This window comes from Glycine soja, chromosome 3, assembly GCF_004193775.1.
Source record: "Glycine soja cultivar W05 chromosome 3, ASM419377v2, whole genome shotgun sequence".
Classification (NCBI taxonomy): domain Eukaryota; kingdom Viridiplantae; phylum Streptophyta; class Magnoliopsida; order Fabales; family Fabaceae; genus Glycine; species Glycine soja.
Genome location: NC_041004.1, coordinates 45615506 through 45754503, shown reverse-complemented (window position 1 = coordinate 45754503; position 138998 = coordinate 45615506). Strand labels below are relative to the sequence as shown.

Sequence of the window (138998 nt, the reverse complement as noted above, 5' to 3'; positions counted from 1 at the left end):
ATTTATATTATTTTAATTTTAATTTAAATCTATACGAACAAAATAATAAATAATTTTGAATAATTTTGTATATATCTTTTATTTGAAAATAATTTTTAATCTAATAATGAGTTAAAAAAAATCATCCAATTAAATTATCAAAATTTCACGGTTATCAAAATTTTGTATATATGAAACAACAACAACCATCCTGTTATGCTCTAGCTGACATCCTTATTTTGATAAATAAAAAAGAGACAAAGCTTTAATTGGCTTATATATATAAGCGGGAGATACCTTAACAAAAAAAAATGAGAAAGTTAAAGAGGCATTTCTCCTTCGATTAATATTTTTTTAATAAAGATTATATCTATCTTTTTCTTTTTAAAAAAATTATATTTATCTTAAATTTTTAATAGAAAGATTAAAATTCTTAATTTTAAGAAATAAGAAAACTAAATATCTCATTTTTTTTAAATGGAAGAATCAAAATTATCAATCAAATAAAATTAAAATTAAAATTAAATTTTATTTATTATTTTATCACTTCATAATAAAGGTGAAATAATTTTTTATCTCTTATATTTGTGGGACTTAAAACATTATTCCTCAAATAAAGACGTCTACAATAGTGCGAGTGAAGGAATAAATATCGGGAATAATATAAAAATCTCAAGAGATTCATTCTATTAAAAAAAATCTCAAGAGACCCTATAATTTACTCTTATCTATTTAAATTTTTAAGAAAATGATTTAGAAAGCCAAATGTAGGACACTTACCAAAAATCTTTTGTTCCCAAGCTAAACATTGTTACTCATCCGTTAGATTCGACAGTAGGGTGACGTGGAATATATGATTGACGTGGCACTCTATAATTGGTGGGGACAGAAGATTTCTTACGTGGTTCCATCGAGTGCGTGTTCGATCTAATGAGAGAGCGTTTTTGTTTTCTTGTCTGCTTAATTGAGTCTACTAGTCTCTCTCTTTCTCTCTCATTCTTTTGATCAAACACAGAGAGCGCAGTCGTAGAAGAAAAGAAATCCTCACAATGCATTCATTCGGCTACAGAGCCAATGCGTTGCTAACCTTTGCCGTCACCATTTTGGCTCTTATGTGCGCCATGGCCTCTGTATCCGACAACTTCAACACCCCCACTCCCTCTGCACAAGTCCAGGTCCCTCTTTTCTCTTTATCATTTCACCTTTACGGATCTGCAATTTGATCAATCTTTCACCCCCTTTTTTTATTTTTTATTTTTACTCTCTGTGCTTTGTTTTCCGGATGTAGGTGTTGAACATCAACTGGTTTCAGAAACAGCCCAATGGCAATGACGAGGTAATTCCTGTTTGTTTCTTTTCCTAGTCAAACACAACATCCTGTTTCGTTCATGGGTCTTGCAGGACTTTTTCTTATTCGCTTTCAGTCTCCAATCTCCTTCAGATTTAGGATCGTGTGTAAACCTTAGAATTTTTGTTGCTTTTCATTATATCATGGATTGCCATCAAATTTAATTTTGTTGACTTCTGTAAATGCTTTGGGTGATTTTTAATTGGTTGACTAGTAAAACCCTAAAAATCTTAACAGTTGACATTGTATCTAAATTAAACTCAATTATATCACCGATGGTATTTGTTTCCGTTTTATCTTCGAGTGGTTTACTAACTAAGTATCGATGTTGATGCATAGGAGATTCCGCTGCAACCCCACACATCAGGCACAAGTCTGAATCACACATCCCCTTCGCCATCCGAACACCATTGCTGAGCAACCCACCGTGTTTATTCTTCAATTTTAGGTTTAAGGTTATCATCTCATGTAACAAGCAACTTAAGTTGTTGCATTGCAGTTGGTATAGGTTTTGGATGTAGGAAACATCCAATTAACCCAGCCTTCAATGCTTAAACATGACAAAATTATCATTGAATGATCCTTGGTTGCGGCTTACAAGTAAATATAGTTAAAACATGGTGTAGAGGATACTTTCTATCAGTAGATTGTTATGTCACATAGGCTAGAGTCTGAACAAGCAAACACAAATGAGATAAAGAGAACTAGTAAATGAATTGCACAGATCAAAGGTGCTTAGTATTTGTAAAAAAAAAAAAAAAAAAGACATGCTCAAGCTTATCTCATTTTTGTAATTGAGGCAAAAGCTTGACTTGTTTAAATTTTTGTAGTGTGTCTATAGCTCGAATAGCTTCTTTCCCTTTATCAAATCTCTTCTCAAAGTAATGCTGAACAAATGAATATTTGTAGTCATTGTCTTTCAGCATTATGTAATGAAAAAATGACAAGAACAGAACCTTGTAAAAATTGAATAAATTATTTTTCGCTTCAAGGATTGTATTTTCATGTATGTAGTCCTCTAGCTCATAAATCAATCTTGGTTCATACTGTTTGTAGGAGGGTTTTACCAAAAGATGCTACTAGTTGCATCTTTCCTCATTAAATCCCTGAAGTTTCTCTCTCTCCTAAATGAGCCAAATGTTATGGATTGGTAAAAGATGTGTAGAAACTTAAGATAGTGACTTTTGTTTGTACAACTGCTGGGATAGTGAAATGTTTAACATATGTGATCATGATGATGGATAGGGTCAAATAAAATTTCTAAATCTTAGGATACTTATATTCAAGAGTATAAATATTAGGTAACGGTATCAATGCCTTGTCCAAACTGAAATTGGGATTGCTGGTTTAGTTGACAAATTCTTCTTTTTAACCCATGTTTCTGTGGTTCTGCAAAATAAATGTGTACTTGGTGAAGAACTATTATTAAGTTTCCAAATCTATGCTGATTTTATAGATTTTTCAATGTAATTATTTCATATACTTGATGGATTGCATACAAGTGATATTTATGTGTGCTTGAAACTTAGTCAAGAACATAGAGAGAAATAATCAGAAACATCATGATGGTTCTAGTCCATATAAAGGAATTTTAAACTAGCCTAACATGGTAAAATTTATAATTGTATTTTTGCTATTTGCTTAGAAGAACATCAAGTTTACCAAATTATATACTGTATTCATGTTTCATGCTCATATTTTTCTGTTCATGCTCTGAAAACTGCATATGATACTATGTTGTGAATATCATATTTTGTCAAAAATCAGCTTGTTGTAATCCTTTTCTCTTCTATCAAAATGTCATCTTTATTCATTATTTAGTCTGAATTGGAAGCCTTTCTTTTCTTGCAGGTCAGCATGACACTGAATATATCTGCAGATTTGCAGTCCCTTTTCACATGGAACACAAAACAGGTTCTTGACTTTAATTTGGATTTTTTATTATAATCATCTTTGTCTTCTCCCCCTTTGCCTCTGAAAAGTATGGATGCTCTTGGTAGGACAGGGAAGAATGAAATAATTGCTTTTTTTCCTTAACTCTTGGAGAGAGCTTTTGGAGAAAAAAATTACTATTTCTTGAAAATAATCCAAAACAAATGTGTGTTTGTTTGCTCTTCTATGTCTCCCATCATAATGCGTTCCATAATTTTAAATTTCCTTACCTATTGTTATATCTTGTTTCATTTCACTACCATGGAAATGTTGAAGCTGCCTCATATAACATACCCATGAGATCCTTATTTCTAGTCAATTTTTCTAAACTGTTTGGAAGCTAGAAATTTCAGTGCTTTCCTGGGACTTAGCTTTGTGTCATTTTGTATGGTTGCAGGTTTTTGTTTTTCTAGCTGCTGAGTATGAAACTCCTAAGAATTCCTTGAATCAGGTATGAATTGATTAGTTTGTTTGCATTAAATTTTGAAATATAAACATTTCAATTTTAAGTTTGCCAGCTCCTTTTTATAAAGGAAATAATAAAAGGAAGCCATAGTAATAGTGTGTTAGTGGATCTTGAATTTTCATGGGTTGTGGGTTCAGAGTTTTTTTACACTATTCATATCACTCAGATAGCTGTGCCTTTGCATATTATGCTGCATCTCTTCCATCTTTGGTATATGTTGTGTCTTGTATGTTGCTTAGGTTCTTGAAATGTCATTTTACAGATATCCCTGTGGGATGGTATCATTCCCTCTAAAGAGCATGCGAAGTTTTGGATTCATACATCAAATAAATACCGCTTCATTGACCAGGTATACAACTCTCAGAGGACTTTGTGACTAATATGATTTGCTTCAGATTTCTTTAGGCCTTAATTTTTATATTTTTTTCATGTCCAGGGGAGCAATTTGCAGGGCAAAGAGTATAACCTGACTATGCATTGGCATGTTATGCCAAAGAGTGGCAAAATGTTTGCTGATAAAATAGTCATGCCAGGTTACCGATTGCCTGAGGAATATAGATGATGCTCGTCATGTTAAGTTTTTTGCTGTAACTTTAACCTTTCCTATAACGGATATAGAAGGTTAGTTCAAAGAACTAGAAAGAGGAAGGGAATTTGTGTTTTGGAAAGTGAAATCAATAGCTCTTGATGGAATACTTGAACATCCGAAGTTTGCTTGTGGTTTTGAATTGTCTCTTGCGTTAGTCTGAACTTTTTTAATTCCTCTGGAGAAAACGTATTTATGCTAAATTGAACCCTCCTTTAACTGTTGAAAATACTTGGACAGTGTTTGCCGGGAAAAGTTTGAAATAATCACTCACTTTTCTTGTAATTAAAAGCGACGTCTCTAGTACCAAAACATAGAAAAAAAAACGTGCCTCTCTGCACCTGGAAGAAGAAAACAACAGCTTTATCCCGTATTACGGTATTAGGTAGCAACTGAGGTATTTTTTTTGCCACAGAGACGAAATTTCATAATGCAATTGTACTTCTTTGTTTTTTTTTTTTTTTTAATAACATCTTTGTTTCGTTTTTTAGTTTTGAAATGTAAATGCTTTTTTAATGTTATGTCCCGATCTTTTATTTTTCACCAATATATTATTAAACTTGGAACAAAGTTCACCTGTTTTTCTACCAAACACCACTATCAAGCACAGAAATGGATTTGGAGCAGTTACCGAATTCACATATTAACGTAGTCTTTATATTAGAATTATATGAAAATTGTGTGATTCAAAATTTAAAGTATATTTTAAGTTGAAATAAAATCTGAATTGTCGGAATTTTATTAAATGATTTGGATTTGTTGATTGCGGTAATGCATATAAAAAAAAAAGATGAATTCACATAGTTCTTAGGGATAATGGGTTTAAGTAGGAGTAAGTAACTATTAAAAAAAATTCTTGACACCATAATCTGTTTGTTGTTCGAGTTAGATAATTAATAACATTCAATGAAAAAGAAAATAATCATGTTTAAGAAGAATCATAAGTAATTTGAGATAAATAATTGACACGATTTCTTGGCAAAATGAAATAAAGTGGATAGCTATAGTTGCAATATAATGTTTTAACACAATTTTGATTATAAAAGGGGTTCATTAAACAGATTAGAGTTGTTGTTAAATTAAAGAAGGAAGGAACGCGGAAATGGAAATGGAGAGGAGAAGGCGAGGTTGATGATTGTGATGGCGGAAGCAGAGACAAACAGGAATGGCAGTGGCATCCTCCTTCATCATCATCATCATCGTCATCATCGCTCTCATCTTCTTCTCCCTAAACCCTCCTCCTTCACCATCACGTAGGTCACTTCTCCTCACCACTTCATCGTCTTGCTCCAACGAATCCAATGGCCTTCTCAACTACCACTGCATCTTCCCCCAAACTTCCTCTTTCTCAATCCCCTCCCTCTCGCTCTTCCTCCTCCTCCACTTCTACATCCTCATCACCACCGCGCAGCACCACTTCTCCCTCGTCACCACAAAGCTCGCCTCGCACCTCAACCTCTCCCCCAGCATGGCCGCCGTCACGCTCCTCTCCCTCGGCAACGGCGCCCCCGACGTCTTTTCTTCCCTCGCCGCCCTCCGCGCCGGTCAGTACCGCACCGGCTTCGGCGCCATTCTCTCCGCCGGCGCCTTCGTCTCCGCCCTCGTCGTCGGCTTCGTCGCCATCTACGCTGCTCCGTTTTCCGTCGATCCCGCGCCCTTCGTTAGAGACGTGCTCTTCTACTTGACCGCCGCAATGTTCCTCTTCTATGTGTACCTCAGCGCCGAGATTTTCCTCTGGCAGGCCGTCGGATTCGTTGGATTTTACTTGTTCTTCGTCGGATTTGTGTTTTACATGGATTTGGGGATGGCGGATCGCAGAGAGAAGAGTTCCGAGGATCTCGAGGGACAGAAGGAACCTGATTCCGACGATGTCAAGGTTTCCGAATCTTCCGTGGGAGAGAAACGCGCTTCTTCTGGATTGCGTGGAGCTATTCGATTGGTATGTCTGTTGTCGTAGTTTCCAATTACTTACTACTTACATGATCTTCATTTTTCTCAATCCTAGCATGTCGCGGAATTACTTTATTATTAAAGCTTCTGGAGATGAATTGAAATTCAAAAGAGAAATGGATTGGAACAGAAATTTATCTTTTATTCTTGCATTCTGGTTTTCATCTTTGATCTAATAACTGTGAGCTTGGTTAAAATTGGACTGCCTAACACGTTTTATATCTGTAAGATGCTGTGACTTACTTTTTTTCATCGTCAGAATACTCAAATGTAAAGCATTGTTTGCCACTTTTCATGTTTTTATATAATCAGTTTTGGTAACATGTTATGTTTCTGAATTTGGAAGGAAACGAGATACAAATGAAAGCTTATGTGAATTTTTAAAATACAAGATAAGGAAAACTATAGGTGTTCATAATTTTGCAAAGTAGGTTGTATTTTTGACAGAGTGATATGGTTTTGTCTTAATAATAACTAAGTAATAAATATGACAACAAGAAAACTGGTCAAAATTTAATAAATCGGCACAGGATACCTTCACATGGTGACTGACTACTTCCAAAATGCACTGGGGATGATGGAATGGTTTCTTGAGAGTGTACATCACTGAAAAGAATGAAAGTGATCCAATATTGGTGGGCTTAACAAGATTGATGCCTTTGTTATTAAACATTGATGAGCTTAACCTGCTAATCCTTTTTTCCTTTTAACCATCCACAAAGGGGGGTGGGGGATAGGCAATTGATCCCTTTGTTGGTAAACATTGAGTCAAGTGTAGCCAGAAACATTTCAAGATTTTGATATAAGATCAAAATTATTTTTTATTTTTTTATTTGATTCTTGAAAGATAAATTAGATTAACAGTTGTTGTGAAAGACATGATCATTCCTTTTATTTGATAATAACTATTTAATTTTGTTCAATAATATTTCACATAACTCTTAAAAAAATGATTCACTACAATGTAGCCAATCATTCTTGTGTAAAAAACAATATGGGCAATTGTATGCATTACTTGGATAGGTTTCTAGTTCTTTACAATATAGTTGAATATTACTGTACTTTGAGATTTTTCTGACTTTTTATCTCCTGCTCTGCACACACAGATTTCTAAAACATGGGAGCTTCCTGTCAAAACTCTCCTGAGATTGACAATCCCTCAACCAGCACCTTCACAATGGAGTAGATTTTATGCATCGGCCAATATTGCACTCTGTCCGCTAGCCCTCTTGTATGCCTGCAACTCATTCATGCCATTTAATCATCCCATAGTTTTCCTCCTCCCCAACTCTCACGTCCCCCTCTGGTCAGTAGTGCTCATGACAAGTTTCTCTCTTGCACTTTTTCACTATGTAATGGAAAAAGAACCCCCCAAGACAGAGCATATGCCTGTGGTCATCGTGGCATTTGTGATGAGTGTGTTTTGGATATCTACTACAGCCGGAGAGCTGGTGAACTGCCTAGAAGCTATAGGTGTGCTTCTTGAACTGCCGCCAGCACTCCTGGGTCTCACAGTGCTGGCGTGGGGAAATTCAGTGGGAGATCTTGTTGCAGATGTTGCAGTTGCTAAAGCCGGTCATCCAGCTATGGCAATGGCGGGATGCTTTGCAGGACCAATGTTTAACATGCTTGTTGGCCTTGGAACTGCTTTGGTCATACAGACGGCCAATATATATCCTAGAGCATATCAGCTTAATTTCCACGTTGGTATCGTGATTGCATTTGTATTCCTTCTTTTAAGCCTTATGGGGTCTCTCTTGGTGATCACTTGGTGCAGATTCAGAGTGCCTAGGTTTTGGGGCTTCTGTCTGGTAGGCATCTATGTTGCTTTTACGGCAGTGAGTTTAGTAATAGCCATGTTTTCAGGGTGATTGCTTTTAGGTAGATTTTTATATTTATATTCCTAATCAAACCCAACCATTAAAAATCCACATAAATGGCATTATTGAAGGAAGAATTCAACACCTATAGTAAATTGACGACATAGCGTATGGTCATGAAGAGTTTTTCTTTTCGGTTTCTCCATTGGGTTTGGGTAGATAGAAATTTTTAGTTTGGTCCTGATCACAGGAATTTATTATACTGTATTGTTTTACAGTCCAAAGCAGTCCGGAATCGTCCCAATGCAATGCTTACAGATTTATTACCGCTTCTGCTGACTGATTTTTTGTTCACAATTCTTTTACTACTCTTACTTAGTTGTTTTTTTTTTTGGTTTGGTACCTAAGGTGAGATTGACTGTTAGTTGTATTGAATGGACTTTTAATCAGTAATAAAAAATGTTTTGGCATGTCATATATGTGATAGGATGAGTAGTTTTAAATGGGCTAAAATATGATTAGCTTAATTGTACTTTTAAGTTGCTTAGTCTTGTTAGCTTCCTTAGTCTTCCTCTCTACATGGCATATCAAGTAAAAATCCCTTGCTAACTGAAATTGCTAGTTCCTTATTTCTCTCTGGTCTACCAAACCGGACATTTATTTTGAGATAAAATGTAGCTTTTAAGATCTGAAAAAGAAAAAAAAGAATACTTTCCCAACACTCACATGTACATGCGCCATCTCCCCCCCCACCGGAAAAAAAAAATTGACCTGTCTCAACTTAAAAAAAAAATTTAATGAATGGATAAAATTGTCTTACTTTTTTCACTTTGTTAATACTTTATACATAAGAACGAAAATGACTATTTACACAAATAAATTTTAAGGTGTGATTATAAATTTGCAAAGCTTACCTCAGTTTTAACATTATTTTCTAAATGTGGAGAGAAAAATTCGAAGATATATGTATATTTTTTGAAATGTTTGTTTTTATCTTCCCTATTCTGTTTCTCCAGCATCTCCTATTCTAAATAAAGGGTAATTTAAGCGACAAAACCAATTACTTTTTTTTATAGAAAGAAAACTAATTCTTTAGAATAACCTTAGAGCCCTCAATTAAATGCTAGTCAAGATTTCTATTAAGCCACTACGTAAAAGGTCGTTTTAACCTATACGCGTGGCTCAATTCGCAGAGTTTAATGAATCTTTCCTTATAAGACGAGACTCAACTTTTCAAGTAATTTCTCGTTATAATTAGTAATTTAATCTGACGTCTAAATGGAAAGTATTTCTTCATACTCATTATTTGTTTATTTATTTGAAAAAGAACTTCAAATCTTTCTACCAAAGTGGCTGCTAGATGAATGTTGGAAACGTGGCACCCTAGCCATTGCAAGTGAGGTTCGAATAATTGTTTGCCAATAAAAGTTCATGATGGGTATAAAAAGTCCACACTGAATAGGGTAAAAAGTAGGGGAAAGGGTTTTGGGGTGGGAGGGGAGAGACCTATGCCACTAGCTTCGTATCTTGTTTGCTATCTTGGAAAGGGCTTCCTCTGTTTTTGGTCTCTTGACCTTTGGGAGTTGAAAAACACTACCTATAATCATATCTTCACTGACTTGTTCAATGGTTCTGTTTCAGCGAAAGGGCAATATATTGCCCTTAGAATGATGCCACTCGCACAAATTTCACATAAATAAATTACCATCCATCTATTCAAGTTCACAAACAACAAAAAAATAAAATGGGTTTTTGTAAAAGGAAAAAAAGTACAAGATTAAATAATACTTCTTTTATTGGTATCCTTCCTTTTTTTAAAAAAAAAATCAACTAATATTTTTTTAGAAAATAATTTAGTTAAATCTTTAAGAAATTAAAGAATGTGGGAGCAATCAATTGTTCGTTGGATTGCCTAACACTATCACCTTTTTTTCCCACCCAAAATAAAAGGACTCACGCAAAATAAAAAAGGATTAACAGTTTTACTTTTTTAACTCATTCATTACTTTTCATATAGAATTGTAATTTTTTAAGGTTTAAATATATTTTTAGTTATTTAAATTTGACTCATTTTTTAGTCCTTTAAATTTAAAGTTTTTTTTTTAGTTTTTGAAATATGTAAAATATTCTTTTTAATCATTCTACACCATGTGAGTCAAACAAAAAAAAAATAAAAAAATTCATAATTTGTGCCAATATTTTACTGTCCAAATTTAATTTTATATTTTATATTTTAAAGTATAATATTCTAACAGTTAAAGATTATCATAATCAACCTAATAAAAAAATTAAAAAACCATTAATCACTTTTTAAAAAAAACACTTTAATTTTTTTCTATTCACTTGATTCTTCTGACAATTTTTAATTGTTAGAAAATTATACTTTAAAATATAAATTAGAAAAATAAATTTTGATACTAAAAAATGTTACAAATTATAAATCTTTTATTCCTTCTTTGATTCACACTACAGAGGAACTAAAAAAATTATATTTACGAATTTAAAGAAAAAAATAACTTTAAATTTAAAGACTAAAAAAATACTCCAAAAATAAGATATTGATCTAGTTTTAGTTCAACTAACTTATAAATTGGTCAAAATAGTTTATAAGGTAGTGATTTACAAAATAAACTGTTTTACTTTCGATCAGGAGATCAAAAGTTCATAATAATACAAAAAGATGACAATGTAAAAAATTATACTATCGTTATGTTCTAATTAAAATTAATATTATAAAGATTTGGTATTTTGATAGTTATATAAGTTGTTCATAAGGTAGTGATTTGGTATCAATCATTCAATTTTCAATAAAAACAATATAATAATGGTTTAAATCTTGAAAAATTAATATAATATTTTTAGAAAGCAATACATTGACACTTTAAAGAATAAAAAACTAACATAATATAAGTTTTTTGTGATGACGTATATGACTTTAACTAGTAACTTGGAAGATCTAAATTTATATAATCTCAAGAGGAAGGAATGTCACATTGGGGTTGAGGAATATGAGAAGGGTAAATTCGTCATTGAGAAAAGATGGAAAAAAACTTAATATAAGAGTTAGGTCCGACAATGTTAGTCAGAATCGATCACACAGCTTTTGTTCTAGCACTTCGCTGTCTGAGGTTCGTTCCAAAGAAAAACATCGTCAATCCTCACGACAGCTCTGCTCTGCTCTGCTTCTTTTGTTTTCTTATTTTTCTTCTGAAACCCTAAATTTTGTCTGCTCTAAACTTTGGGATCTTTCACACTTGAAAAAAACTGCTTCTTGTGCCCGACCCAGCACAATTCTCATACTATAGATCTTTGAATCAAATATAATTTCTGATCATTTTTTTTGTTTCTCTTTTTCCCCCATTTGATCCCTTCTCAGGTTCTGGATTCTCAGTGTTTGCGGAGCGCAGCGTCATCTTTTAGGGAAGGTAACTAGTAACAACTCTTGCTCTACCCGTGCATATGTATATGCGATTTTGTTCATGCATCTGCATTTTTGTAGGTTTATTACTGTAACGTGGCCTTCATGCTTTTGTTCATCCCTTATTATATAATTTGGGGGATAATTTTCATTGCCACCCATAATTCTATTTGCTGTTGCTTTTTTTTCCCTCTATCTTTGTGGTTCCTTTGGTTGATTTTCTTGTGCAAATTTTCGCATATGTGAAACTGACATGTTTTGGAGCTGAAGAATTCTCTTTTATCTTAATTGTTAGAAAACAGAGAAATTAAAAGCTGCTCCTTTTTTTTATGAATCCTTGTTAAAATAGGCATGCGGTTAAAATCCCCGGAAATCCTGATGATGGATGTTATTTTGTGCCATAAATTTCTTAATAGATTTATTTCTTATGTGAACCATGAGATCCTTTAGTTGAATTGGGTGGTTGTCCTGTATTTTTGTTGATCAAATTTGATTCAGTATGCTTTCTGAACTATTGGTTGTGCCACGCGTGTTGCTTTCATATGGGTGTTTCTAGGCACCAAAGTTGCCTGCTTTAATGCTTTTTGCAAATAGCCGCCTGCTTTAGTGCTTTAGTGCTTTTGTGCAAATAGTCTCCTGCTTTAATGCTTTGTGCAAATCAAGAAAAAGATACGCTTGTTTCTTTCTCGCATGGAGCTTGTGTCATTTTAGAGCACTGCATTAGAGGCCCTTTTTTCATTCCTTCCATGTTTGCATCAATGTTTAATCATGGTATACTTACTAATATAATGAAAAATTTGCTTTAGTGATTGCATGATTTGTTGTTTTGGTTGCATGTGAAGTGTAGGCACTCATGTCTTGTTTGATTTTACCTGAAACAGAATGGATCATCAAGGGCATAGCCAGAACCCATCTATGGGGGTTGTTGGTAGTGGAGCTCAATTAGCATATGGTTCTAACCCATATCAGCCAGGCCAAATAACTGGGCCACCGGGGTCTGTTGTGACATCAGTTGGGACCATTCAATCCACCGGTCAACCTGCTGGAGCTCAGCTTGGACAGCATCAACTTGCTTATCAGCATATTCATCAGCAACAACAGCACCAGCTTCAGCAACAGCTCCAACAATTTTGGTCAAGCCAGTACCAAGAAATTGAGAAGGTTACTGATTTTAAGAACCACAGTCTTCCCCTGGCAAGGATCAAGAAGATTATGAAGGCTGACGAGGATGTTAGGATGATATCAGCTGAAGCACCAGTCATTTTTGCAAGGGCATGTGAAATGTTCATATTAGAGTTAACCCTGCGCTCTTGGAATCACACTGAAGAGAACAAAAGGCGAACACTTCAGAAAAATGATATTGCTGCTGCTATCACAAGGACTGACATCTTTGATTTCTTGGTTGACATTGTGCCTCGTGAGGACTTGAAAGATGAAGTGCTTGCATCAATCCCAAGAGGAACAATGCCTGTTGCAGGGCCTGCTGATGCCCTTCCATACTGCTACATGCCGCCTCAGCATCCGTCCCAAGTTGGAGCTGCTGGTGTCATAATGGGTAAGCCTGTGATGGACCCAAACATGTATGCTCAGCAGTCTCACCCTTACATGGCACCACAAATGTGGCCACAGCCACCAGACCAACGACAGTCATCTCCAGAACATTAGCTGATGTGTCGTGGAAATTAAGGTGAACTTTAGGCTCTCTTACTCCTTTTAATTATCTGTCCAAGGTTTGAATTAAATTTTATGTTGAAATGTTTATTTCAGTACATTACAGTAAAATTTGATTCTGGAGGCCTTCAATTCTATTTTTCTTCTTTTTTCTTAATGGATTCTAAATGTTATTCTGTTGTAGACTGTTGATGGTTAAAAAGCATACATATAGCCTTTTGTACTGCCGTTTTATAAACAAGCTTTGTCAGAATTTCAACAAAAATCTGTCTATTTATTTACTTGATCATCTCTATATTTTTACCGGTACTGTTATCGATCACAGTTCTTTGGGTCTGATATTGCCTACATTTCCTGGCTTGCAGATAACCAGGCACTGGAATCAGTTGTGAATGTCAAACTGAATGGTTGGGAAGGTCGATACTACATAGCGAGCAGAAGCTGTAGCTGATAGTTTACATGCAATGCAGACTATAAACATATGTAGATAATGTGCTAGGGAAAACTTAACCTTATCTTTGATTTAGCTGGAAAAAATGGTATTTTTCATTTTAATTCACAGGTCATCAGATGATAATATTTATTTACTGGTGCATAGCAGGATTTTTACTTGAGTTTAAACTTGTCATGCGCCCAAAATATATCCCATCTTTTTCATTCATCATGCTTCCTTGTTATACCTACCTATCTGTGGTTCGCTTTGTGGGAAAATTGAGTTATCACATGATTTGCGCACAAGTTGTGCAAGAACACATTTGCACAGTTTTTATGATATGCACCATATTAATAATGCTGCCGACAAACTACATCGTCTTCTACCCCATCACCCATTAAAACAAAAGGGGGGAGAAAGAAGTGCTACTTAGTTGTTAAAAGAGTCCGTTTTTGGTAAAGAGATAAATCGGAGTGCGTGGAGGTTGAGATTTTTCACTGCAAAAGAATATTAGCAATACATTGTTACAGTGTAGCATTTACGGAAATTTGTATTTTTAATAATTTTTAGTCAATAATAAAGAATGTTTTTAAAAGAGTGTGTAATTAGTATTTTTCTCTCACTTAAATCAACACTGTTTTTCAATTAACAATTAAAACAAAAGTTTTACCTCTTGACCTTTTCGGCTTCAGAAGTCAAGGTTACCCAAAATATTTTTAAGGAAGCTAACAATTTGCCGTTGGAAAATCACGCGTGATCTAGCTTGATGGAGCATTGAGAGTGAAAATGGAAAATCATGTAAAGATAAGGGCATTGAAAAAGCGGAAGGGGGCCAATCAATCGAGGAGATAATGATAATTGCAAGTATGTGGTGCTCCCAACATGATGCCGAACCAAGCATGGGTAGCTGGAAATAGACAACCAAGGTTAGGTCAACACCAAAAATGGAAAAGTGGAAGTAACTAGTTCAGTCAGCTCAATCCAGGTTAATCTTGGTCTAATCACACCATGGCCAGTTCAACATGGTTCAGACTGCGTATTCCAGTAGTGTAGTATATCATAGAGTGAAAAAAAAGAAAAGCTAGATACTATACAAAATTTTACCACTCTTAATTCTGAATCTCATCTATTTGACATGCTGCATAAATTTGGATCAATTATATAAACTTCACTGTTGGAAGAAAAGGAAGGATCCCAATCAGAAAAAACTTTGCCATTGTGTATGTCTCCCTTTCATGACTATTCTTTATCAGTGCCAAAATCACCAGAATATTGGCGGGGTATCAACTGAGAAGGCAGCTGAAAGGAGTTGAATATATGCCCCCATGGACAGAGGTTCTTTGTTTGCCTTTTAGACACCAGAGGCTGAGAGTACATCAATAATACTCTCTTCCCAATTGCAGTTAATCCACGAATCAATACTTACATCATTAGAGACTACAAATCAATCTTACTGTGACCATTAGCTTAACAGCTTCATTTCAACTGAACTATGACCAATTGTCTTTGTAATCCTCTTATGCTTCATAACTTTTCTAGTCACGTTTACCTCTTCCCACCTGCCAGCCTTTGCATATATATTAGATAGAAGAATGTGGACTCCACTTTGACAAGGTTCCAGTTCTTTTAGTCGTACTTTCACTTGATTAGCAACACAAACGTTTTCATGAATCTGGCAGCCATTTAAAAGAGCACCCCATATGGCAATATTTGGTTGTACAGTCATTGTCTCCATTAATCTTTCTGCTTCTCTGAAATGACCCGCCCTACTCAAAAGATCAACCATGCAACCATAATGCTCTCTTCCTGGCACCATACCGTACATCTCTGTCATTAGCCTAAAATGCTTTTTAGCCTCTTCAACCAGTCCAACATGACTACAAGCGAATAAAACTCCAATGTAGGTAATATGATCAGGGACTAGAGAGCTATCCTCTTGCATGGTTTGAAACATACTCAATGCTTCATTTCCATGACCATGCATGGCTAAACCATTGATCATGCTAGTCCACATCACGACATCCTTCTTTTGCAAACTGCTAAAAATCTTCTGTGCATTTCCTAACTCACCAGTCTTGGCATACATGTCAAGAAGAGCAGTTGCAAGGGAAATATCTGTCGCAATGCCGGTTTTCAACAGATAAGCATGGACAGTTTGTCCCAATGCCAGAGCACACTGATGGGCACAAACACTCAACACACTCAGAAAGGTAGCCTTATCAGGATAAACGCCACTAGTCCACATATCAAAAAAGAGATCTAGCGCCTCCTGATGCCTCTCATATTGATTGTAGGCATTAATCATACTGTTCCAAGAAACAATGTTTCTCTGAGGCATTTTGTTGAACAAGTCTCTTGCTATCTTCAATCTGCCACATTTGGCATACATTTCAAGAATTGCAGTTGCAAGAATGATGTTACTATTTGATGTGGACATGAAGGGATCATAGCCAGCCTTACGAATGCGCTGGTGAACCCATCGTCCAGTATCAATGTCTCTACTATGAGCGCAGGCAATCAAAGCATTCACCATGGTGATTTCATTGGGCTCTACATTCCAATGGCTCATGTCTTCAAACACCTTCAAAGCTTCATATGGCTGATTATTCTTCACATACCCAGCAATCAAACACGTCCAAGCAACCACATTCCACTTGGGAATATTATCAAACACTTTGAGTCCTGACTTCATATCTGCACATGACACATACATATGAAGTAACCCAGTAGCAGTATAGGCATCAGCTTCAAACCCAGATTTCACTATGCAGCTATGAATGCATTTCCCACAATCTTGATCAGCTATTACACAACATGCTTTGAGTACAAATGGGAAAGTAAAATGATCTGGGGAATACCCATTTTCTATCATTTGTCTATACAGAAGCATGGACATTCTTGGATTGTGACTGTTAACAAAACCTCGTATCATGGAGTTCCAAATGTAAACGCTAGGGTTATGAATCTGGCGAAGTACTAAGTCTGCATAATTGATGTCACCAAATTCTGAATCTACACAGAAGTCAATAAGCTTGCTCAAGGGGATTATGCTTTTAATAGTTGGGGTTGTAACTATTAGCCCATGCAATTTTTTCAATTCCCTCATACTTTTGCATTTTGCTAACAGAGAGAGAATGGTGTTTTGATGTATCATCCTCAATTATTTGGTTGATGATAATCCCACCTAGGCCTTACATTTTATTGCTTGCAATCATCTCTATTATATCCATGAGGACCATGTTACTACTATCAGTTTCATTATTTAAACACAAATAGATTGACAGTGCATAGGATATTATATATAAGTATTTTATGTCTCATTTATATGTTTTTATGGTATGCATTCATGTTAAAAAAAACACTCCAAAAATTAAAGGGATAACATTAACATTACTTTGTTTTGTTTTCGGATTTGTAATGGTTAGTGAATTAGGAAGGGAAGGAAAATAGTCTTATAAAATAATTCATTACATTCTTGGCATGCTTGATATCAAGCTTACTCTCTTTTGAAAAACTACGTACAATGAATAAATTGTTTCAATTTGAGAGAAACATGGGAACGAATACGGAAATAAATATCAAAGACATGGTTATGTGTTCATTCTTCATTATCTGGCTGTAAATGCAATAGAAAATTGAGCCAAAATGTTCGATCTGGAAGCAGCCAAAAATGAATAAACTACCAGCCATGCATATTGATGATCATATCTGATTTGATTATTATCTAAATAACTTACCATACTCTGGCGTGTAACAGTGTACATATGCACTACTACCATATATAATAAATTTATTAGTTTTTATAAGTGGTTTAAAAAATATTGGAAGGAAAGAAAGTGAGAAAAAAATAAGATAGAGATAAGAAAAATAATAGAAACTGATATAATTTTTAGGGGTACATTGGATTAGAATTTCAAAAGATTTTAAAAGATTTTTTTCATAAAAAAAAGTGGTGTAGTATTCAGAATTTTTAAATAGTATAAATAAGTTTTATGATATTTAATTAAAATTTTTAAGATTTTTTTAAAAAAAGACAACAAAGATTTTTTAAGAAAGACAATAAAATCCGATGGTACTCAATTAGAATTTTTTTAATTTATAAAAAGTCTTTTGGTATTAAAGAATATAGAAATTTTAAAAGTTTTAGTATAAAACATCTATTAAACAATCTTATCCAAACCTTGAGATTGGGTTAGACTTTTTTTCTTTTTCTATTGGTTATCCTATTTTCTTTCCTCTCATCACATATACCTTTTTCTTTTTTTGATATTTTCAAGATGCATGTATCATATATATTTTTCATATTCTTTTGGAATAAAAAAATATCAAATATATTCCTTTCCTATGTATTTTTCCTTTGTTTTCTAAATTAGATTAATGTTTGTCTTATGTATTAAGATTAATCATATTTTTCTTATACTGATTATGCTTATCACCTTCTCAATGCAATGCTTTTGTGACTATAACCCTTAATTTCGTCATCCCCGTAACTCACTAACATTCCTACCAATTTTTACCCTCACTACTCCTTTCTAATATATGCTTATTATTGCACCTTCATTTAAACGTGACATTATATTTATCATAAAATAATTATAGTAATTAAAAAATAAAAAATAAAAACGTATAATTTTAAATCTATTGTTCAAATCCAAAAGTGGGAATGAGAAGATGTTATTGCAAGAAAGTTTATATAAGAGGACATAAAACTGCAATCAATTTAGTTATTAAAAAGTTAAAAAATTATATTGGTTTTACTTCTTTTTTTCAAACATTATCATTTCTTATTATTTTTTTACTAAGTCTTGTAATTTTGAATGTGTTTTTAAATATTCATAGAATCCTTTCAAATCTTATAAATCCTTTAAATTATTATGATATAAATTCATTAAAATCTAAATTATCATAAAAGTCTTGTAAAAAAATCTAATAAGTCATATTATTCCTACATAATCTTTAAAATTCACAAGATTTTTTATGCTAAAATATTTTTTTAAAATTCTAATCCAATACACTTTCTTAAGTTGTTTTGATAGAAAAGAAAAGACAAGAATCCTAAATTTTTGGTTTCTTAGTTGTTTCCTGTGCTTTTTTGTTGGGTTTGTTGTATAATTCTTAGAGCATCTCCAATGGGATTTTTTGAAGAATTTCTTAAATGAACAAACTGTTTCTTATATTTTTTTCCTATTGAAGTAAATCTATGTGACAAAAAGAGTTTCTTAAAAATAAGATATGTATCTTATGCAAAAAATTGTTTCTTAGCAATAAAAAATAATATTTATCTACACATAACAACACCATAATTAAGTGAAAATAAAAAATATATAAAAGTATGAGTTTCTTGAAATTTCTTAGAATTTTTTATCATTGGAGTAAAATTATGTATGAATTTCTTATAATGACATTTCACTTTAGGAACCGCAAAAAGCAATGTAAAAACCACAAAAAATAACTTAAAAAATTCATTTAAAAAATTTCCATTAGAGATGCTTTTAGTTGCTTGTCGGGGGTTGCTTTTTGGTTGGCTTCTTAGGTTTCATCTCCTATAAGGTGTTGGGTTTGGCTAATGGTAATGTGTTGTTTGTGATTTAATGGAGTTTGAAAAAGGAATTCAAAAATTTGTTGGGTTTTTAAGATGGTTTTTAACCCAAAAATTATTTTCAAGTTTAAATTAAAAATTCGAGGTTCGGATTTAACCAATCTAAATTTGCGTTCAGGTTAAAAAATAATAAATTTAAATTTTTTGATGATGAAAATAAATAATTTTTTTTACAGGAATTAATTTTAAACATTTTAATATTTATAAGGATGAAAAATATATTTTTCTTATTTTTTATTTTCCCTAGTTTAGTTAGATAGAAAGTAAAAGAAAAGGAAAACAAGAAATGTTTGTCATTTTCTGTTTTTTCCTTCTGGTTAGATCATGGATGAGGACGACTTGCAGTCCACTAGTAAAAACAATTTGAGCACTATAACAAAAACATCAACCAAAGTTAAATTAAATGCCACTAATGCACTGCCAATTTGCTTCTCACATATTAAAATGAAAACATCTATTCGCATGTTGTTCAGAAATACTAATATGCATATGTCAGAAAAAAAAATTGACATGTTGATTATTGACTGAATATTTTTAATAAAAAATTCCTTCTTAATTATATTTTTTCATTTAAAGAGTTTGATCCCAAGATTTTACATAAAGAGACCAAATTAAATGACACTCAAATAAATAATTTGTTTCTAATTATTATATACATATGAATTAAAAAATTGAATATTAATTAATACAATTTAATAGTAAAAGATTAAGATAGTGAAATTAATTAATGCAATTTTTTTATTAAATGTAATTATGAGGTGTTGCTAAAAATTTATATTTTTGTTGATGAAATTACATAATTATGATATATATATATATATATATATATATTGTGTAAAAAAATATTTATTGTGATTTGAATTAATTAAGATAATTATGTCCAACATATTTTAATTATGCTAATAAAATTTATTTTAAATAAATGTAATTAAATTATTTAATAGTACTATATTTTTGTTCATAAACTTTTTAGATTTTTACTTTTGTTCTCTATTTTAAACTTTGACCATCGAAAGTCTTGAACTTTTTTTTTATTTTCTATTTTTAGTTTCTATTGTTAAGTAACATCGTTAGCTAATAACATAACAATCATATTGATGACCTAATAACTTGCCTATTAATCAAGGAGTCCAAGAAGCAATTGTATGTTTTTTTTTTTTAAATTATGTTTTCAATCACTCATCTATTTAGAATAATAGATGACATCGATTAATTGATTAGGGATTAAAAATAATTTATAAAAAAAATACATAATTATTTTGTTAGATTTTTTAATGATGTGATAAGTCAATGAATTTTTAATATCATTGTTATGTTAACATTGTTATCTGATAACAATAATAAAATTTTAAGGCCTTTAACAGATCAAAATTTAGAATAGTAACTAAAACAAAAAAATCCAAAAAAGTTTAGGAATAAAAAAAATACTATACCCAATATGTAATTGATATATATATATATATATATATATATATGTATGAATTAAATTTTTAGTATTAATTAATACAATTTAGAAAATAAAAATTAAGATAATTTCATGTAATTAATGTATATAATTTATTTTTATTAAATATAATTAATAAATGTTGCTAAAAATTTCTATTTTTTATAAAATTAAATAATTTTATCAATTATGGTCATAAAAATGGAAAGGCAACATTTTCATATATTTTTTTGAAAAATACTAAAAATATGTATAAAAACTTACTAATATATCCCTACAATTAATAATGGCAATTGACACATGTTCACAAATTATTGGGCAATGTCAGAGGAGGGGCTGAAACATTTTCATTACAACATGCGTTGAGGAACACAATTTAATGTAAGAACTTTTACATTTTTAACCAATTAGAAATCCTCCTGAAAGAATTTATCTAAAATCAGGCTAAGAACAGACTCCTTCAAACACTGTCTTTAATTGATTAAAATTTATTCAAAATAACAAATTCTATAATTCGATGACATAAGTGCATACATTATTCTTTTCTTAAACTTAAATACTTTTATCAGCAAAGAGAAATAATTAACCAGCTCAGACCCATTTTGCTATTGAAATAATGATTACTTTACTAATTTGTGTTTAATTTTTTACAGATGAATCTTAATGAAATCAGTAATTGCCTCGGGCTTATATGGCACAAGACATAATGACATTTGCATTTCTGTAATTTGTCAGTTCCTATAGACAGGTAAGCCAAAGTTTGGATTCATAGAATGAAGTACTACTAACAATCATTCCGTGTTGGAGTATTGTAACAGCAAATACAGAGTTGGATGAGTAAAACCAGTTGTAATTGATACCATAACTGGCACTGCCCATAGAATGAAAACAAAATCCAATAAGGTAAGAACATAAACGTGAATGACTAGTGAGTTTAGTCAGGAAATCCATGCACATTAGCGAAATGGAATGCAATGCACACTAAAGAGATTATATTATATATGTTGGCCTATGTATTTTTCATATCATTTCATTCCCTCTTGCTAGAGAAGAAAACGTTGAAAGTGGGCATGGCCAATGTCACAGAGTGTAGCAAGAAGAGTACTCCAAGAATGAGTAATCCGTGGCCATTGAGAATCAAGCTTACAAACGATCGTATGCTCTGGGATAGCATCAAGATCTCATCCAAGGAGTTTGAAGAATTCATTCTAGGACAGATGAATGAAAGTAGCCGCAAATCTTTGGAGTCCTGGATTCCGGTAAACATTCTGATTTATGATGTTGATAACTGTGAAACTTATGATGCTAAGTTGTTCAAGAAAGAGTCATTTTGGTTTGATCCTATGCCTGTTTTGGGTGAAAAGCCAAAGAAGGGTGAATCCATGAAGGAGTCATCCTCTTACAGTTTGGAGAAGGCAAGGAAAGAGTTTGCTTATTCAATTGAGCCTTTTAGACAAATCATAAGGAAAAGAGGTCTGAAATATGATCAAGAAATTGGACTTCGCTATTGTGGTGGCCAAGTGGTTGTAGCATTCGAGTTTTCGGTTCTGCATTCCTCACTTTCGGATTTTAGTTGCTTTAAACTTTAGAGTCTAGGTTAATTATGACTTTATATTGAGGTAAGCATAGATGATGAAGCACATTGCAAGAGTTTGTATTGCTTTCATATGATCAACTGATCATTATCTATAGTATTTTCCCAGTGTTTTCTGACTCGGTGCTACGTAGAAATCCATTTAATTTTGCACACCTCGCAACTGCATAGTTTCATATTCATACTTATGCTTTTGGTTACAATTTCTGTCCATGATTTTTACAATTTATGCACTATTTTCTAAAGTGTCCTCTGCACGTTAAAAAAAAGAATGTCAAATCCGAATATTTTTATACACAAAAAATTAAATCATGTAGTCTCTTGTATGATTAAATTAAAAACTCTTCATTTTGATTTCTATAAGAAAAAAAACGTTTACCAATCAATCTATACAATCTATCATAGTTATAACAATGTTCGAAATGTTTATGAAGGAAAAACTCTATATACAAAGATAAGTCTCCCATCATGAAAAACATGTTTAAGCCGGTGATTTGTTCATTTTTAAATTAATGGCTGCGGTTTTTTCTGTTTACTTTTTCTCGATTTGCCCTCCCTTTTTTCCTTCTCTTCGCTCTCTGCACTGCACGACCACTTCTCGTTTTTCCTCCAGATCTAGTGCATAGAGGACACGAGAAGCATGATGTGAACAAGGCAATGGACACGATTAAGCTTTGATATCAAATGATTCATGTGAGTGGGAGGGGAGTGTGGCGAGGAAGCTAAAATCAAAGATCTCATGGAAAGAGTTGAAGAGGGGTGTTGGAGGGAGGCACAATCTTTGATGAGTAGTAATAGGGTTAAAACAAGAGATTACACAACATGGTGTTGACAAAGAGGCTTCCTAAGAGATGTGCATAGTTCCTTCTATACATACACTAATGTTTGGTAAGAAAAAAAGAAATAGGTTAACCATTAAAATAAACTTGAAGTGGTTGAAAGAGTGAAAACAAGTGCAATATTGGTGAACAAAGGTGGTGTTACCACATTGGGTGGCGAGGTAGAGATGGAAGAGCCTTGTCAGGCATGGAGAGGAAAAGGGTGGACATTTGAAGGTTGGAGGGAGATTAGGCGACACAAGAGAAGATGCGGTGCTAGGGTTTTTAGGAAATTGGGAAAGAGCAAGAGAAAACGAAAAAAGAAAAAAAAAAAAAAGTAAAAGAAGACAATGTCGTAGCCATCCATTTAAAACTTTTAGTATACCTAATTAAGGGTCAAAGACTAGTTTCCAATTGTAAGAGACATAATATGCTGTCCCGTCTAACCCTTGTCATGTAGAAAAACTCAATTTTTTTATATCTGTGTGAAATAAAATTTAATTAATTGATCCTTACTATTTATAGAAATTATAATGATGTTAGATTTGTTTTATACATTTATTTTACCATGCGCAATGTATAAAAATAAATATTTATTTTATTATTAACTCCTTGATAAGTGTATCAATTCGTCCGAGTAGTATTTTAAAATGGAGATTGAGTATCAAGTTCAAAGGGACTTTGATTGTACTCATGGTTTATATGTATCCAATTTTAAGCAATTAAAGAATTGAGTCAAATATTTGCAACATGGTGACATGTAAATGTAAATTTGACATAAAATTAAACTATAGAGCTAACGTGTGTAAGGGCGAGAAAACAAACACTCAGAGCAATGAAGTAACAACCGATGCAAAATTACGAACATGTTGGGAGCTCAGCCTACCAGAATTACTCTTGATGCAACATTAATGATTTTTCTCGATTCAATATTATTTCAATTATTACCTACATCCGCTTACATACTCTAGTCATGATTCTTCACATGAAAGAGCCTAACTTACCTAATTTCTCCCCTAACCCCTTAAGATATAAATTAAACAAATTGCATTAAGAACAAAGATGCATAAATTAGGCTAAATAACACCATTTTATCCCTAGCTAGAGATGGATTACTTGGATGTTCTTCTCCCATTCTTAAGAGATAAACATTTTCCAATACCTAAATCCTATAACATTACGTGAGCATGGGTGATCAAGCCACAAACATGATAATAAACATAGAAAATAGACAATAATATTGAAATAACATTAAATAAATAGTTAGAATCATTACATCAAGAGTGTTTGGTTGTTGAGCTCCCAACAATGGGTGGTTTAGCCTCTCATGAATATGAGAGGCTTATAAATACAAAAAGGGTGAAGGGAGTGGAAGAGAATGGAGGAAAATGGAGAAAAAAGGAAATGAAAAGCTCCAAATGAATATCTTTTTCCAATGGACGTGTTCTAGCCTTTGGTGATCAATGGACTGAATGAATATCTTTGTTCCCTCATTTTTTTTTCCTTTTAAAACACAACACAATCATGTTTTTCGACATTGACTATGTGCTGAGCGAGGTTGCACGCGTTGTGCGTGACGCAAAAAGTCCAACTAGATAAGTGATCATGCGCTGAGCATGCACCATGCGCTAAGTGCACAATAGGTGACAACTGACTTCTAGCGCTAAGTGAGGTTGTCGCGTTGAGCGGTCTTCACGTGCTGAGCGAGAGTGACGCGCTAAGTGTGTCTCCAATTTTTCAACTCTCTTCCATACTTTATGCGGTGTCTCTACAAAAAGTATACCACTAAAAACACCTACAAGATATTTCTAATGTTTAACCAAAAAAGAAACAATAAAAGAGAGAAAAATTAAATAATTGTTATATGATTTAATTACACAATTTATGTATAGATAGTAATTATCATTTATATATTTAAAATTTATATTAGACAAATATTTTTAAAATATATAAATTATATTGCAACTAAAAATTTATAATAAATAATCTTTTAAACATATAAATTATATTTTAGATTTGTGATAATATAATTTATATTGTGATATAATTTTAATTTTGATTATTTCATTGATAATTTAAAAAATATATTGGAATTTAATTTTAAAATAATGATGTTCAAAGAGATAAGAAGTTAAGAACACTCGTTGAAGAATAACTCCTATAAGCAGGAGGGTTGTACATCGATGGGAGGGGGGAAGGGATTTAATATTATTTTTTATTTTAGTTCTGAATTAATAAATTTCTACAATTTATTTTGGTTTCTACAAAAACAAAAATGTAAAAAAGCATCTGTAGTGATAGAATCTTTGTAAAAAAGTTCTTTGTAGAAGTTTACAAATATCTTTTATATAGATAATCATTCTTGAGTTACTATTAAAAATAAATTTCTTTCTTTATGTATTTTAAACAATTATATTCAATATTTAACTTTATGACTATTGATTAAGTTGAAATAATTTGATGCCAGTAAATTCACACATTTGGGTGAAGCAATTTAACTATGAAAATAATTTAATTTACAATAAAAAGTAATACTTGTAGTTATTAAAAAAATAAAAAAATTCTAAAAGCAAAAAAAATAAAATATACGGTATGGTTTGGGATTTGTTTAAGATAATTTTATTTTTATTATATTTTAGGCTTGTTCTAGAAACCTTACTTATATTATGAATATGATTTAGAAATTTTAGGGAGACTTTTATCACCTTTGTCTCTCTTGTGTTAGTTAGGATTTTGTATATTTTCTCTCCTCAATTTGCTTTCTCTCAATTATCAAGAAAGTAAAAAAAGAATATTATTAAAACTTGTTAATAACTATAACTAATTCAGTAAAAAAAAAAATAGCCATAACTAATTTGTTTTACAGAGAACGCACATCTATGAACGAATGATGCATCCTAAGAATAAGGTTGATTATATTTGTGCTAGCTAGAGTTTCACACAATTGAATGTTAATTATTTTAATTTTGTTTACTGTTTAGTTTGTTATTCATTTTCTAATTTTAATTTCCTACTCATAATTTCATAAACCATGTTTTCCCTTTATTGTTGCTTTTTATACATGTTTCAGTTAAATTCTATTAAAAATATAAAAAAAATGGTATAAAACGTGCAACTCGAGGATACATTTAATATTTGTCCTCAAGACCTTAGCTAAGTGGCATGTAATTTCTTAGAATTTTTTTTTAAATGTATGATCAAATTCCCAACTAGTCAAATTTTGAAGTAATCTAACCAGTAATTACTTATTTTATAACACTTTCAAAGGTAGTGTAAGCTATTTGCCTCATAAAAATAAAACTTTATATTAAAATATATAAAAACTATGTTTTTAGTATCATGATGACTTAGTGATAAGTTTTTCACTTCTCCTCATGCAGGTTTGAGGCAAGACAATATTGTGTGAATTGAAGGATAAATAAATAAAAACTTAAAAAATGAAATAATCTTTAGTAGGAATCTCTGAATATGAAAGCAAAGAATTGGTTATATAGGTAATAAAGGTAGGGCCCGGGCCGAATGCTGAAAAACGTACAAAAGTTAGTTGTTAATTAAATGGCGCACGCATTCCACATGGATCTCCTCCACGCTGGACTTTTGGACACAAATACAAGATTTGAATGCAGCAACGGGGAAAGCCTATGAATTAAGATTCAGAGATCATAAGAGTAATAGAAATTAGAATGGAGGTTAAATCCAGAGCTCCCGGGAAAATTATCCTAACCGGCGAACATGCTGTGGTTCATGGATCCACCGCTGTTGCTTCTTCTATTGACTTGTATACCTACGTTTCTCTCCACTTCTCCACTCCTTCCGGTATGCTATACAATCTCTCTCTCTCTCTCTCTCAGATGCATTTCTTTTTTCTTTTTATGATATTTTGTGTAATTAGAATGGATTGATTTTTTGTGTAATAGACAACGAGGATTCGTTGAAACTGAAGCTGAAGGAGACGGCGTTGGAGTTCTCGTGGCCAATCACGAGAATAAGAGCAGCGTTTCCTGAATCCACGGCTCAGCTATCTTCCACGCCGAACTCATGCTCTGTGGAGAATGCCAAGGCAATTGCCGCACTCGTTGAAGAGCTTAACATTCCAGAGGCCAAACTCGGACTCGCCTCTGGAGTTTCCGCCTTTCTCTGGTTATACTCTTCCATTCAAGGGTCCGAAATCTATCAACTCTCTATCCATTTTTCTTCTATTTCATCATTCAAATCCTTTTCTGTGAGTTATTTATGTTTTCTGTTCTGTGTAGATTTAAGCCTGCTACTGTTGTTGTCACTTCTGAACTTCCTCTGGGCTCAGGATTGGGTTCATCCGCCTCGTTTTGTGTTGCGCTGGCGGCCGCCTTGTTGGCTTATACTGATTCTGTCTCTCTGGATTTGAAACATCAAGGATGGCTCTCCTTTGGGGAGAAGGATCTTGAGTTGGTAAATAAATGGGCTTTTGAAGGGGAGAAGATCATTCATGGAAAGCCCTCTGGAATTGACAACACAGTAAGCGCATATGGTACGCCACTGTCGTTTTTTAGCATGTCTTTCTGCATTTATCTTGTTACTGATGATTACAACGGAAACAAGCTGCATTTCTCTTTTACTTGGTCTGTTAATAGTCTCACCCAGAATTAATTATAATCGATGTGGCCCTGGAGGAATAATTGAAGGTCATCATGACCTACTGGTTTGTGCAAGGGAGTTGAGAAATATACAATGGTGTTAGGTGGGAGATATATTGTGAAAATTGTGATTTGTTTCTAATGTTTAATCATCATGTACTTTGTTTACATACGTAAGTTACTGTCATTGAATCTGCAACTCACTCTATAGTTACCACCATTATCAGGTAACATTATCAGCTTCAAGTCGGGTAACTTGACACATATGAAGTCAAGTGTGCCGCTTAAAATGCTCATTACTAACACCAAAGTAGGGAGGAACACAAAAGCATTGGTGGCTGGTGTTGGAGAGAGGATGCTAAGGCATCCAGATATAATGGCTTTTGTGTTTAGTGCTGTTGATTCTATTAGCAATGAATTGACTTCCATTCTCAAGTCACCTACACCAGATGAGCTCTCGGTAACTGAGAAAGAAGAGAAGATAGAAGAACTAATGGAAATGAATCAAGGTATGCTCCAGTCTATGGGGGTCAGTCATGCCACAATAGAAACTGTTCTTCGAACAACATTGAAGTATAAGTTAGCCTCCAAATTGACAGGAGCTGGTGGTGGGGGCTGTGTTCTGACACTGCTTCCAACATGTATCCTCTTAACTTATTGTTCTCTTCCTTGTGCTTCTAATGTTTTCCATTACATGTGTTCTTTTATTATTTATTTTAGTTTTTATCTTGTCTACATTTAGTTGACAGCCTATGTTTGCTTCCATTAATCTTTTTAATTCAAAAGAGGGGAGGGAAAGGGAAGGACTCCTTGTTTGGTTTGCAGGGGGAGGTGAGGGAAATTAAAGTACTATACTATCATACTCTTACAATATACAAATAAAATCATTAAGTTTAAGTATTCATACTAATAATAATTTAATCAGCACATTTTAGAAACTTCAAGCATTTTCCCTCTCCTTCAAATCCTCTAAATATTGGAGGTGAGACAAAAATATTAGGGAAGGGGTTTTTACTTCCTTATTTCCCCTCCAACAAAACACTATGCCAAAAGGGTTGTCCTGAAAGTTCTGATATTTATGTGCTACCTGGTTAAATATATGCAGTTTGTGTATATATACATAAGGCATTTATTAATCCCTAAATAGGCCTATTTTGGAATAACTTTTAGCTTATAGGAGTTTTTCAATTGAACGAGGGAGCTCATAAATTTAAATTAGGTGCATGTGAACAAGTTAGATGAGAAAACTTATGGAGAGGTTAAATGAGGAAGCTTCTAAACAAGTTAAGGATTGTGAGTACTTATTCAAAAATTTATCTATAAGTGCATGAGGTGCACAAGTGCTAGTTGAAAGTTCAATGAGGAAACTTCTTGATTTGTTTTATTCTTATCTCCTGTAAGTGTTTTGTTAAGATATAGGAACATAAGCATGGTTAGAACACCTCCAAGTGACAGTGGAGACTTATTTTTGAAGGATACTCTACGCATTCCCGCAATGTCATTCTATTTCAAATAGTAGTATATGTTTCCCTACTCCCTGTTGCTCAACATGATTTTATAGCTTTTAAGTATCTTTAATATAGTTTTCAATCTCAGTTTCTTGTATCCCTTCCTTGACTTGCTTTAATCAGTGCTATCAGGCACCGTTGTTGACAAAGTAGTTGCTGAACTGGAGTCATGCGGGTTCCAATGTTTCATTGCTGGAATTGGCGGGGGAGGTGTTGAAATTAGCTTTGGGGTGTCATCTTGATTTTCTGTTATTATTTTTCCAAGGACTGACATCAATGATCACAGCATCGGATCCTCAAATAATCAGCATAAAAATATATGCTACCCTTTTTACAGCTTGTGCATCAATCTGTTACTTTTTCTTTTCTACTTTTGAATCAATTTAAGCATTTTCTTATTCAATCCTGAACGGAAAATGGAGAATATAAACTCATATTTGGTTAATAAGTACCATTCGAGTTTGATCCTTGACGAAAATAATTATTAGTCAAATTTTATTTATCTTCTGGTTAAACTTTAGATTAGTCAGGACCCTTTTCTCCTGATGAATCGGAGGATTAAGAAAAAAAAAATTGATTAAGAACATGTTTGTTAGTGGAGTTGTGGAGTGGCGTATCCAAGTTTATATTTCACAGAACATATCACAAGGCACTATATATATATATAATTTACTAAAATTTGCAGTTTTTATTAGATAAAAAAAATCCGGCTGCATTAAGTATACTTCAGGACGTTTTAGATAATGTATATAAAAAAATGTTTTAGAATTTAGATATTGTATGTAAACATTTTTGAGTGCCATAATGGGTGATTCAGACACTATTTAACATTTGTATGTTTTGCGTGGCCTATCTATTTTTTTGTTTGTTGTGTATCCGGCCCAATTATATTGTTCTACCATAGATCCATTTTCTTGACCCAGGAAAAAACAAAAGTAGATCCTTTGATAAAAGGAGTATGAAATATGGTAAAGAAAGAATGAGGAAATTTTCTTAATTACAAAATATACTAAAGCTCTGTTTGTTTTGTCAATGAGACTCACTCAAACTGTTGGTTGGGCCGCAGACAATGATTTTTCTTTTTGTTTTGCTTTTAATGCATTGATAGATGCAATTTTTCTGTTTCAGTTGAGAATAATGTGTAAACCGCAAGCAGGTATTAAGATCGTTTCTTCATTGTCATAGAAGCTAATTATTTAAGGTTTTGGTCCCTTAATCCTTATATTTCTCTTTAAGTACTAGGATCGATGTAGGTATTCAATTTCAAGGACAATACATCAATTAACACAAACAGAATATTCGTTTGTTATGCGACAGTTAAAGTGGCCTTGCACGTTTTAACGAATCTGACTTTTAATTCCAAAACAAAACATGCATACAGAAATTCAAGTATTAGGTACTAATTAAACGATAGTCAAGAATAAATAGTAGTCAGATACTGTAGGGTGTTTTATTCCTATTTTCTTCTTATAGTTTCTATTTATAAAGAGAAATTGTAAGTTGTTTTATTTCTATTGAATAAAAGAGTGATAATTATTCTTTAAAAAAACAAATTAGGGAATAATAATTGTCGTCATTATTTATTCTTTCTAATATAATCCATCTTTCGCTTGTGTGTATATAAATGTAACTTATAATAATTAAATGAATTAAAAAATTTCTTAATTTTTTTTTATTTCTTAGTTTATCTAAACATAAGGATAAATGTATTGAATTTCCACGATTTTAAGTTAACCGAGAACACTCACGTGACAGGAAGTTGATGAACAACCACACTTAATTTAATTTGTTATTCAATAAAAATAGTTATAAACAGAGTTTTGATAACATCACAGTGACGGTGTCTATGGGAACCGCATCGGCCTGCGATTGAGGTCTCTGCAATGCCCACAAGAAATATCAATACACAATAGACTCGGTTTAAAACCTTCCTTAAAAATATACTCTTACTTTGAAACAGTGTTTTATTAGGTGTATACATAAGTTCGAAAGAAATCCATACGCTTGCTTTCAACTAGATTATATCATCATCCATACACATACATAGGTTTTGCGCATGTGCTAACTGCCATTGATAACATAGTGTTTAAGTAGACAAGAACCACAAAGACGACATTATATATACCAGTCTGTATTAATATCAAGCATCATTGATCATTAATCAAGTGTTCACAATGATTCCACCTGAAGAAATGAAAAGAGTGAGAAAAGGCAAACAAGGAACAAAGTGGTGATTGTGGTGTAATATATATAGTAGTATATGTATGTATTACCGTTGGGGTGGAGGACTTGGCCAGTAATGTAAGAGGAGCATAAGTTGCTGGCAAGAAACACATAGGACGGAGCAACTTCAATAGGCTCACCAGCTCTCTTCATTGCCGTCGTATCCGAACCCAATCCAACTATTTCTTCCACCCTCAAACTAGCAATTTGTAATGGAGTCCATATGGGTCCAGGCGCAACCCCGTTCATGACTCTTATTCCCTTGCTCACAAGCTGAAGCGCCAGGGACCAGGACCACTAGTGTCGCGAACCCCATGTATGCGTTCACCGATGTCGTGTTTATAATGCTGCTTCCTTCCTTCACGTGCTTCACTGCATACCTATATAAATATATCAAATTAACCTCACTTAAACTTATATCTATTATTTCCTACTTTAATGTCATAGAACAAACATCAATTAATATGGTGTGTTACTTAGTCATGAAGAAATAGGAGAAGATATTAGTTCGGAACACCCTTTCGAGTGTTGCATCATCAATCTCTTCCAGTGAATCTCTCTCGTACTGCACGGCTGCATTGTTGACCAGAATGTCAATGCGTCCATAAGCATTGATGACCTCGTCCACCACTCTCTTGCAATTCTCCTCATAACCCAAATCAACAGGTATAGCCAATGGATCTTTGGCATCTTCAGTCTTAGCCTTTTTTATAATCTCAAGCGTGTCACTCGCGTCCCTGTCCTCTTGCCCCTTCACGTAGGTGAAGATCACAGTAGCACCTTCTAATGAAAACAAGTTGCACACGGCTCGTCCAATTCCAGAATCACCCCCGGTTACTACAGCTATCTTTCCCTGCAAAATACATAACTAATTAATTAGATATTCAAGGAAATGAAACATAAGTATAATTATAGATAACAGGAGGTAATTAATTAGTTAATATATTAAATGTTATATATGTACTTGAAGTTGATTTGATGGGTTGTAATCGGGGCTGCTGTATTGAGGTGGTGGATTCATGAGATACTCTTTGCCAGGCTGTGTGTATTGCTTCTGAGGGGGAAACTGGTTTTCACCGGAGGCCATGATCTCGTTTGGGAATCACAAGGCTGAAAAATGTGGTTTTTTAGTTTGAACTTCTGAAGTGGTGGAAGGTGATTTTGAATAAAAAGGAAGATATATATAGATGCCTTTATAACGTTAGACTTCCTTTATATGTAGCCTAGGCCTAGAGTTAACTAGAGCTAGGTTAGTTCTAGGAGTAGGCTAGGCGTAACATTATAAAATACACTTACGCACGTATGTACGTTGGTGAAAGTTTTACCAAAACTTTGTTTTTCTTACAAAACAAAACAGCATTAATTTTCTAGATAAAAATACACATATTCGGTCGGTGAGAATTGGCAGAAGGAGGAGGCGCTGACGTGTCGTGTGGGTTTCTCGTACGGGAAAGGGCACTCTCACATCACATGGTTATTTTGGCTTGTTCAATTCGTTTTGTTGAGACAGCTGTCGCGATATCTTTCATTATTTCAGTTCCGTTTTTAATTTGGAAAACTATTCTTTAAATTAAAAATGCTACTATACAATTATTAGCAGACTAATGTGTACGAAATCATCAGTTATACAATTATCCAAGCATCATTTAATGTCAGTTAATTTCTTGTAATCTCAGTGCTATCCGGCACCGTTGTTGACATTAATCAATGTTGCTAAACTGGAGATGCGAGTTCAGAGTTTCATTGCCGGAATTGGTGGGAGAGGTGTTGAAATTAACTTTCGGGCAGTGTCACATCTTGATTGCTATTATTGTATTTTTTTACATCTTGTGCATGCATCAACCTGTAACTTTTTCTTTTCTTTTTATGAATTAATTTAAACATTTTTCTTAACCAATCCTGCTGAATGGAAATTGGAGGATATATATAAATTATCAAATTAATTGGGATAAGAACATGGTTGTCAACGGGATCGTACGTGGAGTGGCATATCCAAGGCTTATATATTTCACAAGGCTCGCACACTACATATATATAATTTACTAAAATTTGTCTTTTATTAGATAAAAAATCCGGCTGCATTAACTGCACTTCAGTTCAGACTTCAGAATACGTTTTGGACCTTGTATGAAAACGTTTTTGAGTGCCGTAATGGGTGATTCAGATACTAATTACCCATTTGTATGTTCTATGCAGCCTAGCTCTACTTTGTTTGGTGGATATCCATTTTCTTGACTAAAAAACAATGCAGATCCGGGACGATACATCAAGTGGCATAAACAGAAGATTCGATTATGGGACAGTTAAAGTGGCCTTACACATTGTAAGGAATCTGACTACTTCATAATCTCAAGCGTGTATTTATTGTTTTCGATGAAAATAATTAGTTATTGTTTTCAGTTTTCAGTTAAGACTAATTCATATAAATATCATGATCAAAATAAAAATAAAAATAACCATACTAAATTTGTCATATAAAAATAGTTACAGAATTTTTGCAAACGACAGTATCTCCAGTATCTGTCCGCAACAAATATATAATAGATAACATGACAGTGACGGCGGCTATGGCAACAGCATCAGACTGCGATTGAGGTCTGCAATGACCGTTATCTGTCCGTAACAAATATATATAATAGATCTTGCTTCAAATATATTTCAAGTAGTACATTTTCTTAGGTTTATACGTTTGAAAGCAATATTTATGCTTGCTTTCAACGAATCTTCATCCAGACATATATTATTCATTCATACATATCGATAGTACCGTGCTCATTCACTGCCATTCGTAACATAGTGTTGACGTAGACAAGAACCACAATGAGTCAATGACATTACATATACCAGTCTCGATTAATGAGGTATCATTTATATATCCGTCAATTCATCAAGCATTCACAATGATTCCACCTGAAAAGATAAAATAAAATGAAAAAAGAGTCAGAAATTAAAAACAATGAACAACACATCGGTTATGTTATAAGTATAATTAATGAGTATCTATATGTATGACCATTGGGGTGGAGGACTTGGCCAGTAATGTAAGAGGAGCATATGTTGCTAGCAAGAAAGACATAAGAGGGAGCAACTTCAATAGGTTGGCCAGCTCTCTTCATTGGCACATCCGAACCAAATCGAACAATTGTTTCCTCGTTCATTGTTGCTACTATTAACGGAGTCCAGATGGGTCCAGGTGCAACCCCGTTCACTCTTATTCCCTTGCTCACAAGCTGAAGCGCTAGGGCTCGTGTAAACCCCACAATCGCACCCTTCGTGGAAGTATAATCCACTAGTGTTCCGTCTCCCTGATATGCATTCACTGATGTTGTGTTGATAATGCTACTTCCTTCCTTCATGTGCTTCAGAGCATGTCTATAAATATAAATTAAAAGGTTAGTTAAACTTGGATATTGAAATCAGTGGATCCTTGTTTTGTTTTCAAGATACCAAATTAATAATGCATGTCACTACAACATACATAATATTAAGCAATAATTTTTTGTTTAATTTTTTATAACATTTACAAAATATTGTTAAAATATGAATAAGTCTTATTAATATGTTTTTCCAATATTTTATTAAATGTTTTTGTATAGCTCATGTCGTTGTTTTAGCAATATAAGTTATACAAATATTTGATAAAATGTTATAAAAACATATTGGTAATATTTATTTGTATTTGATAATATTTTTTAAATATTACGAGAAATTTTTAATAACATTTTTAATAAGTGTTTAAATAAAAAAATATTATTAAAAGTTACATGTGTAGTGCTATTTATTGAATGAGTGTAGTTGAATTTACCATAGACGGTAGAGTTTATGAAGTATGAATTAAGTTTAATTTTCACAAAATATATTTTTAGAAAGTGACGGTAAACTTTAAGTATAACTAAATTTTAGACTAACGATTAATTTCACAGTAAATCTAAAAGGCTTAATGCTTATTGTTGTGGGAATACATTGAGAAATTCACATAGAAGATTAAATTAAGATCCTAATTATGATAATTATCAAAATAATAATAATAATAATAATGTATGCTATTTTAATTTAAGTAGTTAGTGAATTTTCACCTCAATCGCTACTTTAATGTAATGAAAAAATATCAGAATAAATGATGTGAGATCAATAACCCACTCAGAACTAAAATTTAAGAGAGAGGTTTATTTTGTTACTTGGTCATGAAGAAATGGGAAAATATATTAGTTCTGAAGACCCTCTCGAGTCTTGCATCATCAATATCTTCCAGGGAATCACTCTCGTACTGCTCAGCTGCATTGTTGACCAGAATGTCAATGCGGCCATAAGCGTTGATAACCTCGTCCACCACTTTCTTGCAATTCTCTTCATAACCCACGTCAACAGGTATAGCCAATGGATCTTTAGCATCTTCAGTCTTAGCTTTTTTTATAATCTCAAGCGTGTCACTCGCGTCCCTGTCCTCTTGCCCCTTCACGTAGGTGAAGATCACAGTAGCACCTTCTAATGAAAACAAGTTGCACACGGCTCGTCCAATTCCAGAATCACCCCCGGTTACTACAGCTATCTTTCCCTACGAAATATATATATATAACCGATTAGTTAGATACTGAAGGAAATATAAAATATGTACTTATATATGGATAATGAGAGGTAATTAATAATTAAATATAATGTTATATATACCTGAAGTTTATTTGATGGCTTGTATTGGGAGCTGTTGTATTGGGGTGGTGGATTCATGAGGTACTCTTTGCCAGGCTGAGTGTCTTGCTTCTGAGGGGGGAAGTTGTTTTCATATGAATTAGCCATTCTGGTGAATAATGCAAGCTTAATTTTGGAATATGACAAAGATGACTGAGAAACTGTTTTTTTTAATAGAAATAGCAGGACATGAAGGTGCTTTATAACGTTAACACTTACCTTGTTGGACAGTGTGTTAAGGATGTAGGGTAAGTGCGTGATGGGGATGGATACACTCATACACATGTTCCATCTAAAGATTTATCGAACGGGCCAATTGGCAGAAGGAGGTGCTGACGTGTCGTGTCGGTTTCTTGTACCGTAGGAAAGGTAGGGCACACTGGACCTTATTCTGTGACAGACATGGTTGTTATCCTTTTTATTCGGCTTTCCTTTACTGGGCTTGGGTGGCTTCCTTGTTTGTTTAGGACACGGTTATCCTTAATTACGTTTGGGACAACTATCGCGCTATCCTTTTCCTTGGGTTCTAATTTTTTATTTGGAAAGCTCTTCTTAAAAGTTAGAAACATGTATCATATGATTTTCCCCCCATCATATTATGGATATTTGGAAAGCTATTATTAAAAAAACAAATTTTTGGGAAGAAACTTTATCGATTCTTTTTTATAATTATCAAACTCTTGAATTAACTCGTTAACTCTTATGAGTTTATTTGTCTGTTAGAATTGACAATTGAGTAAACTTTTTTTTTAGTAGAACTTGAGTAAATTCTATAAACTCTAAGTAAACTCGGTAGACTCTCGAGTTTACCATCAAGTCAACCAGTTAACAAGTTAAAAAATTAGACCATAATGTAAGTCATTGTTTAATAATGATGTATTATTACTAGACTTAGTTATTTAAATATTTTAAATTTTATGATTTATTATTTTGTTTTATTATATTGTTGAAATGTTTAATTAGTAGGTTATTTATAGATATTTTGTTATTATTTTTATATAAAATAAACTTTTACGAGTTTACGAGTCAAGTTTATGAAACTCTTACGTTATTTTGTATAATTTTTTTTATCAATCAAGTTTTTTATACGATTGAGTTGATTAATCTAAGCCACTTGCTATTAACACCCCATTGTTGCTAAGTACACCCCCAATATCTCCTTTTTATATTTTAATTATTCATTATATCATTTTGTTTAAACGGGTACATTTCTTGAAATCTCTTTTTTCTCTTCCAAAAATGTCTATTAGAAATAATATGTAATTATTTTAGAAATGTATTTCTGGAACTATAATAAATAGTTTCAAAAATACACGTTTGGAATAGTTACTCTCTGTGATCTTAAATATAAGAAAAAATATATTTTTCTTAATTTCAAATATAAGAAAATTTTAACTAATTTTATGTTATTTAATGTTGCTATCTTTAAAATACTCTTTATTTAATTGAAGTGCTAGTTTTAGAGATTCTTATCCTTGATACCAACTTTAATGAAGGGTAAGTTGGAAAAAAAAACTAATTTCAATATTTTTTATGGTAACTAACTTTTTTAGTTAATGTGACACATTTTTTTTTCCTTATATTTGAGACGAAAGGAAATAAATGTTATTTTGGAAAGATATTTTGTAATAATAATAAAACATCTTTAATCAAATAACTTAAGAGCTAATCATTGTAGCTTGCAATCGTTGGTGTTATAAATAATGTAATGTCACACGTGAAGAAAAACATACAATGTCACACGTAATATTTACAGAGAGTATAATCGAATGAATATACATGGATAAAGATGATGTTCAAAACTAGAGTTTAAAAAAAATAAAAATAAAAATCAAAAATAAAATTTTAGATATGATTTAAAAAATAATAATTATAAGATAAAAATAAAACTAATAAACATGTAAGATAAGAGTTTGAAAAGGTAAATCTAATAAAAAAAAATATAAAAAATGATAACATTGTCTCGTGATGGAACCCAAAGAAATGCCAAAATAGTTGGGACCAACCTAAAAGACCAAACTAGACTTGGATTATGATCATATATATATTTACTTTCTATTCATTTAAATAAATTAAAAAGCTATCTTACTTTGTACTTTTATATATTTCTTTCCACGTTTTCTTCTTCAAACAAACACAGCATAAGAGTACATGTGGTGTTGATGGAGATCGAAAACAGATAATAATGTTGCTACAAATTACAATGCCGGCGCCCCAATAATTACGCGGCCGGCGAGAATTGGCAGAAGGATGTGCTGACGTTTTGTGTCGATTTCTTGCACCGGAGGCGTCTAAAGGAAAGAATATTAGAAATCTCCTTATGCAGAAAAGTAGAAGGCTCCATCGATCACAGAGAAGAAATTGAAAAATAACGGAATTAAGTTTGGTATATCATTGTATATGAATTAGTTAATTAATTTAGAGTTAATATTCGTATGTCAACAAAGATAAATAGATTAATTGATTTTCGCTAGTAATGTGAAGATGTTATTGAAAGATAATTTGTAAGTATTCTTTTGAGAACTAATTCACTAATAAGAAGTTGAATAATATAATTAGAAGTAACCAGATCAGGGATTAAGTTGTTACCTTGCATGTCAGCCACGTGGAAGATCAAGCAGTTGAAACCTGTTACTAGCTACTTTAGGCACCAATTCTTGAGAGTTTAATTCATCATCAATAGGTGTTTTCATTTGGGATTCAAACTCACCATGGTGGACGCCTTCAAACTTTGCATCTTCCTTCTTGCGTCGATCTGTGCTTTCCTAGTCTTTTCTAATCCAGTGCTGTGTAGTGGTACTTTCTCTGCACATCACCTCCTTCCCTCACACATGCACTCTCATCTGTTTAATTCTTTGATTTCTTTCCATATTCTGTATCTCTTTTGTTAAAAAAAGAGAATTCTTTGACTTACTTGAAGTATATTAGTTACGCATGAAAAATTTAATCGAACTGCATGAATAGCTTAAGGGCTATGATTACATGCATACTGTATAAACTTGTGATTTGCTTGATGAAACTTTTCCCTGGATCTTCTATTACAACTAAAATGCAATTCATGAATTTTCTTTGGGGTTCCGTACTAGTTTTCATTAATTATTAATAGGGTTAACGGGGTTCTTGGTTCTTATAAAATTGCCAAATGTTGGTTTTTGCCTTTTAACTTTTAACTTCTAAAACTCTTTACTTTTTGCTCTGCATTTTCTAAATACCATTTTTCTTGTCTCAGTCTAATTTTTATAAATTACAATATAGTTATCTGGTGATCTTTCTAACCGGCATTCTAGTGATGGAACACACGAATTTTGCCTCTCTTGTTAGATAAATCAAGTAACTGTACTCCAACACAACAGAGTTAGATTGATGAAAGTTTAGGTATTTATAAAATGTAGTGATGAAAAATGAGAGTTGAAAAGGACATGGAAGAAAACCAAAAAATTATCAAATTTATGGAACAAAAACACCATTAACCCTTATTAGTACATGTTTGGAAATCAGGAGGAAAAGTAGCAAAAGTAATTTGCCAAATGATCAAAACTCTTGCTTTTGCTTTCATTTTGTTTTTATTCGTTCAATTTGCATGACAGGTGCACAACATTTCTAACTTCATGCACTTAATATAATGATCTTATATATTCATGGTTTGTTTTGATTAGATAAGGAGGACAGTGTATTCAAGGGAATCAACAGCTACAGGCAAACACGGAGCCTGGTACCCCTGAGCCAAGTTTCGAAGGCAACATGTTTGGCTGATGAAGTTGCAGAAGAAATAGAGAAGATGCCCTGTGAAAACGTGAACCAATACTACCCTTCATCTGTTCCTGGTAGTGGGAACCTCAAAATCCCAAACTTGCAGAAGCACATAAATAAATGTGACATTAACTTCAACACCACCACTGATGGGGTCATTCTCCCCGTTTGTGTCTCCAAGCTGGAACCAACCATTGTGCTCTCTAATTACACTCATTCTGATCGTTACGCACAGTTTCTCAACAATTCCAAGTACACTGGAGCAGGGCTTGGTTCTGAGGATGATTGGATGGTTCTTGTTCTCACCACCAACACTACCACTGGAAGTTTCTCTGCTGCTGCAACTTCTGTTCGTGCTTATGCTGCTTCTGTGGACTTCTTGCTCTTTGTTTCGTTGTTTGTGCTCATCAACTACCTTGATTGAGTGTTTTGCTCTTTCTTCTGAGCTTCATTTTGTGGACACTTTAGTTTCATTCCCCCCTTCTCTTTTGTGTAAATCTAGACCGAAGTGAACTTAATTAGGAGTTAATTTGTGTGATGTTAACTTGTTATTTATCTAACTCTTCTCGAATTTCTCAAATGACACTCACCTTGTATGGTTTAAGAAACTCATCAGCGTACTGTGTACATCTTATCCTTTGCGCATGACAGGTTAAAGGAAAAAAAAAAAAAAAAAGAGATAAAAATTCAGAGATGTGATAAGGGAAATATATCTTACGTGACAAGAATAGGGAGTGCAGTCCATTTCGGCTGTCAAATTAATGATCTAAATAGTGTGCTACAAATTAACTTACTTGACTGATTAGATCATCATATGTGAGAAGCATGTTTTTATAAACAATTGTAAGGAATGGAAATTATGTCACACTAGTTGATATTTAAGGTGTTGTTTGTAGGTTCTCAAGCAATCATTAACTAGTTAGTTACTTTTGGAAAGCTGTACATAACTAACTTTCTGTTTTGACAGTTAAGTTAGTTATTAGTTAGGCAATTAGAATAGTTCTTCTATTCCTTGTATATAGCCTAGAGTGCAGTGTGAAAGAAGCTAAGAAAAGGATCTCTGCCATAGATGATAGAAAAAATCTGTAACTGTGTCTTAGATTCAGGATTGTTATCATTGAGAGTTCTCCTCAGAGTCCGAATAAGAGAATATAGCTTGTTGTTAAAACATGAGCACATTGCCCATGTAAATCTGTCTTCTCTTTGATCTTGTGTTCTTTATCTTTTCTCTTTGAGATTTTTTTCCTAATCAAGCTTGAGCGAGTGATACACTTCTGTGAGAGTGTGTTTGATCTTGTTCTTGGCACAACATAAGGGAATAAACTCTCGCGCACCTTTAGTAACAAATTTTCTGCATACTTATTTTTAACAGAACACCGAAGAGGGTAATCTTCAACTTAATGATTGATTAGTGATGCACAAGTGATTAGTGTGTTCAAGTTAAGGTTGAATTATTCAGGTACTATTCGAATATGATTTTTGGCGGAAATAATTTTTAGCTAGATTTTACTTATCTTTAAGCTGAATTTTGGATTAGTTATGATCTATTTCTCCCGATGAATTGAAGGATGACGACAAAAAAAGAAGAGTGTAATGCACGTAGTCCACTTCTCCTAACTTTGTTGTTATTTTTCTTTTATTTCTTTATACATTTTATTCTTTTTGAAGTATATGTATCCTTTACTTTTGACTGCAAGTGATTTCTGATGAAAATTTAGTCCATGACCATTAAAGCTGGGAAGCGAGATTTTTATTGTAATCTGCAAACGAATTTTATTCTTGCTAAATTATTGGTCAGTCCTTAACTCCTAATCCATGTTGTTTGACAAAAAATAATGATCATTGTTCTTGCTTAAAAAAACGCAATCATCATGATTAACCTTTTAAACACTACAAAATACTAGTATAACTCAAAGCTTCAACCTCCGGACCAGATAACCTGAACAACCTTCTCTATATGACTATAGCTTTGCTGCATAAAGGATACACCTCTTTAACACTTGACAAAAATAAATAAAAGGATACAAATACAATTCTTTAGGATTGATTGAATAATGAAAAAATACTAATGACAAACAGATTATGTGTATGCTTTAACACTTGAAATAGTATTTAAAGAGAATAATACCTATTTTTCAAAAACAAAATTGTTGCCCGGCCCATAAGAAGCAGCTATTCTTGTAAGTGAACTTACGTGGTCTCCATAAAATCTCTATATGAGATGTTATTAACTTTTTTTTCGTAAATTGAAAATATGTGATTACATGTTAGAAGGAGATTGAAAGAAAACATGCATAATCTCACATCATACGATAATTTCTCCTTGCAACAACAGAGGATTACACGGGCATGGGCTAGGAAGATCCACCTACCTGTTGTGCAAGGGATCAGGAGAGGAGGGCACTACTCTATTATTAACTGTACCATAAAAGTCTCCATTTGTCTCATTGGTAAAGCTTTTCCTCCATACTGCAGACTTGTTGAGCAAATTTTCCACTTCTTCTTTTACAAACCAAGCACACAATACTTGAGGGTTCAAAACCGAAATACTTAGTAGTATCAGCAATAGACACCCCACTTGAGACCTTGAAATTGACATGACTTCACTACAATTGTCAGTGATTATTACTAAGCCTCTTCTGGTTTCTATATTTGAACCAAAAGGAAAATTAAAAGAAAGATAATCAAAGGGAAAAGGAGATAGATATGGCGTATGAGTTGTGGCTTGTGACTCATTTAGTATGCTGGGTTAGAAATTGAGATATAGTTATTAGCCCCCCACCCCATAGCACTATTCATAGTAAAGAAAGGGACCATGGAACTGTAGGAAACGAATGGTCAAGCTCGTGTTTCAGTTACTTAGTAATATTAGTTCCACTATCGATCAAGTTATATTAATAATGTTTGACCATCTTTTCATGTGTTGTACTACATAGTGCAGTGTCCATGTAATTAAACCCGACCCGACATATAATATAAGGACGTTTCAGAAATCAGAACTTCGAGAGTTTGTGCATTGATGTTTGACGGTGAAATATGTACACTGTTGTCTATTGGAATGGATACCAAGCAACCATTCATTTATCAATTATTAAACATTTATGGCTAAGGATATTCGTTTCAAGTCAATTAATGAACCCCTTATACTTCCAAAATCACCCTATCCTTTGTCAATCATACAACCCCAATTAGAGGATCAGGACTTGACTCTTCGTTTAGTTTATTTTATTGTCATTTTTTCACCTTTAAAGTCCAAAATGTGCTTCATCAATGTCTTCATGCCGGTCAATGCTTTTTTCTAGGATTAGTATATCACTTCTTGTTTCTTTTTCCTATGGTTATATTCATATTTTTTATTTTTCACAGTACAAATGTCTCATAAAACTGAGTTATTTGCTAGTCAAGGTAGTAAGAGATTTCAGTAAACTGTAAAAGGCATCTTTTAGATCATGTCTTAATGTTTCTAGAATAATGTATTTAATAGAGCATGTTTTTTTCTTTGGACTAGTTTGTGGCAGCTTTTATATTCTGTAACGTCTTTTCTTTAAACTTGTGGCATTCATCTTTTTCAACCTTAGCACTCGTAGTTGTGTCAGAAATTTGTCATTTTTTAAAGTTGATCAAGTGACTTGTAAGTTGTGCACATGAGCTTCAATCCAATTGACTTATCACTTCAAAACCTGTGTGTTTTGGCCGTTTTCTATTAGTCATCAAAGTTCTCAAGGGAAAAGCACTGTTTCTCGTCTCTAACTTTAGTTGGCACCGGCCGAAAATAAAATTAGGTCATTGTAATTACCAAAAAGTTTGGTGTAAACACTAAGCAAGATGGAAAAGACTTGTATGATATTGTGTTGACTTTTATTACCAATTGCTATTGGGGTCAAATTCTGTTGGCAAAACTATGGTGTGTTAATTTAATACGCTGATGACTAATATGATTTTTTCCTCTGAAAACTATTGAAGCAAACAAATAAAGTCATCCCGTGGTTCGTATTGACGCGGAGCGGAGCATTTTCGTTGTCTATTTTCTGCCTAATATCTTATTCCCTGCATTTACACTATTTTCACTGCGAAATCATGCCAAGCCGTGCTAAAGTTGACAATGAACAAAGCATAATTATATTGTGAAAATTTAATCTACTTTCATTTTAAGTCATTTACACTCGTGTGTTGGTAGATTCCGCCTAATCTCTGTAGTTTGACTTTCTGCAGGGCCATATCTTGTCCAACCAGTGCTAAAGTTGACAATTTGTCAAGCATAATTACATATTTCAAATTTAATCAACTTTAATATTAATTTTTTTACATTAGTGTCGGTAGATGATTCAAAAAGCCAGAGCTTATATATTTGGTAATTTTAAAAACTTGGAGGACTAAATGTATAATAAAAAAAATTCAGAAACCAAAATTACACAATTATAAAATTCTAGGGATCAAAAGTAGATCTAAGTCAATTCCTTATCTAAAATGAATAAGGGTTATTTCCTTATCAGAACTTTGAGGAAAAATGCAAGTGTAATTGATTGAATAAAAGATACAATAATAATGTGTAAGGGCTCTGTTTATAGAGTTTATTTCTAGCAAATATGTTTTAACAATTATATTTCCACATCAAACGGGAGAAGCCTCGTTCAATTACCATTTTGGTTGAGGCACACCAACCAACACAACCTACTATTATTTTTCACAATTATGTTCGTATTCAACTCAACGCAATTTAACCCAATCCGTCCTAAAAATAGTGCATTAACTCCTTGAAACCCAACTTCATTCATTCTAGCGTGAGCAAAAGTTCCCACATAATTCCTTATCTAAAACGAACATGTATTTGCAGATCTCCTGTAGTTATTCGCAAATTGTCATCAACAGATTTGCCACCTCTGTTTGACATGTACACCGATAATCTGAGCAAGACTCGGGTTTGTCCAAGAGTGAAGGTAGGTTACCACTAAATAACTGAACAATCAGAACTGAAGCCACTAATTGAATCCAGATACGTGCAGCAAAGGGATGGTCGCAAAGAACGTGAAAAAAGAGAGTTTATGACTGAAAGGGGGAAGAGAAAAATGAGTGACCAAAATTTTTTATGCTCTGTAGTGATGAAAACATCTTCAACCATCCATTTAGGGATCTGTGCTTTATGACTTTATGTGGAAAGAGAGTTTATGTATAATATATCATTAACTATTTTGAAAACATTTTGCAATTTGAATTCCATTGGAGCACCCTAAGCATGCTTTTAAAATAAAACTCCGTTGTGTCTTTCATTCTCAACGTACTTTTGCAGCAGTTCTAACGGTACCCGTGCATTTCAACGTCAGCAATGAACCATATAGATAGTCCAAACTTTCGACTAGTAAAAACACATTCAAAACTCACCCCCAACAATTAATCATTGAAGCTTTAATTCACAAACGTAACAAAAGAATCACAGAAGCCTGCATTATAACTTGCATTAACAACGTCAAAGACAAGTGCTTTTATGATGATCACAAGTTATTCGCCTCTATATTGCAACAAAAGAATGAATACACGATGGTTTAATCTGTGAATCATGCTTCAGCTACAAATTGTATCCATGAAAACCTACAATGCCAAAAAGCTATACCTTCATTCTGTATATATTTCATCCATACTGTCCAGTTTCCTCTTAAACTGATACAGTGAAGAGGTAAAGCTTTAGTACCACAGCTAGAGCCAGCTGCAACAGAAAAATGCCAGCAACAATCAAGAACCACCTTTCACCTGCTGATTTGATATGTGCCCGGAGGTTCAGTGCCACAAATGTTGCTGACATGAACCCTGCCACACCTGCAACCACCCATCTAAATATATCCAGTGGCACAACGGACATACACTGCATCACTCAAAGGGTTCAAATTTTGAGAATACAATAAAAAGCAAATGTCAAATTTCATACTTGCTTAAAATAAAAGATAGAAAGATGAAGAGCAATAACTTACCAGGGCTGGAATAAAGACAAACAGGGAATACCCATACAGACAGAATAGTTGCACAAGGCCAGCCGGTGCAGAGAAATATTTGAGGATTACATACAGGCAAAGAGGAACAATGGTAACATAGCCATAAAACAAACCAGCAGACCAAGTCACCAGATTTATGTCATAATCCCATTCTTTGCTCTTTAGCTTGTGCGCTATATATGTCACAAAGGTGCCAATAGATGCCGCTACAAATATCAAGGTAGTGCAAATCCAGAATGGACCATACCTGCATATATTTATATGAACTCAAAATTACATGCACAAAATTCCCGCCTTTTTATGGCAAAATTATAAAAGTATTTGTTCTCCAAGAATAAAAAATGGTGAGCATCATCTTCTCCAGACACCAGTATTTAACTAGTAACAGAAGATATTTCGATAAACTTACATAAGAAATGAAACAAAACAAACAGATAATTAAATACGTGACTTTAGTTTATAAGATATTGGCATATTAAAACTGGTCACAACAATTTAGATACACCTTTTCTTCATAAAAATTAAAAACAACATGCATTTCATAATTTGAAAATTTCAGAAATCAGAACCAAATCTTGGTAGTATGCTCAGTCAACGAAATGAGCAAAAGACAAAGTTGCTCACAAATCAGGGTTGGTAGCAGTTTTTTCATTGAAAGATCCTCTAAATGGAAATAGTGAGTCGATAATCCTCTCTAGAACATCTGAAGTGTCAACATCAAAGTATGGTTTGTAAGCAGCAATTGTAAAAGTCTGAAACCAACCACCCTGCTGCGGTTCATCAGAACCAGATACAGGTTTTGAAAATGAATCTGCATAAAATGAATGAGACAATTCAACACAAACATGTCAAACAGATATCCAAGAAAAATAATTAAGCATATCAACTCCAGCCATAAAATTGCCAGATGGACGACAGAAGGAAATACCATAAGTAATAAGCATCAATCATCCCCTAGAGTAAAAGAAAGAAGTGCAAAATTCAAATCAAAAGAAACATGAGGGGAAAAAGATCATAGGCCTTAAATGAAACATACAGCTAGTAAATAACAAGAAAATAGAACAAAATTGAATTTGGTTAAGAGACAATAAAAATGGAACAGAATTCAGACTAGAAAGAAAAAATAAATCTAAAAATCCATACGTCACACTCATCTATCATTGATATTTTTCAAGCTATTCTATTGCAATGCAGTGTCAATGTTTTCACCCATAGGCTTCAGCAGAGCACAAAAGGAGATTGAGGAAGGTTGGGCGTGTGCATCAGAGTTCAGAACAGAGAAAGAACAGGAGTGGGTGTCTGCCAGAAATACTGCTGGAGGTGGGAGGGTGTTGGTCGCACAGAAGAGAGAAGCATAGAGCAAGGTTGTTAAACTAGAGATCCTACTTAGGATTGTAAGATCCTATACTCTTACCTAAACCGCAAAATTATACTATACAAATATAATATAATATATACGCATAAAAAACAAATAGATAAAGAAAGTAGCTTCTAAATTACATCATTAAACAAACTTAAATTGAAAATTCATAACCATAATAATACATTATAATTAACAGGATAATTATAATATATTATCATGATTGTTAATAATTAAGAGAAAAGAGAAACACTTAGGCCCATTCAAAAGAGAATCATTATACCTTATAATCATTTTAAAAGTTATAGTCCCATTCTCTAAATAGTTATAATTATATATTACACACTAAGGCCCCATTAACTAGAAAACACACTTAAGCCCATTCCATAAAAATCTTGCCAAATCAGAAAAGAGAAGATAGCAAGAACGGAAAAGGTGTAGGTTGCAAATGAGAGAAGAAGCCTGGGTGACAGTGGTGCAATCACATTTCACACGACTTTAGTTCGCAAAACAGAGTTTGCAAACAGAGGCGCAATCAGTGGCAGCCCTGGGCAGCGGTGGAGGTGCAGGACAGAGGTCCAGCAGTTGCAAATGAAGGAGAAGAAGCCTGCGAAAAAGAAGAGCATGTCGTGAAAGGGAATGGATGTGAAACACAACTGAAATGAAGTGTTTTTAGGGTTTTCAAAACCAGTTTTTTGACCCACTTCTGACTCATTGGGGATAGAACGATCCAACGATTTCAAGTGGAAGATCGTGATAACACTCAGGACCAATCCAGGCAACAATTCAGCATGGAGAAGGCTGCTTAGCATGTGGGATTTCACAATCTGAATCGTGATTTTGACAACTATGGCATGGGGAAGTTACTACATTCAAATTCAATTATGGTTTTTAAGTTCTGAATAGAGGAAAGGAAATCTCACCCCCCCCACCCCGAAGACTACAGTTTCAAGGGAAAATTTGGTTTTCAAGATGTGCCATTGTAGGGCCAATAAGTGCCATGACAGGCTGCTACTTTGGAGTTTGGACACAATTGCGGCCATGGCGGCCACTGTTCAAAAACAGACTGTGATGCAAACTTTGTAGCAGCCCAAGGCTGCTACACTGCTATAGCACAATATTGAGTAACTAGAGCTCCCTCTTCCAAGCACATCTTTTAACATCCACATCAGACAATCACATGCATAATTTAATATAATCTATTGCAACCACACATCAGAATCAGATAAATACGATAAAAATTAAAAGGATAAACAAGTTCATGAAATTCAAAGCTAGATCAGGGGAATATTAATACAGCCAGATTTGAAAACCTTTCAAGCATGACAAGTGTCTGTAAACCCAAGTTCCTATGATGTCATCCCCTTTATTAGGTTATCTTAATCATTCATCTAGAGTCCTCAGGTTAGAATATTCATTGCACAAAGGCCATCATGGAGTAGTAAAAGCTTTCAGAAGATATTTAAAAATAAAATAAAATCCAGGGATATAAACACAGACCATCAGCGTCACGAGGAGGCCCGGAAGCAGCGGTGATCTTGCCCTGAGCTCCAGAAGGAGGAAAAGTCTGAAGATTTGAATCTAAAATGCAAACAAATTACAAATCTATTATTAGATCCGGTAATAAAGAAGCAGTGTCCAACCTGGCTAATGATAACAGATCGAAATGAAATCATTTAATTGGCAAGGAGAAAAAGGCGGAATAGAACCTGCGAAATTGACGGTGGCGGGTCGTGAATCTGGAACGGCCTGAAAAAAGGAAGGAGAGTGAGTGAGATGTGGAAGATATGAGATACGAGATTTGGAATGTCAAGAGTCAAAGGCTCACAGGAACAGATCCCTGAAGCTGCTGCGCGTCAATCGACGTATATTTTCCGGACATCATCTTCACTTCACCTCTTCAGCTCTGCTTCTCTCAGATCTCTCTTCTCTTCTCTTCGGAAAGAAACCCTGTCGTGTTCATATTATACTTTTCAAATTAAAATTATTTTTTACTTTTATAAATTATAAATTAAATAATTATTTTATAAGGATAATTTTCAAAGTTTCATTTCCATGCAATTACAAATTTACAATGTAAAAAAGTGTTCTCCGTGGTTAAGGATCATAAATTTTGGTACAAATAATTTTTAAGGCAGATTTTTCAAAATCCAATTGATTTTGTCACTAAAATAGTAATTTGTTCCTTTATGTTTTTAGTAACCCTTTGGTCTTTTATGATTTAAAATTTCTCTTTTGACTCCTTTAAATGTGAAATTTCCTCCTTCAGATTAACACTAATTATCGAAAACTTTTTTACTAAATATTTCAAGAGTGATTTTTTAAGACTAATAGCGTTAGTGTTTGCATTTCAAAATAATTAATTTTAGAATAAAATATGATTGAAGTCCCTATTGAATTTAAAAATTATTAATTTTATTTTAATAATTTTTTTAGTATTAATTTGATTCATGTAAAAATAAAATACTTTGTTGATTTAATAAAATTATCACTGAAAACTAATAAAAATATATTTTATTTTTACATAAACTAAATTAATACAAAAAAGTTTTATAAAATAAAATAAATACTTTTCAAACTTTACATACCTCAAATATATTTTAGTTATAACTAAAATAATAACCTATACAAGAAATGCTGACCGGAAACCGGTGGATAGTCGATTTGAGCCTCTTACTATTGGGCATGCCATCAACTCGGCATGATCCAGTATAAATCGACTGATTTTTTTGAAAAATCGATAACTCTGACAAATTGTGTGACTCAATCCGATCAACAATGCACTTAATTTTTATGTTGTCACTCTATTTTTTCAGGTGCTGGCACACTGATCTATGTGGTCACCCTGACTAAAATAATTAATTTAGATTGTAAGGGTTTTTAACCATCACTATGATAATAGTTAGAATGAAATTGTAGGTAAAAAAAATCTTTAGACCTCAAAATTCCAATAATATAATAAGTGTTTCCCTAGAAGTAGATGCAGGTTGAGAGGACTAGAGAGTGAGTTAGGGAAGGGAATTGAAGTGCATTTCCATTCAAAGACGCCAATGAATTATCTTTGAAACTACAGAGGAGGAATTTGAAATTTGACTATGCAGGATATTTTCCTAGCTTTCAATACAATATCCGGTTTTCTGGCAAAAACACCAAAAGGGGTCCCTTTTAGAAATTATTTACCAAAAAGGGGCCCTTTTGATATTATTTCCGGAGGGGGTCACTTTTTTTATTGCAAAGCGCCCCCCACCCCGGCGCCTCCACTGTGCACGCGACACGTGGCACAGGGAGGTAGCGCCCCTGCACCAGGCGCGACGGGTAGCGCCCTGGCACTGGGCGCGACCGGTGGCGCCCTGGCACTGGGCGCGACCGGTGGCGCCCCTGCACCAGGCGCGACCCTAGGCGCCTCGGGACCAGGCGCCACCCCCCCCCCAGCCAACGTTAAAGCCCCACCCCCCCCCGCCCCCACCCCACCCCACCCCAACCCCTCTGGTCCCCCCCTCACCCCGTGGTCCCCTCACCCCACTCCCTCCTTCTCCCCCAAATTCTCTCTGTTTGAAGCTTGTCCCCCCCCTCCCAACACTCCATTTTTGCTTCCATTCTCCCCCAAAGTTGCTGGTATGTGATTTTTTTAATTATTTCAAATTTATTTATTTTTTATAAATTGTTATATTTTATTTGTTGTATTTTTTTTTTTTGCAGGTGGTCATCTTGTGTACAAATTGCTGTTAGTTTAATTTGTTTATTATTTTAGTTATTTTTTATTAATTATATAACAAATTGTTTATTTGTGTTTTAATTTTTAGAATATAAATTTAATTAAGATTCATAATAAATATTACTGTAATAATGTTATTATGCGTATTTAAAAAAGAAAGGCATATTATTATTATATATAAAAAAATATATATATACGTGTTCTTATATTATTTTCTGAAATTTGTGAAATTGAGGAAAAAAATATATATATTTTCTGAAAGTTGAGAAAAAAAATCCTCAATGTGAAGAAATTATTTTTTATTATATATATATGCTTATTGAAATTATTGAAATTGACAAAATATATATATATATTTTCTGAAAATGAAGAAAAAAAATTCTGAATGTGTAAAAATTAATTTTTATTATATATATATATATATATATATTAAAATTGCTGAAATTGACAAAATATATATATATATTTTCTGAAAATGAAGAAAAAAAATTCTGATTGTGTAAAAATTAATTTATATATATATATATATATATATATATATATATTGAAATTGCTGAAATTGACAAAATATATATATATATTTTCTGAAAATGAAGAAAAAAAATTCTGAATGTGTAAAAATTAATTTTTATTATATATATATATATATATTGAAATTGCTGAAATTGACAAAATATATATATATATTTTCTGAAAATGAAGAAAAAAAATTCTGAATGTGTAAAAATTAATTTTTATTATATATATATATATATATATATATATATATATTGAAATTGTTGAAATTGACAAAAAAATATATATATATTTTCTGAAAATGAAGAAAAAAAATTTCTCAATGTGTAGAAATTATTTTTTTGAAATTGTTGAAATGGAGAAAAAAATATATATATATTTTCTGAAAATTAAGTAAAAAAATTCCTCACTCAATGTGAAGAAAATTTAAATTATGTGTTTGTTTGTATCGAGAAGAGCAGACGCCGCCACAAACATGGATGCGACTAATGCAACCCGCGCTTAATGAATGGAATAGTCGCTATGAAAGGAGAGTAGAGCAGACGCCGCCACAAACAGGGACCCTCGGTCTGAACTCTGAATATATGAGGTGGTACAGGCGTAAAACAAAAGTGTATGTGGACCCAAAACATGCAAGAAGAGGACTATTGGTATACATTGTCCATTATAATTTAGAAAAGAATGTTGCGCTTATTTAAGATTATTTTAATAACTATTCATTTATTTTCTATGCAGGGTGAAATCGCCGAAACACTACATTTTATGGTGTCGCCTGTTGGGAGAAGGGTTTCTACTTTTGACGATTTACTGCCATGTATCGAGAAGATCACTCTTTTGTCTGAGGAAGAGGATAGGATACTTGAGGCACATGAAGATGCTCCCCCTTCTCAGCCACAATTTGAACATCAACAGTTTAATATACTACGGCAAAGTGTGGAGACTCGAGGCTTAGCGCGACGTCGGGAAACTGTTGATGCAGCAACATATAGTTTGCCTCCGATGCCAGAACGACAACATGGAATGTATTACACACCGCCGGCATTCACCCAAGAACCGTCTCAGATGCCGCCGATGTATTCATACCCACATGATTTTCAACCAGGGTATAGTTTTGCAGGCATATTTGGGTCCTCTCCTTCTTCAACGGAAACTCCTTCATTTACCCAAAGTGGTCAAGTATCGACCCCAAATGCCCCACTTGCTGGTCCGTGGAATGTACCTGGAGATATACCCGACATGGACGACTTATTAGGGGTCGATTTACGTCATGATTTCTCTGTCGAGGCTGACCAAGTGGATGAAAGGGCGAATCCTAGAAGAAGAAATCCTGATAGAGCAGCTAGAAATTGGGACCGGCCATGTGGAACTTCGTCGCGGCATCACAGACATAGTGATGATTGATTAATAATGAGTTTACATTTTTTCCGCATGGTTTAACATTTTCATGTACCTTGTATTATTTTTTTCCATGTGTTTCATATTGTCTTCTACTTTGTATGATTTTATTTCATGTTAATTTAATATTATTGTCACTTCAACGTTTCAATTTATTGTGCAATGCTTTTAAAATAAATAAAAATAAATAACCATAATGTTAATGACACATAAATCAAAAGTGATCTCTTACGTAATTTAATGGCCAAATCAAAAAAGAATTGACCAAATCAAGAAGCATTTTAAAACATTTTAGGATTTCAAAATGTATTTTAGGTGAAAATGTATTTTATTGAAAATGTACTTATATATACTTCAAAAAGAGAGAATAATAAAATATAAAAAAATAACAAATAATACTAATAATAAAAATGAAAAAAATTTAAATTTTTGATAAACAAATTAAAAAATATACAATTTAGAGTGTATAAAAAATAATCTTATTGAAATTTTGGGTTGGGGGAATATAAAAAAATAACAAATAATACAAATAGCAAAAATGAAACAAAATTTAAATTTTTGATAAACAATATAAAAAATATAGAATTTTCGGGGGGGGGGGGTGTGGGAAGGGGCTGGGGGGGGGTGTGAGAAGAAGAGGCTGGGGGGTGTGGGAAGGGGCTGGGGGGGGTGTGAGAAGAAGAGGCTGGGGGGGTGTGGGAAGGGGCTGGGGGGTGTGGGGGGGGCAGGCGCCTGGTCCCTAGGCGCCTAGGGTCGCGCCTGACCCCTGGGCGCTACCCGTCGCGCCTGGTGCAGGGGCGCTACCTCCCTGTACCACGTGTCGCGTGCACAGTGGAGGCGCCGGGGTGGGGGGCGCTTTGCAATAAAAAAAGTGACCCCCTCCGAAAATAATTTCAAAAGGGCCCCTTTTTGGTAAATAATTTCTAAAAGGGGCCCCTTTTGGTGTTTTTGCCCCGGTTTTCTTGTAGATGAAAATAGAAAAAGTCCTATTACTGGAGATAATCATATTCCTAATGTAATAGGGAAAGAAAAGACAGAAAACCTTATTCAACATGTTCAGTAAATGTTATTCAGTAATGGGTGATGCATACCAAATTTTAGCCCATCAGCGTGCAACTTCGTCACTAGTCCATTCTTTTCTAACCTATTGAAGAGAAATGGAATAGGAAAAACAGATCTCTAATATTTTAAATTTCATACCAATGATTCATTGCTCGTATTAGTACACCATTGGCAGTAAAATGTATGGATAAGATACTCCTATGCCAATAACTAGAACAGTACCAATATTAAAAATCTGACAGATTGTCCAACCATGAATATCTCAATTCTGCTTGCTTGAGTTCTAAAATACTAATCTTCATCTGAACTACTATCTTCAGAAGTTTTTCCCATGTCATCTGATACATTTTTATCCTGTAGGAATGCAAAATGATTAGTGCAAGCTACCTGCGTAGCATAAAAGTAGATACAACTTCAAAGGTTACTTACAGGCATTTTGTCCCAATCCTTTAGTTTTGAACTTGTCAGCATATAGTTATCTCGTAATGGAGCCCAAGCAGGTTGTTCATCTTCTACCCGATCAGTGCTTTCCTTGGCCTGCGTATAAAAAAATCCAAACACTTTGATAATTTAACAACACAGGGAGGCTACCTCATTAAGATACATTTGTTATAATTTATTGAGAGAAAAAAAAAATGTGTATGGTAGCTAAACAAGGTATTATAGATCTAAAACATGTATCAGTTCTTCTAATAAAAAATGTGAAGGCACTGTTTCAAAACCAAATTTAACCAGTTTGACAATTTTAGGAGACTGGATAAAATATAAAAGTTCAAAATGGAAGACCAAATAATAATATATTTAGCATTACTGGTTAAACCCACTCCAACAATAGTATGTTTAGAATTTTTCCATATTCAGGATTTTGCTGCTAACAATAATAAAATACAAAAGGGTGAACTGGTAAAACTGAAATTATTGAATTGTTAGCTACGACCCAGCCAATACTGACACAAAAATAGAATGGGCAGTAGTAAATCACCTTTGTAGTGGTGCCAATTGCAGGCAATGATGGTTTCCCTAACTCTGAAAAGAAGGCTTGTTTCGTCCGTTTTCGTATCTCTGGCAGATACACATTTGATAATTAGAATTATGCACACATTAGTCATTACGAAGATTGAAATGTTACAATCCAAGAAAATAGAACGGATAGGAATGAACAAAAGAATAAAGTGAACAGAGAATCAATAATATATGTATTGTAGTTAGGGGTGGAAATGAGTCAAGCCAAGTCAAGCTTTACTAGACTTGAGCTCGGCTTGAGTTGAATATGCAAGGCTTAAGTTTGGCTCATTACTTGTCATAGGCTTTTTTTAAAGACTCAGTTTGACTTACATAAAAGTCTGGCTTGGCCTACGAGCCTATTTAAAAACCTGCTTAAAGACGTCTTTTAAGTTTTAACCAATTAATTATTTTAAAACCTAGTGAAATACTAATTAAAAAAAAACTTATAAAATTTCGTATAAGTAATGTACAAATCCAAAAATAATTGATAAACAAAATCATATTGAATTCAAGTTATTAAAACACAAAGTATATCAAAAGAAAATGAAAAAAAAAGAGCATAATATTAAAAAATATATGGATTAGAGATGATTTATACTAATATAACCAAATAAAAATATTTGAATTGTCTGAATTTAACTTGAGTCTTTTTCTTTTTAAAAATTTTTCACATGCAAGTGAATTCTCTAAACACTTTATATCACTTCATCCTGTGATTCATAATGCCATAAGAATAGTATAGATAATAGTTATTATTATTATTATCACTAATTAAACAAGCCGGCTTGCCCAGCTTAACAAGCTTTTTCTATAGTTTGGCTTTGGCCTTTTTATCTAAAAAAACTTTTTAAAAAACTTGAGCTTGACCTTTATAGTAAACAAGCCAAGCTGAGCCGAGCCTTAAATAGGCCGAGCCATAGGCTCTTGACAAGCGGCTTGGCTCATTTCCATCCCTAATTGTAGTACTACAATAATAATAATAATAAAGGGGGGATCAAGTTACTTCAAGAGTAACTTTAAAAGAATTACTCCCCATCCCTAGTAACTTTAAAATAAAGGTTAAGTGTAGTTACTCGTTAAAACCATTAGATTTCAAGAAATGAATAGTGAGGATGTGGCATACATTTTTTAGAAGTACTCTTGGAGTAACTTGATTCCTCCTCATAATCTATACTAATAATAAAGGGGATACCCACTTTTGGTGTACACATTTCATAAAACAATTTTACCCTTGCACCCTTCTTAAACTTCCACTATTCTCTTTTAAACTACAGCAACTACCACTACTCTTATATTGTCAGTTTCTTTCTTTCCAATCACATTTATTTTTTAAATTTAACCTCCCAACTTTTTGTTCTTCTTTAATTATATTTTTACTTAAAATATATCTCTTCCCTCTAGTAACAATAATAAAAAAAAAACTATTCTGAATGTTTTTCTAGGAAATACAGCATTAAACAACTAACCTTTTGCATCTTTAGTCCTTGAGGGGTCCAGCCCCCTCTGAGCAGTTTGTGCCTTATTGACCTGTAACAGGTGTGAACAAAATCTCCCGTTCAATAATGATAGAGATACAAAGAAGCAAAGAGACATGGGTAGAAACTCTAGGAAGAAACCAAAATTTAGTAAAATGTAAGTGAAAACTTACAGCATTGAACAGCTTGACCACTGAAAGTAATCCAATTTGATGCATGGTCATGACAATAGTCCAAATCAGTAACAGGAAAATGCAAGTCATCAAAAAGAATAAAAGGCCATAGATTTTTCTTTAAAAGAAAATCCAAATCATTTACCTCCTTTTGTAGCAACACTTATTAAAAACTTTTCATGTGAATCCAAGTAAGTAGCAGGTTTGACATGCCCCTTTTCTGCCAACTGTAACAAGCAATAAGATTACTATACAAGACTTAAGGGTGACAATAACTGAGGATACAAATAAATTGACAATACTACTTTGAATAACATTAAAATCAGTCAACTTGAAATTTAAAACTACCATCTGCTTTTCCTTTTTGGCCTCTCCCTTGACCTTGCGTTCTGCTTCCTCTTCTGCAAGTTTATCTACAACAAGTTTCCTTTGCCCTGACAATATTGGACCCTACAAATTATCCAAGTGTTAAAAAAACGAGTTTCCCAATGTTCCGTATAAACATAATCTTGTTGTATGATCACCTAACTTACCAACATGTCGTCAGGAACACTCTTCTTCATAAGATTCCTAAAGGCCATCTTGAATGCTCTACATCCTTCCGTGAATTTTGTAATTCCTGGCTGAATTTCATCATCATCTTCCCCTTCATCATCAGAGCTATGATAATTCATATCAGTAGCATTCTTATTCCATGTTTTTTGTGGTCCAGCAGCTCCTTCATCCTCAGACCTATCCTCACTTTCTATGCCATCCTTGTCATTTCTTTTATTGGTGATAGATGCCAGACTTTTAGGCTCTAAGGTAGCAGGGACAGTGGCCTCATCATCTTCTTCATCATCAGAATTATACTCCCGTGCTCGCTTGCGGAAAAGTTTCTTCATTTTTTTGTCTATTTTAACTTTCTTTTGTCCATGTTGTGGTGGCATCACTTTTGCTTTCTTACTTGACTTTTTATGGCCTTGCGTTTTGAAAAACTTCCTCTTACCTCTTCCAGGTTCTACCATTTTCATTTCTTCAGCCATGGAATGTTCTATTATTCAACTTCAACCTGAATATGTCACGAGTAAAGACAGGTAAAATTAACAAACTGCAGTATTCAGCATCCGCCCGAAATTAAGGGGCAAAGTACGCTATGCAAGGAATGAGACATTATTTAGTCATAAAAAGAGTGGAAATAAACCATCCAGAGCAACACAATGTCATTCCCAAACCAGCTAACAGGCAATATCTAGCCACACAAATCAATTTCATTGTATCAATGACTTTAGAAGAATATCTCAGTTCAAATACCAAGACACGCTCAACAGTAGGAACATGCCATAACTTGGTTCAAATTTCAAGTTAACACCTCACAAGCACAACTATAAGAGAACTAACATACACATTTGTTCTTAAATTTTTTTTAAAAAAAAAACCAGAAAACCATTCACAAACAAGCAAACATTAATGATAAACCTATAATTCAACATAAATAGGTTTGCAGTTTATCATAGAAAGACGAGACCTCCGAGTGCTAGCAACGAGTATTCAAGTAACATAGAGAATACATTGGAATTGAACTTGTATAATGCAATAACCGCAACAAAGAATAAATTACTTGCCGAATAGACAAATAAGGCACCAAAAGAATCGATGAGTGCTGTGAGGAAGGGTTTGCGGTGGCAGAGTGAAGAACGCGGTAAGAGCTATGAGAATAAGGGTTTGATTACTGAGACCATGCACGGGTCAATGAGTTATGGATCGGGTAGGGTGGTGGATCCTAATTCATATTTGGGTACTCTTTTTTTTTATTGGATTTAAGATTTGAGTTGGGCCGAAACTAAAGTAAAATAATGATATTTTTAAAGATTTTCCTTTTTTTTTCTTTCTAATGATAAAAACGAATTTTTCCAAATAAAAATAGATATTGGCGTATAAGATTTTTATCAAACTAAGATAAAGGATAAAATGTTGAATTCTTTTTTTCTACACAATGTTGAATTCAAACACACTTTTAGATACTTTATACTTTATAAGTTATATTCAATTTTTTTATAAATACATATTTTTTTAATTATGATATTGATAAGAAATTATTCCGTCAAGGATGTTAAACAAACAAGATGAATATTCTTTTTTTAACATAATTCATTTCATATTTAATAATCAATCAAGATAAAAATTTTAAACCACTTGAATAATAAATACAAGTCGTTATCACTTGTATCAATTATTAATTTTTAAATATATTTTTTGTAGGCACATATCAAGAATGTTTCATGTCATAAACAGAAAAACAAGAAAACCCAACCCATCCCAATAAGTCTGAAGTTAACATCAAAACTAAAGTCTTCAAGTTCTATCACCATCTTTAAGCATACTTCACATCTCTCGGTGAAGCTTCCCGCCAAGGTTAAAAATACAACTTGCTCAACCTCGATTCATTCATTGATTTAGCATCCATTAAAAAAAATCATTGATTTTTCATCTATGTTGGTCATTTTTTACTTTGGTTGACGACTAATGGGAGCAACGAATCTAGTACTCTCCGACAACTCAACCGCCCTATCAAGCTTCCCACAATATTTCAGGAACAAATCTGTTGTCACGAAGAGTCTAAATTCCAAATTAAACAAAATCTCCAACTCCATCCTATTCATCTCCTCTGTGATTACTCCTCCTACTCTAGCATAGTAGGCATTGCTATGGTACCTGTAAAATTTGCAACAACTCCTACTTATAGTGTAAGATTTGTTCTAGAATTAATGGTAGAGAACATTCGAGGTGTTTGCTTTTGTTTCTTTCTCAATGAATATCAAGAAAAAAAAAAAAAAAAGTGTATTCCTTCCTTTGGGTCGGAGATACGACACCAAAAAAAAATATTGCGCATATATGTTTAGATAAAAAAAAGGGAAGCAATTCCATCAGGTTGGGCCAATTTGGGCACAACAGTGTACGTTCAATACTTAGTAAAGTGCCTCAGGTATAAAGTAGTAGTATTTTTTTGTGCCTAGTCAGATATCAGATATATCTTTTAATTTGCTGAATCAAAGATTATTAATTTTACATACAAAATCGAATATCCTGATAAATAAATAATTTTTACTAATGTGAACACAACAGGACAAATATAAAGTAGTATATCATATACATCTGATGATAATTAATGTTGAAAATTAGCAATGTAAGTGCGTGCGTGCCACCATGTTCGGACTTAAGAGCTACACACGGTTGTCTAGGGTGTTCAAAAAAATTGGTTCCAATTGAGCCGAATTGTAACAAAATTGGATTGGTTCTTTTGAACTAGTTCAAAAAAAAATGAATATACTATTTTATAAAATCAATTTGGTTGATTGGATTGTTTTTATAAAACTAGTTCGGTTATTTAAATATTTTTTATTTTGAAAAAAATTGTTCAAAATTTAATTCAAAACTGTTTCAACCTTTAAAATTAATTTAAAAATGATTAAAAATCAGTTCAGTTTAAAATCAATATTTTAAAACTAGTTCAATTTTGAACCAGACTTTAAATTAATTTAACTATTTAGATATAAAATATAAAATCAATATTTTAAAACTAGTTCAATTTTTTTTACCAAACTAATTTTTACACACTCGTAAGAATCCTCACCCACGACCATGATCTAGTCCCAACCCAGGAGAGATTGAGAACTGCGGAAATGAAGGGAAACCCTGGAACATTGTGGTTGTTAGGAGAATGGTTGTTAGAAGTATTTAATTTCTTTTCACATGTCACACGTTACGATCAATATGTGAAAGTTTCATTCGCATAATACACATCCTAAATTCTGCTAAGTATTGGGTGAAAATGCATCATGCCATGGGAATGACGAAAAAGTCATGTAGTTACAACTTACAAGTAACTTGTATAAAATGAATCGGATATCAACTTTTTTTTTCTTAGATAGCCATTCTTAATGGTTAGTTTTTTTAGCCAGAGAATCAAACTCAATGATATTTTTATTTCCTTTTCTGTATCAACTCTTACGGAGAAATCAAGTTAAGTAATTTTAAAAGAATAATTTTTTTGTTAGTGGGAGAATGAAACCTATAACATTTTCATTCCCTTCTGTGTATCAACTTTTGTGGGAGAAATTAAGTCAAGTAATTTTTTAAAAAAATTATTTTCTATTCTGACTTTCTATTTTCTTTTTTTCTAAGTATTCTAATAAGAACTTCACATTTAACGTTAAATTAAAAAAAAAAAGGTAAGGATGAAGAACATCACTCTATATAAATTATAATAATGATCTGAGAGTATTTTTAGCTACCACTTTTTAATGAGTGTTTTTAACTATTTTTATTAGGCGGTGACACTTTTATATAGTTTTCTTAACCTCTTATCTCTCTCTACTATATTTAGTTCTAACTTGATTTTTAATATTTTTAAAAAAAATTAACAATAATTAAAATAACATTATATCAAATATAAATTATTTATCGAACATTCTAACTGTACAGACCACACATTCTCCCCCATCACAGGTTTTGTTTTGTAAGGATTGTATTTTGTATCAGATTCCATGCAAACACAGTCACTTTTAATAGGACCACTTTATTCCATACCATTCCTCCATTATTTGTTGCCTCACCCTATATACCCTCCATATATGAGCACCCTATAAGTGGATCTAATTGTATATATTCCAGTAGACTCTTTCTTCCACCTCCATTTATCTGATATACCTTGTACCAATCTTTAAAGATTGGTTGAACTCATCTCTTGTTGAAGTGTTTGCACCAACTCTTCTTCCCACCTAAACAATGTCCTTTTCCATGACCAAGTTCAAGCTCCTGATGCGGGAGTCTTTATGAGAATATGAGCTTTAAATAGGAATAAATAATATATTGGAATAGCTTATAGAACAAACCTCAACCTACCCCATAGTTAAGCTATCATTCACCAACACCGAAACAAAAACCGTTTTTAAGCATTCATCTACATGAAAGAATGTATAATCTGGTCTATTAAACTTAAGAACATGAAAAATATTCTTATCTGTAATAGCAAAACCAACAACACTATGCCTTGATGTAAGCTCCTAAGCTGCACAACTGTACTCCGGCCTCTAAAAATAAGGAATTTTTTGTCATCCATGACAAAAGTCATGTACTTGTTCTACATCGTACAAATGAATGGAAACACCGATATCCGCATGTCTATTTTCTAACCTCAACAATCTTGTTTGAATGCTGCACTTGGCCTGCCTTGACGACATAAGAATTCTCCGAACACTATACCATTACACTCCACAATAAATAAACATGTTAATTAATTAAAAATTAGGTGGAAATGAAGGATTTAATTGACAAAAAAAAGTAAATAATATTATCTTAAATTTTTAAAATGATAAATAAATAGAAACATTTTTTAAATATGACAAATAAAAAGGAATGGAGAAAATAATTATCAAGTTGTGGCAAGTAACGTTCTGAGTCAAGAGAATTTAATAACATGCATTAAATACTTTGAATAAATTTGATTTGAAAAATCATGTTGACTTTTAATTAGTATTCAATTACATTTATTATAAAAAAAACTATTTTTTTAAATCATTATATGAAAATATAAATTGTTTATTTTTACTTAATTAAAAATAGTCAAAAGAACAAATTTAATAATTTAAAAAGTGATAATAAGTAGTAACACATCCTTTAATATACTCTTTCTAACATATTATTGGTTACAATTTATTAAAAATTACAAAATTAAAATAAATGTGAGACTTATTATTTTTATTTATAATAAATTTTAACCAATGAACATGTTTGTATAAAAGAGTTTAGAAGGTGTTATTCAAAATTTCTTAATAATAATTCTCATTCATCCCTACAAATAGTACATATCATAAAAATTCAAAATGAAATAGAACAACAGTTCAATGGTGGTGCAATATAATATAAAGTAATTTTAAAATATCATTTAATCATAGATTGTATGAGTTTTAAAATAAATTTATAAAATTTAACAAATTTATCATAAATTATGATTTATTTATAATTTAATAATAATATAAAATAATTTTATATTATAATGCATAGTCTATTTTTCTTCTTAGAATAAAGAATAAATAGTTTATGTATTTATAATATAAAATATTTTTATATTATTATTTTCTTTACCGCATTTACATTATCACTTTTAATCATAATTTATCTTTATTAGATTTTATAATAATTAAACATATTTTTTAATTAATTGATACTATAATAAGTTATATCAACCATATAGTAAATCATTAAATATAATGCAGCACTATCATTTAAAACTTGCTGACTATAATTATGCCTTTCCTCATGGAGCCATCTTGTCAAATAGTCACCAACCCAAACCACGATCACTAAATTCAAAAAGAAAGAAAAAGAAAAAGAAATGGTTTCTAACAAGTCCTTAATTTCCTTCTCGATCTCATTCAAGAATAAAGCGTTTTCTTATTTGTCTCCTACTCGTGTCCCTACCCTTCTTGTTCTTTGTACTTTCTGATAAGCACAAAAGAGTCACCAAAATGCTTGAGGTGAACCCGAAGCCAAGACCAAGACCAAGACCCGTTTGGTTTGATGTCATAGCAAAAGGTATCATCAATAACAAAAACAAAATTACGGTAGGCCTCGTTAATATCGATGCTAGAGTGGATGGTAACATATTAAAACAATTAGATGCACTTCACTCCCAAGTAGAGACTATATCTATAGATTTTGATCATGTTGATAAGAATTTCAAATGGGAGGATATTTTTCCCGAAAGGATTGATGAAAACGGGAAATGGGGTCTACCCAAGTGCCCAAATTTGCCAATGCCGGCGTTGCAGAATTATGGGGATCTCAATGTTGTGATGGCAAAAGTTCCATGTGGGATTAGGGATGTGTTTGGCTGGTGGCTAATTTGGCTGTAGAGAGTGGGTGGGTGACCAAGATAGAGAATGATCATAGGAAAGTGCATCTTGTGTTTATTTGGTGTACATGCCTGATTTAAGGAGCCTCAAGCAGCAAACGCTTATGCCCGTTGGTTCTTTTTTTGCCTTTAATTGTATTTTTTTTTTATTAATGATCTCTACGATTATTTATTAACGTGGCATGCATGTAACATATCATTCATTTCATGTCTCAAAATGATCGTTAATATAACATGACTAGCTAGATGCATGTCATCTCATAGCAGCAGTTATATTGACTATGTTTAATTTTTTTTTTAAGTCATGATTAGATAAAAAAAAACTATTTGGAAGACTAATAATAAATGTTGCTATATATATATATATATATATATATATATATATATATATACACAAAAAAAAACTAATATCATATTTAAACTTATTTTTTTATAGTTCAATTGAAAAATTACAATATTTATTCAGTTAGTTAACTTTTTTTTATCATGACATTAATTTTTTTAGCAAATGGTATATAAACCTTCACTTATTTAAAACATTCTACTAACATTTGTCATTTTTTTATATTTATCTTTTTATAACATCATAAATCCTATAATACCAATATTTTTTTATTTTTTTATCCAATTAATTAGTTAGAAAGTTAATTTTAATATTAGAGATTATTTTCTCTCAATTATCCAACTCATGTTATATATGTAAGATCACATATTGTTGATAATGGTTAATTTGCAGGTGAAGAGGGATGGAGGATTGACATGGCACTTACGCGCGTTCCAAAGCTAGCCTAAGCCTACGTAACCGTTCTTCACTCTTCAGAAGCTTATGTTTGTGGTGCAATAACACTTGCTCAAAGCATCCTTCGAAACCAGACCATGTTTCCAAACACCAATCTCATCCTCCTAGCCGACAAATCAATCGGTCCCCAATCCACAACGGGTCTAAAAGCGCAGGATGGAAGATCCAACGCATCCTAAGCCGCTTTGCCAAAAAGGGTGCATACAACCAGCAAGCTACGAATGTGGCAACTCACAACCTACGACAAAATCATCTTCATTGACTCCAACCTCTTACTCCTCAGAAGCATCGACCATTTATTCGTGCTCCCTCAATTATCCGCAGCACCTAACGAGAAAACGTTATTCAACTCGGGGTTGATGGTAATCGAGCCGTCGCAATGCATGTTCCAGAGAATGATGAACATCACTTCCAAGGTGCGTTCTTACAACGGCGGCGACCAGGGTTTTCTGAACGAGATCTTCACGTGGTGGCACCGTTTGCCGGCCAAGGTGAACCAGCTCACGACTTTTCGTAGTACTGGGCATGGGAATAAGCACGAGCTCCCTGATGACGTGTACACCATACACTACTTGGGTTTGAAGCCGTGGATGTGTTATAGGAACTATGATTGTAACTGGGACATACAGGATCACCATGTTTTCGCGAGTAACTCGGCTCACGGGGGGTGGTGGCAGGTTATGATTCCATGCCAAAAGAGTTGCAAGCTTATTGTGAACTCACGGAGAAGATGAATGAAAGGATTGTGAAGTGGAGAAGGATAGCAAGGAATGCTAGTTTGTCTGATGGGCATTGGAAGATTAAGGTCCAGGATCCTACAAGGGGGAATTATTATCCAGATTAGAATTATAATACTGATACTATATATGATGTATGAGGCTGGGGTCTCGTTGCTATATATATACTCTATATATTAGATAAGAAGCAATTAATCTTCATTCTGTTACCGTTTAAATTTTCAAATTATTGTTAGCTGCTTTAGCTACTACCGTACTTCATTGTGTTACAGATTAAATATTCAAATATAATATTGCAAGCTGTTGCCATGACTTACTCTTATGGATCAGACACCACCATACCACCATCTAAAAATAGTTAGTTACGTTGTCCAGGAAGATAAGTTAAGTAAATTAATATTTCACATCAATAATGATATAGTTTAAAAAAGAATCATCTAATTAAAAAATCACAATATTTTAAAAGATATCAGAGAAAATTACCCATCAGATTTATCGTCTCTCTAACACAACATACCATTGCAAATGAGGTACAAACATCTCTCAACACCATGTTCGTAAACAAATGTATGTGTAAATTTTTTAATGATTTTTTTTAAGAAAAATTTATTGTTGTGTAATGTTTCGAATGTGTCCGAATATTATAATGTGTTAAATTTGTTTATTTAAGAATTATTTTAAACGTTCGTCAAAATCTTGAGCAAATTTAAACACCACACCACTAAAAATTTGTGAAATTATGTATGAAACATATCAATCACAATTAATATAAGTGATTGGGATTTGCGTCATGATTTCTAATAAAAAATTAATCACTATTTCTGACACAAATTATTTTTTACCAATAACATTATTAAGAAAATGTATGAAACGATAAAAAAAAAATCCTTAACAAGAATATATTAAACATCACATCAACTGAAGTTAAGAAGTTATTTTAATTTTTATCCCTCTCAAAAAAGATATAAAAAAAACTGCCCATTTCTGATTATATAGACCTTGCTCTTAATTATTATTAGAGGCTTGTTTTGCAGTTACAAATGATGCATGCTTGCTGAGTTAGGCAATCTTTATCAACCTGAGTCTAGACTGTCTAGTGTCAGTTTGAATTTTGCTTTAACATGATAACCATACCAGTAACCAGTGATGATGCAACAAGTTCAGGATAGTTTGTGATAGAAAGAAGCTTATGAATTATTGGGTGTTTCTGGAATTAAATTGGTAGTTTATTAATATAAAATTACTAAATTTTCGTTAGACTAGGACATAATTTAAGAAATTCATCAAATTCAGGACCAATATAACGTGTGCAGGTAATAGGTTCTGTCACATGTGCATTCCTCTGGCAGCGAATTCCACGTGTATGAGATACGTGGCATGACCAAAATGCTACCTATGTCACGTTACGTTACGTAAGATAAAGTGAGTGTCCCCTTTCTTTTCTTGTGTGCGTTAATTTGGACTAGAGTCACAAGACCATTGAGGAAGAAGCCTCTCCGGCGATCTGAGGTTTCCGATGGCGGAGCAACTCCGCAAGACGACGCTGGATTCCGGGTGGGTCGCGGCGAGGTCCACAGAGGTCCAATTCACCGGAACCCAGCTCACCACTACTCACTCTCCAACTGGCCCCACTTCTCCATGGATGGAAGCTCTCGTTCCTGGAACGTAATCACATTTTCCATTTCACAGTTTTATTATTTTACTTCCTCTTTAAATAATTGACTTGATTCCATATAATCGCAAACAGTGTTCTGGCGACCTTGGTGAAGAACAAAGCCGTGCCCGATCCTTTCTATGGACTGCAAAATGAACACATCATTGACATTGCTGATTCTGGAAGAGACTATTACACCTTCTGGTTCTTTACAACCTTTAATTGCAAGCTTGTACGTCTTCGAGTTGCTCTCTCACACATTGTATACAATTAGATTACATTTTCAAGTGGCACCCGTTCATTTTAATTTCATATTCCCCTTTTTTGCTTATGCTTATATTTTGTGCTTTCATGTCTGTGAATTAGTTTTCCAAACATAAGGACTGATATCGAGTATCCAAGGTTTTAGTTTGGTCATGATCTTCGATATTACTAAAAATTGCAGTCAAATATAAGTGTGCCTGATATAGCTGCAATTGCGGTGGCAGAGTCCAAAAACTTTGATATTGCGGCTTCAATCACGATTATGAACCTCTTTTTAAAGCCTTGCCAGGATCTAAATAATAATCTGCTTTTGAATAAACGATGGTGGTTTGTTATTTTGATGGAAGGGATACCACTAATTACTTGACCTTTTTGCATTTGCAGTCAAGCAATGAGCATTGTGATCTTAACTTTCGTGGAATCAATTACTCTGCTGATGTGTATTTGAATGGCCACGAAATCATCCTACCAAAAGGGATGTTTCGAAGGCACTCCCTTGATGTCACCAATATTCTTCATCCGGATGGCACCAACCTGCTTGCTGTTCTTGTTCATCCTCCGGATCATCCAGGGAGAATTCCTCCCGAGGGGGGACAAGGCGGTGATCATGAGGTTGGAAATTAACTTCATACTTATGATCCATTAATTTTATCCTTTTCAGCTACTTAACCTCCCGGTTACATGAAAGCTTGAAATATGAATTGCAATTGTTTCATAACTTTAGGAATCAGTTAGGCTTACAGAGAAAGAGGAAGAGGAACAATACTTGCAATTGCGTGCAGGATATCTAATTCATTTTCTCTTGTTATTTTGTAGATAGGAAAGGATGTGACTACACAGTATGTTGAAGGTTGGGATTGGATGGCTCCTATAAGGTGATATTGCTAATACTTGTATTGATGAGTGGTAATTGGCTTTCTGTTCCAAAAATAATATTTATTTTTTCTTTATTCTTTGCACTAAAAAACCTGCCATTCTTTTTCTAGAGCATTTTGGGCATTACCAATTGACTGTATGAAATTTGAAGAGAATAGGAACAATGGAAAAGCCAATTAAAGTAAAATGTATCTATGATTAGGACTAATGCAAGTTTAAATATGATTGCAGGGATAGGAATACTGGAATATGGGATGAGGTTTCTATTTCTGTTACTGGGGTGAGTTGCATTAATTGTTTTAGTTCATCCCAAAGTCTTTATTATTATTTTTTAATCACTAAAGGGTTTGTCACTGAGACAAATTATGGAGGCCTTTCATTTCCCTACTCGATCCTCTGTGTTTATTGCATTGTTGGTCCTGAGTCCTAACTAGTCTTTTTGTAGTTCATAGTAAATAATGTTGAAATTCAAATCCAATCATATTTTGGCTTTATGAAATAGTCTGCGTAGTCATTGAGATGTCTGGAAAATAAAATCAGGATATTGTTGAGGCATGAGCTAGACATCAGAATTGCCATGTTAATTTTGGCTTTTAATGCAGTCCATACAATCAACAAACCGGATCAAGCATTCTGTAGTGTCAATTTTCTTTCTTTTATAGACAATGGTGCTTCCAGCTGTTCCTTGGTGGGATGACGTCAGTGTCTGTGTTTGGTGCAGCCAGTAAAAATAATTGATCCACTCTTGGTTTCAACATTTTCTGATGATTATAAGAAGGCATATCTACATACAACAACTGAGTTGGAAAACAGGAGCTCCTTGACTGCTGAGTGTTCTTTGAGTGTCCTAGTGACAACAGAACTTGAGGATAGCATTTGCTTAGTAGAGCATCATCTTCAAACTCAAGATCTCACAATCCCGGCAAACTCACGGGTGCAATATACATTTCCTGAGGTCAGTGACTGCATTCATTATTCATAATTCATAATTCATTATGCTTAGACTGTTAACACATTTTTAGAACGTAATTATTAATTCAAGACATCTTGATCAACAAATTTGGCAATTTTAAGAAATTTGTTCAATTTCACACCCTATCCTCTTGGTTAATGTTCTTGGACAGCTTTTGTGCATGTTTGTCTATATGGCTTACATCATGTGTTTGTCTAACTTTTAGATAGTTCTAATTTACTGTAATCATAATTAAAGTTTACTATCATATCTTGAGCTTGTGCTGTAACTAGACAATGTTTAATTAATATACTGCTGATTGTTTTAGGTTCAAAATATCCTAAATAATAAAATAAATGGATCTCTTACATTTCCTTACTTATCAAAGGAGCAAAGGTCAAGATATGATTGGAGATGATGAATATATATTAGAAATTGTCAAGACATTGACATCCATAATTTGTATTTTATTACTTAATCACTTAATATCTTTCTTTTCTGTTTATGCTGATATGCATGATTCAAAGAAACAAAGCTGACAGCAAAGCATTTAAAGAAGCCAAGTTATTATAGGGACACCCCCTGCCCCCCTTTTTTGCATTGGACATATGCAATCCCGATTAGATAGTATTTTCTATCATCCTTTTACTACTGATCCTGTTATCTTGCATATATTGGGGGTTTAAGTTTCAATGTTTTTTTTCAAGTGCTAATGGTCTGAATTAACAGCTTTTCTTCTCCAATCCCAATTTATGGTGGCCAAATGGGATGGGAAAGCAATCTTTGTACAATGTTGTTATTAGCATTGATGTTAAAGGATTTGGTGAATCTGATTCATGGAGCCATCACTTTGGATTCCGCAAAATTGAGAGCCATATTGATGATGCTACCGGTGGAAGGTATGGTTATTTCTCAGATTGCTTCAATGTTATAATTTCTATCTTTTACTTAGAGGAATTAATTCAATTTTAAACTGTTTTTGTATATGTTTTGTTGCATACTTCTTATTTTGCAGGTTATTTAAAGTCAATGGAGAACCAATTTTTATTCGAGGAGGTAACTGGATATTGTCAGATGGACTACTGCGGCTCTCAAAGAAGCGGTATAATACAGATATCAAATTCCATGCAGATATGAATTTTAACATGATTCGATGCTGGGGTGGTGGGCTGGCTGAAAGACCAGAGTTTTATCATTACTGTGATTGTTATGGCCTTCTGGTAAGCTGCACTTGCTACCATACCCTTACTTTTGCTTATAATTGCATGTCAACATGTTGGGATCCAATTGCAAGGTATGAGACTTGATTCCCACTTTAAAGTATGGAAATTTGGTGGGGGATTTATAAAGCCTTGGGCTTTCCATGTACAACAGCTAGCTCTTGCCATGTGGTTCTCCCAAGGTTTTTATCACAGTATTTTTCCTTTGTTATATTTGTTAACGAATTTATTGCATTATTGCTGTTCTGTTGTGTGCATGCATGGTTTGCTATGTGCTGATTTCTGCGTACTTTTGTGTGGATATAGCAGTTTGTATTAATTTGAATGACTCAATCACCATGCTAAGAGCAGGTTTAGCACTTCATCCTTGTTATTGAATATTATTTATTATTCCTTTAATTTTTGGGTCCTATGCGGGGCAAGCAGGAATTTGATTCTAATCTTCTTTTTCTAAAACACGTTATTTTGTTTGGGGTTTCATGAGAGTGATTTTAAATGAATGGCTGCTTTACATTATGAGATGTGGTACTTATGATGTTGGGATATCCAGATCCCGTGTTTCTGATAAGTGACTTTTAAGTGCTACTCCTGCTACAGCTAGACCAGATGGTCACTGAAGATTTAACCTGTTTGAAGCTTAGACAGATTTTTCAGATAATCCTTGGTCCCATAAAATATCTTAGGTTCTTTATGTTTATACTACATTAGTGGTAGTATTGGTTTTGAAAATTTATCTAGTTGCTGGCTTAATTTTGTAGGTATGGCAAGAGTTTTGGATTACTGGGGATGTTGATGGACGTGGTGTCCCAGTGTCCAATCCAAATGGTCCACTGGACCATGACCTTTTCTTGTTTTCTGCAAGAGACACAGTTAAGCTTCTAAGAAATCATCCTAGTCTTGCCCTATGGGTTGGGGGAAATGAACAAGTTCCACCCGATGATATAAATGCTGCTCTTAAAAATGATCTGAGGCTTCATCCTTATTTTGAAAGTGAGGATGAAAATAGCAAACCTGTAGGAGACTGGTTCCCAATGTCAACAGATTTCAGTCAGTATCTTGATGGCACACGCATTTACATACAAGGTTCAATGTGGGATGGGTTTGCTGATGGGAAGGGGAACTTCACTGATGGTCCTTACGAAATTCAAAATCCTGAAGATTTCTTCAAGGATCACTTTTATAATTATGGATTCAATCCAGAGGTTGGTTCTGTTGGAATGCCTGTTGCAGCTACCATAAAAGCAACAATGCCCTCAGAAGGATGGCAGATACCAGTGTTTAAGAAGCTTCCAAACAGTTATGTTGAAGAAGTTCCAAATCCCATATGGGAATACCATAAATATATTCCTTATTCAAAACCAACCAAGGTTCATGATCAGATTCAACTTTATGGTGATGCTAAAGACCTTGATGATTTTTGTTTGAAGGTAAGAGAAAGTAGAAACCTTCATTCTGTTGACCATTAGCAATGCATTTTTTATCGTCCTATTTTTCATGATCTTTTTCTGAAGTTGATGTATAATTTTGATGCTATAATCTTTTTAGGCTCAACTTGTGAACTACATACAATATAGAGCTCTTCTGGAGGGATGGACTTCTCGCATGTGGAGTAAATATACAGGTGTATTGATATGGAAGACACAAAATCCTTGGACTGGTCTGAGAGGTCAATTTTATGATCATCTACTTGATCAAACGGCAGGTTTCTATGGTTGTCGGTGTGCTGCAGAACCAGTTCATGTACAGCTTAATCTGGCTACATATTTGATAGAGGTAAGTGTCTAAATGAAGTTCTAGTTTTATGAGTAGCTAATGAAAATAGAGATGCCATTTTACCAATATGATAAATATTTTCCCCTCATTCATGAAGTTTAAAATTGAGTTAAAAAGATTACAAGTGCAAGAAATTGTGAAAACTGTATGATTCACAATTTTCTTTGCAATTTATGCATGGTCCACTTATGAAAGAGTAGGTCATTAAAGGTTCTGTATCCTTTTATCTTCCTTCCCACAACAGGTTGTTAATACTACATCAGAAGAATTGTCTAATGTCGCTATTGAAGCTTCAGTGTGGGATCTTGACGGGACATGCCCATACTACAGAGTTCATGAAAATTTCTCTTTGCTGCCAAAAAAAGTAGCACCTATTGTTAAGATGAAGTATCCAGAGTCAAAAGATCCAAAGCAAGTCTACTTTCTTCTTCTCAAACTCTATAACATGGCAGATAATAGAGTTATATCCAGAAACTTTTATTGGTTGCATCTTTCTGGTGGAGATTACAAGTTATTGGAGCCATATAGGGAGAAGAAAATACCTCTCAAGATAACATCGAAGGTTTCAGTTGAAGAATCCATTTATAATATTCAAGTGCTTGTGACCAACACATCTACAAGATCAGACTCTACAAGTTCAACAGGTAGGTTAAGTGATGGTTTTTATGGCACACACTCATTGGAAACTCTGGATTGTGGGGTTGGAATAGAACAAGAAACTGGTGGGTCCAAGAGGATACATAAATGTTTTTCTGGGAAAAGTGATGGTTTGAAAGTTACTGAAATAAATGGACCTGATGTAGGCGTTGCTTTCTTTCTTCATTTTTCTGTTCATACTTCAAAGAGGGACTACGAGGAAGGGAAGGACACAAGAATTCTTCCGGTTCATTACTCTGATAACTATTTTTCACTAGTCCCAGGAGAGACCTTGCCTATAAATATATCTTTTGACGTTCCTCAGGGTGTCACTCCTCGAGTTATCCTGCATGGCTGGAATTATGATGGAGGTGAAATCATTTGTGAAGTTGTATAGTAATCTCCCGAAACCTTGTGAAATGATCAAGTCTTATGTGTGTTATTGAAAATGCATCACAAAGAGAGACCTTAATGATTTCAATTTTATTTGTTGGTTTACTATACCTTAAAAGGCTAATATATCGTTGCAACGTTTGAAGATTAATCTTTGCAATTGTTCATGTAATGGTAAACCTGTGCAATACAAAATAAAGGAAATGCCTAAAATTCCAAGATGTGTTTCAAGAGTGGAAAGTCTACCTCCCCTTCAAAAACATGACCATGCTATTATACTAAAGGAAATGGCTAAAATACCTATATGTGACAGTACAATTATCCCTATTATCTAAAATAAGGGAAATGGAAGGAATGATTAATGACTTGGTAGTTGGTAGTCGTTAGCGTCATACAACCTAGTACAGCCCTTATTCAAGTCCTATGATTTTGATTAAGAGAAAAATATGAAAGATGAGTGTTTTGTGTGAATTATAAGGCACTCAATAAAGTTATAGTTTCATGTTGGTTATGGATGTAAAAAATAAATTCAACTCATTTAACTCACCAAATTTGAGTTATGTGATTTAACTTCTCAATTTCTATAACCCAACGAGTTGAATGAGTGATTGAGTTGACCCATTAGATTAAGTTTTTTTAGAGTTTTTTGAGTGATTGAGTTCAAAATTCTCCAAATTTATTCAACCCACAAAATAATTCTAATTTGATAATTTTTCAATATCTCACACCCTTGTTTCATCTATATTTTTTGGAGTTTTTTGAGTGATTGAGTTTGAAATTCTCTAAATTTGTATGATCTACAAAATAATCATAATATTGTAATTTTTTTATATCTTGCACTCTCATTTCATCCATATCAATTTCATGTATGTCAGTCACCTTCCAATGATGAACGTTTTTAATGATTATTAGTAACAATCAATGTAATAAAAAAAAACAAGACATATCATTCGATTTCATGTTCGAGTATCAAATTTTATTATTTTTTTACCTAAGTTGAGTTGACTAATAATATGATCTAAGAGAAATGAGAAAAAAAATAAGTATATGAAATAAAATAAAAATCATGCTTATGTGCAAAAGAAGATGATTATCTGGTCGATGTATGACTAAATATTTCGAAAAATACAATTATGAGAATAAATCACAATATTATAATGATGATGAATATTTTCAGGCCAGACATAAAGAAACAATTAAAATAAAATTTTAAAAAATATAAGATAAAATAAAACTTTTAAATCATAACATACTAAAACAGATAAAAAAAACACTAAAACATAAAGAATAAAAAAGAACATTTAGAAAGGAAAAAAAACTACCAAATCGCAAAGACACCGGAGCATAAATCTTTTACTTTTCCGTAGGTTTAGAATTAGTCTGTGATATAGTGTCCTCACCGCCTCATCAGCCTCTTTGTTTCCCCTTTCATGGATGAAATCCAGATGGAAATTCAATGCCCATCTTCCTTCATGGATGGATTCTCTCATTATACCCTCCATCATGAAGAAGCCACCAACTTCTCAAAACCCATTTCCTGCAACCTCAAAATCTGTCCTCAACCACGCAGACTTGAGCTCTCTTCTCTCTGTTTGTGGCAGAGATGGAAACCTTAATCTTGGTTCTTCCATCCATGCCCGTATCATCAAGCAACCTCCATCTTTCGATTTTGATAGCTCCCCACGCAATGCCCTTTTTGTTTGGAACTCTCTCCTCTCCATGTATTCCAAATGTGGCAAACTGCAGGATGCCATCAAGCTGTTTGATCATATGCCTGTGAAAGATACTGTGTCATGGAATGCAATTATTTCTGGGTTTTTAAGGAACAGGGATTGTGACACGGGTTTTAGGTTCTTTAGGCAAATGAGTGAGTCAAGGACAGTGTGTTGTCTATTTGACAAGGCTACACTGACTACAATGTTGTCGGCTTGTGATGGACTGGAGTTCTCTAGTGTGACCAAAATGATCCATTGTTTGGTGTTTGTTGGTGGTTTTGAGAGGGAAATTACAGTGGGGAATGCACTTATTACATCATATTTTAAATGTGGGTGCTTTAGTCAAGGTAGGCAGGTTTTTGATGAGATGCTTGAGAGGAATGTTGTAACTTGGACGGCAGTGATTTCAGGCCTTGCACAAAATGAATTTTATGAGGATGGTTTGAGATTGTTTGATCAAATGCGTCGCGGGTCAGTGAGTCCTAATTCTTTGACATATTTGAGTGCACTCATGGCTTGTTCAGGTTTACAAGCATTATTGGAAGGACGTAAAATTCATGGACTGCTATGGAAATTGGGAATGCAGTCAGATTTATGCATTGAAAGTGCTTTGATGGATTTGTATTCAAAGTGTGGAAGTTTAGAAGAAGCATGGGAGATTTTTGAGTCTGCTGAGGAACTTGATGATGTTTCCTTAACTGTTATACTTGTAGCTTTTATGCAGAATGGACTCGAGGAGGAAGCTATCCAGATATTTATGAGAATGGTAAAATTGGGGATTGAAGTTGACCCCAACATGGTTTCTGCCATTCTTGGGGTATTTGGTGTTGGTACTTCTTTGACTCTTGGCAAGCAGATTCACTCTTTAATTATAAAGAAGAACTTCATTCAGAATCTGTTTGTTAGTAATGGACTTATAAACATGTACTCCAAGTGTGGAGATTTGTATGACTCACTGCAAGTCTTTCATGAGATGACTCAAAAGAATTCAGTGTCATGGAACTCTGTGATTGCAGCTTACGCTCGCTATGGGGATGGTTTCAGAGCGCTTCAATTTTATGATGATATGAGAGTGGAGGGTATAGCTCTGACGGATGTAACATTTTTGTCATTGCTTCATGCTTGCAGTCACGCAGGCTTAGTTGAGAAGGGCATGGAGTTTTTGGAATCTATGACTAGAGATCACGGATTAAGTCCGCGTTCTGAACATTATGCCTGTGTTGTTGACATGTTGGGGAGGGCTGGACTTCTTAAGGAAGCTAAAAAATTTATTGAGGGATTGCCTGAGAATCCTGGTGTACTGGTTTGGCAAGCATTGCTTGGTGCTTGTAGCATACATGGTGATTCTGAGATGGGTAAATATGCTGCAAATCAACTGTTTTTGGCTACACCAGACAGCCCGGCTCCTTACGTTTTGATGGCGAACATATATTCTAGTGAAGGGAAATGGAAGGAGAGAGCACGTTCCATTAAGAAAATGAAAGAGATGGGGGTAGCAAAAGAAGTGGGTATAAGCTGGGTTGAGATTGAAAAGAAAGTCAATAGTTTCGTAGTAGGGGACAAAATGCATCCTCAAGCTGATGCTATATTCTGGCTTTTGTCCAGGTTATTGAAACACTTGAAAGATGAAGGCTATGTTCCTGACAAAAGGTGTATTCTCTATTACTTGGATCAAGATAAAAAGGATTAGGACCTGTTTGATTTTCTATTGCTGAGTTGTTTCTCTGCATTTATTCTGATGGTTCATTTTCTAGTGAGAAGAACCCTATAGATGTTTGTGCGGAAAACTAGCCAGAACTTGGTTTGGATCGGATCGTGGATCATGGACAAAAAGTACATTACATCAATACATCATTAAAATAATGGCACGACAATTTTGTTTTCTTATAATTATGCATGAACAATTAAGATAAATATTATGAGCATGTACATGGTTGCATGATCACATCCTCACTTGATATGTTTCTTCTCCTGCACGATCAAGATTCAAGACAAAAAAGATTAGTCTCTGCATTTATTTGTTATTGTTCATTTTTTAGTGAGAATCCCATTAACGTTTGTCCAGAAAACTAGCCAGACTAGAGCTTTGTTTGGATGACAGACATAAGTACATTTCATCAATAGTTAACTAAATGATGGTAAGACTCTTGTTGTTGTTTTATATATGGGTTGCACGATCAATATTAGTTCCTCTTGTGCTGACTTGATATGTTTCTTCTGCACTCCACTATACTACGAAAGAGATTTACTAGAAGATTGGTTGTTGAATTTTGGTAGCAAATGAATAATGATAAGATTACGTTTCACTAACCTGTCAATTATATCGACTTTCCAAAATCTTGGTTGCAAGTTGGAACAACTTCCAAAATAATGATCAATATTTGACGGATCCGTCATGTTCGAGACTCTAATTCTCTGTTTAATTGAATCCAAAAGTATTTATTTATCAAGTGTGATAGACCTCCCAGGTAATTTGACATTAAAAGCATGCTTAATTATTTTAAGAGAAATATTGATTTTTAATTTTTAGAAGTGTTAAAAAATTATCATTACAATAAACTAACTTTATTTGTATAATACTAAAACGTGGAGTTTTTAAACATAAAATGCGAGCAAGTGCAGAAATAAAATGAAAACTGTTTTGGGGGGGTTTTAAAAGTAGCAAGAAGTAAAAAGAAATCCATGGATGAAAAACAAAGAAAACCTATTTACATTTGATTCAGTTCGAAATAAAGGGCTCAAGTGGCACTTGGGCATCCACTGTCCACATATTAATTTACAATAAGTAAATAAATAAAAAGAGTAAGTGCAATAAGCACGCCATTGTTGTGACCACAAAAAGAGCAGCGATGATGGGCAGCATGAGCTTAAACTTAATAACTACCCCTACGATTCTCCCGTTTGGAAGTCGCAGTTTTGCACAGTTTGCGAAGAAGAAGGCAAGAGCGAGTTGCAGTCTGAGAGACGATGATGCTCCTCTCTCCATTGCTTCGTCTTACGCCGTGCTTGGTCTCGACCCTCACTGCTCCGCCGCCGATATCAAAGCTGCTTTTCGAACCAAAGTATTATTATTATTATTATTTATTCATTCCAATTCCACAACTAATTGCTGTCTCTTCCTCCCAATTCCCAAAGGTGAAGCAGTTCCATCCAGACCTCAACAGAGATGCTAATGCAAGAACATTTTCTGATGCTATGATTCGCCGCGTAATTCAAGCATACCGGGTACTCTACTTACCATTCTTTCTTTTCTTTTTCTATTCTCTGCCACCTGGGCACAACCCTCTCTAGTCATCAATTCTCCTCCATCTTCACTCTTGCTTGCTGCAGATACTATCCAACTGCACTCCATCAGAATTAATTGAAAGGTAATAAATATGTCTTTTTCTTTTCACATTTCACTTTTGGAATTTGGAAACGTCTCGCCATCTTCTTTTCTATTCGGATTTGCGTTTGTAGTGAATGCTTAGATCCCTTTGACACGCCAGAGTGTGAAGCTTTTGATCTTTTTGTTAACCAGCTGCTTTGTGTCGGCAAAGGTACCCTACCCTTACCATCCCCATCTTTTTTACTTTTTGGAAAATCCTTATGTTTCGACCCCAGACAAAATTGACATGCCATATGAAATTCATATTTCTTTTTAATCTTTATACGAAATTAACATTATGTTTTCTTCTCCATCAATCAGAGAGACGTATGTAAACACCTGCATAATTACAATTCTGTCCACCCTATCAGAAACTGTGTTACCTTCCACGTTTTGAATCGAGTTGTGCATGATGGATGTGGTATACGCATGATATATATTCTGCACTTTTATCAGGGTTTCAACATGTGGAAGGTAATGCAGTTCTGATCGGGAGTATAATTATGGGTGGGCAGAATTATAATTATGCAGGTGCTTACATCCGTTTGTCATTATGTAATGAAATTCATCCTTTATAATGGTTTCACTGGCCCATCTTTATGTCTTCTTCCAGTTAATCTTTATGTACCTCGTCTTCCATTTACTATCACTATCATCTCACACACACTAAAGTTAAACTACCACGCTAACACCATGTCTTTATTTCTAACAGTTAATATACGAGAGTTTGTAATTTATCAACTCTTGGAAACTAGGAATTGATCAATATATATTTACTTTCCATTTCATCTACAAATTTAAATTTTCTGCAGCGTGTTCAAATTCCTGTGTGGAAAGAGCCCCTCATGCTTTCACATATGCCTCTTCAACTGGAACAGCACGTGCATCTTCTCAAGGTTTTCTTAGCTGTTATTCATTTTCACAATTTTTTAGCAATGCGTATGCGTAAAGAATGACACATGTCTCACCTATTTTAAAATGTGTTGTGCAAATATCATTCTTTTCATAATTTTATAAGCATTGCCATCATCAATAACTATTTAAGGTCATGGGGACGACTACCAAGTTCAATGTGCTGTTGGACAATGCCCTAGAAGTTGCATTCACTACGTAACCCCGTCACAAAGAATTCTCTTGGAGGAGCTACTTGACAGGTAACGTTAATCATCCACCAAACCTTTTCTTTGTAAAGCTGCAAGATAATTTATCAGACTTGCAATCCCGGTTGTTGATGTATTATTTCACGTATAAATCTAGCCTGGTTTTTCATTTAATCTTCTTTAGCATATAAAATGCCACAATTCCTGTGGCAATTTGTTCAAATGCTATTGAGAATCTGAAGTTTATTATATGCATTCCATTAAAATTTCTTGTTTCCATTTGGTTCATGTTGCAGTACACTGGAAGCACCCTATGATACATCAGCTGAGGCAGACTTGCTGTATTCACTTATAACTAAAGCTAAGTTTGAGAATAACCGATATCAAAAACCAAAGAAGCAACCCAAATCTTCAAGCCAACATGTCGATTGGTTTTAACATTTGGATAGCAACCCTGCCCAAATACACTCCCCAGCCAATAGCACTGAGATTGATGGGACATGGTTTACAATACACTACACTACCAATTGCTAGATATCAGATGCTCATAGAAGCCTTATACCCCATTTCTCTGAAACATACGCGAAGAATATAAGCTACGTACAGTTTCTGATATGTATTTTTTTTTTTCATTTTATATCTCATATCTTTCTTTTATGATTTTAGTAGGGATAGGAAAGCCGGTAGCGGTGTCATTTCATGACAAGGTGGCAAGTTTGTGCAATGCAACATGCCTGTTTTTCATGTATAAACAAATTACTCTAACTGATGACAAATTAGAAGTCTTTGTATCATTTCTGCTATATCTGCTTTCTTTTTTTGGTTCTCGTTTTAAATGCATGCGTTTGGACTTTGGAAATAATGATGTTTACACGACCTGTCTTTCCAATGTCCTTTAGACTAGTTGGAATTAGTCTGACTCTCCGGGAGATATATGGGACACAAAAAAAATTGTCTCACAGCTAAAAAAAAGCAAAATGCAAGAGAAATAATTAAAATTAGCATTAGAATCCATGCAATGCATGATTTTTTAAGTAAATAAAAGAGTGAGAGAAAAATAAAATAAAATAAAATATTTAAATTTTTAAAAACAAAATACATTAAAATCCAAAAAAAATGTAAATTATCCAGCTGTTGATATGTGGTAACGGCTCAACAGTTTTAATATATATATATAGATAGATAGATGAGGTTCAAGTTTATCATTTGTCAAGTATGTTAAATATTTATATTACTATAAATTAAGAGAAATATTAGTTAAGTATATTCAAATATTTGTATTATAATTTTTAAAAATTTAGAAACATATAAATCATTTGTCTAATCGATTTAATTAGTGACTCATTATTAAAAGAATGTTATCTTGATCAAGTTAAGTTTTAATAAAATATATTATAACTATCAAATTAATTTTTTTGAAGAAAAACTATCAAATTAATTGGTCAAGTCGCAAAAAATTGGTAAATTTTAGCTTTAATTGTAACTCACTAAAAATAATCTTAATTATTATTTATTTGCAATTTTTAAATTGCCGTAGGGATATTAGCATTCAATAAGAGGCCCGGCCCACATTATTTGTTAGTATGTATGAGTAGCCGTTACATGATAGATAGCTGCTTTCAGGGTCTGATCCCAATATTCAAACTCTCATTTTGCTTTAATCATTCAATTCAACAGCTAAACACCTCTCTCTCTCTCTCTCTCTGAAACGGTGTTCCTTCGTAAGCAAAATCTCTCTCTGAAACAGTGTCTGTTCGTCAGCGAAATCTCATCTTTCTTCTTCTTCAAAATCTACGTTGTCATGGACGGTACTCGCTCTTTCCTTCATTTCTTTCTTTCTTCTTATTTCGCTTTGTCTTCAACGAAATTTAACAATTGCTGTGAAAATTCTTGTAGATCAAATCATTGAGATGCTTACAGAAAAGTTCAATCGATTCGGTATTAATTGCAATTTGAAGCCGTCATCAGGTTTTCATTCTTTTATTTGTTATTTAGGTTCATTTTTATGTTTCCGAAAATCATAATTGTTGGATTATTTGTTTAATTTCAGAGCCACAGCCAAGCGTATCAACTGAAGCTTGTGATGAAACAGGTTTTTCTTCTTCATATCCACTTAATGCTTTTGTCAGATCTTGTATACAGCTATGAAGCACGGACACTCCAGTCCCTTATCGTGTCCGGTGTCCGACACGTGTCCATGTCAATGTCCGACACCCACACGACACCCGTACTACATCCTATATTTTAGACATTACAGGTGTCCACGAGTCCGTGTCGGTGTCCGTGCTTCATAGATTCTACGAGATTATTTCTCTACAACAGTTCTCTATCTTATAATTTTTCTTTTATTATTATTATTATTACTGTTATTATAATCGATTCAGGAATGCAAATGTGAATTATTGAATCTTCTTGTTTGAATTTTCCAAATTAGCTTTTGTTTGAAGGCTAAAATATGTTTCTAATCCCTAATAAAACAACACTTTCGTATTTGGTCCTTGATATTTTTTTGTCTTTGATAAATTAACGAACTTTGTGTTTGTTCCTTAATAAATTAACAAATTTTGTTCCTTAATAAATTAACAAATTTTGTTTTAGTCCCAACTAATAACAAATGGAAAAAAAAAATTATTAGGGATTAAACACAAAATTTGCTAATATATTAGGGACTAAAAAAAAGTGTAAAATAAGTGTTAAATACCAAAAAAAAATTTGTTGTTTTATCAGGACTAAAGGCAAAACAAAAATTTATTAGGCAGCAAACACAAAAATAAGCATTCATTTTGTGCGAACAAGATTTCAAACCTAATATATTTTAAAAAGAGAATGTAATTTGGGGTTTAGATTTGATTTATCTGAAAAATTAAGGAAGTAAAAGATTCTTACAAAGCTGGTTTCGATGTTGGCTCTGCCCTCTGATTATTTGGATTTTGGTATATCAGCAGATAATGTATTAGCACAACTGAACAATGAGACCTCTGACAATATGGATGAGAGTAGTATATCCAATGGAATCCGTGAATGTTCTCCTGATGAGGATCGTACACTCCCAATATTGAAGAAAATCCTTGACTTGAGTACTAAAATTCAGGTAAATTTTAAAAATTGGTTGATGGTTTGATCAAACAAGAATCAAAATGTTTCCAAATATCACTTCTAATCAAATTCCTTCTGTATTATTGCTTTTGTTGATGTTGGTTTATATGCTTCATGTATCAGAATTTGAAGAAACAACATGTAGCCCTATCTGATCAAGTGAAACTCACAGCTGAGTCATTTACAGGCCTAGATGTTTTAAAGTCTGTTCAGCTTCTTGGTAAGGCTCTAACCTAAAATTGAATAATTATATCTGGTTCCATGTGATTACTTTATACTAGATTTTCATCTTTATTTATGTGTCACTAGGTACTGAATATGAAGTGTTGAAAAGGAAGTACCTAGAGGAGTCCTCTGAGCGTAGGCGGCTTTACAACAAAGTGATTGAACTAAAGGGAAATATCAGAGTTTTCTGTAGATGCAGACCACTAAATGAAAGTGAAATTGCAAATGGATCAGCACTATCTGTTGTCAATTTTGAGTCAACTTCTGATGGGCTTCAAGTCATTTGCTCTGATTCTTCAAAAAAGCACTTTAAATTTGATTATGTATTCAGACCTGAAGATAACCAAGGTACATGAGAAATTAGAACTTTTGGATGGTTAAGTTTCAGTTAAGAAATTTTCTTTCTTTTGCTGGTTAATGATTAATAGTGTGTTGATTATTTTACTGTGCAGAGACTGTTTTCGAACAAACAATACCTATCGTCACATCTGTATTAGATGGGTATAATGTTTGCATTTTTGCATATGGTCAAACTGGAACCGGCAAGACCTTTACTATGGAAGGAACACCACAGCATAGGGGAGTTAACTATAGAACCCTGGAGGAATTATTTCGAATATCTGAAGAGAGAAATGACGTAATAAAATATGAATTGTTTGTTAGCATGTTGGAGGTTTACAATGAGAAGATAAGAGATCTTTTGGTGGAAAATTCAGTTGAACCTACTAAGAAGTGAGTTTTCGTTCAACTTAAGCTATACTCTGATAAGCTTTATAATGAAACAATGCTTTCACTTTTACACTGTTTCACATGATGCTAATGAAATAAAATCTGAGTTCCAAACGCATATTGCTTTGCAAGGTAGAGATGCTGATAGAATTAACCATGATTTTTGGCGGAACCTAATAACTTTACTGTAAGACCTTATGACTTTAACTGATTATCTCTGCACCTGTCTTCTATGGTAGAATAGTTGAAATTGCATATACAGTTATACCCATTAACATTTTGTCATAATCTGAAATTTTTCTTCCCCCTCCATTGTCAATCCAATTAAGCATGAAATTTTGACATTTTAAATGTTTCTCAAGTGATATTGATGTGAAGAACAAATTGTAAGCTTTATCTAATTAAATGTAGGTTGGAGATAAAGCAAGCTGCAGATGGAACCCAAGAAGTCCCAGGACTCGTTGAAGCTTGTGTTTATGGAACAGATGACGTGTGGGAAAAGCTGAAGTCTGGTAACCGAGCCAGATCTGTTGGATCCACTAGTGCTAATGAGCTTAGCAGTCGTTCTCATTGGTATGTCTTGCTTCTTTTAGATATACTATATTTGTGTATATTACTCTTCTAAACTTGGAAGAGGCATAATTCTTTGCATCAGTAAATATGTTAAATAATTTGAATGAAATTATTGGACAAGCTGGCAAACGGATATCACTTGTTCACCATTGATGATGACAAAGATGTGGTTTTGTTTTACATGCAGTTTGTTGCGAGTGACTGTTTTAGGGGAGAATTTAATCAATGGCCAGAAAACAAGGAGTCACCTTTGGCTAGTAGATTTAGCTGGCAGTGAGCGTGTGGTGAAAACTGAAGCTGAAGGAGAAAGACTGAAGGAATCTCAATTCATAAACAAGTCTCTATCAGCACTTGGTGATGTTATTTCTGCCCTTGCATCCAAATCAGCCCACATACCTTACAGGTAATTCTATCATCCCTAACATATAATATCCTATACATAATCATTCTTTGTCTCACTAGTTTTTTTTTTTTCTTTTTTCTTTTTCAAATAGGAACTCAAAGCTCACCCATATACTCCAGAGCTCTTTAGGTGAGGATTCATTTCACAGCCTGAATTCTGATGCTCCTCAATTATTTTATTTACATTTTAATTTGAGTGCTCATTATAAGTGATGTTGTGTTACGTCTTGGATTAAAAAGCATTAATTAGAATTGCAATTTCATAGCTGTTTCATTATTCTAAAGGTCTGTTGGTGAGCATTTTCTCTTCTTTTTTTTTTCATTATTTATGATGTTGAATTGGGATTGAAAATTTGAAATGCAGGAGGTGATTGCAAAACTTTAATGTTTGTCCAGATAAGTCCAAGTGCAGCAGACTTAACAGAGACACTTTGTTCTCTGAATTTTGCCGCACGTGTACGAGGAATTGAGAGTGGCCCAGCCCGCAAGCAAACAGACCTTACTGAACTGAATAAGTACAAGCAAATGGTATGCTAGAGTCTAATTGTGCTATAATTAAGAACAAGAGAAGCTTTGATTAATAAATTTGATTTTTAATTCTTAAATCTGGGAATCTGATCACAAATAGGTAGAAAAGGTCAAACATGATGAGAAGGAAACTAGAAAATTACAAGATAACTTGCAGTCATTGCAAATGAGACTTACTTCAAGAGAACTCATGTGCCGAAATCTTCAAGAAAAGGTATAAACCTTTATGCTTGTCTCTTTTTATTTAGATGCTATTATTAATGCATTCATTTTGGAAATATAACTCATCAAATGTGTGGTTGAATTTTCAAAGGTTCGGGATCTTGAGAACCAGGTGACAGGGGAGAGAAAAATGAGACTGAAACACGAAAATATATTGCTTGCAGCAGTTTCAGCTCAACCTTCAACAATGTGGGAGTCAATAGCTTCTGATCAGAAAATCATGAAGAAGCCACCGCTCGATCCAAGACTGCCACTTAGAAGAATTACTAACATTTTGCCTCCACCACCAGAGAGAAGGCCCTCATACAGCCCTTCTATGGATGAACAGGAAAACGTTGCTAGAACAACTTCAATTAACGCACAAGACCTTGTGAAACCAAGAAGGGGGGTATCCATAGCGGTAAGACCCCCACCCCCACCATCAACATCACAGTCCCTTCAGCCAAGAAGGAGGCGTGTTTCCGTAGCTACACTGTGTCCTGTCAGAACTCCACTCTGTTCCCCCACTCGGCAATCACTGATAAGGCCCTCATGCAGCTCTTCCATGGATGGACAGGAAAGCGTTGCCAAAACAACCTCAATTAACACGCAAGACCTTATGAAACCAAGAAGAAGGGGGGTATCCATAGCTGTAAGACCCCCACCCCCACCATCAACATCACAAGCCCGTCAGCCTAGAAGGAGGCGTGTTTCTGTAGCTGCTCTGTGTCCTGTCAGAACTCCACTCCGTTTCCCCACTCAGCAATCACCGAAAAGGAACCAAAGGGAAGCTCAGTATTCAAGGTTGTTTGCCATATTGCCAGAAGCTAGAACCTCAGTTGAGACAGCATCACCAACTTTGATGAGGAGCAGCAGTAAGTTTGCTGGCAGCCCGAGGCATCCAAGACGCAAACCTTTAGTGTGGACTCCTCTCAAGCAGAAGGGGGGCTTGAAAATTAGCAGCAGAAAGTCATTGGTTATACCATCTCGGCCCTTCTACTGAATGCCTGTGATCTCTGTTTTCTAAAACATAGGAAAATGCCTGAAAAATAGCAGATTTCATTACTCTAGCCATCTCGGCCTTCCTCACCCAAATGCAAGGAACTAAATTGATTCCTTAGAAGTGCAGAAAAAGTTAAATTTTTAGAGTCTTACTGCTGTTGGTTTTGTAAATTGAAATTCTTTTCTTTTAATAATATCCATTGTTCATTATACTTCTAATACTTGTTCTTGTTTTTGTTCCTTGTTCAATCAAATTCTGCTGTGTCACTAGTTCTACCTTTTCTCATGCGTGCAGCTTTAAATGAAACCCGTAAAATGAAACTAGCTCAGATGCTCGATTAAATTTTCCATTTTGGCACCCTCCAAAACAACGTTTCCACCAATTGTCAAAGAGACAACTTCAAAATTTAATTGAGCAATGGTATAATTGGGTTACCGTGTTACAGGTGTAGATATCTATTAGCTTTATCTATGATTAATTTTTATCTCATAAAACTTAATTAGTTACTTCATCCAGTTGAATTTTTTTTATCACTAAAAATTGAATACGTTATTAAAAGAAAAAAATATATTCTTTAACTTTGACCATCATAAAAAAATGGTTCTTGAAATTAGTTTCATTGGTTAATTTAATTTTTAACATTGACAAATCAATTGATTTTGTTCCTGGAATTTATAATGATAATTTATTTCTAAATTTGAAAATTATTAATTAATTTTTTTATCATAATTATTATTAATTAATTTGATTTCTGTAAACATATCAAAGTTTAAGAACAAAATAATTATTAATAGTTCTCAAAGTTAAGAATCCCTAACGTTAAGAATTGAAATGATCTATGGTGCCAGTAAAAAAAAACTATTTTTTGTTTTAATTTTTAGAATTTGAATAATCAATTATTGTAATTTAACGATTTTAAAAAGAAATTTATTCATTTGAATAAGTAGATTATAACGATTTTTTAAGTTTTTGAATTTTTTGTTTTTCCAAATAAAAACGTTGAGTTGAAAATGGTAACGTAACGTGATTTATTTTTAAAAAGAAAACAGAACGGTTCAATAATAGTCGTTGCCGTTTCCTGTGGATAGGCTCACACGTTGCACGGGACCGTTTGGTTTGAATTCTGACACTTCGGAGCCAAACTATGGAATCTGGAAGAACAAGTTTTGAGGTCTCAAAGAGAGAGAGAAAAAGGGAAATTCAGTTTCTGAGATATCTATGAGTGAGTGTTAACTAATTGAAATTTTGAGACTCACTTCCCAAAGATGGTTACTAGAAGCCCACCAAAGCAAAACAAAATGTTAGCTGTTCTCAATCCTGCTCTAATCAGAGAAACACTCAACAAGGTAACTAATCCACATTACTCATTTTCTCTAATGACCCTTTATAAATTAGATTCGCACTATACACCACTCCTTTCTTTGTTTGATTGGTTGATTATTTTTAGATTTAATTACTCAATTTTTATGATTTAATTCTTATTTTTAAAAATCACTCATTTTAATCTCCACACATGTACTTTTTATCTCGTTTTAATCTCTATACATATACACTTTTTAGTCCATTTTCGTTTCTATAATTTTAGATGGCAAGGACTTAAACAGATTAAAAAATATACATCTAATAGTAAAATGAGTAATTTTTAAGTATAAGAATTATGCATAAATATTGTGTAAATATAAAGACCGAATAAGTAATAAAACCTTATTTTTTTAATCCGAGCTTCCCTGACAGTGAATTGTTGTGGGTCTTTGAAGGTGGATCAGTGCATGGTTCGACTACAGGAACTTCAGTACACGGTGGCCGGTGGAAAGAAGGTGGTGTCAGGGGTAAGTCTCAGCCCTCGCAGCACCAAAGGTTATCTCCGAACCAGTCTAAGGTGCAAGCAAGAATCTGTCAGGTAAATTTTGGTTTTGGTTACATTCTATTCGAATTCTAAGATTAGTTTATAAAAAAAATGTAATTTGATTAGAATGGAAAAATTTCCACCCCCAATTAAAAATTGTTTAAGTATGGGATTAGATATTATAAATTATTAGTTAGTTTCAGAACATCAGGCGTCTATTGTCTCCGTGAATTTTTTTGTAGTATATATTTAAGTTTTTCAATAAAAAGAAAGAATTAATAACATTCGATTATGTTTCATATGAAGATTAGTAAAGACTGTAACAATCTCAAATTATCTAATAATTTATCATTCAATATTGTTAAGTATGGTGTTAAACTTTCAAGTAATGGTGGAATGTTTTTTTATTGATTAAGAGTGTAACAATCTTACTACATGTTTTGAAGGATCAAGCATGATGCACCAAGAAGATTTACCCCGGGGAAGTTTCCTAAGCCAACTAATTCAGGTGATCTTGTTAACTCTCTGTCTTTTATACAGTTATACTCTTAGCCATGAAGTAGTCTTTTTGTCAAAACTTAAGTGAATCATTCATTAGTTAATATAATGTGCAATCATTCATTAGTTTTTCTGTAAAAACAAGAGGTCAATTGAATTCATCTTATTTACCCCTTCACTTGCAAATGTTATCTTTATTCAGGTGAAGAATGGAGGCAAATGTCATTGCCAGCAATGCTTGTTGGCGAAACTGTTGGAGAAATTTATAAGGCAAGTCAATTTGCCAGAGAAATAGTTTCAGCAGTTAGTAGGAAAACTGCCACCAAGGAACCAAAAACTCCACTGTCCCAACGGTCAAACCAGAAAGTTGACCTTGAAAACACACAACTCAATGCTAGAAGAAGGAAAGAGAAGCAAATTAAACCAGTCTCTGATACCCCACCACCTCAACGGGCTCGTTCAAGGATCAACTTTAAGATTTCTCCTCCAAAAGCCTTTGACAAAAAGAATGATAACAAGTGTTTGCCAAATAGGGCATGTGCTAGCAATAGAACTAACAAGAAAAAGAATGATAACAAGTGTTTGCCAAATAGGGCATGTGCTAGCAATAGAACTAACAAGACAATGCTAGTCCCCAAACCTTTATTCTTGTCTACACATTCTTCAAGGCAACAACAGTTTTGCCAGACAAAATCTCCTGTCATATCAAGAAACATAGGAACACAACAAAAGTGTTTGATCAAGTCCCCACCACCTTCAGCAGCTTCCAAAGTTCAAGTCAAAGTAAAAAACCCATCAATTATGTTTATTTCTTCTTCACCCACAAGACCTACAACTACAAGTTTGAGTTTTTTGAGTTTCAGCAAGAAGAATTCTCCTCAAACAAAGAGATGGGTTCGAACTTCCTCTCCTTCTAGAATGGCAACATGATTATTAGCTTCACCTTTAAAGAGCAAGAAAACTGTGCAAAAAAGTAATGGGGTAATAAATTTGAGGAAGTATTCTCCAAAGAGATCAGTTGCATCAAAATTATGTCGAACTTTCTCTCCTTCAAGGCTGGCAACAAGATTTGTTTCACCATTGAAAAGCAGGAAAAGCACACAGCAAAATGATGGATTGGTAAGTGGAGTGAAACAACGCCCAGCAAAGTGACATGCTACTTTTTTTTAAAGCTTTGATGAGGTCAATAATATCTCAATTCTCAAGAGTCGGAAGGGTTTTTATTATTTTTTTAGAGTAAATAAATAAGCTTCTAGCTTCAAAAATAATGCTAGCTCCTAGAGAGTGTTTGTGTAAATATCCTTGTTTTATACGTTTTTTTACTTATTTTATAAACACGTGTTAAATAAACATTGACCCATGTTTGAATATGCTTAATTTCGCGACAAGACTCATGGTTAAACTTGCAATTTTTTTTTATTACTAGTGGAAAATATAACTTTTTACCCAAATGGTATATAGGATAGTAATTTCTTTTTACTGTACAATGGATAAAAAAATATTTTTTTTTATATTATGCAGGTCATGGATTGGTTAACTACCAAAAAAGGGAATGGATTGGCTAACTATAAATAAGTAACTTTCACATCTTATTTCAATCAAAATAGATCCTTTTCTGCAATCTTGTTTATGTAGCCAAAAAACAAGTAGAAAGAGAGTGAATGGAAAAATGAAGATAAATGATGGAGAGAAAAAATAGAGATAGAGACTTGAGAGAGTAGCGCCAGAAATGATCCCAGTCTTCTTTTCTTAAAATAGATCCTCTCCCATAGTCTTGCCTCTACAGCTAAAAAAAGAAAAGCAGAGAGAGAGTGAGTGAAAGGAAAAATGAGGGCAGATGATGGAGAAATTAAAAAGGTTAAGTATGTTTTAGTTCCTTATTTTTTTTATAAAAATTTGTATAGTTTCTCTATTTTAATTTGGATTAATTCAATTCCTGAACTTTAGAAAAATAGCGGGGAAAAATGTTATCAAAATGTATAATATTTAGAAATTAAATTTGAAGAAATTGTGTGAAAAACATTATTGAAATATTTAACCTTTTTTAATTTCTCCGTCATCTGTCCTAATGTCCTCCAATAAAATATTAATTTATTTCAAAGTTTTAAATATAATTTTTTGTGCCTGACTCTTAATCAACTCTGTTTCTATATAATAAAAAAAGTTGAAATTAACAATTATAGATTATAGTTCTAATATCATATAATGAGAAGTTTCCTATCATCAAGGGATTAATTCCGTACAGCAGGAGTAACAAATGAGACCACAAATTACCATTGAGAAACAATTAGCAGGGGAAAAGGAGAGACAAGTGGCAACAGATTCTTAGGCAATCTTGCGCCACATAGTTCTGATTATTTCTATTTTCATAATACAGAAAGGGCATAAAGTTGACGGCCATGCATCTCTCAAAACCCCAAAGGAAAGTAAAAAAATTTCAAGCAACACACGTATAAAAACGCTTTACATGGCACAACAACACGGACAAGATAAAGCATGTGAGATTTTTCATATGGCAAAACGGCCAAATTGGATGAATATATAACATTAACAACCCCAACAAAACTGCAGTAAGACATGTTTGCAATCCCAGTAGTTAAAGCAGAATGAATGCTCTAACGAGTCTCTATTTGCTGGGAGAAGCAAATCTTGTCCTCTCCCTCTGTCGATTTAAAGCTCGATCCTTTGGTGAAGATGTCTTTCCGCCCATGCCAGCTTGCCGCATCATTTCTGCAACGTTTGTCCCATGCAACTTGTAAATAAATTAATTATACTAATTCAGCTAGCATATTATGTTTTGATCATCTAAAGTATTTTTCAGTTATGCACGACAAAGACAACTTTGGAGTCTCTCCTCATGCCTCTCGCTTACATTAAATAGTCAAATATAGTGCTACTATTGATAAGCAAAAAACAAGTTAAAAGAAAGTGATTTGATCCTCAAAATTAGCATCATCGGTCAATTTAATCCCTGGTTTATGAAATTCTTGAAATTGACACTAACAGTCAATTTGGTTCTCCTTATTTTATCAAAGTTAATCAAGTATCGTCCATTTGATACTTAAATTTAACGATCATCAATTGATTTAGTACCTGATATTAGAGATTAAATTGACTGACACACACTAAGTCAATGATCAAATTAACTAATGGACACCAAAGTTAAGGACCAAAATTAATGACAGGCGACAGCTGCAAAATTGGAATTACAGGAACTTCTTAGATATTTTACTAAAAAGAGACTTCTAACCTCGCTTTCTCTCAAGCTCCTGGTCGAGCTCTTCTTTCCACTTCCTCTGTCTCTCAGAAAAGCTTAGACTGCAAGTACAACATACATAAATTACTTTATATTTCTGAAAATAATTGATGCTAAGAAAAGCAAAGCAAGGCAAAAACAAACCAACCTTGGGCTACTGGGCTGCTGCTGAGAGTCAACTGTCAGTCCTTTCCATTCATTAAGGGGAGATGCTGGAATATCCTGTGGACTATGGTTATTTACATGGCCAACAGTTGATGATGACCGGCCATTACTTCCAGGACTTTCAGAATTATCAACGGCTTTAGATGGAGTGCTAATTGGTACCCAACTTGGTGACCTGCTTTTAGGAGGTAATTTCAAATATTTTCGACAAGCAGTATCCTCACTAGTGCTCTCAATCACATTGGGAGAACAAGATGTATTTAAACTGTTGTAAAACTCTTCATATAAAGGTGTCTGCAATTTTTTCAGTTCAAGAGCCTGTCATAAATGCATAATCATCATTATGACACAGCAGTTAGTGGACAAAAAGATTGGTGAAGTTACAGCAGAAGGACTAACTCAATTTCAACTAAACTAAAAGCAATACCTTCTCATCCAAAAAAGCTTTAATTTTTGACTCTGTGAGTTCATCGTCTTCCTCTGACAGAGATGGCACACCTGGAAAGGAGAAATCTTTCTGCCCCTTATCATCATCCCCTGACTGATCAGGTGGCATGTAACTTACATCAGTGCCAAAACTAACCCCTCTATTTTCCAGTTCTGGACTTGCATCAAATTTGTACCCCCAATCATCAGAGGGATCAGACATTGGGTTGAAACTCTACAATAAAAAAAATGTTTGAGAACTCATTAATTTAATATTAAATAAAGCAATAAGGGCCTGAATGCAATCACCTCAATATTATTAGTTGACATAAATGATTTGTATTTGGCATCACTCTGCGAGAAATCTTCTTTGTCATCAATCACACACATATCATCATCATTGCTCATTCCCCACGACTGTTTATTTCCCGAGTCCAGAGGATTTACAGTTGAACGGAAAAGGCTACATAAATCATAAAAGTTATTTAAACAATATCATATTACCCTTCACTAGCATCAAGAAATAATATACTATTAAAATATAGCTCCGTTAAATGTTCCACAGAAATAGCTGCCAAATGTTTAACACTTACAAGGATTCATCATCATTTGGGGCACATGATGGTGAAGAAGCTTCAAAGTTTTCCTGTCAGAATTGGAAGTGATTTTTCTTAAAAATTGGTTAATAAAAGATACATACAACAGCATTTTAAATACCACTTCATTTTACATACCGTGACATTAGATGACAGAGGAAGAGAATTCATATGTTCACCAGTAACAAAGGGATGCTGCAGTAAGTTACAAAACTAATCTTAGGGAGAACTGAAATATTTCATGAAAAATAATACTACTAGTAATGGCCACTCAAATTTATATATTTCGTATGTGCAGTCTAGAGAGAAAATGCTCATAGAATCACCTGCAGCAGTTCTGATGCCGATGACCTCAAAATTGGTTCCCTACAGAAGGATTATATATTTATAAGTGAATTTTGTAATCTGATAATGAACATTTGAAAAGAAAGCATACTAGGCATACGTTCTCTCTCTCTCTCTCTCTCTCTCTCTCACACACACACACACACAAGTGACACAACTAACAACTTGAATGTTAAACTCCTCTTTTTTGAGAAATAGTTGACAATATAGAAATGTGCTGAGGAATCTTTCTCCCCCAATCCCCTTCTTGCCCCCGCACCACCCACCAAAAAGAAAAACTCAATGATGTTTTGCATGATCAATCTTCCATCATATACTTCAAAAAACATAATTGACACAATGAAACACACTAAAACTAGAAATTTGTGATACAAGCAAAGCAGGAGAAAATTAAAAGTAACATACTTCTGCAAACATTTTAGCAGAAAATCTTTTGCTGCAGCTGAGAGATGATCAGGAATTGGCGGATGAGACTTAGTTGTCCCTATATGGAAGAGAGCAGCAACCTGAAAGTTCATTCTTTTAGTAAATGTTCAAAGAGAACCTCTAACAGAATTTAAGGAGTCAGAATAAGAGATACCTCTTGTTGGTATTGCTGACTCCAGGGAGGCTTTCCAGTGGCCATCTCAATCACAGTACAACCCACACTCCATATGTCAGCAGAGCTGAAAAAGCATAAATATATGAAACGTCTTTATTTGGCTTCAAATGAACATCATTACCAAAATATATTATACACATGCACAAAAAAACAAAACAAAAGATTCAAGCAATGCCCCAAGAACAGTATATATGAATCTCCCAATAGAATTTCAAAGGTAGAACCCTTGACCTTGAATTCATACATGTCATTCATCTAAAACATAACTATCTCTACTAGAGAATGCAACTAAGATTCAAGCAACAATCACTCTGCTTCAAATTGCTTAGGACCAGAAACTTTAAAAGCATAGTTAGCGTATGTGTCTTGCTGAAAATTCCTGCCACTAACTTCTTCGATATACCAAGCAAAGATTTATATTTTCTAACAGAAACCATCATTGTATAATTAAGGCAGGCAGTTCTAACACAACTCTAGATATACAAAGCTTTTTCACAGAATGGTCAACACCTGGAATCATAAACAGTCAATCAAAAGTATGATACCAAGTGATATCTGTCCAGAAGAAACTTCCAGTTTTTAATCATGTCAATGAATATTAAAAACAGAGCAGCATATTATAAAATATGTCTACAGTAGAGGGTCAATGTCCTTACAAGCTATGCCCAGTCTGGAGAATAACTTCTGGAGCCATCCAATATGGAGTACCCTTCATGGACTTGGCACCAGAAATGGTTGCCTAGATTAAAAGGAAAAGGCACTGCTTAAACAAATGTGCAAACAGAAGAGCCCTCACAAAGGTAAAGCGACATACACAATAGTAGAGCTACATATAAGACTGAGATTACCAGCTCAACGACTTGTTTGGATGCCCCAAAGTCTGCAAGTTTTATGCATCCTTTATTATCTACAAGAATATTGGCCCCCTGAAATTAATTAAAACTTGAACATCAGCCACCAGAAAAGAACAAGATAACATGCATACCAATGAAATAAAAATCCACCTTAATGTCTCTGTGCATGATTCCATTTTTGTGCAAGTACTCGAGTCCAAGTAGTAGCTGCTTTGTGTAGGTTCTTATTACCTGTTGAATGAATTAGTGAAAGACTGAAAGTGATTTGGCATATGAAATCACCAAAGTATAGTGGCTCAGTAACTAAAACTTACAGCCTCAGGGAATGCCCCAAACTTCCCCAATAGTGATGATATGGATCCACCAGGAACAAACTCCAGGAGAATATTTAGGGTGTCCTCTTCTCTGACCGTACCCAAATATCGCTACAGCATAAAAAACTATTCAGTCAAGAGATAGTCCAGGTGAACTAATTGGCTTGAAGTATCTTTGACCAATAGTATATAATACTCACAACAATGTTGGGATGTGAAAGGTCTTTCAGTAATTTAACTTCTTCCTCAAGCTCTTTTATGTGAGCCTGTTAGTAGTATGACAAAACATTAATCAAACAACCACCTAAGGACTACTTTAGTTCAATGAAAATCTCAAAGATAATAACAGCCCAAAATCTGAATCATGCCATGTTTCAGAAAAATAAACAAAGCATTTACATAATGTGAAAAGGAAACTGTTTTCTCATCACTCGAAGACAATCCCTAGTTTGAAGCATAAATTACAGATTTACTTCCCCACTTCAAGTCTTGCAGTAACCTTGAATTTGATATTTCAGATGAAAAAAACATATAACAAAGCAATTGCAATGCCTTTAGCTAAAAATAAGTTGCAACAACTAACAGCAAAAGGCACAATCAAACATATATAAGTTACAGCAATCCTGTTAATTATTTAGAACTGTATACACAACTAACAAACGAGTATAATTTATAAGTTACAACAATTGACTGGCATCAAAGTGCTTCAGTAGATGCAATCAGAAGCAGTCGCAAATAGAACTTAATCAAACAACGAACCTGTGCCTTCTCCTTCGTAGCATTACTTGCCGCAATCAAGACCTAAAAACACAGACAAGAAAACAAAATCAATTTAAGCAACAAAGCTAAAATCGCAGTCAAGTCAAATAAATGCGAACCGAAATGACAAACTATAATAAAAGAAGAGACTACAACAAAGTTAATTCCGAAGAATCAAGCGAAAAGGAGAAACAAACAGAAGCGAAGAACCGAACTCCAAAAGGAAATGAAATAAATAAATAAATAAAAGTTCAAAATGAAGATAAAATTATAAAGCGGAAATTAACGATGAAGCGAAGAAAAAAACTCAGAAAGTAATTGACCTGTTTAACCGCAAGAAGCTCTCCGGAATCGAGATTCATTCCAACATAGACTTGGCCAAAGGCGCCGCAACCGATCAACTCGCCTTTCCGCCATCGGATCGGAGGAGCAGCGTTCTTAGGAAAGGACGGCGGCGGAGGCGACGGCGGCGAGGGTTTGGAGAAGACTCTGGAACTTCGGATACAATAACTGATCTTATCGACGAGGCTTCCTCCGACTCCGAGCGAGGAGGCTTCTTCGTTCTCCGGCGAACCGCGGAATACCAGTGATCGACGAACTGATCCGAAAATGTCTTGCATTGGTAGTGATCTCTGTTGTGAGAGTAAGACTGAAGAGAGATTCGAGTGCGTCGGCAACCACAGAACAGAACTGAACTATACAAATACAAGGGGGAGAATGGAAGAGGGAAAAGGGGTCGCCAACATCACTTTTCAAATTTTGGCTGACTTGAGAATATAATAAAAGTTATTTTTGGGGCCGTTTTGTTAATTGTTTAGTTGGCTGGACTTGTTGGTTAATTTGGTTTTCGTATGCTTCAATTTCCTTTTCAGTTTTCACCCCTTTCTACAGACACGACGTCCACCCTTTGTTCAACTCATCATTATTATTGACTTGACCCTCTCTCTAATTTTACTGCTTCGAGTTTTTTTTTTTATTATTTCTATATAACTTCCTTCGAGTCTTCTTCTTCTTTGGAATTCATATCATAAATAAATACTAATTGAGAATTACTATGAAGAAATTCTCTAACAAAATGTCAGTTTTATTTTCAGGAAATAATAAAAAATAGCGTGCACCGTGAAAAGGATAGAGAATCACAAAAAGTTAATATAACAACACACATGATGAATTATTAAGATTAAAGATTATTTAAAATTATGACTTTATATTTAATTTTGATGTTTTATTATAATATTTAATATTAATTCATCTCACTTATATAGAATTAGTCATCTTTATATATAAACAAAACAAAAGTACAAGTTTTGGTTGGTCCAAAATCTATAAATTAAATATTTATACTAGTATTTTTTTTAATAAAAAATAGAATTTAATCTTTAAATTTGAATTTAATTCTCAAGTACGGTAAGAATATCTTATAATTTATTTCTTCTGCCGAAATGTCCAGTGATTCCATACTTGAGATCAGTAAATATTTAAGTTGTTATTATGGAATACTTTCTTTAAGAGAGTCATTGCTTCATTTCTTTGATTTTGAAATATTACATTGTTCAGTAAGTATCTAGTGTGTTCTTTTATTTATGGCCCATGAAAATGCATGCCATAAGTAAAATTACTTTCTTTAATTAACAATTAGCAAAAATATCAAAGTATAATGATACTTTTTTAAAACCATAAATATCTTTCACTGTAGTCTATATTTGCAGCCATTAAATGATAAAATCATTTTTCTTTTTATTTTTAAACCGATTATTGTCATAGTCGCCATTCACACAAATATGAATTTATGGTTAGGGTTAGAGTATTTCTTAAAAAAATAGTTTAAAATGTATGATTGTTTAGAATAGCAATTTTCATACAAGTTGGGTCATAATTTTTTCGTTGGTAATAGGGTCCATAAACTTTAAATTTAGTCCGAAAAGAATCATAATCTGATAACCATAAGGTACGTGATACCAAAAGTTAAGTTACAAATCTAATGATAGTAATAAAATTTTATATCGAAAAGGCCCAAATGCCGGGCCAGTGCATGCCACCAAGAGAAACCACATTACAATATTTTTGGTATAGATTCCCGCACATGTTTTTGGCAGAGCAGTAATTGAATTTGAACGTCAAAAGTTTCTTTGACATCATTAGGACTCAATAAATAAGCATCAATTCAGTATGCGCGAGTGACAGAATGGGATGGTGTCTGGAGAGTCTTCATTTTATCTTCTATTATAATTGATACCATGGAAAGCAAGAAATTCGAGACTGTATCATTATTTTTTGTTTAATATATAACTTCTAAGATACAGAGTTGAGAGGGTAAACTTTCACAACAGCTTAAAAAATTATATTGAATCTCACAAGTAAGCATACTTAAAAGGGTGCAAATGGCTAAATGCTCATTTGTCCAGCCAAAGATCCTATGATCAAATTCATGTAATCCCTACTCACTATTTTATTCACATTTCACAGAGTTTCCTATATGAATGATGTAGATAAGCAGTATAGACAAAATAGACGTGGAGGCAGCAGGCCAGAATGTCAACCTCGAGTACCATAGCACATTAACATGAAAAACATTAAATTTTCTCATGGACGATAGGCAGAGTGTTGTTCCAAAGCCATTGGCGAGCAGAGCCATCCAACAATGGTGAAACCTGCGAGGTATCATAGTAGTTACAACACAATCAACCATACAAGATTACAAAATAGAAAATTTAGTGGAAGTTAGGGGACTGGAGGGTGTAGGAGTAAGGGGACAGGCCAGACTGCACAATGCAGGACTTTAGATTCTTATAGAGGGTGTAAGGACTGGTTCCATTCCGTGGACATGCCAAAGAGAGAGGGTGATCAGACAAGATAAACATAAACACAAGCATGTTCCATGACGTTTTAGTATTCTTAAATTGCTGGGTTGCAGTGGCATCAAAATGTATATTTAAAGAAACCTAAGACTAAGGATTAGACAGGCAATTACAAAAGCAAAACCATGGTACACATGGCCTTCAGAGAGAATGCACTTGCATAATAGATAGGGAAAAAGGGACTGAGGAGAATCCAAAGAAGAACAAAACAAGAACAAAAAGAAAGCCATTGAACACACTAGAAGGCAAATCCAATGTACCTAAAAGAGCCAAAGCAAAATACCTTTTCCCAGACTAGTGAGTGATAGTTATTAAGCCAATCAATCTCTGCAGCCGAAAGCAGAGACAAATCAACCAATTTAATCTGCAAGTTATTCCCAGGTTAGTAAACAAGTGAGCGAAAGGATATATAGCTCAGAATAGAACGTTTTAAAGTACAGGAGAAAATGAGAAAAAAGACCAAATGAAAACTGAAAGCATCACTTCAAGTCCTCAGAAAATACATTTAAAATTTAAAAGTGTCATCAATTGTGGATCGTGGAAAATGGTGAATAGCCAATAATCTGCTATAACATGTAGCAGATAGCATTGCGAGCAAATAGAAGAAGTCAGATACCAGTTCAAATATATGATATATATCAATTATATATGTATAAAAAATTAAGTTGTATGCAAATAAAAATAAATTGCATAAAAATTAACATAATATTAAATCAAAGTCCAATTGGATGGAGAACCGTTGAAGATGGCAAGAGGATGCCGGATGCATGTGGCGACCATGACACGGCACCCATAGCAGCTGCAATAGCAGATGGAGTTGCAATTGCGGATCCAAGAAATTCCGCAATGCAACAACACTATAGCAGCTATCAACCATCACTAACTTAAAATATAAAGAAGCATTCAGAATGGAATGAACAACCAACTCTACTCAATGGTAAATTTCCCAAGGATAGTTTCAACAATGCAGGTATGGAGAAAAAAGATTATTTATAATCTCTTATTAGTATTTTACCTATGCTTGGGTTTTATAGGAATAGGATTAATATTCTATAACAACAACAAAAACAAAGCCTTATCCCATTATGTGAAGGATTAATATTCTATAAAGTTTCGTAATTGATTGACTAAAAGCCATTCGGCACTGGATTGTCCACAATTAAATAGGCCTCAAGGACCTCTGCTGGTTCCATATTAACTCTTAAAAGAAAGGACTTGCCATTACTACATCAGTAGAGAAGCATAATTAGAGCTAAATTTATGGGAGAATAAGCTATTTTACTGCCTCTTGCAATTAAAAAATCCTCAATCTTCTGATGTTGAACTACAGGTCTACAACAGGAACTATATCTTTCATAAATATCAACCAAAAAAAAAAGGAAAAGAAAAGAAAACTATCAACAGCAGCAACAAATGGTAAGAGCGACCAACAGGCAACAACATACCTGAATGGGTACATAAGTAATCATCAACTCACACTCATGCACTACCCATCGGACCCATCCCATCCCTTCATGCGCACTCCCGATTCTCTCTTTGGCACTGCAACCATGACGAACATGTTCTCTTTAATACTCACCACCACGCGCTACCTGTCAAATCCACCCCTCCTCCCCGCGCCACCCCTACCCTCGTCGGCGGCGCGCGTCGGAAATTCGGGTCACCGTCGACGCCAATGCCGACCTCTCCATCAACATCGACCCAACTCCGACGAGGAGGAGCCAACATCGACTAGCTCTGAGATTTTTTAGTCGCAGACCTGAGATCGACATTCTCGGTTTTTTGGTTGCTACCAAGACATAGGTGCTCAGAATGTGAGGTTTGGGTTTCCGATTCAATTGAGGTTCCTTCTCAACTAATGTTAGGGGTTTCGGGTTTCGGGTTTCGAGGTTGAATATTTTGGATTTGGAGTTGAATTCGAAGAGGGGAAACTGTGTTTCGGGTTCCAGGAGCTCAGGGAAGTAATGCTTCAGAAAATCGAAGAAGAGTCAGAAGTGGAAGATTGAGAGGGTCTAGTGTTTGTTTCATCAAATTTGAAAAGTATGGATGTTGTTGTTGTTTGTTCGTCTACTGATGTTAGGGTTTTCAAGATTCAAAGCATGGATTTTGATATGGGTTTGCTGATCTGATACGTGTATTCCAGAAAGATCAATTTCTAGGTGTCAAGAACCGCCAGAACTTGTTAAATAAAAGGTTTCAAAAACTTTTGTGAATAATTTACTGGCTATTTTAACCGCCGGAAAATATAATTAAGTAATGATAAAAAACGAATATAAAAGGTCATCATTTAGAAGAATTAACCGCAAGATCAAAATATCAAGAACCAAGACTGATGAATTTTTTGTCTAGAGATTAAATATAAAAACTAAAAGAGGTTTAGAAATCAAAAATATAATTAATCTTATTTTCTTTTACGAACAAAACATGAATTTAACACGTTACTTAAAGAAAAATCAAACTCATTACTACTTGAATCAAAAGATTTTATATGATTTCATGTTGCAAATATCTAAATTAACATATTAACTATTAAGTAAATTAGTATTTTTTTCTCTCTCAAAAGTGATATATCTTATATCGATTAAGCATGTTTACGACAATCCAACTTGCGTTTCGAGAAGCAACAAAAGACATGCTTCGACGTGTGAAGTCACTTTGGACCTCCTGCAATGGCATATTCACCGTTAAAACAAACACGTTAAAACCTAAAATATTGGTATGTATATAAAAAGTTAGTTTTATTATATTTTGCGCGTGTCAATTGTCACAAATACTAACAATTTAGCAACTTGAATTTACAAACACCAAATATAACCTTATAAAAAAACACCATCTATATAAAAAAAAACAGACAAATTAAGCCCTCCTATTATAAAAAAAAAATCTAGAGAGGGCCATAAGTATTTTTTAATAAAAAAATCTCTTACAATGATTCTAATTATTTGTAAAAATAGCACTAAAATAGAAATAAATATACTTGAAGTATTGAAAATATAAAATGAATTTAAGATTTGATTACTTTATACTTTTTAATATAATGAGTATTTTTTTAATATATTCTAGATTTATGTTAATAAGTTAAATTTTATTTAATGTTTTTGTTTTATAAACGAAAATAGAAAAAATTATATAATTTTACAGAAATATTAATTTTACGGTGGAGGTGGGAGTGGGAGACGCAATGATGCTGTCCCCCGTAACGAGCACTGACAGGCTTTAGTCTTGTAGCCACAGCGAAGCTGGGAGCAGTGGGCGGTGAGCATGGCTATCATCACAGAAGAACCCGAACCAGAGCAACCAACACACTCACGCTCACAGATCTCACCCACCAAACCCAACAACAACCCCTTCTCCTTCTGGTTCTACTTCACCCTCTCCGTCTCCCTCTTCACTCTCTTCTTCGTCTTCACCTCCTCCACCCTCTCCCCCCAAGACTCCAAAACCTGGTTCCTCACCCTTCCCTCCCCCCTCCGCCACCACTACTCCAACGGCCGCACCATCAAGGTCCAAACACACCCCGACGAAACCCCCCTCCAAGTCTTCACCCTCCAAGAGGGTCCCACATCGTCCGAAAACATACTCATTGTCCACGGCCAAGGTCTCAGCTCTTACTCCTACCGCCACCTCGCCAAATCCCTCGCCGCCAATGGCCTCCACGTCACCTCCCTCGACCTCCCCGGACACGGCTTCTCCGACAACTCCGTCGAAGTCTCCGTCGAGGGCGGCGCCAACGGGGTTTTTGGGAGGTTTTGGTACGTCTACAGTGAGATTCAAGAGAGGGGTCTTTTCTGGGCGTTTGATCAGATGGTCGAAACAGGTCAAATTCCCTACGAGGAAATTCAAGCTCGCATGTCGAAGAGGAAAATAAGAAAGCCTATTGATTTGGGTCCGCAAGAGATGGGGAAAGTGTTGGGTGAAGTTATTGATTCCATGGGGCTTGCACCTGTTCATTTGATTCTTCACGATTCGGCATTGGGGTTGAGTGCTGATTTTGTTTCTGAGAGGGCTGAGTTGGTGAGAAGCGTGACGCTTATCGATACGGCGTCGTCTACTAAGGGGGCTTTTCCCGTTTGGGCTCTGGAGGTGCCTGTGGTGAGGGAGGTTGTGGTGGGGGTTTCTTTTGTGTTTGCTAAGGTGGTGGGGTTGTGCTGTTCCAAGAGGGTTGGTGTGGCGGATTCGGAGGGGTCGAGGGCGCTGTTGAAGGGCAGGGATGGGAGGAGGGCGGTTGTGAATGTTGGGAAGAGGGTGAATTCTAGCTTTGACTTGGCAGAGTGGGGTGAGGGGCTGAAAGGTGTGCCAATGCAGGTGGTGTGGTCTGCTGGGTGGTCCGAAGAATGGAGCCGGGAGGGTCACCGGGTTGCAAGTGCCCTTCCACAGGCCGGTTTTCTTACGCATTCTGGAGGCCGGTGGGCTCAGGTGAGATCAACATTTGTTATTGTTTTCGTGTTAGGCTTTCTCAAGTTGTTATGTTCTTCCTACTGAATGAGCTGGTTACTTACTGCTATCGGAGGCTAATTTATTTTGGTATTAGATTTTGTGATGTTGTCAGTTGTCACCATGGTATGTTATGTTGATCTAAATTTCTCTTGAAAACTCTTGCTTGCTGTACTTTGATTGAAATTTTTGAACTATCCAAGATGCTATCGAATATAGATGTTAACTTTTCAATTTGTCTATTAGTCTATACACCTTGGTTTTTGCATTATCAGTTTATGTGGGTTTTTTTCCGATCTGGTTCAAAGCATGAGGTTACGGTCCCTAGTCAGTCAAACTCCGTTGTAAAGTAGTGAAGGCAGAAGAAGACTGATGAACCTATAGAGTCAACTACTTTGATTAGATAATAAACAATTTAATGAATTTTGTGTTACCCTGTGCATAAATGAATGATTAGTTTTTGTGAGTTTTTTTTTTTTTTTCTAATCTTGTGTGAAACATGAACCATATGCTTCAACTTAACTAGTCTGGCCATGCAAACCTCTTGTACATATTCTACCAAAAAAAAAAACTCTTACACATATCTGCAGAGTTTGCTGATTTTTATGTTCTGTAGAAGTTATATATTGCTGTTCAGATATCTGCTTTTCATCATTAGTCTAATCTGGATCCAGTTGTGTGATCTCAGGAGGACGCAGCCGTTGAGATAGCTGAAAAAATTTCTCAGTTTGTATTGTCATTACCAAAGTCTATTAGGAAAGTTGAACAGGAGTCCACCCCAGAGCACGTACAGAAGATGCTTGATGAAGCAAAAAGCAGTGGTCATGATCATCATCACCATCAAAGTCCTGATCATGGTCATGGACATGATCACTATGGTGATGCTCACATCCATGGAGCTAATTATATGGACGCATATGGGCTTGGTCATGGACATCATGGTTGGTGAAAGTGATCATGGGTTGGTCATGGATTTTACTGGCTAACATTCACGCTTGCAGATAGTATCTCTACTTCATATTTCTCATACATTGTATTAATCGGGAAGCTGAAGCTCGTACCATATGTAGTTCTTGCAAGCTAAAGCCTACATGTTGTATGTTATTTTTTTTTACTGTTATACATTTTCAAAATTGCCGAAGGGTGTGAGATCAGAGATGATACACTAAGTAACAACTATGCATTAGAAGATACTTGTAAGGAAAAAAAAAAAAAAACTTTACATTTTTTAGCTGATTGCTCTCGTGTGCTCTAGTTTGGAGCTACTTTTTGTGTTTGGATGTTGGAATTATTTTTGTAAGGTGTTTGGTGAGAAGAATTTTTAACCTATGTACTTGAGATATTTTAGTAATTTAGATAGATGATTGTGCAATATTTGTTATATTAATTAAAATTCTCCTTGTTGAAAAACTAAAGATTTCAATCTAATAAACTCTTCCATATACTTTTTAAAGGATTTTCCTTTTCCTTTATTGAGATATTGAAATTTCTTAGTTAAAAACCGGTTGAACTAGTGTCAATTGGTTTCGAAAAAGGGGCATTCTCTATTGGAAGTTGAGTCTACTATGTTGTTTACTGCGTGATGTCATTTTCTTGTATGTTTTTTACGCTTTTGATATTGGTTAATAATATGGCAAATAATTGAAATGAAACTGCAATGGCCTTTGGATCATGATCCTCTCCAGTTTGTTTTTGAAGTGCAGGGATCTGATCGCCACCCTTAAATGAATTTTGAGTTAATCCTGGAGTTATTTTTATAGTTGAAGCATATCCGGATTTACTACTACCAGTTGTTTTTTAATGTTTTGACTGGTGATGGACATAAATCATCTGAACAATATAATGAGTAATCATGGTATAAAGTACTACTATAAACTTTAGGGAAAGGTTACTAATTAATGTAATAGCTATATTGAGCTGGATCCATATCTTATACTAAACGCAAAATGAAAGTAGCAACAATGTATCCATAAACTATTTTTAATTATCTTTAACTCAAATCTTACTAATTAAGGATATTATATTTCTTCTAAAATTTGAAATTTTCAAATGTTTACCTTTTTTGAAACCCTGATTAAATGATCCAAATTTCTAACTTTGAAACCTTTTAAATTATTTTCTAACTCAAAAGTGATTAGAATGGGGCCAGAGCAAATCCCTCATAAAAACCATCTAGATCCACCTTTGATACGTTGGGCTTTAATAATCTGTGATGGAAGGCCCATGTTATTTTCACCTCCCTTTTTGCTAAGTTCATATTTTTTTAATTTCTAAAATCACCATACTACTCTCTCCCTTTCCCCTACTCCCTCTCTTTTAAAATTTGTCACCTCCTACTACCACACACCCTCTCCCTATCGCACCCCTTTCCTCTCCCTTTCTTTTTCCATTTTGCACCCTCTTCCTTTTTTCTAGGAAGATGCAAAAGAAAGAAAATGAAGTGACTTACGAATTTTATAAGACGAGCTTAGATATTATTCTTTTAATATATTTTTTATTTTAATTTTCTAAGTACCTGATAAAGAAACTCGTATGGTGGTCATTCATTGGAATATATGAGGATTATATAACCTCAATTCCATCGGTGGCTGAGGAAACATTTCCGGGCTAGAGCCGTAAGTAATCTTTAATTGACCCAAAAGGAAAGTAAAAAAGTCAGATTTATGCTTGAATACTTAATAGAGATGTTGGAGACTCCCCCATAAACAATGCATTTGCAAAGAATTGTGCAATTTTAGTTCTCAAAATTCCAACTGCAATACTTGTATAATCAAAAGAGCAATTAAGTTTTTTTAAAAATAATTTCATATTGTCTTTTTACAATAAGAATAAATATACCACTTAATTGCAATATATTTATTCTTATTGGCCTGCAGGTTCTTGCTTGGGACTTTATTTCGTTGCATATTGTTTTATAGTGAGTTTTCCATAATATTTTGTTGGAGTTAGGTGTCCTTTCTACTTTATAGAGAGCTTTCCATAATGTGTCCTCCTATTCTTATACTTTTATTTGATTTAATTAGCGACCGTTTAAAGCTAACAGAGACGAAGATGAAAATTTAACACTATATATATATATGTCAATTCCCACACGCAACATGAAGAAAATGGGAAGTGGGAACGCTCTGAATGATTTTATGACTTGGCCAATAAGTAAAGTTATCAGTTATGGCCAGCTAGCCCGCAGAAGAGATGACAGTGACATAGAGAAAATTGAAGACCGACGATACAGATTGCAAGTAAAATTCGTCCAAGCAAAAATTATAATGGCTTCTGACATACAACATGAATGGAAATTAATCAAAAGTTGTTGTGTGTAAAACGTTTAACCACAAAACATCGAGTTTGGAATTTAATTAGTAAGCAGGATATGATGAAAAAAGTTGCATAGTTTTGCACCTTATTAGGTACCCGGGCAGAGAGATTTATAATCTCTACGGTTCAGGAACTCTCAGATCAGTTTGCCTTCACAATCACACATTTACAATTAAGTTTGATAACATAATTGACTCTTGAAGAATCAGAAAGCCACCAAAGATAAGCTTCCCAAATTAAATGTCATTAAACTTGCTAATGTACGTGTAATATTGTATGTTGGTTGTTAATCTTACAGTGTAAATGGAACTTAGATGTCCCAATTAATAACTCATCTGTCAACTTTATTGCATGAAGTCATAACATCAAACTTTTCTTAAAGTAGTAAGTAACATTAATATTTCCTTTTTATATAAGGAAGAATATTTTCTTTTTGTGCGTAATAAGGAAGAATATTATTTATGAGTTTAAAAATTGTATCTTCAGTGTAAAGATACTATCAAATAATAAAAAATATCAGAATTATAAATTTCGGAGAAAAAAGCTATACATATTAACAGTGTAAGTTTGCTTTACAATGCTATCGAATAATAAATAATCATATATGATAAATTTATTATTTTTTTAATAATTCTTATTAATAATAATTTATAATTAAACAATAATGTAAAATTATTTTATATAGTCAATCATCGTAACTTTATTTTTAAAATAGTATTTATTATAAGATTTAACCCTTAACTTTTTATTTTTTATAAATTTTATTTGAGAAACTAATTTGATTCATTTTACATCCAATTTTTTGAAATATTTGAAATTTTTACCTGTGATAGTTGGGTTGATGTGACGGGTAAAAGTTAGGATAAATTTTGATAAAATAAATAAAATAATTATGAGTAAAATTAACCAAAAAGTAAAAACCTCAGTAAAATTCATCAAAAAAATTAAGAATAAAAGTAGGTTTAATTGTAAAAATAATTTTCCTATTTTTTTCAACTTATTAAATTGGTTTTCATATATTTTAATTCAGTATTACAATCATTTTTTTAAAATTGATTATTTGAGATTACAAGATTAAAATTAGACTGTTAAAAAAACAAAAAAAGTTGACTTCCACCTATCATTAATTAGAGTCAACATCCAATTTTAGCTATTGAGATTCAAATAGTCAATTTGAAAGAAAAAAAAAACTTTAATAGTGAATTAAAATGGAGGGAGATCAATTTAGTAAGTTGAAAAAAATAGAGACTATTTTTGTAATTAAACTAAAAAGTATAATTATTTTAGCATGTGAGCTCCATGATAAAAAATAAATCAAATTAATTTATTAGAATAAGATAAAAATTGAAAAGTTGAGAATTAAATCTTATTATAAATATTAATAAATACGGATATAAGGGGGCAGGCAGCACCCCTCCCTCAAGATTTTAATATACATATATGCAGCTACCTGTAAAAATATACTAAGAAATATGAATTGTCTGGTAGTAATTAAGGTATAGCAAATAGCAAATGAGTCTAGTAAAACACGCCGAAAGAAGAAAATAACACCCAATAAAAAATCCACCCTCACAAATTATTTTGAGTATCAATTATCATTGTTTCATATTTATGAGCCAACATTACCGGAACCTAACCAGAGAACCCCATAAGCCCATGACAGAGTGATATTGGCTTAATTTATATTTTCTTACATATATATATATATATATATATATATATATATATATTATTTTTATTATAAATATATTTATATGTATTATATATTATTGTTATATATAAGATTTTATGACTTTTTAATTATTATTATTCTCATTATCTCTTTTGGATTGTGAGATTATTATTGTAAATTTTGTTCGACTGATACTTTGTACATGAGAATAAAAAACCTTTCAAAACTAAAAAAAAATAGTATTGAGTTATAAATATGTGGAACCTTTAGCAATAATCTTTTTAAAACTAAATTATTTTGTGTTAGTGACAAAATGGATGACAAATAAAATGCAACCTATGATAATGCTTGATATATTTTTTGTTTTATGGAGTTTTAAAATGTTACGCAACTATTTCATTTCATTTGCTATCTTAATGTACCGAACAATAATGAACAAATTGAAAAGTAGATAAAAATAGTAAATATTCATACAAATTACACATCTAATGCATACAATGTAGTTTTTTTGAGAAAAGATACACTTAGGCGTGTAAGTGAATTAGACTCAATCCACAAACTTGTCTAATTCAATTTAATTAGATTTTTTGGATTGGATTTAATTGATTTTAATTTAATAAAATTCATTATAATTGAATTGGATGACAAATTTACAGTTTTGGATTTAATCAAAACTCAATCAAATCTAATCTAATCTAATATTATATTTTATGATTATTCTAATATAATATTATATTTACATTTTGAGTTATAAAATAATGTTACATTCATCATTATTGAATATTGATGATTATTGTTTATCATATAAATAGTTATTTTATCATTTTTTTGTTAAATAAAATATCTTATTATCTTTTTGAGCTTGATGATTTTTTTTCCAAGACTTAAGTGACTTTTTTTTATGGCTCAATTCGATAATTAATTCAGTCCATTCAAAGTTAGATTAGATCGACAAAAAAAATAAATTCAATAAAATAAAAATTAATTGGATTAAGGTAAAAATAGATAAAACTTAATTCAATTCCAACTATTTACATCCTAACTCAGATCTCATATTACTCAATTTTTTTAAAAAATATTTATTAAATATGTAAATCAATAACTACTTTCTTTGAAAGTTATTATTTCTTAAAAGTTAAATATTTAGATGATTGTGATTAGCCTATTATTATTATTATAGCTTAAAAGGAAAACTTTTGTTGAATGCAAACGAACGGGTGAGTTGGATGAAATTGAAAGGAAAACGATCTAAAAGCATCAACGAGGCCTGACGCGTGGTATTTCAAATCAAGTCAAGTTTTCTTTTTGAAAACCAAATCAAGTCAAGTTACTATCTCGTTTGCAGAATTCCTACGCGTTGCCAGTAACTTTTTACCAAACTTTCGCCCCAAGAAATTAATTAATTAATGCAGCAATCCCATATATTGCAATCAAAATCGAAGAAGAATACAATTTTAAACTCTTTAACATTCTTAAGAATTTTTTAATTAAATTTCTTAGGATTTTTCATAGAAGGGGGCAGAAATTCAAGATTCCCATGAAGGGGGAATTTCTTTATAATCATCTCTTATTCACATAAATATTTTACACATAGCAAACATATTTATGGTATTTTCAGAAAACGTAATTCTTAAAAAAATATAATCCCCGCTGTAAAAAAAAGAAATATAGTTTTTAGAAAACATGGTTTTTGGGGATGAAAAAAGATTATAAACTCAATATTTTATTTTTTTCATATGCTTTCTTAAACTAAAATTTAAAAGTAATATTTAAGGTATTTTTCATTAGTTGCAAGCTAGTATAAAATAATACATCAAAATTAATTTCATAAAAAAATATATATGTTGTTAGACAAGTTATTTTAAACATTCTAACTGCATATTGAAGGGAAAAAAAAAGTTGAAAGAACTAATTAAACATGAACTTTTCTTGTGTAAGAAAATCTAGTATATCCAAAGCACATAATTGACCGCATGTTTGTTTTAACATTATATAACCTTCGTTCAACGTACGGGTTTTTACACTTTCTTATGCATCAAACATGAGAACAAGAAATTGAAACTTTTTCGTACGTTCAACGGAAAACTACCATGTGACTCAAACATTAATTGCATTAATATCTCTCTTGCCTATAAATACACAACTTCATGAACAATAATATATATATATATATATATGTTCACGTCACAGAGAATATTTGATCAGTATTTATTTAATTATTGTTGTTACTTTTGAGAGAAAGTGTCAAGAGCTTTGGTTCTGAAAGAAGATGCCTCAAAACATTGTGAATGCCCTCAGCACCAGCATGCACATAATAAGAGGGACAGTGATCGTAACGAAGAAAAATGTGTTGGACTTTAACGACTTGAGTGCCTCCTTGCTAGATCGTCTTCATGAATTTGTGGGCAAACGAGTTTCTCTCCAACTCATAAGTGCTGTTCAAGCTGATCCTGGTCAGTTTTATTTCTTCATATATCCAATGCTTTCCTCTTCAATTTCTCATGTTTGCTTTGCCTCGTGCTCTCAGTTTTAATACACTTTCTCCTGTTCTCAGAATTATGGAAATTAGTTATCATATTTGTGTCTACTTGCTCAAAATTTTCATTACATATTATAATTTAACCTTTTTTTTAATTTATTATGAGATTTTTTTATGGAAATAAGATTACTTAAAAAAGAAGAAGAATAAATGGGAAAGAAGATAAATAAGAATAGGTGGTTATTGTAAAAAGTAATTTTTTTTATAATGGAATATACTCACATTTTATCATGAGAATATGAAATAAGACAGATAGATATTTCATATGTTTTTTTTTATAAATAACAATGCCTTTTTATTTTTATAAAACTTGTATCAAACATGATAATATAATAATTTTGTGTTCACTTTTCTGAAAATAATTTGTGGTTCGATGGAATACCTATAGGTATTATTCTTTGATATATCTAGTATTTTTAAGATTTTAAATAATTCGAATAAAAACAGTAAAAATAAAAGTTATATGTATATTTAGATTACTATAACGTTTCATATTCTCGTGAGAATTGAATATTACACTTTCATCATGAACTTCATGAGAATTAAAGTATGAAAAATATAATTAAAAAACATAATAACATTCTCAATAATAAATAACATTTGAAAATAAATTGTTAAAACTCATAATAAACATAAGAATATTGATTTTTATATTTATATCTTAGAAATAAACTTTTGATATGTGAAACAAACGTAAATTATTTCAAATTAATATTTATCTCTCTCTCACACACATATATATAGATAGATAGCAACTTATTTGAGAATATTATCTTATTTAAGAGCCTAAGAATAGCTACTAACAAATATTTGATTAAAATTAAAAATAATAAATAATTATGATTAAAATATTTAAAATTTTAAATTAAAATATCATTAAATCTCTAAAAAATTAACCAAACAACAATAAATAAATTTATAAAGATGTCAGTTATTACTTCCTATAATATTTCAATTAATTAATTATCATTATGATTGTGGTTATCACTACCATGATCATCACCATTACCACAATAATTGTCGATGTTATCACTATTATCATCAACAACCATAATCTTAATTGTAATGACCTCCTTTGTTGTTGTTATAACCATCATTGCATGCATCATCATGATTGTTATCGTCACTATTATTGTTATCAATTATTATCACCATCGTCGTCATGATTGTCATCGCCATTATTACCGCCACCATCAGAATCGGTGACGACAACAATAATAATAGCGGTAAAGATAATGACAACAACGATGGTGACAATTGTCATGACGACAAAAGTGATGACAAACATAATAAATAGTAATAAGTTAAGGATAATCGAAATATTCTAGATGATTTGATTGATGAATCTTTTAGAGATTTAAAAGTTATATTAGATTTTAATTTTAATTTTTAAATATTTTAATCTTAATTGTCTATTATTTTATTCATATATTGTTATTACTAATGTTCTCATGTAAGAAAATGCATGCTCTAGAGGAGTCGTATTCTATATACACACCCATTGCATAAACAAAAATACCATTATGTTGGACAATTTTGACGAGACAAATAATCGAATTTTGTTATTTTCTCATACGAATTAAAAGAGGCAATTGCATGTTACGTAAAATTTAAACAAACTATGAGGGTGTGATGAACCTAATTAAACCATGCGTAATATAATCTATCTATTGTTAAGATACGTACGAGAATTCATGGAAAAATCAAGTTAAAAATCCCATTGCAGCTGCTATGAATTACGGATAAAAAATAACAGTGAAAATATGTCATCTCTAAGTATAAACTGTGCAAAAGAATCATCAAACTAACTCTATTGTAGATCATCTCTATGTATCTGATGCTTCTTTTTTCCTTATACGCACAAGCAGACTAATCATAAATATCCAATATTAACTTTTAAATCAAGATTCTTTGTATGAAGTTACGTTTACCTACTATGGACCCTGAATGTTATTATGATAACAAATGTTGAAGGGAATGGCATGAAAGGAAAACTTGGGAAGCCTGCATATTTGGAAGACTGGATCACCACAATCACACCCTTGACAGCGGGTGAATCGGCATTCAGGGTCGCATTTGATTGGAATGGTGATGAGGATATAGGAACCCCAGGAGCATTTTTAGTAAGAAATAATCATCACAGTGAGTTCTACCTGAAAAGCTTGACACTTGAAAATGTTCCAGGCCACGGTGTCATCCACTTTATCTGCAACTCTTGGGTATACCCTGCACATAAATATAAAACCGATCGCATTTTCTTCAGCAACAAGGTACAACTACAAACATAACTATCAATTTCATGCAAGCACTTCAACCCATGCTAACTGCTAACTATCTTTTGAACTGTATGCATGTAAATTTATCACAAGATTCTGGACCACTATGTGATTTCAGTCGATTTCTACGTGACACATAATTAAATTTAATCTACTCTTTCTCATGAAAGTATCACGTGGAGATTGATCACAACCATAGTCGCGTAATAGTCTCAGATCATGTAATAAATTTCTGATAAGTTACCAGTTACATATTTAATTACTACTAATGTTATGCATGAAGACATACATTCCAACTAACATTTCTAACAAAACTAACAAATTAACATTTGCCAATAAAAAAAAACTAATGTATTGCATGCAGACGTACCTTCCAAGTGAAACACCAGTGCCACTTCTTAAGTATAGAGAAGAAGAACTAGAGAATCTAAGAGGAGATGGAAAAGGGACCTTGCAAGAGTGGGATAGGGTTTATGATTATGCATACTACAACGATTTGGGTGATCCTGATAAGGGTGCACAATATGCTCGTCCAGTTCTAGGAGGGTCCATTGAATATCCCTATCCTCGAAGGGGAAGAACTGGTAGACCACCTACAAAATCAGGTTAAGCTTTTTTTTGTGTGGCTTTGGTATTCATTCAAGTTCATTTTTGTTAAAAATATTTTGCAAAAATGAATTTTAGTCCTTTTGTTGCAGTTTTAAATTTCTGAAGTGGGGTTGTTTCTTTGTTCTGTTGTTATTATACCAGATGCTAATAGTGAGAGTAGATTGAATTTTGCCATGAGCTTGGACATCTATGTTCCAAGAGATGAAAAATTTGGTCACTTGAAATTGTCAGACTTTCTTGCTAACGCACTGAAATCCATAGCTCAAATTGTCAAACCTGAGCTGGAATCGCTATTCGACAGCATCCCTGAAGAGTTTGATAGCTTTGAAGATGTGTTTAAACTCTATGAAGGTGGAATTAAGGTGCCTGAAAGTATACTAAAGAATATTAGGGATAAAATCCCTGCAGAGATGCTCAAAGAAATTCTCCGAACTGATGGTGAAAGGTTCCTCAAGTTTCCAGTCCCTCAAGTGATTAAAGGTATTTTCACATAATTCTTTTACCACTCACACGGACACGTATTGTTACCCTTGCACGGAAGAACCTAAATTATTCATGCATGATAGTGACATTCTTAATGATTTGGAGCAGAGGATAAGTCTGCTTGGAGAACCGATGAAGAATTTGCTAGAGAGATGCTAGCTGGTGTAAACCCAGTTATTATTCGCTGCCTCAAAGTAAGTCCAAGTTTAGCCATAATATTTTAGAATCAATTGAATTCAACTCAAAAATAGAATATATTTTTTATAATTATCAAGTTTTCTTTTCCTAAACTTAATTGATAATTGAAAGTATTTTTCCCCCCTCACAATTGTCCAAAACAAATTGCAGGAATTCCCACCAGAAAGTAAGCTAGATTCTAAAGTCTATGGCGATCAAACCAGCACAATAAGGAAAAAGCACATTGAGAGCAACATGGATGGGCTCACCGTAAATGAGGCAATTTTCAACTTTGATATGATATTTTGTGATTTCATAATAATTTTTTATGTGAATTTTGCTAGAGCTTTTGTAGTCATCAAAGTCAATTCATTTTTTTTTATTTGAAGGTATGATTTTTACTATTGATTTTGTATTTGGTTAAATAGGCAATCAGACAAAAGAAATTGTTCATATTGGATCACCATGATGCACTGATACCATACTTGAGAAGGATAAACTCCACTTCTACAAAGACTTATGCAAGCAGGACAATTCTTTTCTTGCAAAATGATGGGACTTTAAAGCCATTGGTCATTGAGTTGAGTTTGCCACATCCTGAAGAAGATCAATATGGTGTCATTAGTAAGGTTTACACTCCTGCAGAAGAAGGTGTTGAAAATTCCATCTGGCAGTTAGCTAAAGCTTATGTAGCAGTAAATGACTCGGGCTATCATCAGCTTATTAGCCATTGGTATAATAACTTTCTCAATGATGACCAAAGAGGCAAACACAGTAAACTTAGTTAATCTTTCATTGAACAAAATTTCTTATATCTTTCAATTTGTCACAGGTTGAATACTCATGCAGTGATTGAGCCATTCGTCATAGCTGCAAACCGACAGCTTAGCGTGCTTCACCCTATTTATAAGCTATTGCATCCACACTTTCGTGACACCATGAACATAAATGCACTTGCAAGACAAATCCTCATCAACGGAGGTGGCATTGTAGAGGCCACAGTTTTTCCATCTAAGTATTCCATGGAGATGTCATCTGTGATTTATAAGAACTGGGTTTTCCCTGACCAAGCATTACCCACAGATCTTATCAAGAGGTAAACCACACATGAGCAACACCATTGTTAGATATTAATTATGGGTTGTTCTACATATATGGTTGAAACGTGAAAGCATAATGACATATAATTACTGCTTATTGCTCCACTAAAGGCTTATTGTTCCACACGTTCACTCAAAGAACTAGATACTAAGTGATAACCTACAAGATATAAGTATCAAATGAACACTATTATTAAGTTTTGGTTAAACTATCGACTTAGTCTCTATAGTTGTTTTCATTTTAAGTTTTAGTATTGCTTTAATCCCTACATGTGCATAATAGTTAAGTTTTGGTTTCTGTCATTGATCTTATAGAAAATTCTTTAGCAATATAAACCGCTACAAAAACTTTTCTGACAATGATAAACAGCTACAAAAAATTACGTAAGGACTAAAATTTCCAGTTTTAATTTTTCATATAGGCCGAGACTAAAACTTAAAATGAGGACAACTATATATAAAAGCTAACTGAATAGTTTAACCTTTAATTTGGCTAATTATTTTCCAACAAAGGTAAACCACACAGGCACAAGACCATTGCAAGATATTAATAATTGCTTGTTCTAAATATATGGTTGAAACTTGAAAGCATGATAACCAACATATAACGTTAACTAATCCAAATACTTGATGTTAATGAGCTGATACATAGTTGCTTCTTTCAGAGGAATGGCTGTTAAAGATTCAGGTTGTCCACATGGCCTTCGACTCTTGATTGAAGATTACCCTTACGCTGTAGACGGGCTAGAGATTTGGTTTGCCATAAAGAAATGGGTTCAGGATTATTGCTCCTTCTACTACAAGGAAGATGACACAGTTAAGAAAGATTCAGAACTACAATCCTGGTGGAAGGAGTTAAGAGAGGAGGGTCACGGTGACAAAAAGAACGAGCCTTGGTGGCCAAAGATGCAAACTCGTGAAGACCTCATTGAAGTTTGCACTATCATCATATGGGTTGCTTCAGCTCTGCATGCATCAACCAACTTTGGACAATACCCTTATGCAGGTTTCCTCCCAAACCGTCCAACCATAAGCCGAAGATTCATGCCTGAGGAAGGAACTTCAGAATATGATGAACTTGTGAACAACCCTGATAAGGTTTTTCTGAAGACAATCACTGCACAGTTGCAGACCCTTATTGGCATTTCACTCATTGAAATATTGTCTAGGCACTCTTCTGATGAGTTGCATCTTGGACAGAGGGACACTCCTAATTGGACTTGTGATGTGGAGCCATTGGAAGCTTTTGATGAGTTTGGAAAGAAGCTGGTTGAAATTGAGGAGAGGATTATGGCATTGAACAATGATGGGAAACACAAAAACCGAGTTGGACCGGTTAACATGCCATACACATTACTCTTTCCTAGTAGCAAAGCTGGACTAACTGGCATGGGAATTCCTAATAGTGTTGCAATTTGAATGGGCTTGCATTGCATGTTTTCTTTCACTGCCTTCTGAATTCAGATTTTAGTGTGATGCTTATTTTTTTCTGCCACTATTCAGCTTAAAAAATAAAAAACCTTGAGCTTTGTGAATTTCCAATCTTCTCTGTATACTGTGTAATTATGTCCATTCGTTTAATGTTCATATGTATATGTATAATGTAAAAATAATTTGTTGTGGAATGTCAAATACTTTGAATAAGTTTGTCTATGAAGGACGATATCTGGAAAAAAATTATTTAATTTGTTCACGTCCGAGAACACTAAGGAAAGAGGATGGAGTACTCTAGCTTAAAACCAATAAGATTCAATTTATCTAAAAGAGAAAACGATCTTTAATTTATTTGTTTAAGGGGACATGAGTTCTATCTCCGCCATTAACACTTTTAAAATACCAAAATATTTAAAATTAAACTAAATTTAAATCTAATTATTGAACAAATAAGAAATTATAAATAAAAATAAAAATTAAATGTTCAATACATGGAAATTACACAACTTAATGAGTAAGAATAAATCTAAAAAATTCTTTTGTTTAAGAGTGAGAACATAAATTTAAACTATGACGATGAATGTAAGAAAATAACATGATCCCTTAAAATGTCAAAACTTAAAATAAGTACAAGAAAGTCTAGGTTGTGTGTAAGTTGTTATAAATTTTTATTACTTATTTTTTATTCTTACAGGTAAAAAAATTAAAATAAGTCATTGTTGTTCGTTTACTTACACTTTTTAAATGATTATTTTTATGAAAAATTTTAAAAATTAATAAACAAAGAGCTTGTTTTTTTCCTTAACAAAACACATAAGTTTGGGCTGAATTGAACCGGTTGATAATTTTTGGGCCGAAGTTGGGCCTGCTCCATTCCATTCCATTCCTGCCCTTACCTCGTAGCGCCAAAAAAAAAAAAACACTAAGAGTTGGAGAGAAGCTTTTAAGTTGAAAACTTCTCCAACCACCTAGCGCCAAAATAAATAAACCAAAGCTTTCTCCGCTTTCATTTTCTCTTGCTTTCACTCTTCTTTCACCGAAGAAACCAAAAGTTTGAGAAACAAAAGCATGTCAGATTCACAGTCCAATTCAGAGATTTTTAGCATTCGGATTGTCACCATCGACTATTACATGGCACCGCCCATCCCCGACGCTGATATCTGTTATAGCAGCTTCCACGGTACCACACCAACCCTAATTCATTTCACTTTCTAAGTAAAATTGAACTTCCAAGGAACAAACGACAACAATTTTGGGTTTCATTCCGCATTTCGAAGCTTCAGTGTTCATCTCATGCTGCACTAGTTTGCGTTTCACTGTTTCGTTTTTCTTTTCTTTTACTAAGGTGGAAAGGTGAATGAAGTGCCTGTGATAAGAGTGTATGGTCCTACTCCTGCTGGCCAGAAGACTTGCTTGCACATTCATCGAGTAAGATCGCACATGAAATTTCTCTGTCTTTTAAACCATTTTTTTTATTAAGAAACAAGATTCTTAGTTAGTTATGGTTCGTATATACTTCCCTTTTATTTTCCACTCAAGGGGGCGTTTGGTAGGGGAGAAATATTTTCATGCCTGGGAATCATGAATCCTGATAACCATGTTTCCTGGGAATGAAGAAAATTTGTTTGGTTGACTATTGAGAGTTTTTAAATAAGTTTTCTATAAATCAAAGAGTTACTTGATATTTTTATCCGTAACTGTAATTATTTATCACATTAAATAATTTAATAAGAGTAACATGATGTTTTTAATAAAGTAAAACAAAAATTAAGCTTGGGAAAGTATGATTCCCACCCCCCCTCCACGAGAATGTTATTGTGGGAATGTGAGTTAAAAACGATTCCTAGGAATCATAGTTTTTCGGGAATATGTTTCTTAACAATGTGTACCAACCGTGGGAAATTAAGTTTCCCAAGTTAGAATTCCTAGGATAGTGAAAATTTCTCCCCTACAAAGCGCCCCGGAGTTCAATTGCTAGCAATTTTGTTACCATAATGCAATGCAATGCAACAGTTTTAATTCTACCTCTTTGTAATAAGAAAAGTTGTTACTGTTTCTTTCGTATGGTACTATTGTTACACTTAAAATTGTTTGTCCATATTATTCTTTGTAGGCTTTACCCTATTTGTATGTGCCGTGTTCAGATATACCACTTCAACTGGACTCAGGTAATAGCAAGTCTTATTGACTGGTCCTTGTTTTGTCTACATCAAGTTTTTTTTGTATCTTTATATATTGTTGTGTTTGAGTTTGTTGGATTTCATTTGTCTAATGGTTCTGGTAAATAAGTTACTTATATTTAACTGTTTTATTATTCGATACGCAAGTTTTATTTATTTTTTCTTTTCTCTTTTTTACTTTGTAGGCCAATTTTTAATCATCTGGATGATGCTTTTGATTTATCTAACTTCCATCAGTATTTATGCTTCAAATAAATCTCACATTTTCATTTAGTGACTTGATAAGCGGAATAAATTTTCTGGATGTTGTACAGGTGATGCATTCACCTATAAGGTAGCTGCTTCTCTTGAGAAAGCCTTAAAGGTATCCTTGCTTGAGTTAGAATGTGTTTTGTACTCTCTATTTTAGCCTCTCTTTTTTTATTTGTTTATGCTTTGTACATATAGTTTCTCATATTAAAGATGTGGCATCAAATTTGGTTGCAACTTCTACAGCTTAAAGGCAATGCTGGTTCAAGTAGACAACATGTACATGGATGCAGCCTTGTACGAGCAAGGAAATTTTATGGCTATCATTCACTTGAGGAGTTATTTGTAAAGATATACCTGTATCCACTATTCAGATACTTTGTTAATATTTTTGTATTTGCAATATGTTTCCACATGCATAGTTGCACAGCATGCATATGTACCACTTGTATGTACAAGCCAGGATGATTGCATGCTTAAATCATGGAAACCTTACCCAAAAAAGAGTAAGCCTTGACTGATGCTTAAGATATTATCCTCAAGATGTCTCCCGTGCAGCTAATCTTCTCTTGGTACAATTTCTGGACATTACTTATACTTAGCTAAGCTTGATTCTTGTACCTCAGTTATCACTTTGTGGAAAGTCTTTATTGAATTAAGTACATCTTAGTTTGATGTTACACTGAATAATCTTTCATCTTGACATTTCCTTTTTCAGGCTGGTGCTGTTCTTGATAAAAGTTTACAGCCTTATGAATCACATATTCCCTTTATTCTTCAGTTTCTGGTATGTACTTTCATATGTTTTTCTGTATCTGAAAGTTTAAGTCCAACTAAGCATGATATGATGATTTTCTGATTAAATTAACATAGCATCATACAAACCCCGAATTTTATGTATATGGCTGCATTCATCTTCTGAAATTGATCTGTCTAATTTTATGTTTTTCCTTTTCTTATAAATTATACCTATGGCTGCTTATGTGAACAGATCAACTGAATGTGTTTGTCCATCAATGTTCTCTCACTTGATTGCCTTATAGCCCAAATGCAAAATCGTGTAGCACATTTTTGCTTAGTTTTATTTTATGTTTGTAGATGTATATGCTTTCTTTTGCTGTATTAGGTTGATTACAACTTGTATGGCATGGGTCATTTGCACCTATCAAAGATGAAGTTCCGCTACCCCATTCCTGACACTTGCAAGAAATTAAATACCGATGATCAGCATAGAAAGGTGTGTTGACTTTCATGTTTTTAGCTTTCTAGTCACCCTAATTTCCCTTTATTGTTAAACCACCTAACTGTTTTTTATTTTGATGATACATGTCCCTTTGTTTATATTTGATATTGTAATTTTTTTATTAGGCAGATTCAGATGCTCATGCATGTTTAGAGTCAAAATTGTGGATGTCTTCCACGATCTCATCTGAGTGGATGTGGTCACCCCCAAGCAAATCCGGTGCTTTGTCAAATGATGAGGCTCACTGTCCTAAACGTCAAAGTATCTGTGAGCTTGAAGGAGATACTTCTGTGGATGGTTTGTCTGGTTTCATGGCCATTCTGTCACAACACAAATGTGCATGCACACATATATACTTAAATATGTAATGGTGTCTTTTGCTACTGTCATATTCCTTATTATGAAAACATGTCTGTTGTGGCAGAGATACTTAATCAGCAATTTAAAATGTATTCATCTCTCTCACAAACATGCTCAGATGTCAACATGGTTCAGTCACTTGTACCAATATGGGAGGTAGCCTATCATGTTTAATCTTTCTATATCTCTAGTTACATGTTATCTTGTCTGTTTTTTTTTTTTGTGTAAATTAATTGCCTTGTATTGTTTCAGGAGCAACAGAAACGGAATGGGGTTCATGAGGCTACCATGCCTTCTGATCCTGGCAAACCACTACCAGAAGATGTTATGAAACTTCTCTCTGTTGGTCTTGACTTTGAGAAAAAATTTATTGAATTGTGCAGTGAAGCTGAAACCTCTTTATTTTGTACTTTTTCTGCGAAGGAATTGAGGTTTGTATATTACATGATAGAAAATTCATTAAAGTTTTCACATGATGTGAAACATAACAAACATTGAATCGTTGCAGAGAAACAGACATAATAGGCTCGGCATCACCACCAGCTTCATTATGCAAAAATGCCAAATTGCATGAGGAAGGGACTGATGCAAATCTTGAAATGTTGACTATGGATGAAATCCCTTCATCTGAAATGATTGGAACATTGGACATAAAGGCAGTAACTTTTTCCATGATTTTTCTTCTATGTATAGTATAACAAGATATGTCATAATTATGCTTACCTTGTTCTTTAACAAAATAATCTTCATCAGGGATTGGGTATTGTTGAATAGTGTTTATTATGGGCTGTGTAGGTTTTCTTCCAATTATGTATATGTTGCCTGCAACCTAACAAAAGTACTTTTTCTCCCATCCCTTTCTCAAAATATATCTTGTTATGAATGTGATCAATTGCTCTGCATGTAGTCAGGATCCCATGAAAGATCAATTCAGACGGATTGTTTTATGTCAAATCCTCTATCTATCTGTAAATGCTTGCATGTAATCAACTACCTTCATTAATATTTTTTTTATGCTGATTGTCTAGATCTTAATTACTAAATTGTGTAAATTTTAACTATTCTGCTGGTGCACATTCACATGCTGTAGTATATCTGAACATTAATCCCAATGATTTCATGCATTGCTTACCCTCCTCAACAAGAGTTGAAAAAATTATATAAATTTTATATGCAGGAAATAGTTTCCTTATTTTTATTAATGGATTCATTTTTTCCATATTATATATATTTAAAACTGTATATGAATTATTGAAAATTTCAGAATAACCGGTTAAAGGAATAAGGAAATAATGTACTCATTTTTAAATTTCTCGTTTTTCTTAAAAACAATCCAGGAACAATATCTTTAGGACTAAATGGAGACATATGAATGTTTGATTTATCATGGCTCTGTTCAACCTTTGATTTTCTTTTATTAAACAATTTGGTGTATTAAATTTTTCTCTTTCATTTCTGTATTTCCTGCTTTTTAGGCTGCTGATAAGGAAGCACAAAATATTCTTAAGTGGCTTGCAACTTCTCAAGCTGCAGAGGATATAAACTCTGACGATGAACTTGTTTATGAAACAATCTTGACTCCCTTGTTACCTGCTGCAACAATTGATAAGGTGCTGGAGGAAGCTAATATTGCTTATGAGAATGAGTCCCAAAAGGAGTGTCAGGATATTCTAGATTCAATTGATGATATGCTTGAGTTGGAGTTACCAAATGAAAAACCCTCTCATTCCTTGGATCACTATTGTCCTATTGGAGCTTCATCAAGCAGTATGTTACCTCAAGTTGATGGTTCTAATGATGATGAGTTCTCAAGTCCACGTGATAGTTTGGCTGGAACCTCTTCTCTAGTAGAGATAAACAGTGAATACACAAGGGCTTCTGAGCACCATGTACTGCCCAATACTGACACAAGTACACTTATTAAAGATAAAAGGAATAAACAATGGGGGTCTTTGCCTTTTTCCTCAATTGATAAAGCTAATAATGATGGAGAGCATGCTACTTTACTTGTGACTCATCCATTTGAAAGTGAGACTGGAGATTCTGCTCACTCAAATTACTTAAACAGAAATGAGGTTAGAAATGGTGCTTGTTTTATAAGGAACAAGGGCAGAGATGCTTCAGATTCCAAAGAAGTACACAAATTGGTTAACTGCTCTTTGCGGGACTTGATGAGGCGAAAGCGATCCTATCGAGTTGAACAAGCTGACTGTGAGTCTGGAACTACTAAAAAGCTTCTTTTAGACAGGCATGAGGAACAAAATGCATGCCTTTGGCAAAAACAGCTGGATTTAAAAACAATGCAAACTGATGAAGAAGAAATGGAACACCAGAAGAATTGTGAATGTGAAGTTAGCAATCATGCTAATTTAGTGCATGGGAAAATGCCCCTTCCAGCTGGCAGTGACTGTCTTTTACAAGCTACTAGCCGGCCAAAAGATGAATATTTTGGTCAACATGAAATAGAAGGTTTGGAAGCAAGTTCAGTGTTGAGGAACTGTACAAATGGAGAGTCTGCTTTAATGCATGGGGGACCAGGCCTCCAAAAGCCTGAAAAATTATACTTAATCAATTCCATAGACCCATCTATGGTTTGTAGGGGTGAAAACCTTAAGGTTGGCACAACTTTTACAAAACCTGTAGCTTCTGATGCCTGTACCCAAAATCCCCTCTTGGACACACGGTCGAGAACAGCTTCTGTTCATACAGTCAGAGCTTCTGAGAGGACTCCACAAACTGATACTTCTGCTTCAAGTAGTGTGCAGAGCTCCTTCATTGATGATAAAGTGTCTGACAAATTCATGGATCAAAGTTCTCATGGAAGCAGATCTTTTGTGCAACATGATCAGATGACGTTTTGTGAGAATTCTGTGGAGAAAAATGCTGCAAGTGATGTGCAAGTATTGTTAAGTGAAAAAGTGGATACTCAAAAGCTGGGTGAAAATTTGTTGCATGAGACTATTAAATTAACTGAAATAACCACAGGCAAGAACCCCCTGGCTGATAAGACTCTTGAAGGTACTTTGACCTTGCCAACAACCTCTAATACCCATTTTCATTTGGATGAGGACAGCTCTGATGAAATGCCAGGTTTTAACTTTACCCTCTTTAACCCAATTTCCTCGGTTTTTCCTTATTTGCATTTGTCTCTATTTTTCCTGTATACATTGAATTGGTTTTGGGTCTGTGTTTCCCCGAAGGATTTTTGGTGAATCTGTGATGCAGTTTCATGGAATGCCTTGTTAAACAATAGAGCCTCTCTCATGCTAGGTTATGTATTAAATATTAATAGTCAGTCAGCCTCTTTTAATATTTTTTTGTGGCACATAACTTACCATTCTCTGGGATGACCAGTACACAGCTCATACAAAGGAAACTGAGATGGTGCTTTTATGTTGCTCTATCCTGTCTGGAGCTCCAGCCATTTAAGAAAAGTTTATAGCAGATATCCTTTCATATATTGACTTCTCACTCTTCATTGATTTGATAATTTTATTAAATGCTGATTTATTTGAAATTACTACATTGTCAATAATTTGAATTAACTTTTGAAATAAACTTTGATAGAAAAAATTTCTTTTCACTGCTGGATGACTGCTTTTTTGGCATCGGTTTTGCTGGAAGACACTTAGGAAATAGTATTAATGTTAATTTCTGACAGAAACTCATGAGGCTAGCAAACATTTACAAACTGCTATCATTTTATTCATGGTCTTCCTCCTCATGTTACTAGAAACTTGAATTTTTATATGTTCATCTTAATCATATACATGTTTAGAGGCACACTATCATCCTCATGAATCTTGGTGACTTAATTGACCCAGGTAGTAAGGCATTTTATGAAAAAATTTCTACACTCAATGTTAGTATGTTATGTAGCTGATACCCACCTAGTGGGATGAGGCTTGGTGTTGGTTGTTGAGTTTAGTTTGTTATTTATCTAAGTTCTCTGATCTGATCTTACTGTGTGTTTGATGAAACTTCACACCAGCTTGTTTATTTCTTGAAGGGGATGTTCTGGATGACTTTCTTCCGATATCTGCAAGGGATTCTCAGAAAGGGATGGAGACTTGCAATGAGTATGTTACAGTTAAAACCCTTACATCTAATGGTACAAAGAGTGTCTCGACCCACTATCAAAATGATGGTTCTCACCTATACCTATTAACTCCTAATATTTTGCCTCCTTCTGTGGGTACTGTGCATAGATGGTTACTTTGTAACAAGAGAGGTATCTACTAAACCATATGTGCATTTCATACCTGATCAGTGATTTGTTTTTACCCATGTTACTTACTCTAGGAAATTCACTAAAGAAAAACATACAATGTTTTTCCAAATTGGTATAATGTACTCGCTGGAAAATTTTCTGGCAAAATGTTGGTTTTTTTTTCCCAACCAGTTAATTATTGTTAACTAGAAAAGATAGAAATAAAGGTGAAGAATGTAGTTCATGTCTTTTTCAGACAAACATTGTTCTGAATATTAGTAATTAAAGAGAGCTTGTTTTACAAGCTTTTACAGCTTTTGAAAATAAAATAGTAACGCATCTAACAATTATGACAAGTTAATCCCTGGAACTGGTTATACTAATCTTCTGTCATCAGGGAACATTCCTGATCATACACATCAAGAAACAGATGCAGAGGACAAGGATGTTCCAAAATGTGCTTCTGAGACTGAACCTCCTCTTAGGCCTAAGCTGTATCAAGATTCTGATACAGAAAATAAGCCTCCATGCAATGGAGAAGGACAAACAGAAAGAGTGAAAGCATGCCTAGATGACTCACAAGATATTTCTCAGATATCAGACCCTGATAGAAAATCAAGTTTTACCCCTCTAAGTCAAATTGGATTTCGAGACCCTGCAAGTGTTGGCTGTGGACAGCAATTGACATTACTTAGTATAGAGGTATTGGAGATTGGACTGCCCTTGTTGTTGTTGTTGAGGGATCAAAATCTTTTTTATAATAGGAACTAGGGAATCTATTTGTCTTTTATTGCTTGTTATTAAATTTTTATTTATTTTTTACTTTTATTATTTTTGAATAATATTTTTAAATTTTAAACAAGCGTCTTTTGTTATTTGTCTTTTTTAAATGAACATCTTTGTAGTCTTGTTTCTCACATAGGTCTAATTTGACTGCAACTGGTAGATTCTTGCAGAATGTAGAGGAGACCTTTTACCCGATCCTCAATTTGATGCCATCAACATTGTAGCTCTTGGTTTTCAGAATGACGGTGATTCTATTGTTGAAGTTCTAGTTCTTTTACATAGTAAATATGTACCTTGTCAGAGGTATTGTGATTTCTCTTTGTATACTTATTCTCTTGATAAGTTTTCTATTGTTGATAAATTTTGTAAATCAGTATACACTATATCTCTTACAGGATGATCATGTTAAAAAAATTGTTGTTCTTAATCTTCATTGGTTTGCAGAAGTTTTGATGGTCTATTTGGCTGTAAAATATTGGTCTTCACTGATGAGAAACTCTTGTTAAAAGAATTTATAAAGATTGTGTCTTCATCTGACCCAGATATTTTGATGGGTTGGGATATTCAAGGGAGTTCTCTTGGTTTTCTGGCAGAAAGGGCATCACATCTTGGTTTGGGATTACTTAATAATGTGTCTCGCACTCCATCTGAGTCTTTGATTGCTTCTGAAGATAGCAAAACTTATGAAAAAGATATCTTGGAACTGGACATCCATGATACCCCTAGTCGAGATTGTTGCGTGCCAGAAAATTCAATAATTGAGGATGAATGGGGACGGACACATGCTAGTGGAGTTCATATAGGAGGCAGAATTGTCCTGAATGCATGGCGATTGATCCGTGGAGAAGTTAAGCTGAACTTATATTCAGTTGAAGCTGTAGCTGAATCTGTATTGAGGCGGAAAATTCCTTCATTTCATCACAAGGTGCTAACAAAATGGTTTTCAAGTGGTCCTGGACGAGCAAGATATCGGTGTATCAAATATGTTATAGAGAGAGCAAAGCTGAACCTTGAGATAATAAACCAGCTTGATATGGTAAGGTAGCATTATAGGTGTATATCCAAAATAAGGATTTTCTTAACTACTGCTTTAGTGCACATAGATTGGGTGCTTGTTTTGGCTACAATACTACCAGAATCTAATTTTTTAGGCCTGTTTGGATGCATTGAAATCTCAAAAACACGTTTGCAATTATTTACACATACTTCTGAAGTTTCTCACACGTTATTTTAGGCTTCTCTCTTTAAAACTAATGAATGATACAATAATAGGTGTTTTCAAAGGGAGAGAGAAAGCGAGAAACATATGGTGGAATCTGTGTCTCAATTACACACTGGAGTGGCTCTTATTTATAATTTGAGTCGTAAATAAAAAAGAATAACTGTTACCATAATTACCATAAATATACATACAACAACTCATAATATTTCCCAATTTACTATATTTACTTGGATAATTAGATTCCTTAATTAGAATTGTTATACTGATTTAAGTAACATTTACATTTTCTTGTTCACTTGTAGGCTTTCCTTATTTCTTTTTATTTTTCTTCGCTAGGTGAATCGAACATCAGAACTTGCTCGTGTCTTTGGCATAGAGTTTTTTTCTGTTCTCTCTCGAGGATCACAATACCGTGTTGAATCCATGTTTCTGAGGTTGGCCCATACGCAAAACTATCTTGCCATCTCACCTGGAAAACAACAGGTTCTCACAAAATTCCCCCATTCCTCCCTTTTCAACAGTGGATAACTGATTATGATGCTATCATAAACCAATCATAATAAGATTATATGAAAGTGCTGTCCAGACTCCAGTGCATGATGCTCTCGCCTGGTGGGGTCTGGGGAAAGTAGATGTACACAGCCTTACCTGTGCTAGCAGAATGTCTATTTTTAGAATTTGAACTTGTGACCTCCATGTACACATAATAAGATTATATACTGTAATATTAGTCTGGAGGTCTTTTCCTTATCACCATGTTGAAGTCTTTCATTTTCTCACCTTATTTTTCTAATTTTCTTCTAGATGTGTTATTTATGAGAAAGGAGATAGAATGTGATAAACAAATAATTTCAATAAAATGTTCTTGGGTGGGTTATGTTCAGTGCATCATCAGGTTACTCATCCAATCATTTTGTTCAATAAGTTTATATGTCTATCAACATTTTTTTTTCTTATGCACTCATCAAAACAGGTTCTATGCATTGTTGTTGAAAGTATTAAGTTGTCCCTTGGTTTTTTGTTATTCTAAAACTTCTTTTATGGTCTATTTAATGTTTGTTTTCTTCACCAGTACCCAAGGGCTTAATTACTCATTTTTGTCCCCCATCTAGGTTGCTTCTCAGCCTGCCATGGAGTGCCTTCCCCTAGTAATGGAACCAGAATCTGGATTTTATTCAGATCCTGTTGTTGTACTTGACTTCCAGTCTTTATATCCATCCATGATAATTGCATACAATCTTTGCTTTTGCACTTGTCTCGGTAAAGTTGTGGCATCAAAGGCCAACACACTTGGGGTTAGTTCATTCTCACCAGAGCAACATGTTCTGCAGGATTTAAAGGATCAAATCTTGCTCACTCCAAATGGTGTTATGTTTGTACCTTCGAAGGTGATTCAGTCAATCTTTTTTCTTTTCCTATTCTCTAACTAACTAACTCCTTTTATATTTTGAAGTCCTGAACTTAATATTAATGGACTTGAATGAATGCCATAGATTTGCCAGAACTGTAAATAATTGTAAATTGTGATTCAGTCAATCTTTTATTTTTCTGTCGAGTAGCCTTGAATCTTGATCCACTGTCTTCCATCTCCTATTTATTTCATGCACACGCACGCAGATGAAGGATTCTTCAACTTAATATTAATGGAGCTGAATGAATGACATATATTTGCAGAACTATAAATTGCTGAAAATTATGGGGATAGTTTCTGTTTAACTGGTTACTGTCCTAATCCCAAAGACCATACACACAGCATTCTGTTTCATCAAGATTAGTGCAAGTTGTTTTTTTTTATCGAAAAATGTTATTGGGAGGGATTCGAAACCACAACCACTCCCTCCCCCCTTCTCCCTTCAACCACCTTATAACTCGTGCAAGTTGTTTTCCTTCATGTGTCATACAGGTTCGAAGAGGTATACTGCCCCGCTTATTGGAAGAAATCTTAACAACAAGAATTATGGTAAAACAAGCAATAAAAAAGTTGGCTCCTCCAGAGAAAGTTCTTCAGCGGGTATGGACGTGAATTGGAATTGAATGTCTTTTCATTGTGCCCGGTGTTTGTTTAATACTACTTGGATAATAGTAAAGAGTTGAAGACCATGTCCATATGAGTATAGATGTGATTTTTTTAAAGTAGAAATTGAGAAATTTTATGAAAAATTTCCAACCAAATTCATGCTAAATATTTTACCTTCATCAGTTTTGGCTTTTCATGAATTTAATTATATCTACTGTGTGTGATGTAGCAAATGATTCTTTTATATGCATGATTTAAATATTTAAATAATATTTACCAAGTAATACGATTTCCTTTTCAGATATTTAATGCAAGGCAGCTTGCTTTGAAGCTCATAGCGAATGTAACATATGGCTACACTGCTGCTGGATTTAGTGGTCGCATGCCCTGTGCAGAACTTGCAGACAGTATCGTTCAGTGTGGCCGTAGTACACTGGAAAAGGCTATATCATTTGTAAATCTACATGAAAAGTGGAATGCTAAAGTTATTTATGGAGATACTGATAGGTAACACTGTACCATATCTAATTAGAGTTAAATTACAATGATGTCTCCTGAGAAATTTTCCTAAAGCATAGTCAGCTCTCTTATATAATAATTTAAGGCACCCTAGAGGTCAGTTCAAGTGTAATTATATATACCCTTTTGCTGATATGGATTATTTTCAATATCTTTTCTGCTCTGATATCTTGCATGGCAAATTGTTGGACTGCCACCATGGGAATTGTTATTAAGACATCAACTAAGTAATACAATTAGTTTGATTTGAGGAATTAAAGAGATCAGATTGGAACAGGAGAAGTAGGGTTTTAGAAACCCTCAGATCCGAAATTATATTATGACTGCTAAAAGCTCCCTTTATATTAGTACAATCCCTTTTAAATTAAAGATACAGTAAAGGTTATGATGAAGATATTCCACATAAAAATTACATAGAATCCCCTTTTGTCCTAACAATGTATTATTGCCATCACATGTGAAAAATGTGTTTGTCAATAATAACAAATTGTAAAATCTTTTTTTTTTAAGCTTAAATATGTTTAAGGTCCTTGATAAATGATCGGATTTTGTTTTGGGTCTCTAATAAATTTTTTCGTTGTTTTGAGTCCCCAATATATTGAAATTTTTGTTTTGATTCCCTATCATCAGTTAAGTGATGACGTGTTACCTTACAAACTGATCTTTTCAACATTATCAACGGTTGTGATGGTGTCACGACATCACTTAACTGACGAAAGAAACTCAAAATAAAAATTTTAATATATTAGGTGTTCAAAACAAAGAAAAAAATTATTAGGGACCCAAAACAAAATCCAGTCATTTATCAAGGACATTAAGCATATTTAAGCCTTTTTTTTTGTCATAAATCATTTCTTTGAAAGCATATGTTTATTCTTTTTGTATTAATTATTTTCCAACAGTGTTTACATACAGTTGGCCTAATTTTGAACATAGTATCATTTCCTTCCTTCATAATTGTTTTTTTATTTATTGTGTAATGATTAGTAAAGTGGCAGGGCTGTAATTAAAAAAACTAATAGTGACTGTATTTTCTGCAGTATGTTTGTCCTCCTTAGAGGATGCACTGTCAAAGAGTCTTTCCAAATTGGGAGTGAGATTGCCTCTGCTATCACTGCTATGAATCCTAGCCCTGTCACCCTGAAGATGGAGAAAGTTTATCACCCATGTTTCCTCCTTACTAAGAAAAGATATGTCGGCTACAGTTATGAAAGCCCTGATCAAATTGAACCTGTTTTTGATGCCAAGGGTATTGAGACAGTACGCAGGGACACATGTGGTGCAGTTGCAAAGATAATGGAGCAGTCTTTGAGACTCTTCTTTGAGCATCAGAATTTATTGGAGGTATAAATGCTAGCAGATTGCATCTTTTCTGTGTACATCACATTGAAATAAATAGTTGTTTGAAAATTGTTAGAGAGAAAATGAGAAACATGTGATGAATTCTGTCTCAATTACACAGCGAAGCCTATTATATATAATAGGTAACATAAAATGCAAAGACTATAGTTACCCTAAGTCCCTAACTATCTTGATTACATACTAATATCGATCCACACAATTACCCTATTTACATTAACTCTCTTCAAATTAAGGCGTATAAATGCTATGCATCTAACTTGTTACATATATAATTGATTTGAGGACCTCTCAATGACTTAGTGACAAAGCAAAGATAGAAAGAAACAACAGAATTCCAACTATTTATTCTGGATACTTCATCTGATCTGAAAAATTACAATATTGGTTTCATCTGAATTCATGCTTAATACTTTTTATGTGCTGCCTGCAGGTGAAGACTTATTTGCATCGTCAGTGGAAGAGGATTCTTTCAGGAAGAATCTGCCTTAAAGATTTTATCTTTGCAAAGGAGGTTCGCTTGGGTACCTACAGTGCAAGAATCTCATCACTTCCTCCTGCTGCAATTGTAGCCACTAAGGCAATGACGGTTGACCCTAGGGCAGAACCACGTTATGCTGAGAGAATACCGTATGTTGTAATTCATGGAGAGCCTGGAGCTCGCCTGGTTGATATGGTTGTGGATCCATTGGAAGTTTTGGCAATTGATTCCCCATTTAGAATAAATGATTTATATTACATTAATAAACAAATAGTACCAGCTTTACAGCGGGTATTTGGACTTGTTGGTGCTGACTTAAACCATTGGTTTTCAGAGATGCCCCGCCCCACAAGGGAAGCTTCTGCAAAGCATACATTAACTACAAATTTCCATCAAACCAGAATTGATTATTACTATCTTTCAAAACATTGTGTATTATGTGATAGGTTGGTTCAGGCATCAGCCCGTTTATGCAATCAATGTTCTGAAAATGAAGTAGCTGCTGCAACAGCAGTGATTAGTAAGACTTCAAAGTTAGAGCAAGAGATGCAACATCTTGTTGCTGTAAGTATATTTGCATATTTTTCATCGATGGTTAATTGTTTTAAGGATTCTTTAGAGATTGTGTAGGTTGAACTCTTCTTTCTTTCTCTTGCTCATCGTATTGTTTATTTATTTCATGCGCTCATTACTTTTGGTTAGTTTCTAGTGTTGATTTGCATTTGGTTTTGTTTTATTTTTTGACTTCTGCCATCTCGGAACAGGTTTGATAAAAGTTTGTGTTATATCAATGAACTGCCTTTCTTCTTCCTTTTTGTAAAAATCCCTTAGATTTGATGCTTTGTGTTGTTTTCTTTTTGGAAATCTCTAGGTGGATTGTGATTAAATGACTGTGTAAACTTTGTACAGTGTTAGTGTATAACTCTTTCTCTATTATTTTTTTTAAAAAACTCTTGTAGGTATGTCACCATTGTGGAGGCGGGGATAGGCTTCTGGAAAATGGTGTGAAGTGTACGTCCATTTCATGCTTGGTGTTTTATGAGAGGCGGAAGGTTCAGAAAGAACTGCTAGCTGCCACCCATGTTGCTGCAGATAAAGACTTATATCCGAGATGCACAGTGGAATGGTTCTGAAAACATGTTTTGCTTGTTAGTATAGCATTTTCTGCGCAAAATGGTAAAAATATCTCCATTTTGTGTTAAGCCCAATCAAATTTGTATATTTTGTGATTTTTATTTAATCAAGTGTAAAGTTAAGTTAGTATCCATGGATTTGTTGATCTATTAGTTCAATTGGTTAGAACGTTGTGTTAATAACGCAAAAGTAACAAATTCGATTATGTATTTATCATACAAATTGTCAATTATTCTTGAGGATATTACAAATTCACAATTCATATCAACTTTATGGATGAATAATATTAGAATTGTCCATCTTATGCTTGCGGCACAAAGCAAATGCCGAAACTAAAGCAGCTGGAGCCTCATGAACTACAGTCATAGGCCCTCTACTATCGGCTCCCATCTTAGCAAGATTTAACACGGCCATAGATTAGGAGTGTTTTAAGATTTTTCCCTTAAAAAAAATTTGGCTGCAATTTTACTTCTGAAATATGTTGAAATTCTAGTTAGGTTTTTTTGATCAGAAAAATCAGTCTGAAAATAAAATAGATTTTAGATTATATTCAGAAAATATTTTTTTGAAAAGTAATTCTAACGGTGTAAACTAAAGTTACTCATAGAAATATGATAGCTAACATAGACCAAAGTAATTGCAATAAGTAGAGGTAATTTTGTCGAGTCAACACGAATTTCTTTTGGTCTGGAATTTTACAACTGAGTCTGGTTCTATATTCAACCAGCAGACCAATGGATTAAATTAACCTTAATTAAAAATATATTAAATATAAAATTAAATACATTTAACATATAAAATTTTAAGAAGTATATATAAAAATAAAAGAAACGATTTATTGAATTTTGACAAAATAAATTTCATACCAGAATTTTATTGGCTTCGTAGATATATATTAGGCTAGGTCACAATGACCTATTTATTTTCCTACTTATTTAGAACTCAATCCGACCTTAATTATGTGCTAAGTGAGCCAACCCATCAAACTATATGCAATCTCGGTTAAAAAGAAACAAATTCTTTAATATTTTTTTTAAAACCTAAATTTAAAGAATTTCTTCAACTTTATATAACAGAGTCTAAATCATAGGAACTTTTACAAAATTGATAATATATCATTACATATTTTTTTCATCTTTAGGTATTTTAAGCTGTATATTCTGAATTTAAATATAACTTAAACAGTAAAAATATCTTATTATAATTACTGTTCTAAAAATCAAATCATTAAAGGTAAGTTAAAAAAAAAAATAGGGGAAAATGTGATACAAGAAATAAAAATAGGGTCCTAATTACAACAAAGACAGTGAGACTGAGAGTTGAGGTTTGGCGGTGGCGCAATGCATGTACTATGTACTATGTAGGGTTTAAGCTTTTGTTCAAGAGTGTGTCTGCGTGTTGGCGCAATGCATGTTGATGTAGTAGGGTTTAAGTTCTCTGCTTCTGCTAGATTGTGTTGACGTGACGGAGGTTTAAACTACTCTAAAGTTTGCATTTGCAGAATCCTTCACTGTTGAGCTCTAAGCAAGTAAAAATGGGTTATGGTTACGGTCCTTTCTCTCTCCTATTAAACAGACGCCTCCATCTCTCTTCTTCCCTAAACCCTAAACCCTCTTTCCCACTCCTTCACCTTCTCACCAAGCCCTTCTCCACCGCCCCACCAGACCCTAACCCTAACCCCAAACCCTCTTCCCTCTCCGCCCGTCTCAGCTTCGTCTTCGACCAAATTGATGCCATCGAAAAACAGCGCTCTCAGAAGCATGAAACGCTTCAGCGCATTCGGGCCTGGCGTGAATCCAAAAACGCCCCCCCGGAGCCGGCACTGTCCGTCTCCGCAGACGACGAAAGCCCTCCGGAGCCGCCACCCAAGAAGGCGGTGGAGTTGGTGCATCCGTGGCCGGAGTGGATCCAATTGATGGAGATGCTCGTACACCAGAATTACTTCGATCACAAAAGGAGGGACGAGGATAAAATGGTCCACGACTTAGGATTCAATGCACCCGAGGTTGCTGAAGGATTCGATTTCACTAAGGATTTTAAGAGCGTTCACATGGCGTGTCTCAGTTTCGGGAGAGACCGTTTTGATATATTGAGGTTTGTGCAACTATGTTAATTGAATTCACCAAGTCAACTAATCGTAAGTTTAAAAGATCAAGTTAACCATTCAGAAATTATGTTAGTTATAAAACTCTTTAGACTGTCAGTGCATAGATTATTTTCGCGTGATGATATTGTAGCTGCTAGTGGCTTTGTTTTGTAGAGGAATATGTCTATGGGGGATGTTATTCGTTACAGTTTATGAAACCCAAGATGATTGATTTCAGGTCCTTGTCAAGGAAGGATATTCAAGTTTTGGTTGGTTATGGATGCCCCACTGTGGACAGAAAAGTGGTTTTCTCTGCAAAACTTTTAAGGAAGCATGTTCACCTTGACGAAGGAGATGTAAGTGTAGCACGTTTTGTTTGGTGCCAAATATAAACTGTTAATTTTTTTGTTGTTTTTAATGGTTGTGTGAATTGTGATTTGTGAATGCTGAAAGTTTCTTTGTCTGAGTTTTTATCTTATCATTCCATCTTCATGGGTACATGTGTTAAGTGAAGATGGGAGGCCATTCAACCTACACTGCAACAAAATGTGAATTAGTAATTTAGAATCTGTCTCTATTTTTGTGGTTGGTGGCAAGGAAACTCAGATCAGTTTTACTCTGCTAGCATCCTTTTTATCCCTCTCCTACTCATGCATATGCCACCCGTTAGATCCCCCTTTCCATCTCTGATCTCTCTCTTAGTTGATCCCAGTCTTTAATCCATAGCACGTGCTACTCAATATTTACATATATATTTTGTATATTTTTGATGAAAAATTCATTGATATCAGGTCTGTAGTTCCTGCAGCTTGAGAAGCAATTGTGAAAGGGGGTATTTGCTAACAAACAAAGAGGATGAGGCACGGACTCTTGATGTCATGAGGCTCCTGCTGACTTTTGGTTTTGATCCTGTTGATGGATCAGTGATCAATAAGTCACTTCTAAAGCAGAAGTCTGTGAAAACAGTGGTTCGTAAATTGCTTCATGAGGTTGTCAAGCTGAGTTCAGTTCCCATTGATCCAAATCTTCCTCCTCCGGTGATTAAAAAACCACCACCAAAAGTGAAACAACCTCCTCCTCCTCCAAAGAGACGTGTTGGGCGGGATGACGTTGAGATGAAAAGAGGGGACTGGCTGTGTCCTAAGTATGTCCTTGAATCTCTCTGATTTACTTGCTATAATAATCACAGTTTTACCACCTGGCTACTGTCAGTTTCAAGTGAATTTCCTTTTGAAAACCTTATCTTTTTAACCAATTTATTATGCTTGGTGCTCCTTTTGAACCAAGTGAATTTGATTTTTGGGCATACCCCTGATAGCTGTCATTATTTGATTTTTTTTCCTTCCTCCTTTTTGTTAATTATAGATAGGATTAGGATTAGATTAGGAAATCAATTGTTTATGAATAAGCTGTTAGTTGATGACATCAGCATATAATATTTGATTTTTCCTGCTTTTGACTGAACATGCTGCTGAACACTTCTTAGGTGTGAATTCATGAATTTTGCAAAGAATACTGTTTGCTTACAGTGTGATGCCAAGCGTCCTAAGAGACAGTTGCTGCCAGGAGAATGGGAGTGCCCCGAGTAAGTTTAAAGCCCTTCATTTTTCCAATTACATTGCACTGTTCCTGCACTTCTCCCTCCTCTCTCTCTCTCTCACCACACACACACAGAGGGCAACTATAATAATAATCATCTCTGAAGTTTAGGACATCAGTGTGAAGCATGATGTTTTGATATAATTAATACTAAGAGCATGCAGAATTATGTTCACCAAAGTTTGCAAAGCTTATGTGACCGCTGAAGCTTCTATTGCTAAAATGTTTTTAGCTTGACTTGTTTATTTCTTATCTGGTAGGTGCAATTTCTTGAATTACAGAAGGAATATGGTATGCTTCCATTGTGAGTGTAAACGGCCACCTGATGAGTTTCTGGAGAATAAAATGCAAGATAGAATACAGAATTCCAAACCTAAGTTGGATAAGAAGGGCAGCCGACAAGAGGTTTCCAATGCCTGGAATTTTGACTTTGATGACAATGAATCAGATGGTGCAGATGTAGCTGCTTTTGAGTATGCAGATACTCATGCTATAGATGAGAATTCAGATAATCATGCTCAACGTGGAAATGATAGGGGGTGGGAAGATGATTTTGAGAAGAACAACAGAGTGCAAGGGTCCCCTGATGGAGAATATGCTAATCCTGGTCTTTATAGATCTAGAACAGGGTTTGATGATTTTGAGGATGAAGATGATATAGATAGTTATGAGCTAGAAACTGCTCAAAATAGTAGTAAAAGAGTGGAAGAATCTAAATATAATTTCTCAGAAGGTGAAAACTTTTCTGAATCGGAAGATATTGAAGGCACTGATGATAAGATGCATGCACAACACAAAACAGCTTCTGGAAGAAGTGTTCAGTCCCGATCAATTCGCAAGAATACGTCTTTCTCTGGGTCCAAGGATGATGAACTTGATTTTGGTACCGATGAACAACTGTCTGTGGTCTCCAATTTCAAATATGGGCACGTTTCTGCTTCTGACAGAAAAAGAAAAGGCAGAGGTCCTTCCAAGAAATTAAGCTTTGGTTCTGAATCTGAGGAAGACATGGGTGGTGGCTTATACTCTGATGAGGATGGTGACTTAAATGAAGAATATTCATTTAGGAAAAATAAAGGGAACAAAGGTGATCCTTGCAGACAAAATAAGGGGAATAGACACGATTCTGGAAGAAGGAACTTTACCAAAGACAGGAAGTCAGGATCTATTGGTGGTCGCCGAGCAAATATGCTCAGTGATGATTTTGATGGATCATCCCAGCAGTCTTATAGGAACAGTAGGGGGTCTCAGGGAAATGACCGTAATCGGAAGAGTTTTGAAGATTTTGATGGACCGTCTCGGCAATCATATGGTGATGGCAGAGGGTCCCGAGGAAACAACCGTAATGGATCATCCCGGCAGTCTTATGGGAATGGTAGGGGGTCTCGAGGAAATGACCGCTATAGGCAGAGATTTGAAGATTTTGATGGACCATCTCAACGATCATATAGTGATGGTAGAGGGTCCCGTGGAAGCAACCGCAATGGATCATCCCGGCAGTCTTATGGGAATGATAGAGGATCTCAAGGAAATGACCGTAGATGGCAGAGATCTGAAGACAGGGAGAATAGCACAGGACGGTTAAATAAATATAGAATGGATGAGAAAGATTCTGGTGGTGAATTTAAAAACAGTAGGCGTGTAATTGAAAGATAGCGCCAAGGCTCCATGAACAAATTTGTGTTGCTCTGTACGCTGTTGCACATAAATACTGCTGATTGCCAAACTCAAATGTGATACAATACAAGTCTAAAGGTCAGTCGGTATTCATAAGATCATTTGATACTAAAATTTCCTTGAAATGACTGGAAAGCTTAAACCTTGGAAAAATTTCCCCTTCCGATGTACCTGTAGCTAGTCATTTAAAAAATAACAGTTCTTGTGAATTGGTTACAAATGTTCAGTTGGACGATCAAGTTATGTCTTGACGTTATTTTTCGGCAAAGTTAACCTGCCATATGAGCGGTCGTGCCCCGCCATAATTTGATCATCCAATATAAGGTTCGTTAATAACTGCCATATCTGTCGCTCAAATATTTGTCCCGTCGATTGCAGTGTCTTCTTTCTTAGTGACTTCTCTGAAGCAATACTGTTGCAAAGCTATGCATTTTTAGTAATCACACATAATTCTGTGGGATTATGAATATGAAAATTGTTAAGGCAATATCTTAAGAGCTTAATAGGTTGCACTTTTGTTATTGCAGCTTAATATTCTCATTTTCTGTCTGCACTGGGATGATTTTAATTTTCATAACATTCTAGTTTTCAACAAAATTGCCCAGGTTACATCAAGCAAGAAAATGAAAAAAGAAACTTAAAAGAGGACAAATTTTAAATGGGTGGAGATAATAGTTTGTTTCGTGAAATAGGAAGTTAAAAGTGAAAATAATTACGTCATATCAAATCACTGTTATTATTTTTTTGGCAAATAAAAATGTATTAGACAGAAAAATATCTTTTTAAAAAAAGAGATGTATTTGCGCGTGTCTACCACATGAAATGGATCCTGTAGTTTAGTAGTTTGTGATCGGGGTTTTCTATTGAGGATCTTAATTCCAACCTCATTTATGTACTGGTGCATGTTTATTACAAATGAGCCCTCTGCAGCTAATAAAGAAAACTGTACGATAATGTAAAATATAGGCTTTTTTTTACCAATATAATAAAAAATTTAATTACCAAAATAATATAGAAAAAACTATTTATCAGAGTATGTTCATTTTTACGCGTAAGAATCTAGTGTGGATGGGGATATACATCAATCACTTTTTTCTCAAACTATTTTAATAAGTTTATGTTTTTTTTAATTTTGGAATTATAAGCGTTTTTATTCCTTTTTAATTCATGTAAGTTTGTTTTCTCAATCTTAGTCCTCATGATTTTATAAGGATTAAAATAAAAAAATTAAAACTTAAAGGAACTAAAAATGAACAAATGCAATATAAATTTGCAGAAACTAAAAATTAAACACAAAAAAAATTACATCAACAAAAAAACTTGTAGGTACTAAAATTGAAAATTTGAATCAAATATTCAAGTTTTGTAATAGGTGATGATGGAGATGTTAAGTGTATGGTTAATGATTTCAAACAACACTTTTAAATGGTATCGTAAAATTGGATTGACCAATTAATCCAATTTAAATCAAAGAGAGAAAATTGGATTGATTTGATTAGTGATCTATAAATATTAACAATTAGTATATTATGTTAGTGAAAGAATTTCAACTCATTACTTTCTTATCACTCTAACATTTGTGTTCTTTCCTCCATCACCAAATCACCTTATAACTTTTATTTGGATCATTGTTTTGATTTTTATTTTAAAATTATAAC

General features: G+C 33.8%; 19 protein-coding genes, 1 long non-coding RNA gene and 2 pseudogenes across 24 annotated transcripts; 15 read left to right on the top strand and 7 right to left on the bottom strand.

The window, feature by feature from the left end:
• The first annotated feature begins 906 nt into the window (after positions 1–906).
• On the top strand, positions 907–4499 carry LOC114407622 (signal peptidase complex subunit 3B-like). Its single transcript, XM_028370799.1, has 6 exons — positions 907–1154; positions 1268–1315; positions 3179–3241; positions 3657–3710; positions 3988–4074; positions 4162–4499. The coding sequence occupies exons 1-6, from the start codon at positions 1029–1031 to the stop codon at positions 4285–4287; spliced, it is 504 nt and encodes a 167-aa protein (XP_028226600.1). The 5' UTR covers positions 907–1028; the 3' UTR covers positions 4288–4499.
• Positions 4500–5359: 860 nt separating this feature from the next.
• Positions 5360–8551, top strand: LOC114407621 (cation/calcium exchanger 5). Its single transcript, XM_028370798.1, has 2 exons — positions 5360–6250; positions 7368–8551. Exons 1-2 carry the CDS (start codon positions 5477–5479, stop codon positions 8130–8132), a joined length of 1539 nt encoding a protein of 512 aa, XP_028226599.1. The 5' UTR covers positions 5360–5476; the 3' UTR covers positions 8133–8551.
• Positions 8552–11101: 2550 nt separating this feature from the next.
• On the top strand, positions 11102–13831 carry LOC114407620 (nuclear transcription factor Y subunit C-3-like). Its single transcript, XM_028370797.1, has 4 exons — positions 11102–11209; positions 11458–11506; positions 12381–13186; positions 13536–13831. The coding sequence occupies exon 3, from the start codon at positions 12382–12384 to the stop codon at positions 13162–13164; it is 783 nt and encodes a 260-aa protein (XP_028226598.1). The 5' UTR covers positions 11102–11209; positions 11458–11506; position 12381; the 3' UTR covers positions 13165–13186; positions 13536–13831.
• Positions 13832–14626: 795 nt separating this feature from the next.
• On the bottom strand, positions 14627–16850 carry LOC114407618 (putative pentatricopeptide repeat-containing protein At3g05240). The gene has a single exon (XM_028370796.1). It carries the CDS (start codon positions 16755–16757, stop codon positions 15066–15068), a length of 1692 nt encoding a protein of 563 aa, XP_028226597.1. The 5' UTR covers positions 16758–16850; the 3' UTR covers positions 14627–15065.
• Positions 16851–26644: 9794 nt separating this feature from the next.
• Positions 26645–29657, top strand: LOC114407617 (mevalonate kinase). The gene is made up of 5 exons (XM_028370795.1): positions 26645–26874; positions 26976–27219; positions 27312–27565; positions 27899–28312; positions 29303–29657. The coding sequence occupies exons 1-5, from the start codon at positions 26742–26744 to the stop codon at positions 29419–29421; spliced, it is 1164 nt and encodes a 387-aa protein (XP_028226596.1). The 5' UTR covers positions 26645–26741; the 3' UTR covers positions 29422–29657.
• Positions 29658–30959: 1302 nt separating this feature from the next.
• On the bottom strand, positions 30960–32589 carry LOC114407616 (annotated as a pseudogene).
• Positions 32590–33843: 1254 nt separating this feature from the next.
• LOC114407615 (NADPH-dependent aldehyde reductase 1, chloroplastic-like) lies at positions 33844–36356 on the bottom strand. The gene is made up of 4 exons (XM_028370794.1): positions 36071–36356; positions 35581–35957; positions 34416–34774; positions 33844–34312 (listed from the first exon to the last, which is right to left on the bottom strand). The coding sequence occupies exons 1-4, from the start codon at positions 36194–36196 to the stop codon at positions 34290–34292; spliced, it is 885 nt and encodes a 294-aa protein (XP_028226595.1). The 5' UTR covers positions 36197–36356; the 3' UTR covers positions 33844–34289.
• A 2378-nt stretch (positions 36357–38734) lies between these two features.
• On the top strand, positions 38735–40446 carry LOC114407614 (uncharacterized GPI-anchored protein At5g19250-like). The gene is made up of 2 exons (XM_028370792.1): positions 38735–38884; positions 39745–40446. Exons 1-2 carry the CDS (start codon positions 38800–38802, stop codon positions 40260–40262), a joined length of 603 nt encoding a protein of 200 aa, XP_028226593.1. The 5' UTR covers positions 38735–38799; the 3' UTR covers positions 40263–40446.
• Positions 40447–45226: 4780 nt separating this feature from the next.
• LOC114407613 (protein YIPF1 homolog) lies at positions 45227–49168 on the bottom strand. The gene is made up of 6 exons (XM_028370791.1): positions 49011–49168; positions 48892–48931; positions 48683–48763; positions 46447–46633; positions 45802–46069; positions 45227–45695 (listed from the first exon to the last, which is right to left on the bottom strand). Exons 1-6 carry the CDS (start codon positions 49065–49067, stop codon positions 45489–45491), a joined length of 840 nt encoding a protein of 279 aa, XP_028226592.1. The 5' UTR covers positions 49068–49168; the 3' UTR covers positions 45227–45488.
• A 4683-nt stretch (positions 49169–53851) lies between these two features.
• On the bottom strand, positions 53852–58270 carry LOC114407612 (RRP15-like protein). Of its 2 annotated transcripts, none has more exons than XM_028370788.1 (9): positions 58128–58270; positions 57057–57574; positions 56872–56973; positions 56669–56750; positions 56524–56543; positions 56342–56402; positions 54853–54932; positions 54300–54407; positions 53852–54224 (listed from the first exon to the last, which is right to left on the bottom strand). In XM_028370788.1, the coding sequence occupies exons 2-9, from the start codon at positions 57546–57548 to the stop codon at positions 54162–54164; spliced, it is 1008 nt and encodes a 335-aa protein (XP_028226589.1). In that variant the 5' UTR covers positions 57549–57574; positions 58128–58270; the 3' UTR covers positions 53852–54161. The 2 variants fall into 2 exon arrangements, with proteins under 2 accessions (XP_028226589.1, XP_028226591.1); XM_028370790.1 differs by having other exon boundaries at positions 58124–58259.
• Positions 58271–63486: 5216 nt separating this feature from the next.
• LOC114405334 lies at positions 63487–65061 on the top strand (annotated as a pseudogene).
• A 1310-nt stretch (positions 65062–66371) lies between these two features.
• On the top strand, positions 66372–72873 carry LOC114407611 (mannosylglycoprotein endo-beta-mannosidase-like). The gene is made up of 11 exons (XM_028370787.1): positions 66372–66619; positions 66702–66840; positions 67257–67484; positions 67689–67747; positions 67980–68028; positions 68470–68703; positions 69430–69599; positions 69716–69920; positions 70679–71347; positions 71466–71693; positions 71938–72873. The coding sequence occupies exons 1-11, from the start codon at positions 66471–66473 to the stop codon at positions 72724–72726; spliced, it is 2919 nt and encodes a 972-aa protein (XP_028226588.1). The 5' UTR covers positions 66372–66470; the 3' UTR covers positions 72727–72873.
• Positions 72874–74027: 1154 nt separating this feature from the next.
• LOC114407610 (pentatricopeptide repeat-containing protein At3g05340) lies at positions 74028–76579 on the top strand. The gene has a single exon (XM_028370786.1). It carries the CDS (start codon positions 74157–74159, stop codon positions 76125–76127), a length of 1971 nt encoding a protein of 656 aa, XP_028226587.1. The 5' UTR covers positions 74028–74156; the 3' UTR covers positions 76128–76579.
• A 625-nt stretch (positions 76580–77204) lies between these two features.
• On the top strand, positions 77205–79707 carry LOC114407609. Its single transcript, XM_028370785.1, has 7 exons — positions 77205–77499; positions 77573–77662; positions 77768–77805; positions 77897–77976; positions 78617–78700; positions 78850–78958; positions 79201–79707. Exons 1-7 carry the CDS (start codon positions 77287–77289, stop codon positions 79340–79342), a joined length of 756 nt encoding a protein of 251 aa, XP_028226586.1. The 5' UTR covers positions 77205–77286; the 3' UTR covers positions 79343–79707.
• Positions 79556–85879, top strand: LOC114407608 (kinesin-like protein KIN-14S). Of its 2 annotated transcripts, none has more exons than XM_028370784.1 (14): positions 79556–79649; positions 80582–80712; positions 80801–80872; positions 80955–80996; positions 81850–81995; positions 82124–82220; positions 82310–82573; positions 82678–82957; positions 83366–83527; positions 83715–83930; positions 84022–84059; positions 84294–84457; positions 84558–84671; positions 84771–85879. In XM_028370784.1, exons 2-14 carry the CDS (start codon positions 80706–80708, stop codon positions 85659–85661), a joined length of 2493 nt encoding a protein of 830 aa, XP_028226585.1. In that variant the 5' UTR covers positions 79556–79649; positions 80582–80705; the 3' UTR covers positions 85662–85879. The 2 variants fall into 2 exon arrangements, with proteins under 2 accessions (XP_028226585.1, XP_028226584.1); XM_028370783.1 differs by having other exon boundaries at positions 81847–81995.
• An 866-nt stretch (positions 85880–86745) lies between these two features.
• LOC114407607 (probable microtubule-binding protein TANGLED) lies at positions 86746–89391 on the top strand. Its single transcript, XM_028370782.1, has 4 exons — positions 86746–87007; positions 87419–87561; positions 87954–88015; positions 88208–89391. The coding sequence occupies exons 1-4, from the start codon at positions 86927–86929 to the stop codon at positions 88933–88935; spliced, it is 1014 nt and encodes a 337-aa protein (XP_028226583.1). The 5' UTR covers positions 86746–86926; the 3' UTR covers positions 88936–89391.
• Positions 89392–90256: 865 nt separating this feature from the next.
• Positions 90257–96096, bottom strand: LOC114407606 (mitogen-activated protein kinase kinase kinase NPK1-like). Its single transcript, XM_028370780.1, has 17 exons — positions 95645–96096; positions 95322–95363; positions 94763–94828; positions 94563–94673; positions 94399–94479; positions 94243–94320; positions 94051–94133; positions 93374–93458; positions 93199–93299; positions 92775–92814; positions 92587–92643; positions 92446–92498; positions 92162–92315; positions 91854–92087; positions 91410–91744; positions 91256–91323; positions 90257–90735 (listed from the first exon to the last, which is right to left on the bottom strand). The coding sequence occupies exons 1-17, from the start codon at positions 95939–95941 to the stop codon at positions 90632–90634; spliced, it is 1989 nt and encodes a 662-aa protein (XP_028226581.1). The 5' UTR covers positions 95942–96096; the 3' UTR covers positions 90257–90631.
• Positions 96097–97563: 1467 nt separating this feature from the next.
• Positions 97564–99797, bottom strand: LOC114407605. The gene is made up of 3 exons (XR_003665662.1): positions 99625–99797; positions 98463–98543; positions 97564–97972 (listed from the first exon to the last, which is right to left on the bottom strand). It is a non-coding gene; the product is annotated as an uncharacterized LOC114407605 (long non-coding RNA).
• A 1526-nt stretch (positions 99798–101323) lies between these two features.
• Positions 101324–103985, top strand: LOC114407604 (protein AUXIN RESPONSE 4-like). Of its 2 annotated transcripts, none has more exons than XM_028370779.1 (2): positions 101324–102595; positions 103288–103597. In XM_028370779.1, the coding sequence occupies exons 1-2, from the start codon at positions 101441–101443 to the stop codon at positions 103321–103323; spliced, it is 1191 nt and encodes a 396-aa protein (XP_028226580.1). In that variant the 5' UTR covers positions 101324–101440; the 3' UTR covers positions 103324–103597. The 2 variants fall into 2 exon arrangements, with proteins under 2 accessions (XP_028226580.1, XP_028226579.1); XM_028370778.1 differs by having other exon boundaries at positions 101325–102595; positions 103302–103985.
• Positions 103986–109641: 5656 nt separating this feature from the next.
• LOC114407603 (probable linoleate 9S-lipoxygenase 5) lies at positions 109642–116319 on the top strand. The gene is made up of 9 exons (XM_028370777.1): positions 109642–110053; positions 112114–112409; positions 112780–113020; positions 113166–113504; positions 113616–113701; positions 113856–113963; positions 114113–114417; positions 114517–114780; positions 115450–116319. The coding sequence occupies exons 1-9, from the start codon at positions 109870–109872 to the stop codon at positions 116201–116203; spliced, it is 2577 nt and encodes an 858-aa protein (XP_028226578.1). The 5' UTR covers positions 109642–109869; the 3' UTR covers positions 116204–116319.
• An 878-nt stretch (positions 116320–117197) lies between these two features.
• On the top strand, positions 117198–132262 carry LOC114407602 (DNA polymerase zeta catalytic subunit). Of its 2 annotated transcripts, XM_028370775.1 has the most exons (24): positions 117198–117398; positions 117564–117646; positions 118332–118386; positions 118713–118762; positions 118894–119006; positions 119177–119219; positions 119366–119434; positions 119774–119884; positions 120016–120187; positions 120315–120406; positions 120503–120681; positions 120759–120906; positions 121726–123340; positions 124260–124481; positions 124858–125162; positions 125407–125549; positions 125691–126282; positions 126805–126951; positions 127581–127856; positions 128372–128479; positions 128787–128992; positions 130045–130348; positions 130797–131408; positions 131804–132262. In XM_028370775.1, exons 1-24 carry the CDS (start codon positions 117287–117289, stop codon positions 131975–131977), a joined length of 5931 nt encoding a protein of 1976 aa, XP_028226576.1. In that variant the 5' UTR covers positions 117198–117286; the 3' UTR covers positions 131978–132262. The 2 variants fall into 2 exon arrangements, with proteins under 2 accessions (XP_028226576.1, XP_028226577.1); XM_028370776.1 differs by lacking the exons at positions 117198–117398; positions 117564–117646; positions 118332–118386; ... (2 more) ...; positions 119177–119219; positions 119366–119434 and having other exon boundaries at positions 119775–119884; positions 120020–120187.
• A 1014-nt stretch (positions 132263–133276) lies between these two features.
• On the top strand, positions 133277–137682 carry LOC114407601. Its single transcript, XM_028370774.1, has 5 exons — positions 133277–134072; positions 134303–134420; positions 134856–135208; positions 135551–135649; positions 135924–137682. The coding sequence occupies exons 1-5, from the start codon at positions 133513–133515 to the stop codon at positions 137317–137319; spliced, it is 2526 nt and encodes an 841-aa protein (XP_028226575.1). The 5' UTR covers positions 133277–133512; the 3' UTR covers positions 137320–137682.
• Positions 137683–138998: the final 1316 nt, after the last annotated feature.

Coding starts and splice junctions, on each gene's coding strand:
- LOC114407622 (XM_028370799.1), top strand. CDS start 1,029: ATGCATTCATTCGGCTACAGAGCCAATGCGTTGCTAACCTTTGCCGTC. Junction 1,316..3,178: donor AGCCCAATGGCAATGACGAG/GTAATTCCTGTT, acceptor CTTTTCTTGCAG/GTCAGCATGACACTGAATAT. Junction 4,075..4,161: donor AATACCGCTTCATTGACCAG/GTATACAACTCT, acceptor TTTCATGTCCAG/GGGAGCAATTTGCAGGGCAA.
- LOC114407621 (XM_028370798.1), top strand. CDS start 5,477: ATGGCAGTGGCATCCTCCTTCATCATCATCATCATCGTCATCATCGCT. Junction 6,251..7,367: donor TGCGTGGAGCTATTCGATTG/GTATGTCTGTTG, acceptor CTGCACACACAG/ATTTCTAAAACATGGGAGCT.
- LOC114407620 (XM_028370797.1), top strand. CDS start 12,382: ATGGATCATCAAGGGCATAGCCAGAACCCATCTATGGGGGTTGTTGGT.
- LOC114407618 (XM_028370796.1), bottom strand. CDS start 16,757: ATGATACATCAAAACACCATTCTCTCTCTGTTAGCAAAATGCAAAAGT.
- LOC114407617 (XM_028370795.1), top strand. CDS start 26,742: ATGGAGGTTAAATCCAGAGCTCCCGGGAAAATTATCCTAACCGGCGAA. Junction 26,875..26,975: donor CCACTTCTCCACTCCTTCCG/GTATGCTATACA, acceptor TTTGTGTAATAG/ACAACGAGGATTCGTTGAAA. Junction 27,220..27,311: donor TTATACTCTTCCATTCAAGG/GTCCGAAATCTA, acceptor TGTTCTGTGTAG/ATTTAAGCCTGCTACTGTTG.
- LOC114407615 (XM_028370794.1), bottom strand. CDS start 36,196: ATGGCTAATTCATATGAAAACAACTTCCCCCCTCAGAAGCAAGACACT. Junction 35,958..36,070: donor AGCCATCAAATAAACTTCAG/GTATATATAACA, acceptor TATATTTCGTAG/GGAAAGATAGCTGTAGTAAC. Junction 34,313..34,415: donor CCAAGTCCTCCACCCCAATG/GTCATACATATA, acceptor TTATCTTTTCAG/GTGGAATCATTGTGAATGCT.
- LOC114407614 (XM_028370792.1), top strand. CDS start 38,800: ATGGTGGACGCCTTCAAACTTTGCATCTTCCTTCTTGCGTCGATCTGT. Junction 38,885..39,744: donor TAATCCAGTGCTGTGTAGTG/GTACTTTCTCTG, acceptor TGTTTTGATTAG/ATAAGGAGGACAGTGTATTC.
- LOC114407613 (XM_028370791.1), bottom strand. CDS start 49,067: ATGATGTCCGGAAAATATACGTCGATTGACGCGCAGCAGCTTCAGGGA. Junction 48,932..49,010: donor AGCTTCAGGGATCTGTTCCT/GTGAGCCTTTGA, acceptor TCCTTTTTTCAG/GCCGTTCCAGATTCACGACC. Junction 46,070..46,446: donor ACTGCTACCAACCCTGATTT/GTGAGCAACTTT, acceptor AAATATATGCAG/GTATGGTCCATTCTGGATTT.
- LOC114407612 (XM_028370788.1), bottom strand. CDS start 57,548: ATGGCTGAAGAAATGAAAATGGTAGAACCTGGAAGAGGTAAGAGGAAG. Junction 54,933..56,341: donor AAGGACTAAAGATGCAAAAG/GTTAGTTGTTTA, acceptor TGTATCTGCCAG/AGATACGAAAACGGACGAAA. Junction 54,408..54,852: donor CAATTGGCACCACTACAAAG/GTGATTTACTAC, acceptor TTTTATACGCAG/GCCAAGGAAAGCACTGATCG.
- LOC114407611 (XM_028370787.1), top strand. CDS start 66,471: ATGGCGGAGCAACTCCGCAAGACGACGCTGGATTCCGGGTGGGTCGCG. Junction 66,620..66,701: donor GAAGCTCTCGTTCCTGGAAC/GTAATCACATTT, acceptor AATCGCAAACAG/TGTTCTGGCGACCTTGGTGA. Junction 68,704..69,429: donor TGCAATATACATTTCCTGAG/GTCAGTGACTGC, acceptor CTGAATTAACAG/CTTTTCTTCTCCAATCCCAA.
- LOC114407610 (XM_028370786.1), top strand. CDS start 74,157: ATGAAATCCAGATGGAAATTCAATGCCCATCTTCCTTCATGGATGGAT.
- LOC114407609 (XM_028370785.1), top strand. CDS start 77,287: ATGATGGGCAGCATGAGCTTAAACTTAATAACTACCCCTACGATTCTC. Junction 77,500..77,572: donor AAGCTGCTTTTCGAACCAAA/GTATTATTATTA, acceptor CAATTCCCAAAG/GTGAAGCAGTTCCATCCAGA. Junction 77,663..77,767: donor GCGTAATTCAAGCATACCGG/GTACTCTACTTA, acceptor TGCTTGCTGCAG/ATACTATCCAACTGCACTCC.
- LOC114407608 (XM_028370783.1), top strand. Junction 83,528..83,714: donor CTTAGCAGTCGTTCTCATTG/GTATGTCTTGCT, acceptor TTTTACATGCAG/TTTGTTGCGAGTGACTGTTT. Junction 84,458..84,557: donor TGAATAAGTACAAGCAAATG/GTATGCTAGAGT, acceptor GATCACAAATAG/GTAGAAAAGGTCAAACATGA.
- LOC114407607 (XM_028370782.1), top strand. CDS start 86,927: ATGGTTACTAGAAGCCCACCAAAGCAAAACAAAATGTTAGCTGTTCTC. Junction 87,008..87,418: donor TCAGAGAAACACTCAACAAG/GTAACTAATCCA, acceptor GGGTCTTTGAAG/GTGGATCAGTGCATGGTTCG. Junction 88,016..88,207: donor TCCTAAGCCAACTAATTCAG/GTGATCTTGTTA, acceptor ATCTTTATTCAG/GTGAAGAATGGAGGCAAATG.
- LOC114407606 (XM_028370780.1), bottom strand. CDS start 95,941: ATGCAAGACATTTTCGGATCAGTTCGTCGATCACTGGTATTCCGCGGT. Junction 92,316..92,445: donor CCAAATGATGATGAATCCTT/GTAAGTGTTAAA, acceptor TGATTTATGTAG/CCTTTTCCGTTCAACTGTAA. Junction 91,745..91,853: donor AAGCTTTTTTGGATGAGAAG/GTATTGCTTTTA, acceptor CATTTATGACAG/GCTCTTGAACTGAAAAAATT.
- LOC114407604 (XM_028370778.1), top strand. CDS start 101,441: ATGGCTATCATCACAGAAGAACCCGAACCAGAGCAACCAACACACTCA. Junction 102,596..103,301: donor CTGGAGGCCGGTGGGCTCAG/GTGAGATCAACA, acceptor GTGTGATCTCAG/GAGGACGCAGCCGTTGAGAT.
- LOC114407603 (XM_028370777.1), top strand. CDS start 109,870: ATGCCTCAAAACATTGTGAATGCCCTCAGCACCAGCATGCACATAATA. Junction 113,021..113,165: donor TAGACCACCTACAAAATCAG/GTTAAGCTTTTT, acceptor TTATTATACCAG/ATGCTAATAGTGAGAGTAGA. Junction 114,418..114,516: donor CATCAGCTTATTAGCCATTG/GTATAATAACTT, acceptor AATTTGTCACAG/GTTGAATACTCATGCAGTGA.
- LOC114407602 (XM_028370775.1), top strand. CDS start 117,287: ATGTCAGATTCACAGTCCAATTCAGAGATTTTTAGCATTCGGATTGTC. Junction 125,163..125,406: donor TGACATTACTTAGTATAGAG/GTATTGGAGATT, acceptor TGCAACTGGTAG/ATTCTTGCAGAATGTAGAGG. Junction 126,952..127,580: donor TCTCACCTGGAAAACAACAG/GTTCTCACAAAA, acceptor TCCCCCATCTAG/GTTGCTTCTCAGCCTGCCAT.
- LOC114407601 (XM_028370774.1), top strand. CDS start 133,513: ATGGGTTATGGTTACGGTCCTTTCTCTCTCCTATTAAACAGACGCCTC. Junction 134,073..134,302: donor GACCGTTTTGATATATTGAG/GTTTGTGCAACT, acceptor GATTGATTTCAG/GTCCTTGTCAAGGAAGGATA. Junction 135,650..135,923: donor GGAGAATGGGAGTGCCCCGA/GTAAGTTTAAAG, acceptor CTTATCTGGTAG/GTGCAATTTCTTGAATTACA.